The sequence below is a fragment of the Lepeophtheirus salmonis genome, chromosome 9 (assembly GCF_016086655.4).
Source record: "Lepeophtheirus salmonis chromosome 9, UVic_Lsal_1.4, whole genome shotgun sequence".
NCBI classification, from domain to species: Eukaryota; Metazoa; Arthropoda; class Copepoda; order Siphonostomatoida; family Caligidae; genus Lepeophtheirus; species Lepeophtheirus salmonis.
The window spans coordinates 20,499,687-20,643,865 of record NC_052139.2 but is presented as its reverse complement, the minus strand read 5'-3'; the positions used below and the strand labels follow the sequence as shown (position 1 = coordinate 20,643,865).

The 144,179-nt window shown below is 30.5% G+C and overlaps 1 protein-coding gene across 2 annotated transcripts; it reads right to left on the bottom strand.

Moving 5' to 3' along the window:
* Positions 1-25,931: 25,931 nt before the first annotated feature.
* On the bottom strand, positions 25,932-94,836 carry LOC121124674 (uncharacterized). 2 transcript variants are annotated; one of them, XM_040719856.2, is made up of 5 exons: positions 94,711-94,836; positions 42,397-42,526; positions 40,507-40,608; positions 27,561-27,762; positions 25,932-26,579 (listed from the first exon to the last, which is right to left on the bottom strand). In XM_040719856.2, the coding sequence occupies exons 2-5, from the start codon at positions 42,445-42,447 to the stop codon at positions 26,125-26,127; spliced, it is 810 nt and encodes a 269-aa protein (XP_040575790.1). In that variant the 5' UTR covers positions 42,448-42,526; positions 94,711-94,836; the 3' UTR covers positions 25,932-26,124. The 2 variants fall into 2 exon arrangements, with proteins under 2 accessions (XP_040575790.1, XP_040575789.1); XM_040719855.2 differs by lacking the exon at positions 94,711-94,836 and adding an exon at positions 42,947-43,188.
* Positions 94,837-144,179: the final 49,343 nt, after the last annotated feature.

Here is a 144,179-nt window from a genome sequence, read left to right as displayed (position 1 = left end):
TATTTAATGAAAAGCTGACAAATCACACTTTTTTCTATAAAAGTGTAATTTTGCTAAAAATCCAGGTCATTGAGCTACTTCTAAATACTTTTCAAAACAACTCAAAATTTGTAAATGATATCCTTTACACACAAAGGAACATTCTGAGACTTTTAAAACTACCAATTACGAACATTTAAAAATTAAGCTTCGTTCTTATGTAGATGTATAATTGAGATTCAAAAATAACTTTTTATTAGTAAAAAATTATAATTAATAATCTTATATATTGATAGTAATCAGAAGCATATATATATATTCAATCTGTTATTTATGTCTCGATTTTTATGTTATGTAGCCTTTCCTTCTAAAAATTTTCTCAAATTATTAATTAGTTAGAATTGTTATTATTCTAAACTTCATGTATGTACTCGTATTTAGGTTTGTAACTGTGTTTCCGAATTATCAAATATCTTTCATTACAAAATAAAATATAAATGTATAAAATTTTGACAAATTATTAAAACTACTAAACTCTTTACGTATAAAAGTTATACATTACTTGCAAAATGTTATACGGGCATTGATTTGGAGAGTGTTAAGTTATTCTCTTACTAGCGTTATTATTATGAATTGGGGAAAAGTGTAATAAACTTCAAATAATATACAAACATATTAGCATGAAAGAATTTGTTTTGATGAAAAGTCAATTTTTTGTATTTGTCAAAAAATTACTAAATCGAAATTTGCGAACAAAAAAAAAACTGTTTAGCAGTATTTTTTCAAAAAAAAAAAAAAAAAATAGTTAAGAGACTAAATTTGCATTGTAAAAAAACACAAGCTTCACAAGATATTTTTCGTACTTGCAAACCCAACAAAGTGATGGAAAATAATGTCGTCGAAAAAAGAATAGGTTCATTTTTGCAAAAATTGAAAAATTGCTCAAATAAATAATGCTAAAATTAAGCTAACTGGAATTAATGCTGCTAAAAGTAATGCACCCCGTATAGAATATTCAACAGGTTTTAAAATGTACCTTTTTTGTATCATCCACAAAAAAAACGCCAAACATTTACAAATAAACTTAGTTCTTCATCAGTATTGGTTTTTCATATTTTTAAAAGATTTTTTTGATTACTTAAGTCATAAGCCTGCAATTTCGTTTTTTTTTTTTTTTTTACTCACTCAAGTGCTGGAGGCTTATCCAAACTATTCTTATTCGTCGTATATTTTTTTATTTTTCACAATTTCAATGGGTTTTATCAAATCCTACGAGCACTTTTTTTGGACCCATCTCTGAGGTAATGTGGGAAAAATCGTACGTCGGTATACCTAACTTCATAATTGTTATTTCAACCACATCAAAATCTAGAAATTCCCATATGTATAAAAAAAGTCCTCTTCTTTTCGTACAAACAATTTTAGAAAGTCTCAAAACTTAGAACAATCCCCAGTTGTAATTTCCTCTTTATTGAGTTCATCATTGTTACCAGTTTTAGTGGTACCATGTACATTGTTTAAGATCCGATTTTAGTTGAAGTTTTTTGGTCTGCTTTGTCACCGTGGACGGGTTTTTTTAAAAATACATTGCTCGTATTTTTTAAACAAACCAATGTTTTTTGGTACGTCTTTAAAGTAGAAGGTTGTTTGGGATGTCATTTCCTCCCCATGGGGGACCATGCAACCTATGAGCCCAGACACACTATCTCAAATGCACCCTGATGCTCTTCAATATAAACTTTTAATCAATTTTGGTATCAAAAGTTTTATATAAGTCTAAAAATAAAAATTATCATAGGGATTCGAACCAAACATTCGAATTTTGTAATAGTTCTTAGTGGATCACAATGCTATACAAGAGACTTACATATTATGAGAAAAATTATATTATATTTTTCAAAAGATGTCTAAGAGTACAACACTCTCTCAGAGTAAAAACAAAAACCATCCGAGAGAGTGAGTCGAAAAAAGGAGCAATATTCTTTAAGAAAAAATACCTTCAAGGATTCTAACGTTTTAAAGGCCAAAATTCTACCATTAGGTAGTCCTTGAGAAGAGTTGAATATCTAGTCTAAACACCTCGAGTCTTAGGTGTATGTTGATGTACAATTTTCTTCACCACGTAGTTTAAGACGTCCAAAAAGAGAAAAAACCACACAAGATTTTTTTTTTTTACAATTTCACTCTCAAATAATATAATACATACCCCAATTCAAAATATTATTTAAGTGAATTCCATACTAACAAAACAAAAACTTTTTATGGTATTTGAAGTTAACTTGGAAGTAAATTTTACCCTAACAAACAAACAAGTACTTGAATTTTAAGTATACAAACTTCAGGAAACTTTTTTCTGTTGAGTAAAATTCGAATATGGATCAGGAATAGCTGTCAAACTTTTTATTTTTACCTCAATGACTCAGAAATGATTAAGTTCATACAAGGAAAAATGTGACACAACTTACCAATATTATATAAATTATTGTTTTAATTTATTTAGAGGTTATATTTAGGGATGAAAATCGTGTGTATACACAGCATTTTAAAAATAAACCTAAATCAACACTAGACAATTGAAGAATGTGTTGAAGGATATCAGATACAATCAATTTCGACAAGGGAACAGGAGAAGAAGGAAATAAACAAGGACATAGGCAAGATATACTCCAAAGTCGTTCTCCATGTCTAATTTAATTCCTGCCAGGATCTACAATTATATCTCCCTAACAAATCCTCCAATCTCCCTGTCTTTTTTGAGCATACACTCATATACTCATATTCAATTAGTTTTTCATATAATAGAATACATTGAGGAAAGGAAGTTGGCCCCTCAGAAATTAAATATAAAGACAACTCTTAAGGAAAAAAATCCATTCTTCAGATTACCAATTCCACAAAAAACGTCCCAGCCAAAAATTCAAAGGATTTACATCACTGGTTATATAAGTCAGTAGTTTTTTGAAAGTTATAATTGAATATATTATGTCAAACCATTGCTACTCTCCCGTAGTCAAGAGGGTTGCAACAGTTCAAAGGACTCGAATTGGAGTTAGAAGTTAAGAAAGTTATACGAAATAATACTTTGTGAGGAATAAATAACGTGACTTTTCAAAATGTATTATGAGTATATTATAACGGAGTTAATAAGAACTATAATAAAAAATAATATCAACCACTGTATTATAAGTTTGATAAATGCTCTCTCACAACCCTCTTTACAGATCTGTCTTGACTAATGAACATGCTTTCTCAGTAGTCAAATATACATACAAAATAATAAGCAATAAGAGGTGAGTTGCTACGCTTGTTACAATTACAATTTTGAACTACAAACAAAACAGTAGAGTCGCTATTAAAAAGGTGTCTCCCTATACAAATCCCTTAATGGAAGGGCCAAGAAAACAAACCCACGAAGGGGATAATTATATAAAAGGGATCTTACTAAATAATTTTTTTCAAAAAGAGTCATAAAAAGATCACCAGGGTCAAGGTCATCCGAATGTGCATTTTTTTGTTTACCTAAGTAATCAATATTTTTTCTTCAAAATAGTGGTATGTATCAATGAAAAAGTTTGACTGTGATACACTAACGAACAACCAGAAAGGGGGAAAGTTACAATTCATGTTACTTAACTTATCGTTCTTTTGAAAACGTGGATACAGAATTCTCAGGAAAATTTATAACAAATATTTTTGATATAAATTTTGGTATATCTAAAGTTAGTCCATTATGTCTATTAGGCACATTTTGAGACCCTAAGGGTTTCATATTTCGAACATTTAAAAAATAAGCTTCAACCTAATGTATAATGGGCATGTTAATAAGAAGAAGAAACCAAAATCCGCATTGTAGTCCTGAGAATTGGAAGAATGTTTTGTAGGAGATCCGTTACAATCAGCTGTGACAAGGGAGCATGAGGAGAAAGACATACACCAGGACATTGGCAAGAAATACTCAGATGTTGATCCTCAATTTTACTCCGAGTCCAACAAGGACTTTAAATTATAAATCTGCAACAAATCCTTAGAGTTACGCTCCTTCTTTTATGGACAAACACAAATTCACTTAGGTTTTTTAGAGGAAGAACATAGGCTATAATTACTCCGATTTATATCATTCTTTCCAATTTGAGTCCAATGAGGACTTTCAGATATAACTCCCAACAAATCCTCTATGTTACCCTGCTTCTTTCACAAGTACAATCAAATGTTCAATCCGACTCTGTGTCTATCAATGGTGTATACATATGTAGGAGTGTTTACAATATGCTATTGATTATTAACCCATTATCTTACATTACGTTTATCAAGGATTAACAGATTGTCAAATTTGTTAATCAGATGAAAACGACCTAGCGTGGGTCATAGGTGTTTTGTCCTTTAATGGTAATGTTCTTAACAAAAGTATGGAGAGAGTTGATGCTATGGATGAACAAATTGCTGTTTATCTATCGGATCCTATGTCATTAACCCATTTTTAATATATTATTCTCATTGATATTATAAAAAATGCAAAGGTTAGTTGCTATATCGTAAAATGGTTAAATATTTCTAACTACTTTTTCTAAATTGCAAAATTTCTATTGACAAGAATTGGATTAAATATTATGAAGAACAACTAAAACACTCCCATTTTACTTTTTGAGACCAACAAATTTTTAAGCAGGTTATTTCAATTCATATTCACAGCACATATTTACTAAAATTAGATAAGAATACAAATGAAATTGTTTATTGTATTGGTCAAAAATAGATCTTAGGTTAATTTATTAGTTTATAATGTTCCTTTATGTGAGTTAAAATCAACAAATAGTTTCCACATAATGTACTTATTGCATATGTTTCCGAACAAATTTTTGAATTGTGATTATTCAAATATACTTCTGAGTGTACCTAAAAGTCCAAAAATAATTTGTTTAAAATAGAAATGCCTGCAAGGATAATTAATATTAACTCAGCAATTTAAGAATATATAATCAACTTTCTTACCCTTTAAAAGCTATTATACTAATAATGAACATTAATAATTTAATTGCTGAATTCAGAAGGTTCTAGGTTTTGATATGTCATTTATGAGATTAATGGGATCAAAGCTTTGAGCTTGTTTAAAGTAAGCAAGAAATATTAAAAGTCGAATTCATGAGAGGAGTTTGGAGCTATATACAAGTAGCATAATTTATTCAAATTCTGTAATTTCCAATTTTACTACTTCTATAAACAAGATGTTTATCTCTTGCAATATTCCACTCCATTTTGAGAATCCTCCAAATCTTGTGAAGTTCATTGAATTTTACACTGGAAAGGGCAATCACTCTTTTCCATTACCAAGTGAACTATAAAGAACTTTTGCTTACTTTTTATCTTCCTTACCTGTTTAGTCTCTTCAGTTGTAAGTACAGGTAACTTAAATTGATATGATTAATGATTATTAAATTTGTATTATATTTCTAACCTATCACTTATATTTAGATGTAAGAATAGATTAATTAATTTGAGACCCGTTTGTTATTCAATGATTGGATTCAAACTTAGAATATCAATAAAATTTAAAAACATATCTAAAATATTCATTACTTATTTGAACAATTAGTTAAATAATTGTTGTGTTTATATATTTTATTCCGAAACTTTTTCACACGACCTTTATTTACTTATAAATTAAATGTATGAAAAAATTAATTAAACTAAAAAAATACATCAAAACCGAAGATTTTCTTTTGACACTAAATCTTTTGATGTTGTAATGTATGGTTTATTCTTTAGTTCATGCTATAATATAAAGCAATTAAAAAATATATATATATAGCTTTGAAGTATAATCCTTCATTTTACTGGATTTCTGTATACTTAAACAAATTATTCAGGAACTTCATTATATATAACTTATTAAAATATTTTTAATGTTAATTTTTTTATCAATTGTTATTAGCTTTTATTTTCATCTATTCTATTTTGCATCATTTTAAAACAGGGATCTGAATTCAAAATTATACTCATAAAGTGTGATTGAAAAAGAGGCTTTAAAGGCAAAACCTATTAGGTTCGAAGGTTCATATGGTCATGTTAATGTTATATGGATTAAATAACATTAGTAAAGGGTGGATTTAGCCGGCGGGCGAAAATGATGTTGTATGGCGTAACCGATAAATATTATAAAACTAAATATCCTCATAATTTAGACAATTTCAGCATATGTAGAAATTGTTACTTAAAAACTTGGACGTCGAAGCTACTTTCTGTCAGTAGGTGCGTATTGATGTGTAGTTTTCTTAAAACGGGTGCTGCAAAATTTTCACTAAACGACTACTTTTGATCTCCTTGTTTACGGGGTTATTCAATATACTTATGCAAAATTTGAAAAAGAATCGTTAATCACAAGGTATGTTATTTTGAAGGATTCTTTTTAGTTGACATACAACTCATTATTTCCAAAAGACTAAAGATTATGCTAGAACAGATAGATCTGCCTTATACAAGTTTGTATATTCTCATCTTAAAAGGAATCGAACCTCGTACATTATAGCTAATGAATTTACATATACATAATCAGAGTTGCATGAATTATATTTTCCCTGACGTAAAAATAAAAGGAATAGAAAATAACGATAGTAAACCTTTACAATTAGAAGAATGTTTGGGAGGAGTTGAGGGATGCTGTCATGATGTTTTATTGGATCAGCTGCAACCAATTGCTAGAGGAAATATAATAAACTTAATTATATAGCAAAGAAAAATAAGTCCGACAAGAACTTATACTGATAATCAGTGGTGAAAATCCCCTGTATTTCTTTACTTTTCCTTTTTTTGGGGGGGTTGACAGTCATTTCGTTAGGCGTTGTCATTATTATTTAATTCCTAATTAATGAACATCCCTTTCTAAATAGATTCAATTATATTCAAACCCTGATTGAGCGTTTGTATGCGCTCATAAAGAACGGTGAGTAACTCTTTGGATATATTGCGGAGTTATATATATAACCCTTCTTGGAATGAAAGTAGAATTGGGGATCGGCATCGGAGTAATTCTACCAAATGCTCATGTTTAGATCATTTTCTTCTTCTTCCACTCTTGTCACAGGTGATTGTGGCTGATTTATAAAACGTGATCAAAACATTCTTAAAATTGTCAGGGTTACCATGTTGATTTTTTGTTTCTTATTTTTAACTTGACCATTCTAGACTAGATTTTCATCATTACATATAAATATCGATCAACCCCTCACAGTTCCTCTTATGTCTTTCATGGGTACATTCACTAGTTGATAAAACAATGCACGACAATCAGTCTGTTGACGTAGTAGCGGATAGCCTTGTTTCAATATAGAGGCGATACTCTAAAGTTTTCTTGGAAATACAGGCAGTAACTATCATGCGTTGGAGTAGTGATCAATGGCGTTTGCCGTTGAAAATACCATAAAATAATTTGATATATTTATTATTTTATTAAATCAAACTAATTGAAATTTAGCTCCTGAGTTTTTATTGGTTTGATTTAGGTAAAACAGTACCTCGTTTCAATTTTCAATATTACAAAAAAAAAATTATTTTAATAATTTGATATTTGCCAAATTCTTTGAAGGCAAATAAGTCTATACAGATACTTATTCTGTATTTGGTGTAAAAGTAATTTAAGGTGTGTTTACTTTTTATATACATATATACAAATTTATTGGAATTGGCGATACAAATTTGAATTATTAAAAAAAAATCAAACAAAATGTACTATATTTTACTCTTTTATGTGGTATACATAAAATATTTTTATGACTTTTGTATTCATATTTCAAAATTATAAAATAATATAAAATTGTAAAAATTATGTAAATGTACCTAAGTATTTTTTGATTATAGTTTATTTTAGAGGTTTAAATATTATGCCAATAAATTTTATATTAATTTGTTTTTTTTGTTTCTTGATTAGATCATTCGTTTTTAGTAATTTTGGAAGGATCCTATTTTTATTTTGTTTACTGGAATTAATTCGGTTCTAATGAGGCAATTTGAAAAAATTACATTAGTTTAAAATTCTTGTGTGGTAAATATATAAAATTTAATGAGTAGAATTTATTTAAAATTAAATTAAAATGACATAGTTATATTGTTAATATATGTATATATATAAAATCAACTAAGAATAGGAATACAATCAAAACCTCACCTCTCTTTACAAGGCTAAAATATATAGCTTATAAGTCCCTAAATATGATTTATGCACAATATTTCAGCATCTAAAATAAACTATAATGAAAAAATACTTAGGTACATTTACATAATTTGTACAATTTATATTATTTTATAATTTTGAAATATGAATACAAAAATAATTTAATTATTTTAAAATATGGATAAAAACATCATTTAATTATTTGGGAATATGAATACAAAAATCATACAATTATTTTGTTACATATTTAATTATTTACATAAATAAAACAACTAATAACAAACTACTATCGAAACCATAATTTATAAATAGATATAATCATAAAATGTATTATATAACTTCATTTAAAATAAATCTTAGATCCTCGTGAGGATAATATTTTAATGTGGTCACAAACATTTTCTGATTATATAAAAGGAATTGATTATGATTTTTTATGAAGGGATGTGAATAAAGCATGTCAACAATCTGCTTCTCTATTCTTCACTAATTTTTTATTCTATCTTTATTAAATTCTTTAGTTTTTATAGTCTAATTAATAATTTTTTTTGGCATATTTATAAATACGATGATTACTTAAATATTAAAGTATAATATTTTAAATCAGGAGTTACTGACTTATTCTTAAACGTATAGGTGATGATCTATGAGATTATATGTCCTTTTCCATAGAACATGATGTAAGGTACATCATCACAATTGACTATCCCTCCATTAAGGATATTGTATCAGCCGAGCGATAATGTGAAAATATAGCTCTTTCAAATATTATACGATGGTGATACATGAAGTTATAAGTATCTGTGGCTAGAACGTTCTTGCTATAATTCATTATTTTCTTCTTCTGCATATTATTCAATCCTAGCTATGAGTGAAGGAAATAAAAAGTGGGCTAGGACTTTAGGACAGAAAGGCCAATGTATCAGTCCTTAGGACCGTTGAATGGTAAAAAAGATTGAACTTGAAAAAAAATGACTTAAGGGGCGGGGGAAAAAAGATGGATTAGGCGATTCGTCCTAGGACACATCTGCCTTACCTGGTCATAATTGAATTGTATAATATGAAATACAATCACATGAAAGTATATTCCTACGCGCTCCAGACAATAAATTATAATTATTGAAAAAGAGGTTAAAATTAAAACTAAGTACTTTCACATGACGCAGATATAAAGATTGAAACTGCTAATGTCGGGCTTAAATTTATAAGTTCTGCATTAACAAATTAGTTAAACATTTACCTTAACACTAGCTAAGTGAATTAATTAAAGTCCAATTAACCTTTTATTGCATCCATTATGTATAATTTGTAATTTTGAGAGCTATTTTGGGAGGACTTATTTTCCATCACATAGTACGAGTAAACAAAACAACGGATTGAAAAAAAAAATTCTAAACTGGGTAAAATATTAGGAGTTTATCTACGTCAAATTGATTTCCCCCGTTTAAATACAAAAAATTGAACGATTGTATTGGAATCCTCAAAATACTTTTAGACTCCTGCAAGATTTTCCCTCTCTGTAAATTGGTATTTTGTAACATACCTACGTAGATGTTCTGTCTTATGAAATTAATTAATAACTATAATAGTTTTGAAAATAAAAATAATAATTGTTTTTAAAATACAAACGATAACAGTTTTAAAAAATAATACATCTTGTTCAGGTTACAATTTCAAATAGTATCTTTACTTTCTCTACATATTTTACATACCTCCATAAATAATACATCAATTAGAATTACATAAGTTAAAGATAAACTCGAATGTCCATTCGTTCATCAATACTGGCTGCCATACATTACAGTGATTTTATTTATAGAAATTTATTTGGGCGCACTTTTTTTCAGCGATGATTTTTTGGGCGTGCCTTTTATAACGAAACTATATAGCGCCTTTTCTTTTATGTTGTTGCTTTGAACTTTACCGTTGTATTACTAATTAGTTGTTATTTCAGAGGTAGGAAAAATCTAATAATTAGTCTATCATCATTCTCTAGGGCAAGGACTACTTGTCTAGGGTCGAGTAAGTGGTTGAGTCATATTCATTCTTAGGAAAAGATACTTATTGTTCATATTGGAATATCAAATCTTATGAACTTTTTAATCTGTTGCTTCTGTTAATATGAAAAGAACATATTAAGTATTGAGTAAATAGGTTTTCGTGTGTTCATGAAATAAGGAAAGTAGCCTTGGAATCTGTTGGAGCTATTATCTTCCATAAATAACAACAAGAACGGCCTAAAATCGGTTCGTAATTAGGTTATTTTCCTAACTACAGAATTATTATTCAATAATTACTGAGAATTGTTCACAGCTTAACAGAAACAAATGAGAACTCGACAAATCGATGTTCATAACATTGATAAGCATAAAATAGGTAGAAACATCGATATTTGTGTGAGGGCAAAATTCCCTCTGGGGCAAAATTTCCACTGGACAAACATTCCTGGGCTAAAAACACAAAACCTATTTTGGCAATGATCCATTCATTAGTCTAGAACATCCTTGGTTCACTTCCATTATCTGAAGAACTAAAAAATTACACCAATGACATAATAAAAGTTCAAAAGGGCCATTTGTGGACCACTTTTCACATTTTTATGAGGAAAAAAAACATTCATTAGATTCAAATAGTCTAATTTACCAATACATATAAAAAAAGCATGAGATAGGCTTGATATTAGAATTCAATAATTTATAAAAACTCTGATTTATGAATGTCAAACGCAATATTTTATATATGTATATAAATGTGTCTGACTATTTATATGTAACAGTTTTTTTTTCTTTCATAAAAATATATCAAATGGTCTTTTGAACTTCCTTTTAAATGATTGCATCATATAAAATATTGATATTTGTTAGAATTATCCCTTATACTATTTTATGTTTTGCCATATATATGTTTTTCGATATATCAGACCACGTAGTGAAAGTATGTATTTTCTTCTTTTCACAAATATATCGTATCTAGAGTTTCAATCCATCTGTCATTAAATTGACTGACACTATTCTAAAATAAAATTAAATTGTGTACTTTTTATTGTACTGTTTATTTTTATTTGTTTATCAATTCAAATTGCATTGCAATAAGTCACATACTTGCATTTTCTCTTCGTGCATTAATTAAAAAACCCCAATTCTATATTGTGATACCGTGTGATATAAGATATAGTAGGTGTCGGTCATTTTTGAAGAAATACACAACCATGTTTTAAACAAATAAAAAAACATTTGACCTTATTGGACAGATAGAATTGCATCAAGTAAGTATAAATGGACACTGTAGTACAGGGTGCGACAAGTTTTATTAATTGGAAAAGGTTTATTTTTATTTCTTAATTTGATTATTTATTATTATTATTATTTTGAATATTATGTGTTTAATTAAAATAAGATAAACGATACAAGAAGAGAAAGAATAGAAAAAGAAACACTTATTAATTATTAGTCATTACCTTCGATGGAGGGAATCTTGAGGGTTATTATTGCTTCAAAGACCTAATCACAGAGCCAGGAACGGAGTTCTTGGTTATTGTACTTCGCTGTGTATATTATACCTAGCACTTTCCAGATCAATCATTCCCTTATCCTTATACCTTGATGCCGTTACAATAAGCCAAGCCGAGGGACACAGTCTTACATCAAAGTTTATCCGGATTTCTTCTTCCGCCATCGTAATGATATGGGTAATTTTTTTTCATTTGTAGAATAAATGAAAAGAGGTCTCCTAGTCTTCATGTGAAAAATAGAAGATATTTTTAGCCTTTACCTCAACCATTTTGGACGTGTATCAGTGAATGGGTTCTTCAAAATGATGTTTGGATTAACATGTTCCATGAAATTTCTCTGACCATGTCTGCCAAACCTTTGCCTTTTGATAGATGATGGTTCCTTCTCATCACGACCAATAATAATACTGAAAAATTGGTTAATCATTGTGTTGGGGTTACTTCTAAGGCAATGACAGCCGGGATTAGAGGAACGAGATATCCACATTTGATGTCCCGTCCTGAGACAATCCACTGTGTTCTATGTGATGGAAAAAAGTTACTCAACACGGACCCGGGGCTCCCGACTAATATATATTGACCTGCAGAAGTAATCCCTGCTATTTAGTAATATTACATATTTAAAGTTTTGTTTTACACAGTATTAAAAGTCATATTGGATAGGTGATGTCCACCATTGAACATAAAATACATTTTATATTACTTTTTTTTTTTTTCTTCTTCTTGATTAGATATCTCGTTTTTGGAAAGGTCTTATTTTTGTTTTGTTTGCGGGAATTAATTCAGTTCGAATGAGGCAATTTGAAAAAATTGCGTCAATAGACCTAACAAAATGTGCATATTTTTATCTTAAGGAGCAACTAGGACCCAATCACGCATATACTGATTTAATTATAATATAATCTCCTTTCCCCCATGGTCTTCTATACTACATTGCACAATTAAAATTATATTATACAGGAAACTTACGATGATATAATGCTCCGATGTATTTTTCATATATATACTAAGTGCTTAACCCCTCTTACTTTAGATTATCAGGTATACACACTTTATTCAGTTGATCTACCCTCACATATATATTTTAACTAATGATTTTTAATAACACAATAAAGTTTTAATGAAATAATAGGCACGAAATGGTTATATAAAATTTATATAAGCGTAGGGAAAATATAAAATGGTATTTGGTGTGAGTATAAAAACTTTTCTTGGCCTGCTGGTAAGTTAAGTTTTTTTGATTAAAAAGTATAAATTAAGATTTGAGGAAAGTTGGCAAAAACTTTAATTAATCATTCCTGATATACTGGGTATCAAAAAAGTACTCCGACCTGCCTCTAAGTAGTCATTAAAATACTCGAACTTTATTTTATAATATTTTTTTAATTATGACAATGTACATTAATTATTAGTCATCATCAGCCTCAATGACAGCTTCTGACTTCCTCTGGAACCCATTAACATATCGGCGGCAACGTATTCCTTTTTCATGGTCTTCTACAAGTGGGTAACAGAGGTCCTCAGGGCATCAATATTCGGCTGTTAGACTTTGCAGGCATTTCTTCTGAAATTGCTACCAAATGGAGTAATTCAGTGGATTCAGATCTGGGATCTGAGAGGGGGGGGGCAAAGATTCTTTGAACATAAGTTCAGGTTGCTACCCACCCACTCTTGTACAATATTAGCAGTATGGGGCTGAGCTCCATCCTGATGAAATACATACCTAACCATGTTGAACTTCTTCATGGTCTTGATGATCTATGGGAGCACATTTTCCGTCAACAACATCAAGTAGTCGGCTGCAGGTAAGTGGTATCCAACAGGAAGCCAAATTTGGAGGCATTCCTTCTCCAGTTGATGCCACAACTCTATACATCATCAGAAATCACAAAATTTATGGTCTTTTGTGACTGTTCTGACACAGTTGTCAGCCTATCCAAAGCATACCCTCCAATCAGTGTTGCTTGTTCTAGACGGGGTTAATGGTAAAGGTATTTTCGTCAGGGAAAGAAATTACCCAGTTCATGTTGTGCTTAAGATCATTCAAAAGTCTTTCACATCGCTGAAGACAGAGTTATTTTAGACGTTGGAAAAGGAGTGGCCTCTAAATTCTTCTAAGTGACCTTCCCTCAATAAACCAATGCACCTTCTTCCTATTGGAGTACTCTATTATCTTGGGTTGACCTTAAAGGCTTCCTGGATATCTTGGGTGGGGTTTTTTACTCTTGGGTTTGTCCATAAAGTTGTCCCCCACCGACAAACAATTTCATGATGTGCAAAGTGCTCCTCCAGGCGTGGATTAAACTGCTTATGATGGTTCTTCTTACCTTCATCGCGACATATATATAATTTTTGTTTACAACTTGTAAATCAATCAATGCTTAGAATCTAAGCTATTCAAAAATAATGAGAACTTTGAGACCTATTCTAAACTGTATTTGTAGAAGGTCTCATTACTTTTTCATAACCCGTATTTACATAATAGATATTCATTATTGGTATGTAAGTGCCTTTATTATTATATTGTATAATTAGTGTAATATCAGGTAGGAAATTCATGTATTTATCAATCCATATGGACCGTTACATTCCATAAGCATTTAAGGGCTTAAATACAGTCTATTAATTTTTTTTGGTTCTACTGATGAAATAAGATCTGAAAAATGTCCGTTAACAAACTAAATCTGGATTCACATTTGAGGATACAAGATAGAAATATAAAATGTGCACTAAGTTGTAGACTCCACAACGCCTATTAAAGTTTTTTTGATGAAAACTTGGAACACCTCATATTACGTTATATTATAAGCCCACAAATTTTAATCTTTGGTAAAAAATAAATTCATGACGATCGAAAGAGTTATTGAATTTTTTGGTGGATTTCATACCTAAAATTGGAGGAAACATGTTTCAACCATGTGTCGACAAGTACTCTAGCCCATTTTGAGTAAATCCAGTCGGGCTCTGTAGGGCCCCATGCGTCTAGCTCGTTTGCATGTGTAATACCACATATACACAGGTAATTTGGGTTCAAATGGGACCTTGTGTCAACGTCTCATAGGTCGAATAGACATTGCAAACACTCTGTATAGTTTTTAAGTAAAATCAACGAATAGGAATAAGGAAGGGAAGGCTGCCGAGGGTGACTACATAAAGATACACAAGTAAAAGGAAGAACATAAAAAAGGGAACAGAAAAGATAGAAGCGTGTATATTTTGTATTTGTTCATGGTGAGTGTGTCAAGTGTAAACTAATATCTCGACTGTTTGATCCCCTAATTTATTAATTAATTATATGAATCTCGTGGTATTTCTTATTTTGATGTATATTATCATTAACCTCTGGCACAAAGTTTTTCGCCATGCAATCAAATATTTTACTTCTAATAAGACCCATGTACTAGTAAAAGCGATGATGATCATCGCATTCTCATTCGAGAATGTCAAAAGCATAAGAGTCCTTAGGTTACATTTTCATCAAAAAATTAATAATATTTCTTTGAATATTTTGAAGAAGTTATGTCTTTTAAGATGCACTTATTTTTTCAATTTCCAAAAATATTTCAAATACATAAGTACAAATTAAAAATATCAGGTCCAACCCAATCAAATTGATTGAAAAGAGTCTGCCGTTCTTCAACCCTTTTGTAATTAACAAATTTATATTTAATTTCTTCCTTGATATGTAAAGATATTTTTTAGTGATCAATATCTTCAATAAAATTTGAATCATTCTACATAAATTCAAAAACACATTAAGGAATTAAAGTAAGCTTGTAAATTCAGTAATACGTTGCATTTTGAATACAACTCTCGGTAATAATATGTAGATAGGCAGTGAAATAAAAGTTCATTATTTTTGGAACTAAAATTAAAAAACAATTAAATGTTTAAGCGGAAAAGTATTCTAAATTGTTAAATTCCTTACCAAATTTGAATTTGAAACTAAATCCTCCAGTTACACTCATAAATATAAGATTGTAGAATATTCATTTCATTGATTTCTTTGGTTAAACGACGTCCATCTAGCTTCATGTAAAGATATTTTAAGGAAGATAATGATCTCAAAGTTTATTATTTCTAAAAATAGGTTAGTTTAAGGACTCTCGATAAAGAAAGATAAGCTTAGGAAGGAAGTGTTGGAATCGATTTAGAAAAACAATTTAGAATTTCAAAGATGGGATAAAATTGCATCTTTTTTCAATATTTTTTGGACTATGTTAGGATGTTAACTACGAAATTTTTAAGTATCCTCAGATTCCAGTTCGTAATCAGAAAAGACAAAATGAAGTTTACAAAGGGTTAAATATTTTGATGGTTCTGAATTTTGGCTAGGTTAGACTTGAATCCGAAGTTTTCTTGTTGAATCATACTTTCTGGATGTTTCCAGGTCTATTTTTGGTTCTTTCGGACTGAGTTGCTCTGTATTTACTACGGCAATCTAGTGCAATAGATTTCTTACCCATGATTATATACTTAAATAAAACAAACACTGTATTTTAAGATAAAATATCATTCTTCTTTCTTAATGCTATGTTACTCATTATAATTTAAATATTCATAAATTGTAACTAATATTTTGAATCTCTTTGGGGCATTGATGGATGAGAGGTTGCCTTTCTATTCTTAGTTGTTAAGATATTATTGGTAAAATATATTATTTTCATGTTGCATCCTCAAAACTTAATTTATTTATAACAAAAATAACTCTATACTATGTAGTTTGAAAATGGTTCAATATTTGTGATATACTTAGCTAGTAAATTTTTAACAGGGATAGTAAAAAAATCTCAATGCCTGTTGGCAATTGGCTAATTTCAACGGCCCCTGGTGTCAAGGTATCTTCGCCTATGATAATGTATACACCATAAGTTTCCTGTAATTGTAACAGTGAATATAATAACCAATTCTCTTAAGTAATTGGAATTTTCATTACCTGACCATCATTAATATTTGCATCAAGTACATACTAAAAAATAAATATATTTCCAAGTACTTCTTTCTCTTTCAACATGTAAATGAGTGAACTCTTCTGAACGAAAGATATAAGAACGCACTCTTTTAGGCATTTTACAAAGTCTGAAAAAAGTTTAAAATATGAATTTGACAAAGGGCTCTTACGTTGTGTATGGAGTGTCTCTTTTTCTAAATACTTCAATTATTCAAATTATATGCTCTAGATTGAAAAATCCGGTGATTCATGGTCAAAAATTAATCTGTAGTTTTCTTGAATCGTACACACTAAAACCTGATTTCCTATGACTGGTGTATTAAATATAACAACCAAAATTTGATTATGTTACGAGATTCAGTTACCAGTAAAGAATGAGGATGATACAAACATGATAGTGTATACAAATGTCTATATCTCAGAAAAAAACTGACTACGTATATCAATTTATATATATATTTTTTTTGCTAATGAATAAGAAATGTTACAGCTTGCTAAGTTTAAAAGAATCTATTTTCATTAGTAGGGTCATTATTGGCGTAAAACTTCGAAGACAATTTGAAGATAAAAAAAATGGTCTTACTATCTATTAGCGACTACAAACTTCTTCATCTCATAAAAACTGTTTTCGTAAATCAACTTTTATATTTTTTAACCAATGAATAGAAAAATATTCAAGTATCTTTAGACGTTTTTAAAACTTTCCTTTGATTTTTTGCCTCAAACTGCCACATAAGTCTTCAGTTCATTACATCTTCTATTTGATTAGTGACTACAAACTCCTTTCATCTCATAAAAACTGATTCTGTGCATCAATTTTTATATTTTTTTCAATTATGAATAGAAAAATGTTTAAATTTCCTTAATCTAAAAAAAAATATCTACCAATTAATCATTTTAAGTTATTAATTGAAGTTGTATAGTGCAATTTTTTCTTGAATTTTTACAACAACAATATACTTGAAACCCTTGAGAAAATTCTTAAAATAATTTTTTTTGTAATTTCTTTGAATAATAGTCAATTTGGTTCTTCAAAATATGTATATATATATGTATATCGTATTTCATGTGTCACAAAACTTCTTTTCGATCAGCTGTTTGAACAATTTAATGCATGGGAGAAAAAAAAGGTAAGAGCACGACCTTTTTTCTAACTTATCTACGTTTTTACCCCAAAATGCAAAATATAGATTCTGAAATATCAGAGATGACGTGCTTTTCTGTTATTATAACCAAGATACTTGTAGAGAAGGTTTTTTAAAAAATAATTGTCACGTAATAAGTATATATCTTACAAATATAAGAGAAGGACTGTAAATATACCCTAGCGCCAAATACTCTACTCAGGGACAATGATAAATTAAATCCTCCTTGCTAGGGTTTATTCCAAGAAAATGGGGGGTTAAAAATCAAAATTAATATTGCCAATGTCATCTTGGTAAAATTTATTTAAAAAAGTATTTGTCTGGGTGAGATTCTTTTCAGCGTGGTTAATTTCAGCGACATTTTCCTATGCTGTACATTATGAGATAAATTATGCCAATATTAAACGTCATCTCTCACCAAAGCAGTGGATCAAAATGAAAAGAGAGAAGTTTGGTAGTAAACCTATGAGTAATGAGCCATTTTTGACATTATTCAAAACAATGTGCATTTTGTTCATTGTAGGAAGAGACTTCAGAATAGTTTCCGGGTTTCTTTTTGGGTGATTTTCCATAGCTCTATTAGCTTGATTGTAGGAAGAAATATTCACATTAATTTACAGAACGGCTTTGCATTTATTTATTTGTTGTCACAGCTGCTTCCAGCTGATCTAATAAGACTTCATCACAGCTTCGCTCCTCCAAATGTCATGATTACCAGGTTAATTTATGGTTTCTGTAACGTTTACGTACCTACAAGGCATATTCTATACATCACTTCTTATATTCAAGTATAATATCATTTAACTTAACGGAATATTATATTAAAATGAATTCATGTCTCAATTCATAAAATACCCTATAATTTCACTAAAAGTGCACTAATCAATTTGATTTGATATGTACAATTAATTATATACCTACAGTTAAAATGCATAAACATATGTAGTGTTGTAAATGGTTAGTAATTTCGGTATTTAAAAAGGGAGAACGAAAATGATATCCCTGACAATTTGAAGAATGTTAGGAGGGTAGAAGTTAAGCTGTCGTTTTATATATTAGAGTGGCTTCAAGGAGTTATGACATAAAGGAAATAAATACAAGTGCTTCCCTCAATGACTCCGTTTCGGATCATCAATTGTACTCTAAGTTACACAAGGACTAAAACGTATTACTACCATGAGTATATCTACAAAACAAATGTAGCTACACTTTAAGTTAATGGATTTATCTATTCAAGAATCAAAGAATAATGATGACAACTTTGGAAAATAAGAAACACTGTGCAGCTTGCCAACTAAAAAAAAACGTGTAGGTTAAAAGAATCTTGGGGAAAAAACACTACAATACTACTTAATACTACACAACTAAATTTGATATACGATTTTTTTGTTTGAATTGGTTTTACAAAAGTTTTATTGGTGATTATTGACTCTAAGTTTTACAATTATTTAATTAGATGTAAAGTGATCCTTATCGTGTATTGCTTTTTAGAACACAAATAGAGCTGTTGACCTTAATACATAAATAAAGATAATTACAGACATGACTTACTATAATTTCCCAGCAGATTTTACATAATTAAGACATAATTGAGTGACAAAGATTTGTTAATTATTTCATTCTATAAAAAAACTAATATAATGGAGTCCTTTTTTGGGACTACTGACATCTTGTACAGCGCCAAGGGACCCCTCCACTCACCGACATTTAGGGAATGTTTATAATTATGTATAAAAAAATTATGTTATTCTTTCTCAACAGCAAGGTTTAATTGAAAGTATATTTGTTTCATGTAAAAGCCTAATCAAACATTCTAGTTTAAAATTCATACTCAGTAATACAACCTCATTATTCAAACAAAAATTAAGTAAAATGGTTATCAAAAAAACATAACCAATTAGAATTACAGTAAGAAAATTAAGTATAAAAAAATAGTATAATATTAATTTGATTTTTATATTGACTAATTATTTATTGTAGAGCCTTTTTATATTGCACCAACATCTATGGGGAGTATTTTATCAATGATTCAACAATCCCCTATCAAAAATAAGGATCTTCAATGAAAGCGCAGCGTTCCTTGCATCCGCAGTAATTTGTATAAATCTTATACCAGTCAGACTATTAACCAGGTATTCAGTAATGTTCTACAATATAACCAAAAAAAAGTTAAATAGAAACACGTTTTTGCCTTTTCATCTTGTGAAATCTTGGTCCCTGGCGAGAAAACAGCAAATAAGAATTACTCTTTAATTGCTTCATCTTAAAATTTTCTATGCGCATATAATTCAGCCTAAAAAAATTGCTTTATAGTTGAAAGAACCAACCAATTAACAAATGTTTAGATAATTTCATTTATTGTAATATTTTTATAAAAAAAAATTCATTTTCTCCTTTAGTATCCATCAAAAAATCAAACCTTTAATTATAAAAAAAAGTTTTTTGTCCAATCTGGTATTCATAACCAAATTCTGACAGAATTGTCAAAAAGTCACTTAACCCCCCTTAACTTAATCTAACCTACGGTGTTGCCCTCCCCCCTAAAAAAATATTGAAAATCATACACACAACCTTGATGACGTCACCATTATATAATTTGATACCCCTCCCCTTGCAAATATATCCAAGGGCTACATTAGCTGAGACTAAGACGATTTTGAGATAATATTAAACTTTAACGGAAAAAAATTATTTTTGTTGAGTATTATTATTTAAAAGGGAAAATTTTAATCTATTTACATTGGTCGTGGCAAATAGACCCTAAAATTTCAGGGCGAGTACGAATTCTGAGTCCAACTTGAAATTTAATACCAATTCTTGACTAAGAATTGAAATTCAAGATCCAGTGCAGAGTCTATCGTAATTTCTAGTCTCAGTCCTGAATCTGGAAAGTCACACACTTCGATAGATATATGTCTACGTATATTGTAATACTCTCATACTTTGTAAAGTGATCCACCTACACAGTAGTATGAGGGATACCAATTGGAATTTAAGTAACATAGGTTTGATTTCCATAAATACGAAATGTAAAAGTTATCTTATCAAATATTTACAAATCCTGGATAAGACTAACAGATATATTGTATAAGTTTGCCCGCAAGTCGTACTATCTCTTTCTATCTTGAAATTAGAGACAAGAGCAGTGGATGGTTCCAATTTAATTCGGTTTTTTCGAGATATTCGGACAATTAGCAATTTTGAAATTTTTACATCATTTTTCTTATGATTAGTAGAGTGTATCTGCGTTCCTGTGCTGAATCTCTATTCAGAATATAAATCAAAGAATGAATGTAAAAAGAGACAGAGGGAAAAAATAAGGGTGGGGGGAGGGGGGGAAGATACAAGAAACGAGGAGGAAAATCGCGTTTTATTTCGCTCAAAAACAGACTATGAATGACTTAAGAGGCCCAAAACATTATTATTGGAAAATATTTGGTTCTACTTGCTAAATTTCAGACTGATTTGTTACAACATTTTGAATACCATGTGTGATAACACCAAAAACACACTTATAAGTATATCTAAAATAATTATATACCCACATCGATATCCAGTGCACACTGTAACACGCTCAACACTACATACAAAATGCCAAGGAAATTTCCTAAATATTAGTATTTACATTGTTGTTTCTAAAATGATAAATGACTTACATTTTTAACATTGGTTATATTAAGTAAGTATTAATATATAAAAAGGGTTTCTAAAAGTATAGTGGCTTCATTTCCTATATACTTGTAATAGATTCCTTTTTATAAACCATATAATGACATAGTTTTTTAAAGCTACAAAAGCACCTCATATTTTTAGCCAAAGGCCAAGTACCAGAAAACCAATATGTTCTAAACTATACAAAATTCAACACAACAATATCTCAAAGATTGGACACTGGTGGCATTGAAAAAAGTGGCCTAGGTCATTAGATTGTTCCAAAAAACTCATATACTGATAAACAATTCCATCTTTTCGAGTCTATAGGTAACAAAAATACAAAGAAGAAGTCTACAAATAATTATATAATAAAAATATAGTGGAATTTGTGCATAAGTGACGTAACTGTCCATTTTATCAATCTACGATTCTTCATCATGTTTGTTTAATGTATATTGAATGGGTTTTGACGGATTTTTTTCTCTCTCGATAGGTCAATTTATTCAACAACGGTCAATAAACAATGTCCCTGACCAGGGTTGTGGACTCACTGACATTTCAGGGGGAGTCCGAGTTCTGAGTCCGACTTGAACTTCAAGATCAAATCCTGACTCGAACGGGGATTTCAAGTTTGAGACCTCCATTGGGTAAGTCACACACTTGGATAGATACTTGTATAGGTATATTGTATACTGTGGATTAATCTTGATGAAGACTACGACAAAAAATGAAAAAAACACTAGCATACTCCATGAAATGGTGCAAATACCAAAAAAGTATATGAGTTATAGGAATTAAAGCATTATAGTCTTGATTTTAATAAAAGTGGAAGGTAATGATTACTATCAAAAAAATTAAAAAAATAATAACATTTTCATTTCAATATTTGTACATTTACAAAAACTATATAAGAAAACACAACAAAAAAGTATTTAAACTTGTTTTTGAGAAAATCATAGTTCACTTACACTGTTACTACCTATTAGTTTCCTAAAACGCAGCTGCGTAGATAAAAACGGACTATTCAGTACCAGACTTAATAAAATTTCATTAATAATTTAGAACAGAAAGAAGAATTCGTACTAAGTTTAGACGACTCCGAGCCCCAAGAAAATATAGTAAACCCGTGTGTCTCCGAGTCTATAGGTCTGGCTACAACACTTGGGGTTTGGCTTAATAAACCCTGGTTGATTTCACTCAGTCACGTCAAAATTTGATTAAACATACCCTCATATGCCTGCATTTCTTTTAGGTTATTTAAAAGTAATACAAGTAGTAGTTTTTCCACAAATTTGCATATATATGTGACAAGTTGCACATTTGAACAACTACAAAAACCTAATTGGAGTTGAAAATTAAGAAAATTGCAAGTTATAATATTTAAAAAAAAAAAATAAGTAGACCATTCAAGGTATTAAATTATTAAAATTATTATTTAAATATTATGGCAGATTAAGATATAATAATCACGGCCAAGTTTTTCCCAGCTCATATATGAGATTAGGTGATAGATAAAGTAAATTTTCTTTTCTTTTAATTTAGTTGTTGAGATGGAGAAACACAATCACTCATCAGGTACCGTTTTGCTTATTTAAGATTATCAAAATTCTTTAAATGTAAATAACAACAGAATAAATAATGTTAAAGTACTATAATTGGTGTCCTCTGATCTCCCATTATTCAATAATTATAGATTAGTGCAGTTGATTCTTTTTGAGTCATTGGAAACAACTTTACTGATCGTGTATAAAAGATTAAACTTTTTCTTTATGAATTAAAATGGCTACGTTGTTTTTGATTTCATAAATTCATTCACTCGGAATACGCCTATGAAATGAGGCTTTCAGCTATTGGTCTCTAAGTGTCCTGTTAGACATTATAAAGTAGTCCAAAAATCTATTCACTTATTTAGACATGTGTCAACTATATTTAATTCATTGTTTGTATTCAACAATGCACTTTTTTTGCGTGCAAAAATGTCAAATTTTGTCCTTACACACTACAATGTGCTGATATAAATGATTTTTTGTTACCAATTGAAGAAAAACACTTCCCAAGTCCATCAAATACTTGTAGAAGCTTACGCTGGACATTATCCAAGCAGAGCACAGTTTCGTGTTTTGAAAAATTGCAAAGTGGGGATTTTGACGCGAGAAATGAAGACCACGGCCGTCAACCCAAAAAGTTTGAAGACACCAAATTGCAAGCATTGCTCGATGACCATGATGGCCAAAAGCAAGAACAACTCGCAGAACAATTGGGTGTTGACTGTTAGACCGTTGGAATCATGCTATACGCCAAAGACGCCTAAATATGAAGCCAGGCAACACAAGATAATTTTCCTTGATGGCAACGCACCACGGCATCGCTCTATAGCTACCCGCCAGCCTGATGAATAGCACAACTGGGCGCATTTTGCTCATGCAGCTTACTCACTAGATCTGGCGCTTCCAATTATCACTTGTTAGCGTCGATGGGCCATGCACTCATTGAATTACGCTTCCATTCTCACATTTAAGCCAAAAAATGGATCAATGGCTGGTTTGCAGCCAAAAACGAGAAGTTTTTTTTGGAAAGGTTATAATTAAATTGCCTTAAAGAGGAGAAAAATGTGTGGCTAGCGAAGGCACATCCTTTGAAAATTAAATTTGTAACTATTTTTTAACAATAAATGTTCAATTTTTTTTTAAAAAGTCTCATACCACAATGCCTAATACGGTTTGTGTTATTTTGGAAAAATGTTTAATACAGTTTGTATAATTTTGGAAAAATGCTTAATATCATTTGCTCCTTTAATATAAAACTAGTGGTATTACCCGCTGTGTCTCCGAGAATTAAGTGTCAGATATAATTTATCTTTAATAATATAGAAGATCAAATCAAATCCTAAGGTTTACTCTAGGTTCTTCATGAGCACACTGACAAGTAGCTACATAATACTCATATTAATACATATAATATCTTCTATGTATCCTCAAGAATGAAAGACTAATAAAATTACTAGAGCAGGGCAACGTACCAAATTTTTGGTCGCGTATCTGTAACTCCATACTGGTAAACTAAGTGGTTCCGTATCACTAACTTTTTACTTTACCAAATTATTTATTATAAATCTAAAACATAATAAATATTCAAAGAGACCTCAAATAACAAAGTACAATTTTTTTTTTTTTTTTTGATTATTTTCTAATATATAAGATTAATAATAATAAATTTAAGTAATTAATTATAATAATTTAATAAATACGAATAAAGTATAACATGTAGTAGATATATGTACCAAAATTATGAATAAAAAATCAAATACACAATTAACACCTTCCCTTCCTCCTCTTTTTTCATTAGCAAGTCCAAGTTTCCCTCATAAAGACTAGATTTTCAAAACTATGGGAGGTATGGGAAGACTTCTTTGGTCGCAAAATGTGTGACTCCACACTCCTTGAAGGGTTCACCTAATATAGTTTCTACATATTTTATTTTCATTGGCCAAGGTAGAGGGGCTTGCTGCCATGTGGTGTTTCTTATTAATGGATATAGTAACTTCCTATTGAGAAACTATTGTACGAGAAAGCGTCATGTACAGAGATAATATTTGTCTCCACTGCTACCCTCTCCAAAACAGCTGTATCTTCATGTTGCTTGAAGAATTACTTATTTTTAAAATTTTGGTGGAAGATGTCCACTGTGGAGTGTGGAACTAAAGTCATACATTGGAGAACCTCCCCACAAAATTTGCCCGCTATAGACAATGACTCTGTTATATCACAAATAAGACTGTTTGATAAAGTTGTAGCAAACAAAATCCACTTAAGACCTTCTTTTGAAGAGATGACTCCTTGCCATTCAGCATCTTGAATTTTTGAAAGATCAATTAATATGTTTTTTACGTTTTTGTCATAACTTTTTCCAACAAAACTAGGCAATTTCCAAAGTCCTTTTTAAGTGGTAAAGATATGGCCACGTTGAAAAAAAAATCTAGTCAAGACTTTTCTTCATTAAAATTATGAATAGTCCATTATGTCTAATGATATTGTAATTAATAAAGGAGAATTAAGTGATTAGCCCTTCTTCCATTGGAAACAACGTCGTGTTTGTTTATTTTTATTTTCTCTTTTTATATTTATATTATATTGGTGATAGATATTATATCAATTTAAACGATTCTTGCCATTTTTTCCATTAAGACACTTTACCTTTTTTTTATCCTGCCATTTTGTCCTCTACAATTTTTCCCTTCACATTTTTTCCTGTCACCAAATATATAGTATTTTTCCTACACTAATACAATTTTAAATGCAAAAGGCTCTCCTCTTTATAGCATTTTAAATTTAATTCCAACACCAAAATCATATATCACCAGTAGATATAATGGTTTTAATTCAGTTATACCGTATGTCTCACTCCTTCCTTCTTGTCGTCCTATTACATAAATCACATCTCTATATATATACATGCTCAATGAAACATGCAAAACGCCTACGATATTTCATTAAAATAACTTCGTCTAGACAGATATGCAGAAAGAAATGAGATAAAATTTCCTTTATTAATATAATACATTCATTTAATACTTTTATATCTACAGGCGTAAAATGGGAAAAAATAATAATACCAACTAAATACAGAGATATGGACGATAATAACTAATTTTGTAGCTGAAGCTACACTCACACTACGAATAATTTGCCACAATACTAATGAAATTTGTACATACACAATATCAATCAACTGAATTACTTGGAATATAAAATATTTTTCTGATGTCGTCAATTTCCCATGGTCTTGCTTTTGAGGATGGCGTTGTTGTAAAAAAGAACTCTTCTTTTGGGGAAGACGACGTCACACTCACAGTTAATTGTTTAACTGGACTGAATGTCCGAGGTATTTTGGAAGTACTTCCTCCCCGCGCCCCATCTTTTGGGGACTTTCGCAATATTTTGTAGAGCTTTCTATGCTTGCATGTTGATTTATGCGGACAATAAGAGTTTCGAAGTTGTTGATGTGGAGGTTTTGAAGGCCTTTGATATTGAGAATATAATCGGGGAAGGACTTTGACGACCACGAAAGGGCTCTTATGGTATTTAAACTTATTTGAGTATCTTTGGAAAGAAAATTTATTCTTAAATTTTTTGATGGGCTTCTTAGAAATTGATGTATACTTGAGCGAGGGGTTATCTGTAAAATAGAATAAAAATATGATATGTAAATGCCTTCTTACTCAATATACATATAAACCCAGTAGAGACCCGAAATTTAGAGTAGCATGTAATAACAATTGTATACGCGTTTTACTTTAATACAAGATTGCATTACGCGACCAAACGACAAATGAACAAATTAAAAAAAAAAAATCCTATGTCTGTAAATGTAAAAATGTCAGAACAACAACAAAAAGGTAACGCGTTTGTAATCTCCTTCGGCCCGGTGCCAATGCGGAAAAGGCAGCAAAGACCGTTATTATCTACATCTGATATGCCTATAGCATCAAGAAGGTTATTAAATTCCCTTACAGTCAATAAGAACCAAAACAGCAAAAACTTATGCAGAAACAATATCGCTGACTTCTGGCCTCCGTCAATGTGGACCTAAGCCATCCTTGACTTCAACCCCCTAGACTTAGTAGTTTGGGGTGTTATGGAGAAGAATATTTACTGCACATCCAATCCAAATTTGGATTCCCTCCTAGCTGACATCAGAACAGAATGGTACACAATGGACACGTTTTTCATCCTTTAAAGCTGCCCATCTGTTCCCTGGCGTGTAATTTTTTTTTATTGCCTGTGTAGGAGAACATATGAAACATAAAAAAATAGCTAAATATACGTTGTATTCAAACATATCACAAACTGGTTTTGGGTTGTATTTTCTTGATTTTATAAAAATTGCGTTTTTCGTAATTTAGCCATGCTACTGCAAGTTATGGGCCCCCACTCTCTATATAAGATATTGTTATATACAAATATGATATTATTCCGTGCTATCATAATTCATACAAAAACGAAAAAAAAACTATTCTGTGTGTTAATATCTTTTAAGGCAAAAAACCCTTATTCAATAAATTAAGATTACTGCTTGAAGCCTTTAAAAGCTTTCATCAATTCTTCATCATAAATATTTGAGTCGACATTATAAGCCTATAAAATAAATTATTTTTACCAAAGAATATCCCATTCTCTTCACCCTCGATGAGTTTTGAATTTTGTTGTCCAATTCTTAAATTTGAGTCGTAGTATTTTTCCGAAATCTTACAATCCACGATGCTTGCATGATTGCAAACCATGGATCTCTGTTCGAAAGCTGTTCGCTCAGGACATGAAAATGTTGTTTTGAAACTGTGTTGATTACATAAGTAATATATCTGTAAACAAAAGGATAGGATGTATTAAATCTATTGCATTTTTAGGTAAATGTGCATTCATTTTAATAATTAAAATCAAAGCTTAAATGATTAAAACTAAGTCTTTTTGTTCATAATGCAAATTAAATGCATTAATATAAAATATATTTATGCAAATATTTTTTCTCATTTACCGGATAATTCCTTCATCGTTAAATTCTGTTCAACATTTTTTTAAGTTACGGGATCCTGTTAGTAAATAATAGTTATACTTTTAAAAGAAATAATAAGTTAAACTGGACAAGCCAGCAATAATAAATGTCACTACAGTATTATTTCCCTCGTCAAACTAATATAAAGTAAATAAGTAAGAGTCTGTGAGGCTAGGACAGTGCTCCCAGTGAGATTTTACATATTTTTTAGTATTATTGCCATTTACTAGGCTAGTCATAATTGTAGTCCAGTATTTACTAGAAACTTAATAAAATACAGGCTGTTAAGATCAAAACAGTGCCTGTTTGAAAAATCTTTAACTTGTTACTGAGGCCACCTTTTTCGGAGGATTAACTTAAAAATTTGCATGAATTGTACTCATAAAAGTTGAGAAAGAGGTCATTTGAAGTATTCGCCTTCATCCTAAATCACAGACTGAATACTGGACCGTAAGGAGGATCGGGCCTTGACGAGATAGTTCCTTGACATCTCAGTACCTGTCTTCTTCATTGCATGATATGTTGGATGTTTTTAGTTAACACGTAGCCCCAGGCAAAATAAAGGATCAGTTTTAGATCCAAACTACTGGAGAGTCAAATATCCTTCCTGATATTAAAACTTTCAGTAAAGTTTTCAAAAAAAAGGGACCCAAATCCAGTTAAGATTAAGTGGAATCTAAATATTGCCTATTTATATGGTTTCATATCCAATGTATTTGAGCATTATTTATTGATTAGATGTACGTAATTTAATCCAATATTTCATTTTTTGAACTTTTCCTACCTGTAAAATATTCACTACTCTTTATAATTTATCAAATAACTGACTTAATTATATTTTTTTTTTAACATTCTAAATTTGGTTTATATATTATGTAGGACAAACATACAGGGTGCGAGGACAAAATCTGCTGATTCGAAAAAACTCAACTACAAGCTTATTTTTCAATATTTATTGATAATTCAAAAAGGAATTTCTTTATTATGATATAGAGCAGTAATCTATTCTATGTAGCTGCCGTCTGCGTCCAACCCCCGCTCAATGCGGCTGCGAAACCGCGAACAGGCCTTTTTAATCTGCACCGGTTCTAGCTCACTGAACTTCTCCTTGATGCAGGTGATGAGATACTCCTTGGTGTTATGGGAGGAGCAGTTGGTCATGTTCTCGACGTAAGACCACACAAAGTAGTCCAACAGATTCAAAAATGGCGATGAGGGAGGCCAACAGGAGAACGGTATGAACACAAAAGCGTTGCGGTTCATCCATTCTTACGTACGGTTGGCTTTGAGGACCGGAACCGAGTCCTGCTGTCACATCCACAGCCTGTCGCCAGCAACAGACTTTATCCACGGCCACACCACGTCCTGCAGGACCTTCCGGTAGACCTCAGTATCCACCCTGATGCCTTTTTTGAAGATGTGGGGTGGCATGACATGCAAGCCAGCTGTGGCTCTGGGAGGTGTGGATTTGGTTCTGAACAAAATTCCTCTCATCAGAGAAGAACCACTGCATGTTCGGCGTCTTTGAGTGCTTCAGCATGTTCATCAATCTGACGCTTTTGATCAGGCGCAAGCCTATTGTTTTTTCTGTCAGAATTAGGGCTGTTTGACGCCTGTATGACTTGCACTTTAAGTCATGCTTCACACAGGCCCTCACCGTCCTCTCAGACACGCCGAGGTCCCTCTCCAATGCTCTCATGGACCGCTGGGGGTTCTCGTCGATGACATCCTGGACCTTCTTGATAAAGTCGACGTCCTGGACGTTCCTGGTTCTCCTCCTTGGTCTTCCTCTCAACAATGTCCATCGGGCTCGACGACACTGCCAGCTGTTTCTAATACTGCTCACAGTTTTAACTGGCATTTTCAGAATGCCAGCGATGTCATAATTGGTTAATTTTATATGATCACTAGGCATAATCTGAATTGCGGTACACCTTCGATGTCTCTCATCGGCTCTCGGCTTTTCTGGGGCACTTAGAGTGACGCTATCGCTACAACTGGCGAACAATAATTAAAGTCTATGACGCGTTGAACATTTTGACACCAATAACAGACGGATCAGCTGATTGGTTTTGGAGAAATGTTGTCTTAACTAATCAACAGATTTTGTCCTCGCACCCTGTATATAAATCAAATGGAGCAATAGCCGAAAAAGTAAATAAATAAATATTATAGTGTATACTTAATACTACTGTGTAGAATTTCATTAATATTCTAAAAATTAATCTTTAAAAAAAAAACGACATGCAAAGTAAGATTTCTTATCGCCCTTTTTAAAATACTTCTACGATTCCATGAAGTGGATGGAAGGTACCGGATTTCCTTTCATGCGAAATTCCATGACTCACATCCACATTTAGGAAGCTTCATTGTGAGAGAGACGTAGCCAGCTGAAGATACAAAGATGATATCTGTCAAATCATCCTTCCTAATAGGATGATAGGTAGTTAGTCGGCGGGCAATGAGAGCTTAGTCATTTCTAAATGCAGGGGGTGAACATCCAAATTATCTCTGAGAAGAGCCCCAAATTGGAGGCATTAAAGATGTAACTTTGTTGGTTAGATTAGTCCTCATCATAAGCAAAATGTAAAGTTATCGGTTGGTTATGCTTCTTCTTCATTCTACTGTCTGTGTAATGTGTATGTATGTGCTATCACTAATGTGTAAAATGCATCCCAGAGTGGGAAACATGCAAAATTCCCATCAAAGCGGGCATTGTGCAAAAATGCCCGATCAAATGATAAAATTTCCATTAGAGTGGCCAATGTTTATTTTAAATTTATTTATATTGTTGGGTAAAATTATTGTTGTTAATTTGATTATTGAACAATTCAATACTAAACATTTTGGTCTTTAAGGATTTCATTTGATTGCTATCAGTTCGATACGCTTGTATATTTTCATTGAAATATATATATGTAGTGTTCACATGATCAAACTATTGTATGATAAGAAATTTTCACGAGAGACTCAACTCTATTTTACAAAATATACCTAGGCCAACATGTTGTGTAAGTGGACAGCTTGTAACTAAGAGGGATCAAAACCTATCTTCTTCACTATCCTTAGAATAAAGAACCCCTTTTAATATTATATAAAACAACCAGGTTGTACAAGCGAACTAATGGTCCAAAAAGTGAATCATTGCCCACCACTTCTCTCAGCATCAAGGACCTCTTTTGATATCCTATAATACACACAAGCTTATGGGTAGTCAAGTGAACGCTGGTCGAAAAGGTGGATCGTTATTCGCAGAACTCATGAACTTTTTTTGGTATTATACTTAGTGGTATCTGTAAAGGTATGTGCAACATTGGTAGTGGTTTATAACCGGCATGCAGCTCCTCTGCAGCTAGTGGTTGAGGTGTTTTTAATACAAATATTTCAGTCAAAAAGGTGAGCAATTTGAATGGAAATGATAACATTTGGGTATAGCAGGATGACTACAGGAACAAGTGAAGATCTAATAAAGATTTATATTAGAATTGTTAATTCTTTTAATAACATTCGAACTACCCAGGTGTATATTTTATATAAATATTATTAGTTTGTTCAAAATACACATAAACGAAAAACTTATTTAAGTATACCTTCAACATAAAATGTTACAATTTCAAAAAAAATCACCTAACGTAGCTAATGTTACCTAAGCATATCCTAAACATTAACACATTCACCAAATAAAGTACTTTTGCTACATGTTGTGCTATTATAGCATTTGCTATTAGAGAGGTTCCCCTTCTTTTCAAGATGAACTTATTTTTGTTCATTTCCACCCGACATAATTGATGTGGTAAGTCACAATGTAACTTCCTCCTCTCTGGAACTTCCCTTAACACTGAGGAATGACTCTCTGCAAGACTTAGACTATTTTCGTACATTGAGCTGTTTTAATACATCATTTTGTGCCCCTAATCCATAATATCCGTTCTCTGTTACATGGATCAAAACAGCCTAGACGTAATAGGGATCTGTTTTTCTACTGTCGATACTTGGAACTTGGTATACTAAACAAACCACTGTCCATAAGTCAACTTACTCATCTTGTTGTCACCCTGCCACATCAAAAGTAATGTCTTCAATGTCTCCTTTTGATTTGTCATATGATTTCCGAGATTGTGAGTGATGGGAATTATACACAAGTTCATTCGCACAAACTGTGGTCCAAGGGTGATAATAGACTCTTAGAATGGATTTTTGTGCTCAATAAAACGGTTGCGGTGGCTAATAACCCACCTTTTCGCCTAACGGCTCACTTGCACAACCAATGGGCTGTGGTGTAATATTAGTTATTGAAAGGGTTCCTTGATGCTCAGGGAAGGGGTGGTGGTCCGAATGATCCACCTTTTAGACCACTGGTTCCCTTGTACAATACAGGAGGGTGTATTATAATATATCAGAAGGGGTGCTTGATACTCAGCACAGTGGTGGAGATAGATTTTTATCCCCTTGTGGACCAGCAGTTCACTAGCGTAACTTGTTGGCCAGCGTATATTATATTATATTTGAAAGGGGACCTCTATACTAGAATAGTAGTGGCGATAGATTTTTATCTCCAGCTTAGAGACCAGATGCCTATCTCCATAACCTGTTGGGCGAAGTACATTGTTAAAATGAAATTGAGTGTCTTGTGATAATTTCTTATCATATTGTAATTTTATTGTCTGAATACAATAGAAATTTCAATAGAAATTTCTAGAATGCACTAGATCAGAGATTTTTAACATTTTAATATAATGTGCTGCATTGTCACCAAAAATATTTTAATGGGCCTCAGAACCTATTAAGTTAAATTTCTTGAAAAATGTCTTAACAAAACTAATTAATACAAATTTATTTGAATATGAGACCAAATGTAAAAAAGAGACCAAATCTAATTCTTCCAGGCCAAACTGCTTAAAAAAGTTAATCTGGCAACTCTGTTAGAATCCCATAAATTATAAGATACCGTCAAATATTTTTCAATTTTTGTACTTATTATTAGCGTTCTATGCGTTTTGATAATAGTGTGACAATTTTGAAAAAAAATCTACTTGAAGTGAGAATGAGTAGTGGGCTACAACTAAACATTAGGTGGGGCGTAATCCATAGGTTGGACATACCTGAGCTGGATTATTTGCATCGAAATTGTACCTTAATAAAATCCTTAATGATCAAATTGGTTGGAATGAATTGTTTAATAATCACATTATCCACAATCATTTTTCCTGACAATGTTAATGAACGTAAAATCACCACACGATTGGAAATTTTATAGATTGCCTGAGCATTTCTTACATTGCCCACTCTAACGGGTATTTTTAAAAATCCCCAATTATCCACATCACCCTTAAAATATGTATTTCGTAAGGCAACAACATGCTGTGCAATATACAAGTATGGTCAGGAATAAGTTCATAATCCACCGCCAAATCGATGTAATTGGTGAATGAACCACTTATGCGAGATTCTATTTACTTCTTCCAGCAGTGCACGTAGTGGATTCATAACCTGATGAATAGTTCAATGTTTTTTTGATATGAAATGTAGAGTTCAACTAGATTTCTTACTTATATGATCAATTTGCAAAGGTGGTCAGCATCAAGAATGGGGGCTCAGGCTTAGAAAGGTTTGACAGCCATAAATATAAATTGTAAAATAGCATTTGTTATATTTGTAAAGTAAAATATACAAAATATGATAAATTTAAGTCCCTTGTGAATCATTCATGATTCTGTACTACAAAACTTTTTTTTTTGTTACGGACATTCTCATTCTTTTGTCCAAGTCTTCCCTTTTCTTTGTATTCGTGGTCGAAATTTAATATTTAATTCATTAAAGGCCCAAGTGTTTTGTATTATTGTTATTATGGCCTCATAAAATTTTGATTTACTCATAAAGAATATTTGTTATTGAGTCTGCATCAGGTATCTTTCATTTAAGTAAATAGGCACTAAATATCACTTAAACGTTTTTCTTATTTTTGAGGGGGGAGGGGGCAATCTGAAGAAAAAGTCATGAATATAACAATAATGAAATTTTCTGTACGTATTTTTTCCAAATTAGACATCTCATTGATTCGAACTTGAAGTTGGTGAATTAGGAAAGTTAATTAATTTCTATGTAATGGTTTTTGTATAAACTCCATATAAATTCATAATTAGCGGGTTAAAAATTGAAATGAATCTTTCTTACAAAGTTTTTCCAATCACTGGCACCGATATTTTTATTGTCTGTACGCTTTTATGTAAAAACATTACACCTCAAAGGAAAAGTGTACTCAATTTTGAATAACACTATACCACAAAATCACACTTTTTTTATTGACTAGAACAGAATATGCTCAAGATAGTTCAATTTGATCTCCTGATTCCAAATATAGCTTCGTGGCCTTCAGAAAAAGGCCATACATTTGTTTGTTATTTATGGCTATTTTTAAGGTTCAAAGCTGTTTTAAGCCCTCGGTGGGAAATTAGGGATAAATTATGTAATATTTTTTAAAGCTTAATACTACAAAATTCTAAAACCATTTTTAAAATGTCTGCATCATACTTATAACTTGAGTTATCTTTGTTTATAGTAAAAAACAAAATGAAAAATTGCCTCTTTCTTTGAATGTTAAATAAATTCCTCATTTTTGATCGCAAAGACAAAAATTATAAAGGTTATCTTAAAGTAAAAACATACAAGTACATAATAAAAAGCCTAAAACTCAAAAAATAATATCTTCAAAGAATTTTAAGAGTTGTTTCTTTAAAAAAATAGTAACATATATGGATTTGGGTATTTAGGGTTACTATTAGTATATCAAATGATGTTTTCTGTAGACCACAAAACAAATATTTAGGACTATGATGGTTATTTTCACGTTCCTAAAAGTAAAAACAATCAAGAACCCTCTATCTTAGTCCAAGGGAAAAAATAAATTTTTCAATCAGATGAAACTTTTTGTCCTAAGATAAAAAATTGGTAGCATAAAATATGGATCATTTCAGCCAAGCAAAAATATGGGATTTTTTGAAGAGGACAGTTAGTTAAACAAAACAATGAAAGATATAGTTAAATCAAATTTATTTTGAGCTCTAATTTTTGGATACAGGATCGTTATTTTTAGCACTCTAGAAACAACCATTATCAATTTCTGGCCAAAAGCCATAAATCAAAAAGTAATTTGTGCTATGATCCTTCACTTCTTAGAAATTCATATATTAACAACATCTTTTTTTGGAAAAAGTTATTAGGAATGCAAAAATTGTATTTAATTTAGATATAAGCGAGAGAAAAAATGGCTCAATTATTTCGAATTGGATTGACTTAGACACGCCAAATTTTAGCACAATACGCCTTCATATGTCTCCTATTGTTTTATTCTATTTAAAGGTTACACTTTCATAGACAAAAATTTAGTTAATTTTGTACATTTTTACAAAAACACTCACATCAACTCAGTCAAACGACTCTTACATAACAATTGAGCATCCAAAGTTGTTAAACTTTGGTGAATAACTGTCAACAGATACTAGATTGATGGGATTAGCTTTTAATTGCAAGTGCTGTAATCTTTACGTCGCGGTTGGAAACTTTTCAGACCATCCTTAACAATACAAACAAACTTTTCTTTATTAATATATATTGATTAAAGGAAACTGTGTGTTTCTTTTAGTCTTTGCATCGATGCCTAACAACTCCAAGTAATGTCGGGTACTCTTGTTATTCATGCAATAAAGAAATGTACGACTGAGTGAAAAAACCTACTTGTATACAAATAATAAATGTATGTATATTGATCCCTATAGACACATCCTTAAATTATTCAATTTTGAGACGATTGAATCATACATATACAATACGTGCAAGAATTGTTTTTTTTTTTTAGAACGGGTGTATTTTCAACTTTATTCCAATTTCAATAACAGCTTTTGAAAAATGTTGCCATATGTTAGAAAAATTCCCTATACAAAATTACATTTTTCTACAAGGTCATCTCGATGTCGCACATCTCCATCAAATTATAAAAAAGGGTAAAAACTATTTACTGGATAAATATAGATACATAAAGAGTTATTTTTCATAAAATAATTTTGATAGACAATTTTGAACCTATAAAAAATCTATTAATTTTGAAATATTAGAGTACATATTGGCAATAGTACACTAAAGTTACATTGTTGCTCCAGATGTACGTAGGCTTACAATTTTTTCGCTTATTTTTCTGTTGTTTGCAAAATTCGAAAAAAAGTTGAAAAACTAGCCAAAAAACTAACTCACTTTATCTTGAAAATACAAACAAATACCTTAATGAGAGTTATATTTATATAATGTAGTGCTACACTTTTAATTTTACAAACATTTATCTAACTTGGAATTGTTGAGAACTTATTGCAGCTCAAACTTATTTTTCTTGAGGCAATAAAAATTCGATATAAAATAAAAAATTTCTAAAAAATAGGTTTGAAATATATATTTTTAAACTTTCAAAATTGATCAATATAGATATTATAGAATATTAAACCGCCTATCAAAGTTTTGGGAACGATTTCGACGAATAAATAATATTTTACAAGTGTACATATATATATATATGTGTGTGTTTGTGTTACAGTAAAACTGGAAGGTATGAATTTCCTGATTTAATTTAGTCACCTTCTGCAAGCAACTATTACTCCCTTCTCGTCACACCTTGGTTTGTGGACTTTTCCAGCATCCTTGTCATCCTTTTTAGTGATTGTAAGAATCATAAACTGTGCTGTATGAGTAACCCAAGCTCTTAATTGTAGCCCACGTGAGCTAGTTCAACCATCGTATCTTTTTGTTTATTATTTTTTGTTATATTTAAACCGGTTTTAATTTAAAAAATCGAAAATATTTTGAACGTATTGGATTAAACTTAATCCATTGGTAACGTACCACACTTTCTTACCGTACTTTCTTGCCACACGCAAGATTTTCTCTGCTCGATTATCTAAAGAGTGGTTTTTCTTAATTTTTTTTTTTTTCCAAGACTGTTATCATTATTCTCGAAATATTTGAAGAGAAAACTTCTAAATATAAAGTCATCGCTAATCCGTGTGCTCATGAATGAACAAAAAGTAAAACTGAGGATTAATTAGGGAAGTATAAGCGTAAGTCCACATTGGACTTAAAGTAGAGTTGAACTTCAACATAGGAGTAATTCCTACATATCAATGTCCTAGTCAGATACGCTATGGGATTTTTGTGATTTTCTAATATCATAGAACACAATTACAAATAAGCTGCTATCCTTTAAATGTTCTGTAAATTGTCATATGGAACAACGTAGCTCAATGGATAATATACTCAAGAGGAATTATTCTTTTCAACTCAATGTGCGTAGGTTTGCACCCCAGTTGTCCTAAAAAAGAATATACATTATGTATATTGACTTCAAACAAGATTCCTAGATGAAATGGAGTCAATGTAATACTATAATGTTACTTATAAAAAAGTCATTAACTTAATGTACATACGAGTAAATTCATCTGTTCCTTTGAGAATAAAAAGGTATTTATTTATGATTATTCTGAGACATGACATAAATTATGCCTTCTATGTTGACTGAGGCTAAGAAAAGAAAGGAAAATGTAAAAGCGCATTGCGTGTACATAAGTATTACAAAATATTTCATTTATCTTTAATTTTAAATTCCTACTTCACTTAATAATTAATCTTTATTTATAAATTCAAACTTAAATCACAATTTTTCAAAAAGGATCCCACATCAAATATAAATCTATATTTAAAATTAAAATAAAGTTTTACAGGGAATACATTTATTTTTATTTAAATAACTGATACTTTAAGTTGGCAAAAACACATAAAAAGAAGGAATACACACAAAAACCATCAAAGGTTGTGTTAAAATGTTTGAAATTTCATTATAGCTGAGTTGATTATTTGACTGATGGCAATAAGTAAGTAATATTTAACAGACAGGAGGATTTATTCCAACTTAAATATTATATGTTTGTTATCCAGTGAATTTCATTGATATTTATTCAGATTAAGTCAGTTATTGGGTTTTTATTAAGAGTGGTATGATTTTCAGCTTATTCTCAATTTCAATTACGGCTAGTAATTTTTCATCTTTAAGCATCTTGTTCGAAGTTTGATAGGAGAAAAAAGTTCTTTCTTTCCCCAGTAAGGATTAAAATGCAGCATTAATCATTATTTCGTATTAATAAATTATGATGGTCATTAATGTAACCAACAAAAAAATATTTATCAAGTTTTTTTTTTCTAACTCTACTCTCCAATGTAGCAAAACGTCGGAATAATATCAGAAATGTTGTATATTTCCTTCCTAAAAAGTTAAAAATAATAAAAAGATGTGCAAAATACGGAGATGGTTTTTTTTTTCTATATGACAATTTATGACAAAACTTTTTCAACACTTTCTATAGATTAAAAAAAAGTCTATCAAAATTATTTTCTGTAAAATATAAAAATGTCTCACTAGAATTTATATTTACTAAGTAAATTGTTAGTGTCTTTATATCATAATTTGATCGAGATCGACACCTAAAATTGACCTTGTAGGACAATGACATTTTTTTGCATAGGTTATTTTCATACCATATCATAACTTTTGAGTAAATTCAAAACAAGGATAATTTTTTTCTATTTTTTTATCCGAATTTACTGAATTTAGATGTCACTTAATGAAAAATATTTAGCCAAACTATTTTGAGTGTTTGTTATTTGTTAACGTCATCACTATAAATAATGATTAAAATGAAAAAAATACAAAAATGTTATCCCATTGGGAAAAACTGCCTTCAGTTATGAACTCAAGCCTCAAATTATACCACAATTTCAATGTGAACTCATTTTCAGACCTATGAAATAGATTATTGTTGTTTTCTTCTGAACAAATTGAGAGTCTTTTAAAATAAATTACTTACAGCCTTTTTTCTTTGACCGCCTGAGCGTGAAAAAAAGTGAATGATTGACTTCTAAATAATTTGAACTACGGTCACGTGATTAAGTTTTGTTCTAATTGAGTTGCCTACCAAGAAAAATTGTAACTTTGGAGTTGTCTATTTTGAGATAATCAATTTTACTGCTACGTATGCATTTTTTTCATCTAGTGAATTCGTATAGATTTTGTAGAGTAATTCAGGATACTCTCAGTACTTATCAAAATATATATAAACCACTAAATTTGAACAAAAAATGATCATGTAGTAGACCTTTTCGGCACTTAATTTCATCTTTGGTCTTGTGATAAAATATGTCTTGAGAGAATAAATAAAAAGAAACTAAGAAATGAACGGCTAAATGAACACCGTACGAATATATATGTATGTATTATTTTTTTTGAGAATTTATCAATTTCAAAATAACTAACTTGCGAAATAATTTGATATAAATCGAAGCTGAGTTCTTAATGATAAATAACTTCTTTCCATCGATTCCAATACTGGTTTTTTTAGTTCCCCGAACAGTTTTCATTCTGTTCTTTAGTTCTTTTTTATGCTTGCTAGATTTTTTGTAGCACGCTCGATCACGCCTTGTCTATCGAGTACATAGAGCTAAATTACATAGAATACTATAACAAGGGAAATTCTTCCGACGTCACGACAGTATACAATAGAAAAAAGATAGTTGAGCAAAACAATCAAAAACATTGAATTTATCGCTATAAGCCCAAAACAATTTAATAAAATTAGTATGGCCGTTCTAAAAAATATCCGATTTAAGAAAAATAAATTAGACTTTTCACTCTATTAATGATCATGTCTTTGATTCATCTCCTGAATTAGAATAATACTCATACTAAAAGTTAGAATGAATATTAATCTATTTTATGAAATATATTCTAATTTTTAATAAATTACAATAAAAATTTAAAAAAATATATATTTGAAGGGCCTTCTATTTTTTTTAACAAACCGAAAAATAATAACTCGAATGTTTTGGTCAACTATTTCTTCTTTTTTAGGACATAAACTATGTACTTCTTCATATCATCACTCTATGTATTTTATCTCTATTAGCGCATCAGTAATTGGACTCATACTTTTTAACATAATTGATTGTATCATAGATGATAGCGAATCCTGTCGTCTTACCACCAACAAATTTGGTACGATAGCTGAAAGTGAAGGCACGATCTTGGATGCACTAGTGGATTTTGCTAACTTTCTATGAATCTCCGTTTTAGGAACAGCGGAGAAATTTGGACAAGGAACATCCACAACCATTTGCTTCCTATTGAGAAGCCTATTTCTCATATATTTTTGACTACGTACACTTACAGGAGTATCCATTGTTCTTATTTTTCAGATTAACTGTTCAATTTTTTCTCCTTTTAGCGGGCAAAAATGAATGGAGAGCGTGAACAGCTTTCATTTTGCAGCCAAACCGGAATACAACACATAATAGTTAATATTTTTTTATACAAAATCATTATCAACCCGAATATAGCTCAATAAATTTGTGGGGTATTAGATGTAGTTTAAACGTTGTTAATCATTCAGGGTTCACAAATATAATTATCTTAAATTTATCATATGTTTCTAATAAACACTCAAGTATGTATTTTAAATCTTACCTTACAGTCCAAATTTATATCCGCATAATATCCTGGAGCTCGTCCATTGCAACTAAAACTTGACACTTTATCATAACCATTAATTGTTCTTAATGATATAGACTTCAAAAGAAATATATGATTAGATACATATATATATCGGAAGATTAATGCTAAAAAATAAATCACGTAACCTTTGAATAATATAATTTTATTCTTGTGTTCTTACTTTTTTTAACTTAAATAACACATTAATTGTAATAGTCTAATTTCATATTTACATTGAAATTTATATTTAGCATATTTATTTTTAATTTGTATTAAGAAATTTAAAATATGATAAAGTAGTAACTTATTAAAGAATTTTGCTTAGTTTTTTGATCTACTCAAATAATTTATGTTCATATTGATTATGGATGAATATGGAGGACTTTTCAAAATATATTTATTAGTGATGATTCTGAAATATTAATAATTATACATGACAACCTATATTAAATTAATTTATGTTTTGTAGTGATTATTCAAAGGGTTCGAGGGCATAAGCTCCTCTCTGCAAAAGGCAATAAAACCTGTTTCATAAATCTAAAAAGTTTTATTTTTGTTACATTATGATAGTACACATTTAAAGTTTAGTTTTGAGAATCATGTCCCAATTTCTCCATAGACTGATTAAACAGATCTTTAAACAACTTTTCATTCAAAGTCATTAAAATCTAAACACTTTGGATTTTAAACTTCAGCAAGATATAATTTATTAATTTAAACAAAACTAATAATATAAATAAATGTGTTTCTGAGCTCTTTTAGTCATTAATGTAGCCCCAACCTTAGAGGTAATGATGGCTTCCAGGGGTCAGTGGAAGCCCTGGAACTCACTGAAAATGTAGTCCATTGTCATTCTAAACGACTATTAGATCTACAAAATTACGTTGTTATACCTTAGATCAAAAATGCCTTCATTTGGGTAAAAGATTCATACATACATATAAACTTTGCTTTATTAATATAGATAGATTAAAAAATCTAGGTGGACACGAACGTTCTTCATAAACTAATAAATTTCTGGTTAGAACAGTCAACACCAGCAATTAAAAAAAATGAGTTTTTATCCCGTTAAATCTTTTTTCTGATGTATTTTAAAAACACATCAAATTATAATTTTTTTCACCTTTTTGAGATGAAATTGGGCGTTTTAAAGTATAAAAAGTTGTTCAAGTACCGATTTGAAGTCCTTTTTTGATGATTGATACAAACCTTATCTATCATATATCAGTAGCGCTGGATTATTTCTTAAGTTATCTCTCTCTATATAAATATAATCTTTTTTATCATTTAATGGTCCTATAGTCCTACATATCATTTTATTTTCTTCACTTCTAGCTTTTAGAACGTAGAATAATACATTCTATCCACATACATACTACATTAAACAACAGGTGTCTTATATCTTTGAAAGAAATTTTGCTCAACAGCTGCTGGAGTTAACATAAAAGACAAATAAGGGCCGGTCTTAGGACGGACAAATTTTATTAGGACCAAACTGCAGTCTTTCTAGTTTTTTAGACCAATCCAACATTATATATCATTATTACATTATATATCTTGCTTTATTTCCCATTTGTTCATTGAAGTTCAAATGTTTGCTTATGATTTCATAAATATAAAATAAGTTTACACACATTTCATCTTTATTTAATTAAGCACAGTCTAACCTGTACTAATCAGTTTAAGCTGGGAGAAACTGAGAATGACTGCTTCGTGCAAGGTACTTTTTCAAACAGATTTCCTATTTTTTAACAATTATAAATTTAAAAACTTGAAATAATTAATTAGATCTATTGAATCAGGTGACCATTTTATCAAGTTTGTCTGCATTATTTTTTGCATCAAATAGTTGTATTATTTTACCAATAAAATGAGGAAAGTTATCATCGAAGAGTTAGAAGATGATTTTTTCATTTTCTTCCCACTTATGTATAGCTACGAATTTTATGAGATCTTGTTGGATTTAGATAGTCATGACTCGTGATCTTGAAATCTGAAATTTAAAGGAAACATGTTAGTTATATTATACAAACAAGTAAATTATTCCATATGGAATTGGCAGAAGGCAATCATACTAAAATACTAACGAAAAACAATAACACACTAAATCATTACTAATGATAATGTAACTAGCAATTGTTTCCACATAAAATATCTTAATTAAGTGTGTACTTTTTATTTTTATTCAAATCATATCTACTGTCATTATTAGAGTTGTAAAATGAAATTAATAGTCTTGGATACAAATAATAATAACAATTGGAGTTGACTTATCTGTCAAACTACCTCTCTCAAGAGGTTTAAATCATTTAAAGCAAAAATCCTCACAAGATAAATGAAAAAAATAGTAATAATAATAACTTTGAAGAGACGACGTATTTACTGACAGAATTCATAAAATAAAATATAATACCTCAAAACCTTAAGTCCAAGTTGATTTAGTGGCGTCGTTCTACGGCTATTTAACGAAAATATTTTGCTTTAGGACCATTTGGTCAAAAAAAAAAAAATTAATATTTGAGTTTTTATTGTTATTGTTGTTATAAGACACGACTTGAGCAAAAACATTTACAAACGCAAATTTCCTTAGAATCGATAAATATTTGCATCAAGGAGTATGAAACAGCTTTTAAAAAATTTGGCAATAATTCCGACAAAGGAATAATGTTTTTACAAGGTGTATATATACCTAGAAACAAAATAAGTTTATTGTATGTTCTTTGATAACAATACTTATTTGATCCTTTAAAGCATGTGGCAAACGTGGATTTTTTTTGATTTTTTTTAATAAGGAAAATTTAATTTTTTTCTTTGTTGAATTTAAACTCAATTTTTGGTAACAAATGTTTGATTTACTTTTTGTAAAATCACTTTTCATTTACGTATGCGTTTTGTGAATTACATAATATCACTCTTAAATATTAATATTACCCATATTTCCTTTCAAACAAGTAAGAGTAATATTTTTAGACATTTATATGCAAATAGTCAACAATTAAACATTTAATAGGTATATTGATCATCCATAGAATATATAGATATATTTTTTTTATGAGACATTTAAAAATTCATCAATAGATCAAAATTTTCATAAAAATATCATTTAATGTACGTGAAAATTTTAGACGAAGAAAACATTCTTCAATAATTATTTTAATTTTTATCAAAGGTGCCTTCTTGATTTGAATAATTATTCCATTTTATAGGTATATATACTAAATTATTTATCAACTTTCAATTATAAAATGTTCTAATGAAAATTTTGTAAAACAGAAAATATTTTTAAAAACAAATAAAATACCAAGTTCCTTTAAATACTCGAAGAATAGAGAATAATACTCACAGGAAATCGGTGAGGATCAAAAGTAGGTGTTTATAAGAGGATGTATAATATATTAAAGAAAAAAATTTAAAAAAACTAATATTAATTAAGTCGAGCATGATGATTAAATTCAAAATTATTCACATTCTCTCCATTCGAACTGGAGGAAGATGAAGCTACATTAATGGGCTCTTCTTTGGAATAATCATCTCCATATTGTTGAGATTGTAATCTAAAAAACATTCAAAGTTATTTGAGATAGCCATTTATCTTTGTTGGACTTCTCTTCTCCTTCTTCGTCGTACAACTCATCCAGGGATATGGTATGAACTGTAATGAGCTTTTCCACCCCATAAAATATTCAATTATTGAATTATCCTCATCCAACCACTGTAAATTCTTCATTTAAAATTATTGATCTTATTTTTTTGCTTGAAAAATGTACAATTTACTTATACAAGTTATAACTTCTACACAACATACAGGGTGGATCGTATCTAGTGCTATATATTTTATTATTTTCAAATTTTCAAGAGTAAATTTAAACAAGAGGTTTTGTATGGACATTTATCTGATGAAATCATCCGAAAATAGTGCTTGGCACGACTTTTTTCATTATGTGAGCCCTCAGAATTAATAATTACCCAATACAGACCTTGACTATGTAGTCAGACTAGAGCTTGGTCCACTCCTTCTCCATGGAAGCTGCAAGAGACTAAATACATCTTTGAGGAGTAGCACACACCCCTCCTCTGGACGACTTGCCAAGATAGAGTAGTCCACGGAAAGGATGAGGTTGAATTTTGAAGTACCAAAAGTATGGAAAGTTGCCTTTCTTAGCAATGCAATGACACGGAGCTCCGTCTTGAGTGAAAAAAAAGTTGTCCCTTAACTTCTCTGGCCCAAGTAGCACTTTCCTATCAAGAACTTCGACGGAAGCATCAGTATTGAGCCGCTCCTTCTTCTCCACAAAAATGGGAGGGTAGGCTTTACCTATTATGAACACTAAATTTTTTGATATGAAGACATGTTTGGATGATCAGTAGTGATGTAGTAGCTGTTCACGTGGCATCAATGGTGAAAATTTTTTCACCAGAAAAGGGCACATCTTTCCCCAAATTTTTGTTAGACTTCAGAAAATTTAGAATCTTCTTTGCTCTTTCTAAACGTTTCAGCTTGCTCTGTTCAGAGATAAGATGATTTGTTGTTATCCTCCGTGATTTCGCATCAATGTATTCATGTATTGAAAATAATGAAATATGTAATAATAGGTCAGATCAACCTTGTATATACTTATACAACAGCTGTCGGGGTGGTCCTAGAGACGCCCAACTACTTGGAGTGAGAGAATGGAGCTTTTTCTATCCCATTTTTTCTAATTTTATGTAACCTAGAGAACTCAGATGATTGGTGTTGATTTATTTTCATATCTAATTGTTCATTCTTGAATATATCGAAATATCAATTAATTTCAGTCACTCAAACTTAATTGATTATTGAATTAGTAAGTGTTCAAATTTCAATGGTCTACCCGGTATAAGGAAATCTTAAGTTGTCATTTACTGATTGTGAGATCAAAGTACATATTTATTCTTGATTTGTCAATTAACTGAAGCAATAACAAAAATATGATTATCTTAAAAAAGTTTTACTATAACAAAGCAACAACTTGGACCCAAAAATAGGATGCAATCAAAATTTCAAATCAAATAGTCAAACTTTTAAGTGTCACAAAAAAATAAATAACAAAATACACATTTTGTATCGAAGTTGATTTGATGTAAGAACTTTGAAAGTGAAGTGTTATTACTTTTTTTATTGAATAATGTTAAGAATCTACATTTATTATACATTTTCCTACAATAAGAAATAAAAGTAGGAAATTAGATGGTAATTGGCCAATTGTTGCAGTATTCTCTATTTTTTAGTAGAACACTGCTTTATTTCACCGACGTACAAACTTACTTTATATTTCTTGTCAGTGGTCCATTTTTTTTTCTGTTCATGTAATTTATTAACTAGGTGCTAGGGACTCCTATCTTATATACACATTTATATATTTTTTTATTCGTAAATCTACAGCCATTCACAAAAGAATTAAGTTTTGCAAAAAAATTTCAAAAATGAAATTACAATTATTCAATTTCTTAGGAAACATTCACAAATTCAATGTTATTCTCAAAAAATTATTTTTTGAAAGAAATTTCAAAAATCCACAGCTTTTCACAAAATAATAAAATTTTTGTAAAAAAAATTCAAAATTTTATTTATTTAGAATTTCTTTATTATATCTATATAACTGTTTACAAAAATACATTTTTTTGGAACCAAATTTCAAGTATTAAATTTTTGGTAATAGATTTCAAGTATTAAATTTTTTGGAGATAAACTTCAAAATTAAATTTCAAGTATTAACTTTTGTAAAATGAATTACTGCCATAAAGAGCAGAACTTTCTACTTTTAAAATAGCTTTAGTGCAGGGAAAATATTATAATGATGTAAAAATGCATACATGTTTATTTTACAATAAATTTTTAAGTCAATTTATTCCAAAAAGAGACAAGAATTCTTTGGTTAGGTATTATTGATGCATCCGACTTTCCTAAGCGGCATCTTTTATCGTCACAATTTACTTGAACTATATTATTATTACGTCTGGGATCTGGGAAAGCCCCAGTCCATTTCATACTAAGAGAAATAGACATTTTTTAAATAATTTTTCCTTCCCTATATTACTCTATGAAATGTTTTTTGCTGATACAATTCTTTACTTGAAAAATTATTTCTAGCAAAAAAATAAAAAAAATTGTTACATGAAGAGGGTCAGGTATCCTGAAAGCTAATCAAATTTTTAACTGAACCTCACAAATTATCTCATTTTGATTATAAATATGCGGTAAAGAGTTAGGGAAGACATGATTGGTCGCTTAAATCTCGACTATTGATGACTGAATTAAGTCGAAATCCCCTCTATGACTACGTATCCTTGCTGATAACTTAATAGTATTGTGATTCCCCAAGACCCATGAATTCAATTTTTTTTATATATTTTGTTTGAGCTTCTTGTGAATGGGGTCCCTCAGACTCGGAGTTGAATGATTTTGCCTTTACATGAAAATATTTATTAATCATTTTTGCGCTTCTGAATAATTATTGATTACTTTCTAATTCAAACTAAATAGGGGTATTCTCCTAAAATGGATCCTAGTAACTATATCATTCATAAATGAATTCGGCTCTCTAACGTATACCAGCTCTACTTTCAATAATAATTATAAAAAATAAGGGAGGGGGGGGATGACTCGAGGAGTTAAATTTGAGGGGGGCAATTCATTATTTTGTGGCAATTCTTCTTAATAATTGATAATTTGCCGTTTGATGAAAAAACGAGAAAAAAATTAAACACATTTAAAAATTATTCATCATTTTAAAATCATTTTTTATGTGTCAAATTTATATGCAAACGCATCTCGAGAGTCTCCAAAACTTTATTTTCATTTACAAATCCAATATTCTATTGTAAATCTTTTTTTGGTTGCCCGATAGTGCAATTTTTTTTACAAATAACTTTCATGATTTTGAATAAATTTAGACAACGTCCTTATCCGTTCAGCTGGTTTTTAAGATGCAAGTCAATTTTTGATTTGTACTTAATTTGTGTGTTGTTGTTTTTTTGGGTATAGAATAAGCTCCCTCCTGCCAATCGGTCCCCGTCTTATCCCGGCCAAGTTCAAGAGAGGCAATCATCCAACGTTTCAGCCTCTTAGGCCCAACGGCACTCTTGAAAGACACACACATACACTCACCGTAAACTGTATTTTAATTATTATTCCCTATAGAAGAAATTTTTAGGTATCAGCAAGTAAGAAACACTCTAGTTTATAGTGATATCTGTCTACAGATATGTCGTCTCTTAAAGTGAGCATATTTCTTATGAAATTCTCTCAGGGGTTGTTTTTACACTCACCGGAATTTCGACGCTTTTCGAGAAGGTGAGAAAAATAATTGTGTTACTATGGATTTGAAGACCTTTTGCATACATTAATTGCCTGCTATTAAATTAGGAAGAAGTGAAATGTATTATTGCTTTTGGCAGATGATTCTTCAACATTTAAAAATTATAGTAGCATTAGTTCAGGGACAATCTTATAATTACTTTTAATAATAACAATTTTACTTTGCATTTAAAAAAAATCTACAAAGATAGGTGGGAATTCTTTAATTCTTTTTATAGATGGAAATATTCTCACCACAAGGATCTAACAAAGAATAATTTCAAAAAAATAACAACAGTACCAACTGTCTTTTTTCGCTAATCAAATCATTCCTATATATATTGTCACAAACTTTTATTGGTTGAGCAAGAATAAAATGTGGCTATGTTTTAAAATATACTAAAAAATTAGTAAAGAATAATCCCAATGTTTGGAAGATTGGTTAACTATATAGTAACTAATTTTGAGCCTTTTGTATCTTTCTTTCAAAGTAAAATTTGAGAAATACCCTACAGGAGACATCAGAAGAAAACATAAAACTTTTTATTTAAGTTTGATTTGAGGAAAGGACAAACAAACATAGCAGAGGCAAATAATTATTTCCCTCTCAAATTTCCAACATTTAATATCCTCCAAAATATCAAGAAATTAATTGTTTTATTTTGTCAGCTATCGATTCGTGTTCTCTTACTTTCTATTTATGTTATGACAGGTTTAGAAGTTTTTTATGTCCCTCATAGAATCACACGTTTCCTTTTTTTTGTGTAAAAAAATGATTCAAAATCAGGTTGAAGTTAAACCAATTAATACTTCCACGTAGTTACTTCTATTGTATCATGCAACCTTTCTTCCAAAAAGAAACAGAAAAAAAAAACCCGAAATTATTTGGTAGTTAGCCAAATAATTTAATCATACCAACTGTCATTTACATCTTATGTACTCCAAAAATATTACTGTAATATTAATTTTTCGCCATTTTTAAAATGAATTACATATAACTAAAAACTACATTCGTAGTAGTATCTTATTTGATACTGTATTATAATATTGCTTAGTAATATTTCATTGAAAGAGTATTTATACATTTGTATATACTTATGTATGAACGCCAAAACTTCTTCATAAAAAGAATATAATCTTATATATATATCCTATAACGGACGAGGTATCAGCAAGAAATTGTATTCCTGCCCTTTTGGAGACAGAGAATAAGTATAGAATAACTTATTACTTTGTTTATTTTTTTAAAATAATAAATTATGAAATAGCCTTTGACGTATCAAGCAAGAAGAGCCTATCGACAGCTGACGACAAATTATATATACAGAGTATTTTTGCGTTAGCGAAGTAAACCCGTGCTTCGGTTGTGTCGGTCCTTATTTATTCAGTTCAGTTTAGTCTTAGGGCCGGTCTTATCAGTCCTTTGGACTCTCATTAATAGAACTGACTTTAAAATAATAATAATAAATTTGAGTCAAGGATCGAACTCTATAAGTTTTAGGACGTATATACAGGACTGAACTGACGGAACATGTCAGTGTGTTGACTGGTTGACAGTTGGCGAGGGGACCCAAGAGCCATCCACTTCAAATGAGATTTTTTAAAGTTATTTATTATGTGATAGTTTTTTTTTACTCAAGGAGCACAAGTCCCTGTGAAAGCAACATAAAAACATTCACCCAAGAAATCCAAACAACTGACAGCAAAATATATTTTTTTGCCCTTAGATTTTCAACCACATATATATATTATGGCAAAAATATATAGTCTACTCAAGGTAAAGTGGAAAAGACGAAGTATACATATTTTCATTCATTTAGTATAGATTTTATAACCAACATTGTGTATATGTAATTGTAATGATATTTGGGGGGGAATCGATTTATATATTCTTTGACAGTCACATCTATCAATCAATATAATCCAAATAGTGGAAATAAAATGAGAATTTTAATCATATAAAATATTGGTTTAATTGAATGACATCAATCTTTTTCTATTATTCCAATAATGCACATATATATTTGTTTTCTTCCAATATTAATGCAGAAAAACACATATTTAAATATTAAGAGGTGATATTGTTATTCTAGCATTAAAAGTTTTGAAAGCTTTGTATAGAAGAAAATATATCGAAAATACAATTTGGAACCCTTAGTAAGAGTAAATTTTTACTCAATGTAAAATTTTAAAAAGAAACAGGGATTTTCATTTCGTATAATTGGTGGGATGGAGTTTCACGAATTAAATATTTACTCCGTCTAACTTAGGAATCGTCTTTGAAGTCCATATTCATATAATATATTTCCTTCTCTAGGATTGACCGAGGCGCAAACCTACATACATCAAGTTCAATAGAATATTTTTTTAGAGCGCATTGTACATTGAGCTACATCGTTCCATGATTTATGGAGGTTGAATTTACATAATAAAGAAAAGATTAAATCTATATAAAACTAGATCTTTTGAAAAATATTTTTAGTTATTGAGGCTTTCAGTAATTTTAATTGAAATATATATTTAATCAAAGCAATATTGGCCTCTTATATTTCATTTTTAATCAAAATACATCTGATTCAATCATATCAATCAATAGTTTATAACTTACAGAATGCATCAAAATATTCAAAATACAAAGTATTTAAAATATCAATTTGAATCAGATATTTTGAATACTGTTATAAACATCCATATCATTTTATACAAATATAAAATGTACTGGGTGGCGGAAAAAAATCTTTACGCATCATTTTTGCTACATAAATCAAGGTTTTTGTGAATGCCATAAAGTTGTTACGGTCAAATTCTTAAAAAATAAAAAAAATATAAGGTCTTCTTCATAAATGTCTTTTTTAGAAGTATTCTGAACGTGACCAACGAATTTTGTTCTGCGCACTTTGGACGCTGGCAAAACCCCAAAGGCGAATGCAAAGCTTTAAGGGTTCTTTTTCATGAACCCAGACATAAACGTGGTGTTCCAGAAGGATGTTACGCCTACATATACTTCCAAAAAGGCCCAGAAGTGGTTTCCTTTATCTTGCCTTTCTGGTCATGTTGAGTCCAAGGCCTGAACCGTCCGTCACCCAAATATCAACAACCTCAAGGACACTGCCAACCAGCACTGGGATGCTATATCTGAGGACTACATCTGCAAGCACTTATGTGTCCACCTGGAAGCCATCATTGTCGTTATTTTTTTATTTTATCGACATACTCTATTACAACTGGTTGCTAAATTAAGTTCTGGATTGAAAGTTTTAAGATTTTTTCGCCACACCGGGTACTTTAGATTGTTATACAAAAAGTGTACTGAAATAATTTATTACGATATAATGTTCATATTTAAAAAATAGTTGTAGTTAAATTTCTATATCATATAGTTTACAAAAAAGGACTTGAACATTGGGTTAGATTATTACTTCAAGGTATTTTTGAGTGGTGGTTATATACCTGCATTGATTCATTCTACAGTATGTTAAATTAATATTTAGACTAATAAAGCATGTGTAAACTAAAAGAAATATTATCTGCAAGCTGGTGTGATAGTCTGTAGCTGGTTATTTACAAAAATGGCGCATTCAGAGAAGAATTATGACAACGCCGTCTATGTGAGTAACATACACCTATATTTTGTATTAAATGATATTACCATTGAAGGAGTTGTAATATTTTACTACAGAACGACGCCACTTTCTGTTGTGTAGTTTACAAAATAATATAAGTAAACAATGCTCATGCTCCATTTTGAACATAATTGAATACAAATTGAGAGAGTTATTAATATTGGAGTTAAAGCGTAGTTAAATTAATGCCCCTTTTTTGATGCGCAAAGGTATATCCAATTTTACTAGTTTTATACACCCATATCTCTGAAGTTAATAAAGCAATTCATTTGGTTCAAGTCATATAAATTTATAAAGGAAGAATAGTTGGAATAAGATGTTCTCACTTATGGTTAATGAAAGGTAAACTTGAGCTTTACAATGCTAAAATTGAAGAATTCAATCTTGATTAAATGTTTTCATGTTCCTACATAAGTTCTCCTAATTAAATAACATGTGGTTAACTGTTATGGTCGTTTTGACTTGAAATGGTACATGTATAATAACAACAGCAAATAAGTTATAAAAATAATAATTAACCTCTACCATTTCATATTTAAGGTTATTTTTCCCCTTGAAAGATCTAAATAAAAGAAACAATTCGAAAATGACGGAAAATTGATTATTTTTCCGAATTTCTATAAATAAATAAATTTTTTCTGTCTGTATAAACAAATAAAATAAATAACTGGTTGTACTGTATATTTAGTGCTCCGTTATGTATATGATAAACATCTTTTTGATATAAGAAATAATAACGTAGTTGTATTAATGAAATATTGCAGGCGTGTACGTATAACAGGAGCACTGTTTCTGTTAGGTTTGATGATTGATATCTTATTTATCTCATAGTTCATGTGCGTATATGTTGAGATTGTAATTAAATATAACGCTGTTATGTTATTTTTTTTTATTAGTGAGCGTTCTAGAGATTAAAGTGCTTACACTCATCACATCATAATTTATATATTTTTTTCTGAAATTCTAATTCTTCTTCTTTTATTCTTAAGGACATAACAAATATGAATCGATATAAGTATTGAGTAGTAACCTGTGAGTGTGTTCATGAAAACGGAGAGACAACATTGAAAATTTCTTGAGGAGTTATATCCTATATTATTGAAGGAAAATTTGTTTTTCAGCTGACGCCAAATTACTCCAGGCAATGTGGGGTATTGATCTATTATCTTATTAATTCCTCATTAGATCACCATGAACAAACTTATAGCTTGGCCCAAAAAGTCTTGAACTATCTTGACTCCTGTGTCTGCTCTATCTTTATCAACAGACAAATTATCGATTTTCTCATTGCTTATGCAAAAAACAGGATCTGATTCCCATTTTCCAACTGGTTTCTGTAAGAAGCTTATGTCTAGACTCACAATTTAAAAATAAGACCAGGAATCTTCCCTAGCAAATCGTCATAAATTAAGATGATCTACATTATCTTTTTAAATCGGTGGGAATTTTGGTTTTCCATGTTCTCAAAGCTTACATCTTTGTGCAAAGTCTTTGTTCTAAAGTTATTAATTTTGATGCCATCTTCATTTTGTTGACGTTTTTAACTTGATCCCAAATTAATGGTAATGGTACAAGCTCTTCTGTTAGCTAACCATATGCACCAGGAATACTTTGATTCCTCTATCTGAACAAATCTACTTTCTTATACATGATCAAGTTATTGACTAGTATCATTCAAAGGTGCTGCTGAAGAGAGTAGAGCTCTAAACCACCAAGAACCTTTCAGACATCTTTATCTTAGTCATCGTAATAGTGAAATGGAAATCACTTCTTAGACATCAAAGTTTGAAACCAACCGTGATATTTTGGTAGATTTTCTTACATTATACCTCCCTAATTTGTCCAAGTTATACCAAGTTTTGCATATAAGATAGCAGAACTTGACTCCCTTTTGGGTCTAAATCCATTTGTCATGATATGTTCTAGCCCTGGCGTCTCAAGTAAAATATCCAAACGAGTATCATAACTTCTAGTGCAAATATTAAGTAATTAATGGAATTCACAAAAATAGTGACTTAGGTTAAAGACTAGCTTAACCCAACACTAAAATATTGACCAATGCTAGAATGTGTGTACTGTGTGCACAAATTTGTGCCTCGGTAATACATACTTGAAAAAAAAAAGAAACTAAATTAATACTAGCATTTGTGCCTATCTGTTTGTTTCTCTGCGTATTGCTGCCAATGAGCGGCTACTTATATCTACAAAAATTTGCAATTACGTTTTTATACTTAGATTAACAAAAAAAATAAGTATTTTTTTAATGGCCTTAACCTTGATGATAATAACCTATATAGGCTATATAACCTTATATAGTCAAGTTTTATAAAATAAGTCAAACAATTGTGTCAAATAGAAAAATATTATAGTAAAAATTTAAGCTAATCTTACATGAAAATGACGTCCAAGTCATTTGAGGCTGAGAACAAGGACGGGATTAACAATAGAAATTTATATTTTTAAGTTAATAATTAATATTGCAATGTAGCACTTAGCCTTACATTTCATGATTTAATAACAAATCAAAAGTATTCATATGTAATTGTTAAAGTCTTTTTTTTTTTTTTTAGTAATAGAATATTAATATTTACATAATAATTTCATATTTGAAAAAATTTTATAATATAATATTTAAAAAAAAAGCGAATGTATATTTTTTAAAGTTTTCTTATTTGATTCAGGATAAAATCTTCTATGGTCGTCAACTACTTGTAGATGAAATTGCAGCTGTGATTCGTCACTTGTTAACAAGCCACTATATTCTTGTATGAGCGCAACTTCCCTTTGGGCAAGATGATTAATAACATTGAGAGACCCTATTATTACTTTTGCCTATTTGAAATCATCCCTATTATTCCATGACGCAGGATCAACTTCTAAAATTCCATAAGGAAGCTCCATAATTTTCATAAAATTCATTGTTTTATCTGTGAGAAAGTCTTCTAAATGCTTGTGTACATCTTTGTCACAGAACTGTTGTTTCTCTCTACTATTTACTCTTAAAGAGCTCAGCATCCGCCTTTTGGATGATAAACTTACTCGTCCATCAAAAAATACAAGTTCCTCCGATAAGTACCATAAATGACTGGAAATTTTGGATGATGTTGATTTTGAAATTTGACTGTTCATAGTTGAGTATTTCAATAATGACATCCTTAAATTCAGATCGTTGTAAAGAGTGTCTGAAGCCTTAGATGCATTGATCCAAAGTTTTATATATATTCTTACTATAAAAACACATATATCCCGTAATCATCTTTCTTCTCTGGGAGTTAATTTAAATTTAGATTTAAGCATCCAGGTTTTAAGACTATATAAGACTTTTGATAGCCAATGGACATGATGTATTGCACCAGGTATCATAAATTTAACTCCTCGCTTAGGAACATCACCAAAAAATGTCATCACTAGTTCTAAGAATTCCTTATTATCGTCCTTTCGAATTTTATTATCAAGATGTTCGTTAGCAAAGTCAATGGTGTCTTGTCGTATGTCTTCAAGAAGCCTAGCCAACTTTTTATCTGCAATTCCGTATTCATATTTCCCTTTAGTGATCGATTCAGAATAGGCAGAATGACTATATTTCATTACTATACTTTCATTTTTCTTTTAGACACGTAAAAATGATTTATCTTAAACATTTATATAAAAAAACTTTTGATAGAAGTTTAACTTAAAAAAATTTCGTTTTTCTCCAAAAATATGTAACATTTCAAAACATTAGGGCCGTTGAGCTACCTCTAAATATTTACAAAAAATTTCAACTTTGTGAATCATATTTTTTTATCAAAAGGAACCCTCATATTTTTACTTTTTCAAAAAAAAGTGATTTTATTGGTACCTAAAAGAGGAGTTATTGTAAGTCCATGTTGGACTTGAATTAAAGATCGAAATGGAAGGAATTTTTACAATTTCTTTCTTCATTCCCTTCTCCCCCTCCTATTTCGTCACAGCTAAGTGTAGCTGATATGATAAAACGTCATGAAAGCTATGCTACTCTCCTCAATTAATCTTGCGAATCTTGCAATCCCTGTTAACTGAGTTTTTTGATGTTTTTTTTTGTATTTTAAAAACATATAACGGGTTAATTTGTTTTTTAATTACCCGGTAAATTTATTCTGAGGCTTAAAATAGGCTATAACGTTCCTAAAGTCAGTGCTACTGTAGGACTATACCCAAAATACACACAATTTTCATACCTATATATGTAGATATGCTGTGTGAAATTTTAACGTGTCTGAGTCCAATCAGCTCAGAGAAGTTGAGCCAAAAATCAAATTGATGTTGCAACTAGTATTCTACATAGTTTATTGAAGCCTTTGAAATATTTTTTATGAGATGTTTAAATTGAACAAAAAATAACACATTTATTTGGAATATGTTCTTGAAAAAGATTGTAATGACTTTGATATCATTCGATAAAAATAACAACTGTAAAACCTGTTATTCCAAGAATAAATTCCATTTTGACATGGAAGAATTTTTCTTCTTCGTTACTTAAAGCAATATTACGTTATTGAAAATTAAGATATACATATGTAATTTGATGTTAAATGTTCAATTGTAAACAACCTTATTTGTATTTTGTTTACGAAATATGTCCCGGTGTACATATATTTATAAGTACATATACGTATAATAGCCCTCAATCTTATAGCCTATATACAAGGTGTACACGTTTCATATGCAAAAATTAAAATATTTATATAAAGTGCGAGAACATAACTTCTTTTTTTATAATGCATGGCAGTCAGGCTGTAGAAGTAGTAGTGGGGCGGGCGTGGTTTCATTCGAAAGTCAAGATTCTAAAGTTGTTTTTTTCAGAAATACAGTCAATTACAATCATAGGCTAGAGTAGTGAAGAACCGGTGTTTACCGTCGAAAATAAATATTGCCAAACATTTATTACAATTCATATATTATAAAATCAAACTAATTGTAATTTAGCTCCAGGATTTTTATTGGTGCAATTTATGAAAATCAGTTGATAACTTCAATTTCTAAGATGCAAAAACAATTTTTCCCATTCATTTTCATAATTTTAAATTTACATAATTTATTGAATTTGGCAAATAATGACGTTACACAGATAATTGAGTGGTATTAAATTATAAATTGTTACAATTTGTTCAAATCAAGTAATTGGAGCCGGATTTATTCTGGAAAGACCAACATTATTAAGACCTTTACGGAATTGTCAAAAGCTAATCAAATAATGAACCAATCTTTCACGACAATAAAAAACCTATATTGGTCATTTAACTTAGTGTTGATTGTATGAAATAAGTATCCCTCTAAAACCTCAAAAAAAAGTTACAAATAAAAAAATGCAGTACTATTAAAATACTAAAGTTCAGGTTATTCAGTGTATAGACAATGGGTAACATCTCCTATGATTTTCAAAATTGTGTAAAGCAAAATTCAAATGTGTACTATTATTATAAAATAGTTATAAGTAGTTATTTGTACATAAAACTCGTTTTATTGCATTTTGTAAAAAGGAAGTTACACCATGCACATTAGGGTGGCTTGTTTTTAACTTTTTCTCAAATTTCGAATATAACTAGTAAGGAAAAGTTGTCATGTGGCAAGAAAATAACATATATATATTAATGTGTTGATCTACCACGTCATTTTTAGGTCGGCCATCTCTTTTTTAAAGTTTTAAAACAGGAAAACATTATTTACTGTGTCAATAAAGATTTGAAAAAGACATTATACATTAAATTGCATTAAATCGTTTTCTTCTACATAAATTTAATCTATAAAAAGTATTTGTATAGTTTTTCCTAAAGGCATCTTATGGGGTCAAAAACAAAACAATTCGTAAGAAAATGTATAAAAGGCTTAGTAAAAAAATCAATTATTTTACATGTTGATATTCATTTAATATGTCTTCCCCGCACCAGTTTATTAAAAAAGTTAATAGAATTCTTTGTATAATTGTTTTTGTTTCTGCAATGATTAAAAAATATTATTTTCTATACTTTTTTATAATTGTTTTCTAAACAAATTACCTCTCAGTGAGCTGGAGTAGGATTAGTTTGCAAAAAATAATATACTATAAAAATGACACCCCAAATTCAAAAGCTATGACATCTAGCTTTCAGAATCTGTATAGAATAAAATATTCCGGGCAAGGAATCATAGTTGCCAACTTTGGAATTTCTAAATGTGGTCAAAAACAGAATTTTAAACCGCCTACAAAGTGGGATTTTCCAATTTGTGAAGCTTCTGATCGGTGATATTTTTGTGAGAATGTCCCACATGTGTGATTATATTGAGATCATATATTCATATTTATAAAATTATGAAATATGAGAGTAATATTTACAAGACAAGATCATAATATACCAGAAGTTTCATGAAATTGGAAAAACCATTTTTAGGTGGTTTAAAATCATATTTTTGACCACATTTAGAAAAACTATGGTTCCTTAACTGCATTATTTTGTTTTTCAACAGATTTTGAAAACCAAATGGCACAGCCCTTGAGTTTGGGATGCCGTTTTGATGGTATATTTCCTTGCAAAACAATGCTCCTCCAGCTCACTGTTATCTAAGTTTTTGTCAATATCATGTTATGTAAAACGCTTTACTAAATTATAATTTCCTTATCAAAATGTTTATGTAATAATCTTTACATATTTTATTAGAAGGAAAATAGCAATATGAATGTAAGTACATCTTGTATTTTCATGGACTGCTTTAAAAGTTGTTAATCATATTATGAAAAAACTTAATTTAGTATTGACTATTTGAATGTCTTTTCATAAATCAAATGTTTTGAAGGTAAAGTAAAAATTATTTATCGATAATAATAGATGAAGTAAAAGGAGATTCATACTTTTGCCTCTAAATGCCTTTAGTCCTGTTTATCTCTCGTTGTATAAGTGCTATTAGTTTACTCTAGATGGCATTAGAGACTTAAAATTTTGTACTAAAAACTTTGGGATTGTTTGAACGTGCGTCAATGATGGACACCCGCAAATATATAATTTGCCAAATTTTATAGTTTGACTTCCATTCAGAGTAAAACTCAAGCCATGCAGCTAAAAATGCGAATCCTGTTTATAGTCCTGATACTATAACAGTCAATGACATGCAATTTTGATTTCGTCTAATTCCGTTTCAATAACTATGATGTCAAAAAGGCACCACGCTCTGGAGGGTCAATGGTCGAAAATATGGATGAAATATTTTTGAGTCAGACCGTCGTAAAAGTACTATTTTGTTCGCAACGGAGATAAATATGAAATAATTTTTAATTAAGTCCTAAGGGACAACTATTATTTTCATATATTTCCTAAAAAAATAAAATAAAGGATGAAATGCGGGTTAAACAAAAAATTTTATGTTTAAATAAATCATTTTTGCATTTGTCAATCTAAAGATGACGTTGTCGAACAATGAAAACATTTTTATGTTATTTTTTTACGGCATGGCAATTTTTGTAGTACTAGCCGCAATTAATAAAAGATGCAAAACTAACTACACCATTAATCATTAGTATACATACAGGTTATAATAAGACGCTGAAAATATATAAAAGTTTTTATTTATTGCCATGATTTTAGAACGAAAATAAATTAGAAATAAAAAAAAACACAATTTATGTTTATTAACTTTTTATTCAGCTTAATAATTTTTTTCTACCAAATAATGGAAATTATAAATTTAAAAATGACATAGAATACCCTTTTTTATATTTAGGAATTGGCGAATGAATAATATTTCTTATGGTTCTACAAACTATACCCATAGAATACTTATTTCTTAAAATGAGTTTGAAAATGAGCATTATTATTAATATTAGCACCGGTCATCCGTGCACAACTAATTGATAGTGTTGAAGGAAAATGGGGTCCCATAGATCCTTAAGACATTTTGAAGTCCAACGAGACCACGTACGTATTTAAGCAGTACAAGGCTCCGTCCCATACTGCTAATATTGTAGAAGAGTGGATGAGTAGCAGATTGAACTTCTAGTCTAATATCTTTTGGCCCCCTCAAAGCTGAGATCTGAATCCACTAGATTTCTCAAATTAGTGGCAAAGGAAGGCCTGCAATGTTGGCCAGCCGAATATTGATACCTGAAGACCTCTGTTAACTAGTAATGGAAGATCATGAAAAACGACAACGTTGTCAATGTGTACAAAGGGGTCCGGAGGCTGTTGGAGGATTTCATTTAGGCTGATGGCGGCCAGATTCATCATTATTATAATTATATAACAATATTTAGACTAGTTCTTCTCAAATGGGGTACATGTATCCCTTGGGGTACTTGGAGGTACTTTCCAAGCGATACTTGAGATTTTGAAAGAATATTTTACAAGTGGTAAATAACTCAGGGGTGGCCTGGAGGGACTGTAAGGACCCCCAAATTAAGATTTTTTTCTTTTTTCTAGGAAATTATAAAGTTGAATTTTTTCACAAAAAATTTAATATTTGTAACTTTTTTCCAAAGTATTTCAGCTGATTATAGATTTTTTATTCCAAAAAAAATTAATTTTTGTAAATTTATGTGAATTTAAAAAAAAAAAAAATTTTTGTGAATTGATGTGAATTTTTAAAAAAAAATATTTTTTTGTAAATAGTTCAGGAGTTTTGAAATTTTTTGATAATTGCTATGGATTCTGAATTTTCATTTTTTCGATAAAATTTAACATAAAAATTTATTTGGAAAAAAAAATTAATTTTTTGATTTATTTAAAAAAAAAATTAAAACTAAGCCACCCCCTCCGCGAAAATATAATCTTGCGGGAACCCTTGTCACTGAAGCTAAAAATGCTTTTTGCTGACAAAAATATTTATTTAACACAAGTACACTTGTATTAAATAAATATTTTACAAGTGGTACATCACTAAAAAAAGGTTGAAAATCGCTGGACTAAGCAAATGAAAATAAAAAATTTGGAAGTCAATTTAAAAAAAAAATATCACATTTTTGTAGAAAAATTTCAAGAGTACAAAGTTATGCATAAAAAATTTAATTTTCTAGTAATAAGGAAAAATTCCTATTCGTATTAAAAGACTTTTCAGGATTTATTTTATGTAATTTGATGAAACTTCGTGAACAAATCTTTGGTCAATCTTTTAAATCTCAATATATTGCCCAATTTTTTCCCTTATCCTAATTTATGAGTCGAACAAATATGATTTATACAACTTTATATGATGTCATAACAATAAGTGTAATAAAAATTAATAATGTTTCCCCAATAGACGGCTATTGTAGCTATATGTAGCTAGTGTTGTATACGTACGATCGGTTTACTCTGGATATTGTTAAAAGATTTTGTAATAAAAAAAACCTTTTTGAAGTTTTGTGATTGTTTGAATCAATGAGTGCGAGTCGAAAATGGACATAAGCAAGAGATAAGTTGCCATATTTCCCAGTTTTTTTTTTTTTTTTAAAGCAAAAATACAAGCAAGGTTGCTGAAAATGTTAATAGTGTTTTAGTCATGATAATGTAAAAACCAATTCACAGTATTTTGGTTTTGTAAATTCCGTTTCAGTAGTTTTAATGTCAAAGATACACTACACTCTGGAAGGCTAATTCTGGAAAATGTGGATAGAATAACGAAAATGGCCGAGTTTACGCACATTTTGATTGCCAAGAATGTAAACATTATTGAAAAAAAAATCGATTAAGAATAATGGATTTCTTTTGAATACCCCTAACATATTAAAATTCGATATGAATTGAATATTTAATAAGATACGATCAATTATAACTTCTCACATCAGTTTTCCCAATACCTTGAATAACTTTGTCTACTAACGTACAATATATATATTTCCTTATACACTTGATCTGTCAATCCAGTTATAAATTACTTTAAGTACTTAGAGTTGTTAGTCCACAGATCTATTTACCTAGAATTACTTTGTTTGATACTATTCTACGTAAAATATGTTACAAAAGCTTTAATTTCATATTTTCGTAAATAACCTTTCACTCTTATTTTAATTTTTCTTCATAAAAGTGTCACAGTGATTTTAAAACATTTATGAAAGTTATTTGTAAGTACTTTTATACATATTTAGGTAATTTATACACACAGGGTGATCTTTTGAAATTTTCCCTCTCATTGAATATGAAAAAGTCAACATAATGAGAATATTTCATCAAAATATAAAAAATTGCTATAAATAAAATTTATTATCTATATATGTAGTATATTATGATTAAACCGGTGCATTTTTCGAGAGACTTTAAATTGTTACTGAGGCGAGATATCTGGCGGATTTACTTGAAAATTGGCTTGAATTGTACATATGAATATTGAAGAAAACTTCTTATGATGTATTTGCATCCAACATCAATTACAACGTTTATTCAGACCCGGAAAATGAAGGCAATCAGAGAGTCCTTGATGGCATGATATGTTTGATTAATAATCCATCAAATTAAGATCTGGACTTCTGGGGGTCATATTTCTTCCCTAAGGAAGTCATAGCAGTGTTCACTCAGCCACAGCAGTCTGAATTGGGACTTATGTGACATTTGAGACCCTCAATTGAAATTTCAATGTTGTTGTGGAAAAAAATCATTGTCAAGGGGCGTCCTCCTCTGTCAATGCAATCTTCTTTGTATCTGGAGTAGCTGTCGTCAAGATGCCCAAAACTTCAATGAAACTTGTTGATACAAAATCAAAAAATCCATCCAAAAAAAAGAGACGTCATTAGACAGCTGCATCATAACAAAATCGGGGTGTGGGATGCAGTACTGTTCCGCTATCAAACATACCCTTCATTCAGGTAGTTTTCTTTGATTAAGATTAAGGTAACTTCTTGTAGGACAGATATTTAGTACTCCGAGTTTTATTTTGACCAAATCAATAGAATTCTAGATACATGGAATTCTACCAGCGTTTTTTGGTTTCCTTTTTTCCCACTTGAGTCATCCTTCTTCTTATTTATAAATCACTTATACATTTGCAGTTCTTGGAAGTGTAGTCTCTGTCCTTATTCATTCGTTCCATTCCACTCTTAAGACAGGTCTTATCAGTCTTTGGGGTCAGTCCTTCGGAATTTCAGTACTAGAACTGATTTTAAAAAAATTGAGTTGCATTCTCATAGGTCGAGCTTTATAATTTTTAGGACTGAACAGGACCTGATCGAGACTAAACTGGTCTTTAGTCCTAGATAAAGACCTATACAACATTAGTTCTTCTGTATTCAGAAACAATTTTTCTTTTGTAATTTTTTAGAAATAACCTTATTAAACGATATTTGCTATAAGTAATGAGCTTTTTTGTTTCAAAGGTAAAGGTTAAAAGTAAAGTTTTTATTATTAAAAAAAAGTTGGAATGAAAATTTGTATTAAAAAATATGAGGAAGACCAATTTCTACTAAAATTTGTAGTTGGGCATTTAAATAATATCAAACACAACATATTCGGACCCTATTCTCCTCTGATATATTATTCTATATAATAAAAGAAGGAATGATTCATTTGGGGAAAGGAAAAATGCCGTCTTTTTTTCCAGCATCAAGTGAATTAAATCCTGTGTATTTTTTGGCTCAATTTTTTTGGAATTGGTAATCTAAAGAATCAAATTTCTTTTCTGAACTGTTTTCATTATTAACTCCTGAGTATTGAACTTCCTTTCCAACTACATTCAATAATATTGAAATCGACTTGAACATTCGTATGTGTGCTTGTTGGACTCAAAGTAGAATCGGAGTCATCCTTACCAATGTTCTTGTTTATTTCCTTTTCCCCCGCATCCATTGTCAAAAATGATTGTAGCTGATCCAATGAAACGTCATGACAGCTAAATTGCTCTCCTTCAAAGCATTCTTCATATTATCAGGGTTACCCTGTTAATTATGCGGGGGGTTTTTTAACACGCCCATAACACTCGGGTTTTTTTTTCACTCAATATTTCAGTGTTTTATCATATCCATATCATCCTTTCTCGGAGGTCACTACTTTTTTTTACTCCACGACCTCTGTTACATCCTCTACTACCTCCTTGATTTGACGACTGATGTTCTATTGTATTATTTGAGCCACAAAACCTGGATTTGTTTCGAAAAATAAAGAATCGGGGAAGGAGTAAATCGATGATTCTTTGGAAATTACGTTCTTACTTCTTCATTTCGAGATCAAGTAAGAAAACCTATATCAAAAGCCAAGGTTAATAAAGATACAAGGTTAGACCATCATGTAATCAGACTTGCATCAATTTTCTATCTGAGGTATTGTACTGACTACTGGGCAAGACAGGCGGATTTTGACAAAACATGAAACCAATTATAGTCTATGACATCACTAATGCTAGAATTTTCAATTTTATGCATCATCCCGACCTCTGGGAATGTAAAACATATTTTCACAAAACACACAACCACTCATCTACTATGACATCAATATTAAAAGCGTGGTGGAAGTTAAGCATCAGCCGTACACATGTTATGGTATAACCTTGTATTTCTATTAACCTTGATCAAAAGCCTAAAGCTTTAAATATCAAAAAACATCATTACAATTACGTCAATGATGCCATTTCGATATAAAATTTTGAAATATCAAAGTGGATATGGGAAAATTTCAAAGCCTCACTATGGAAAAATTTCGAAATTTATCAACATTGATTAATTCCAAGTAATAATTTTCTTAATTTATATGCAAAAATATAGATAGATGTATACGCTCACTTAGAATTAAATCCGCTTATACCTAGGCACAGAAAATAATAATATGAGTTATATATATAAATTAAATGATTTTTTATTCATAGAATTGAAACATTTCTTTGTTAAACTAATATGAAAGTTGGGATAAAGATTTTTTATTGAATTATATTATTTATTGATAACAAGGTAGAGAAAATCCCCTTTTAAATAGATTTGTAATATAATCCATGTATGTACAATATTTGTACCATTGGGTCTGTATTGGATAGGATTCACAATTCTTACTTCCTATGTATTTTGAGGAAGACCAATTTGTTGAACTCATATCCTGTCAACACATCTACTAATTCCTAATATATGTTCAAAGGCGAGATAGTGTGCAAAATACAAAGTAGGCAGCCAAAATTTGCAGTATCATTTAATTTCGATTTTGTTCATGTTTTTTTTTTTAATTATGGGATTTCATTACGAAATCAAACGAGGCTAAAACAATAATAAATATATTTTATTTTTATGCCATGTATCTCAGATTAAAAATGTCGGATTAGCTATGAAAAAGGCAACACGTTTGTGATCTCCTTTGCACCAGTGTTTGTGTCCCGAAGGCTATAAATACCTTTGAAATCTAACATCCAAGCTGCCAACAACATCAACAAGTCTATTAAAGCCCCATACAGCCAAGAAAAACCAAAAATTATGCAGTAATCAAATGGCTGACTTCTGGCCTGCCTCCGTTTGGGCCTACTCCAGTCCTAACCTCACCCCCTTGGACTTTGCAGTTTGAGTATCTTAGAGAAGAATGTTTACTACACTTATCATCCAAATTTGTAGAAAGATAACCAATTTGTTTGCCGGTATGTTGTGGCTAAAAGTGGTTGCGAAGGAGGAAATATTGATTAAAAAAATTTAACTAAATATATTATTTAAACAAATTGGTTTTGAGTCGTTTATTCTTGATTCCATATATATAATGTTTATTGTAATTTTACTTTTGGGTCCTTAAATATGTACTTATGAACAGTGACAGAGTTGCACGACTTTCAAAGGAGAAGCAATTTGTAAATTTTAGTGTCCCTACGCTACATATTTGCGTAAGTCTACGTATACATATTTTTTGTTTAGCTCTTTATTAGAGAAATTTTAGAACTTAATCGAAAAAGTAATACATTTTTTGACGCTTCTAAGCGTCTGATTTTAATTGATCATATTTCGTAATAATCGTGTCTTTTTTTTTATGGATCGTTATTTAAATTTTTTTTAAGAATATAAATAATACATACTTCTGGTAAAATATCCATTTCAGGGAGGGAGTTGTAAATGGCATGGCGGGGCCTTCCTGTAGAGCTGTTATAAAAGCTGATTTTGTATACAGAAGAACAAAATACATGTAATTTTTTAATTAAATAATTTTTAACATCTTGTCTCAAAAAAAAAATCTTGACATCATGAATAAGCACTAATTTTTTAAAAATTCAAAAAAATAATTCATACTCAAAATGTTACACTAAAATGTTCATTTTTGTATAAATAAAAAAAAACTCAGCGATATTGTGTCTTCGATATTAGCCAAATTCTAAATTCTTACTAACATTAGGGTTGATTAATAATATTATATTTCATTATTTCGGTTATATCTCAAACCAAACTGGCAATATTGTGACTATTAATCGGCCTTGCTCATTGCAATAAAATGTAGACCAGCTCATCCTTTTGCGAAAAAAAGTATCATGAATTTATAAATAAATTAATAACACGTGCATATTTTATATGAGCCTTTCTTCTTTAGAAAAGTTAAATATATTTAGCAATAATTTATTTCTACAGAAAATAAATGATTATAGTATAAAGAATAAAACTCGAAAAACTAAACTAATTATCTTTCTATATATTTTTAATTTACCATAAAACGTACCGAACTGCTTACAGTGAAGGGTGTACCACGATTAGTACCCAACCGTGGGCTTAGCGTACCGTTCCAGTCCTTGTTTTGCTATAGAATGACAGCCTTGTCACCCTTCGAAAATAAATCCGAGGATAAGGAAGAAGATAGAAAGTGTACATCTGTGGCATGGCCTTGAAGACCTCACGACGCCTATTTTACTACTACGGAATGGTGAAAAAATATTGAAAGCTAGTTGCAGGGCGTATTGAAATGTCTTTTAACGTTACTGTGTCTATAGTGGAGTGGCTTATGAATACATTTCCCCTAGAATTTCATTATTTTCACTATTGAACGTTGGCCCACACTAAGTAGTGTTCCACGAAAACAGAGGAAAACTAAGTCTTTGATATATTGATTTTGTATATAATCACTCTGTAAAATCAGCTGAATATTTTTAAGGAAGGGATTAATTAGGGATCTCTTGTCCCCTCTCTGTCTCCTTCTTCTTTAATATATACATAAATCCTTGAAGAAAAAAAAAGTATACAACTTCCATGAATTCCCTTATTTATCTCAATTAATAAAGTAAATTCTGTGAAGGGAAGGAAAAATTTTATACAGTATAATGGGAAATGACAAAAATGATTAAGTAATGTCCTAAGAAAGGGAAAAAGACAACTCCAGGACCATGTATTTCTTCCATCTAAAAAGTGCGTTTCACTCATTTCTTTCGAAGCTTTAACTGTTATTAACCTTTACAAGTGCTGCAAATTTCTTTATCAGAATATACTAATTAGAAATTGATTGATTCAAAATGAAAGCCATATAGGACCCAAATTATGACTCATAAATCTTAATAACAGGTCTAAACTATAGTCATCTTACTTGGATGTCATAACTTATACCATAAATTTGAATATAAAGCCTATCAACCAACTGTACAACATATTATTATGCCTTATAGTGTGAGTGTGTGTCTATATAGGGGTATCCATTACTTTTTCCGTAACCAATTTGTCTAAAAGACATATTAGACACGTTTTTTCGGAATGTCCACAATTACATATTCTGAGATCATTTATTAGTTTAAACCTGAAGGGTCGGGAGGACAATAAAGTATATATAATAACGGCGATAATTCTATTCGGCAATTTCATCTCAAAAGAAAGCAAGTACTCCTAAAGCTAGGTCGAAAGGGAATGCTTTATTAAATGTAAAGAGTTACCTAGCTAAGAATATAACTGTAGGAGAACCCGTGGTTGCGGAGGATATTCGTGCTATTTTAATTTCGGCGGTGGCAAGATATGGAGCGTTCCAGTCAAAGATACCTAGGGCGATCGAGGGTACTTGGGACTGGGCCTCTGATATCATTAGATATCATTCATCAGACCCATCTAGACATTTTTGGACTTAGCGGAAGATACTCAAACTTTTTAGAATGAGCAAAAAAAAGACGAGCTAGTTGTTAGTTTAAAATCAAATTTGCTATCAATATTTTATGTTTGTATTTTATTGATTTTAGATGCTAATGTTTTTAATTCAGATATATGAATATTTTATGTTTGAAGGCCTTAATCTGGTGAAGAAATTTTAAAGTATAATGTTTAATGGTATTTTTGTGATACTAAAGAATGTATGAAAATTTATATTTTTTATTTTCATTTTGCAACACTCTAACACACAACTGGATTCCCCAAACACAAATGTCTAAATGAACCTTTTTAAGACTACCCTTAACATTTAAGGCTATTCTAACTTTTTTTTAATGTAATGTATTAATTGTGAGAAATAGCTTACTGAAGTCATCTAACAAAAAACTCTCAGAACATTTTAATTAACCTAATATTTAAAAAATGATTATAACAGCCTTGGAAACTTAAAAATTATATTCAGGTTTCAACTACAATAAGTATCGTACGTGCTCCAGGTCATATTTAATACACTGCTACAAATATTATTCTTTATTCAATTAGAAGAAAAAAACTGAATCATCTCATCTCCCTTTCTTCGTATTCTTCTCTTATGAGAACACATTTATCGATACAACTTCATTTATCTTATACGTATGTTACTGGCAAGATATATAATAGGCACTATATAGAATATCTATGTAATATATATCATGCCTGATGGTTTCATGGAAACTATATAATTAATGAAATTTTTTTATATTTTCCTTGGTATTCTATGTAATTCCTGGATATTATACAAAATGACCAATAACTGTTTAGACAAAGTATTAAATGTTGACAAGATAGGATTAGAACACTTTATTATTTATAAGGCATTTGAAATAATAAAACATAAAAATAAATATTATTTTCAAAAAAAAAAAAAAAAAAAAATTATAGCAAAACTGAGACTGAAAATGGCACTAGTTATTATATTATTTGCAAAAAAGTATTCTGACACTCTGATGTTACAAACACATACATCTTTCGATACATTACAACTGACTTATAACTGACTACTTTTGTCACTTTCATAGCAACAGCTAAAAGATTTTGATTCTATTTTATTACTGATAACCTTCTTAATATTGAAGCAAACCTTGCATAAAATGTTAAGCTCATCAACTTCAAGAAAAGTTAGTTTTTTTGTATCCCTGAAGTAGAAGGTTTTTCAATACCAAAAGAATCATAACTGATATGGTTTCTTCCGGCAAAGGTTGGATTCTTATTTATGAATTCTATTGGGGACTGTAGCTCTTGCCTAGGCTTATCTGTTTTTTCTTTTTTCTCCCCTGTTATCTGAATGCTGTTTAGTATTTTTTCAAAATCTTCCTCAGTCTCTACATCTTAAAAAATGTCATCTGGTAGAAATGACGTCAAAAAATACTCTATTCTTAATAAGCTAAACGAAACTTAATCCTCACTCCAATAGTTGCTTTTTTGATCTTGTATCCAAGTGCACAACAAATTTTCAATGTATTGATTAATTCGTTCTACGCTTACCTGATTTAATCATTGGCGTGGATATGCGTGGACGATTTCAGAGGCCGGTCTGTATCTTTTCGAGTATTTATCACTCTAAAATCCCCCTTTTTATACTTCAACTGTTTTAGTTCATGCCAGCTCGATGATGATGCAATCAAAATATATTGTTGATTAGAGAAAATAAGCTAATTATATACTTTCCCAACATGTGACCCGGGCAATATACATAATAAATAGATAATACAGGGAGCGGGGATCAAATTGTCGCCAAAATATTTTTCTACAAAAAACAACACAAAATATACATTTTTTAACTTTTTTGATTGAAAATCAAAACTATGACGAGCATATAGGTATAGAGTAGCCATTCATTCGATATAATCACCGTTGGCATCAATAACAGCCTAAATACGACCTCTGAACCGGCCACAGCCTCTTCTGGCCATCTCATTGTCCATGTTGCCGAATACCTCCTCTATGGAGTCCATCAGGCTGGCCTTGGTGCCTTGAGAATGTCTGTTGGTATGTCTCTCGACATACCAACAGACAAAATAGTCCAAAGGATTAAGGTCGGGAGAGTTAGGAGGCCACAAATCCTTGGTTACGACGTCATAACAGTTCTCGGTTAACGACTGCATGGAGATTTTGGACACATGGTAGGGTACTGAGTCCTGTTGCCACACCCAGGGCCTGTCTCCAGCAGCTCACATCCCTCGCCATGGCCTTCATGGACCTGGTAGGGTCATCCTCAACCATCTTCTTCACCTTGTCGACAAAATCGGTGTCCCTGACCTTACTGTCGGTTCCCTCCTCCTTGGGTGCCCTCTTTATGGTGGCATTAACATCCCAGGTGTCCTCTAGCTTCTTACAGATACGCTGAACAGTCCGTAAATTCACTCCTAAGGTTGAAGCAATCGTTGAATTGGAGATTTCACATCCATTATTAACCAATGGCATGACTCGGCGGACCTCGAAAGCTCCTCGTTCCACTTATAGCTCTTTATCTCCTCATTTGATGACGGCATGATGCTAACTGAACTACGTATCGTCAGCTGAAAAGAATAGCTTTCCTATTTGGTAACCGGTTTTTTATTTGATAATGAGGTTTTCAAGTTATCAAGGTTCAAAGTAGGCGAAAATTTGATCCCCGCTCCCTGTATATAAAATTTCATTTATTATATACTTTCCCTGAGACCATCAGGTATTATATACATTAACAAGGTAGTTTATGAAATGCCTGATTTTCATCCTTTCAGGTAGCATATATACAAAAATAAACTTTTCAATCTTCTTCCTCCTCCGCCTGCCGCTGTGCCGTTTTTTCAGGTAGTAACATTTTTGGTTCAACACTCTACTATTAAAAATACAAATGGAAGGGAAAATTGCGTTAACCATTTAATTAATCTTGGATAGCTGCAATTCAATTGAACACTTATGAGAATTCAATTTGTTCAATAACTTTTTAGGTAGTAACATGAAGGAGAAATTGCGCCAACCATTTAATTTGTCTTGGATTACTGTAATTAACATGACCACTTATAATAATTTAATCTGTTCAATTAAACCAAATAGTGGCATTATATAACTAATTTAACAGCTCACTTTGCTAATATTTTGAAGTACCTATGACCCATAAAAATTCTATTGAAACATTAAATATGACAGAGTATGCTAAATTATTTTGAGGTAAAGTATTTTTTAAGTTGTTTTGTCGTTGGTGCATGTATTAAGCGATCTCCACTTTTTGCAAGTTAGGATTAGGTTAGTTTATTGACACGGTCGTGAGCAGGGTTTAATTTACAAAGGTTATTATAATAATCTTTTGAAATTTTGATTTCAAAAAAATCCAAAAATTTATTAATTATAAATTTGGTTTAGCTAGATACTGAGAAGATTGTTACGTAGAAATCTGTTGATTTTTTACTTTTACTGCTTACTTGATTTACCGAACTTTAACAATTTGTTTCATTGCATTGTGTTGGGTTGTCTTCAAAGCATGTGTAACTGTGGGGGCATTGCCGTACACAATAGCTGTTCAGGAGTAATTCTGATGAGCTTAAACTTTTTGTTTTATCAAACCCAGGTGGCAGCCACCCCAAAAATAAAAATGGCTTTTTGGGGTTGTTTTGAATTATTCTTCTGGAATAAATTAGATATTTTTACATTCGATTTAAATAAACAAACATATATTAAAAATAGCATTATTTATTTGAATTTTTAAATTACTTGACAGTATTTTAAGTACAAATGCGACCCCCTTCCCATGCGTCCGTAGAACGGACAGGCTCATACAAGTCAAAACTAAAAAAACGACTGAACTAAATAAATAAGGAGTAACACAATACTGGTCTCAATCTTTATATAGCAAGGGCATTGGTAGGAATACTGCAACGTAGATTCTAAATTCTACTCAAAGTCCAACTATTTATTACTTTATACTTAAATGTTCCATTTTCAAGAATTAAGTAGTAATAATCACAGATCTAGAAAATCAAAAAGGAAATGCTGCTACGCATTCTAAGTCATATTTTGTACAACTATAGGTTTATAATATATGATTTAAATAAATAAATCGGGACTTTTTCCTTTTTTTGATTTATGCTTATGATCATTTGTGTGTTTTCTCACCAAAAAAGTAATCTTGATCTATCAAGATCGATGCTTATGTTTACTCAAGTGGCATATTTTGTGTTTTCATTCATTCATAGACAAAATGTGTTTGTTTTTCTATTACTTTGAAACACGTTTTTTGCTCTTGTAAATTCATTTGCTCAAAAAATGTAAGTTTATTGTTCATGCAATAGAATAAATGTATGTTTTTTCCTGAATAACAGTATCATTAAAGAGAGTCGTGAATCACGAAGATGGAAGAAAAATCAATTTATTTAAGTATTTTTCTACATATTTTCATATGCAATTTCTGCAAGCTACATATATATGCCACGAAAATGATTTTTTTTTTTCAACCAGTTCTCAAATTGAAAAATAAAACCAGATTATGAAAGCTAGATAGATTCTGCTTCATTTTATTCACTAAAATCACCCAAGCTTCAATTACAGCAACTTTACGAGGCCGAAAGCACATTTAACTAAGCATTTCCTAGAATTACTTCTTGATACCAGAATCAAGGGAACAGTTGTTATGTTTGTTTCTCCCGGTACGGTACGGACTCGGTACCTTTCCGAAATATTGGGATCAATGAATTTGTAAACGGATTCATTTTTTCCCCAACTACTGCAAGTTTAAACGAGCTATATAACTGTTATGTATTTCATACTTCCTTTCTTGTTCTTATTTTCTTGTATGTTCTTTAGTGTATTAAAGTACTGTGTTTTACGTATTATAAATAGTCTCTTATTTTGTAAATAAATTACAAGTATGGTTGTGTATTATATATAATACATATGATCTTATAAATAAGTGTAGTCTTATTCTTCTACGCCATTTCTTCTTCTCATTTGTCTCTCGGTCATCCTGGATCTCTCCACCTTATAAATAAGTTTGTGTCTCTCCCTCGTCAAACGCAACAATAACAAACAAAAATCAACTGTTAAAGCGCTCTTGTTTAACTACAAAATCCCGCCAAAGTGGCGGCATGGATAGTTTGCGCATCTTGTAGTACATATATAATATAGACAGAAAGTATCATATACGAAGTGACACGAAAATAATTAATTAATTAGTATTTTTTAAACAAAATATTCATTTTAAATAGTCTAGTATTGGATTTGCTTTAAAAATCTTACCCTGATCTGAGATTTTTATTACTTTTAGTGGACTCCAAGTTGTTACCTTCATTATATCACGCGACCTTTTATACAAAAGCAAGCAGAAAAATCCCTAAAATCAGGTGGTAGTTCGTCCAGTTTGAGCCAATTTTTCCCAAATATGGAATTATTATTAAATAATCGGTGAGAAGTGTTTACAGCCTCCCCTATATTTTCTTCAGTAGTGGATTATTATCAAACTATTCACGCTTAGGTCTATAGTCAGAAAAAATTCGATCTGGATCTGTTTTACAAAAAAATGGGTCACATTTAAAATTAGGTTTGAATTGATTCTACAAATGAATTGTTGATGACGACATGTTTGTATCATAATGGTGAACATCAACCAACAATAACGTCATATGCAGTTAAATGTGTTTGATATATTATATTTATACAAATCATAAGTCGGAAGTGGGAAGAAATTGGTCAATTGATTGAGATCGAAAAAAATCAATTTATACAGGGTTGAGGAGGGAAACGAGGACTCGATAAATGTATTTAGAATTACATCAATAATTTTATATTTTCAATAATAGACAAAAAAATACTGAGAACAAAATATATGAACAAGGTTTTTGCAAAACTTTTTTAAATTCATATGCACCCCTTCATTATCAATCTCAGCCTAAAAAGGTCGCCTGAAGGACAAGCAGGAGTTAGTGACAGACTCCTCTGACAAGTTGCCCCATGGAGCCACTATAGAGGACTTCAGCGAGTCCACATTTAGGCCTGAGGTCCTGTTGGTTTCCCACTCAAATAGAAAAGTCTTGTGGGTTCAAAAATAGTGAAGGGGCCATACCTCTTTGGACCAGAATCGAGCCATCTTATCTGCAGAGATTTTTTAGCACTTGGCGGGCGTGTCCCCCTCGCTTTCATGCCCTCTGTCACAAAATAGGGTGGATCTTTGTAAAAGAAACTAATCCCAAGTTGTGCTTTATAGCCCTCCTGATGATCATAGGAACCACATGATTATAACCACACTCATTCAACTCCTCTAAGTTATATGTTCTTTATATTAAATGAAAGCTGAGCATCTAAGCTTTCAGTTAAATGAGTTGAACTTTTCAATTAAACTTATCAAAAAATGTGATTGCAAATGGTTTTATGTCTTTTCCCCATCCGTGTAGTTTGGTGATTCAGTAAGTTCATTCACTTTTTTAATAATGTTCCTTTAATTGGTTAAATGGAGTTGCACTGATTAAGCATAAATAAGTGATGTAGTATTACAATTACTCCAAATAACCTAGGAATCTTGTGTAAAGTCCATATACATAAAGTATATTTCTTTTGCTAGGAATGACAGGGGCGCAAACTTAGGCACATTGAATTCAAAAGAATAATTTTTTCAGAGTGTGTTGTCCGTGAGCTACTGCGATTCCATTATTCGCTTTTGTGTTGGCTATTCCCTCCACAATTTTTTCTTTTTAAAAGTATAAATTAATGTATTTGTGATCATTATATATGACTTCTTTCTCAAATAATATATTTCTAATATTAATGCAAAAAATTATTTGCAACAATTCATTTCATATTACAAATTTATTAACACAAAATATCAAAGTACGAGTGCAACATTTTAAATATTCTGGAATTAAATTTACTTTAATATATATGCATTTATTTTTGTATACAATTATACTAAAAATCATTCAAAATAAGTCAATGGCTTGAAAAGAGGCAAAAAACAATCATATTTATGCAATTTTTTCACTATGCATTAAAATTAATAAAATTTGATATATTTGCTACACTGGGGGGTGTTGCATGGAAATGGTAACACCTTTCTATAATAGAAGTATATTTCTATAAGAAATTGGTAACAATAAAGCTTTTTTTTTTCTTCTTCACAAACTCCTAAAAACAATTACTTCTGAATACAATCACACATGGTAGCTATGATGGCCTTCAGGCGACGTTTAAAGGCTACGCAAACGTAGTGGTAAGTATCATCTATTATGAACACCTAGTGCTCTTCGGTATAGCCCTTCAGATCGGCGATGTTCAAGTCTCGGATGCCCTTTGACTTCGCGTGTGGTCATAACGTTAAGTCAAGTGTGTTGAAGTAAAGGCTGTAGTGGGCTGTGTCGACTTGGGTAAGAAGTTTTTTTTTTTTTCAACTCCCAGTGCCGATTTAGGGTCTTAGAGCTTCTTTTTTATTCTCCCGGCTTGACAAGGTAGATTGTATTCCTACAAAACTTAACCTGATCAAATGTTCCTGTGGGAGTAATTCACATGCAGAGACGCACAGTGATATTGATCCAAACTTCTCTTTCTGAGGTCCTTTTTACCCTGAGAGTGAACTACGATACAAGAAAACCAGCACAATCTTAAAAGTTTTGTATGCCATTGTCAACTTAGTAATTGTTTCGTAGAAACTTGAGTTATAAAAGTGAACATTAGTGTCCATACTTCCATGTCACACCCGGTGTATACTTTATATTATGTAAAGTTTGTGGCTTCCTCAGGACAATTTAAAAATGAAAGACAATTTCTCATTAATTTAATTAAATGAATGACTAATGATTATTTCTCTTCATATTTTGTATTTCATATCAAATATTTTTAGTCAAAGTTAGTGTTGTGTCAGTACTTATTTATTCGATCCAGTCTAGTCTTAGGACCCGTCTGATGAGTCCTTAGGACCGGTCCTTAAAGAAAATCAGTACTAAAACTGATTAATAAAGAAGCAATACGCTAGAATGTCGTCATCAAGCACCGAACTGTATAAGTTTTTAGGACTGATATGCAGGATTGAATTGGACGGGACTGAGAGTGAACCAAACAGCACTAAAGGCTTCTGACATTAATAAGGATTGACAAAAAAAACCTTAATAGCTTCAAATTTATTATTAGTTTTTCTATATCACATTTGTTTGACATGCATTTTTAAATTTTTATAATGTTAGAGTGTTTTTTTATATAGGTTTGAACCATCGTTAGAAACTTTTTTAATATTAGGAATTCATATTAAAAAACTAATTTTCTTCACAATTAAACACCACTTTCAGAATATGGTAAATACTTAATGTACTACGATTCCAACTAGAGAACAAGCTAAGAAAAGATTCAAAAATGAAATTACTTTTTAAAAGTTGTTTTTTTGGAAAAGTATTTTTTATTAAGGATGTAGCCAAGTGGAGAATGATGGCATTGCAAGAGTAACTGTGCCTTAAGCCCCCCAAAAAAAAAAAAAATCTAAAGCCCCCCTCCCAATCAAAGCGTGAACAGACGTCCATTGCTTGTTCCCTTGGCAAATCTTGGATTTCTTTCTTGATCTGGATAATAAGTTCGTCATTGTCATTGCAGGGGCTCGCTTAATTTTTCGTTCGATTACGGCCCACACAGAAAAAAATCCATCATATCAAGATCCGGTAAGTTTGAAGCACAAAAGTATGGCGAGATACAGTCATCAAAATTGATTGGAGTCATTATATACTTTTTATCTAGGTGTTAGAGGGAACCAAGTTCTGCTGTTTAAGTAATTGTTTCTACATTTTCTAAATATAATTTGCTTTAGAGGGTTTAGAGGGTAGCTCAGTAGATTGGACTGTAATATGATTTTTAGAAAAATCATAAGTGGTGAAGTGTTGCCACTTTTGAAACTCCGTGATATTGAATTATATTATATTAACTAATGATTACATTGCTCTACAAATTTTGTACCTTGGATTGAGATGGTGTGTTCCTGATTGATTTTACCTTAATGGGCATGACTAAAACATTTATCTTCTCAAATTTCTGTTTTTATAGCCTACAGTGAGTAAAATGTTATATTATATAAATATAAGCATTGATAGCTTGATAACTTTAAGAAAATATTTTGTCAAGGAACATTTTTTTAATTATAAATTTGTTTGTTTCTTATTAAAGACTAGGTTACTATTTGAATTAAATCATCAAAACGTTGTTGACAAGTGATATTAATGTATTTTATTTAGTTTCAGATTATATTTATTGCAAAAGGATTTACCTCACTAACATTAAAATTTATCTAGTATTTTTATTTTTTTATCTGCTTCTTTTCGCCTTATCCGTATTCAGAACTGAAATGAACAATTTCCAACTATTACTCAATAATAATTTTGAAAAATATGTTCTACCAACTAATTTTGAGATTTTTTTTTCTTAATGGAGAAAATGGCACGAAACACACGAGTGCAACATATTAAAAAAACGAAAATACTTAATAAATTAAGTACGCATTAAGCCCCTTAAACGTATTTAATAAGAAATTTCAAAGCTAATTGACATTTTAAAATATATTACTAAAAACAAAGTAGATAAAATGATATTATTGATAGGGTAAATAAAGATACTATTTGCATGCACGGAATTTTTGTAGAGAAAAAAGGCGGTTTAGCGGTCAGAACCAAAAAAGAATTGGTGTGTGTGCATGATAACATAATGTATTTAAATACAATTAAAATATTTTCCCTGTCCTAATGCTATTTTAAATCTAGGCCATTCTCATCTATATAGCAGTAATTGAATTTCTCTCCATAATCATATACTAAGCAGCTAATGTTAACAAAGGTCTTAATTCAGTCATACTTAAGTCTCGCTCCCCCTTCTACTCTTTCTTTACAAAAATCTAATTAGTAAATATGTCATACACAAGTTTCTATACAAAAATAAGATGAAGAATTTATAGCATTTATGATAAAGACTTTACAATATCCTTTATATGGTCGAATGATGTAATTTTTGACCTTTTGAATGAATAATACTCATTTGTAAGTAATTTTGAGGACGTTATAAAGTTCAAATGCCCCCAGTTCTATCATACGTAAATACGTAACAAATCCCTAATTTTGATAGATTCAAAATAAATGAGTACATAGTTACAACTAGAATAAAATACCATGTAGATTTTACCAATATGTAATTTATTTTAAAAATATAGTAAAAAATAATTTGACTGCGATAGTATCTCAGATTAAATAGAGGTTTCTATGATTGACATATTTGGCTAACTGCTAGATGATTTGGGGGTTTTTTTCTGTGTCTTTTGGAAGAAAGGTTGCGTGAAAGATAACGGTGTGCTTTATTTAGGCGGGAGGCAGGAAAATGGAGGAAAAAAAGAAAAAGAAGGGGGAAAAAAAAGAAAAATCTTATCAATTATAAAATTGTTCATTATTGAGTCAGGGAGTACTTAAGTACTGGAGTGTGAATTACATCTTACTCGCCCCAAAAAATCCAAAAGTTGTTACAACTTTTTTTTCTTTCAATGATAACTTGTATGAAGTATTTAAATTTCACTCTGAAAAATGAACATTTTCAACTTTGAATTTAATTTTTTTTTATTAAAATGTGTTTTTTGTTTTTTTCAGATTGGAATACGAAGAATATAGGGAACATGATATTATTTACCATTGATATTGTTGTATCTTTTAGAAAAATAAATAAGTGTTATTGACATTTTAAAAAAATGTTTAATTAATTGTTAATACTTTGTACATGTATTAAGCATTCCCTCTCTAAAATGTTATTTAGCAATTATTTTTTTATTCCTTCCTTTTTTCTAAATTGCATCAAATAAATATATCGGGGAAAATATCGAAAATCCTGAGAATGAGCTCGGATAATTCATACGATGAAGATATTAGATATTTGTCCAATATTGTTTTCCGATTTCGATCTGATATACAAGGGTGGTCCAAAAACAATCCCAACACAGCGTGAAGATGAGATCACTTTCCAAAAGCTAGTCCTATCTATCTAGCATCTGTTGACAGTTACTCACCGAAGTTTCAGTTATTTTGGACATGCAGTGGCTATGTATCAGACGTTTGAGTAAAAGTCTGTGTTTTTGTGAAAATGGAAGGAATCAAGTATCAAATCGTTTGACCAGTTATAGCGCCTAATAAATCCGAGTTTGTCGCCAATTAATTACTGTAAATAAAACTTGGATATACGTCTGAAACAAAAATACAGTCCGAACAGTTGAAAAAAGGAAAAATTGTTTTGTTCTGCTTTTTCGGCTAGGAAAGTGACGGTACTATTTAGACAGATTAAAGGAGGAGGATCACCTTTTGAGATATGTTGATGAATGAAAAAAAATTATCAGAAAAAACGTCTTGTATCTTGTTAGGTCTGAAAATTTTCAGACCAACCTCGTAGATATATTTGAGTCAATTATAGGGTTATTATTCAAGTAAGATCTTGTTGTATACTTACAAATGTATTGTGAGTAATAATAAAAAGGAAAAGGGCATTTATATGGTAAAAAACACACCATAAATCTTTTTCAAATGTTTTTTTTTTGTTTTTTTTGTACAGCGTATACTGCAAAGGTTTTTTTTAAGGTATGGGTTGCCGATTTGAAAATGTACCAAAAAAATAAAAATAAAGAAACAAATTATTACTAGCGGAAAAGGAAGAACCCATATTAAATAAGAATTCAAAAAGGGAAGAAAGGCGGATTAGTGTGATAGTCTTAATACATCTCTTCATTATGCTTGAAGAAGGAACATTTCATATAATAATTGTATTTATTCCAAGAATCACCCTTACTTCTGGTGGCAATTAGTTTCAATTTTTACTTATAAGCAAACACTTGCACCTACCATTGAGAGCACCAAAAGAAAAATTGCAGCCATTTCTGTACATAAGGGAATGTCGTTCCCAGTGGGCCTGATGCACCCCCTTCTAGACTTTCGTCAAAAATTTCGTTTTACAAATTTATTTTCAATAAATATTCTCAAATCAAGCCCTTCCAAATGATAATTTTGCAAACGCCCCTGTTTAAAAACCTTTATTTGAGCTTTTTTCAAATACAATCCATCAATTTCTCATTATTTTTAGGTGACAATCAATATTGGCTACCTCAAGTGGAGCATCATGCATCCTTTTTTAATTGAAATTGAGGTTAATTCTTCATAAGAATACGAATGTAATACACACACAATTTGCAGAAAATTAATTCTAGCTTGCTTTGGAGTTGACAGACCACAAATATAAATAAAAAACTATTTGATTTTTCTTTTAGCTAAGTGAATAAATTATGAAATATAAAATTTAATCCTAAAGCATAAAGTAGAAACTAAGCTGAGCATTTCCCTGGAGCATTTCTACATTTTTATTTTGTATTATCATTAAATGACCCATTTAATTCTATCGATAAATTTCAACATGATATAAAAAGGGATAATAAGCCTTGATTTAATAGTTTGGAGATTATATATTTTTTATTACATTTTCAGGTTGCAACTCTTATACTCCCTCAAAAATATTATGATAATTAAATGTACCTTATTTTAACAACGGCTCAATATTATGTGTATGAAATATGTACAAAAATATTACATATTCGAATTTTATATACAAATAATCCGCGTAGATTGATTGAGGAGTATAAAACATGTCCTAGAGGTGATGTGAACTGGGTTTCTTATTTTTTTCAAAACTGTTCCTAAATATTATTTAATCATTGAAGACAGAATATCTAAGTATATTGTAATTACAAGTCCGGTGGCTCATGAAAAACAGAGAGTAGCAATGAAGATTTGCTCTGGAGCTATACGTGTAAGTCCTTGTTGGACTCGGAGTAGGATTGAGTATCGACATCGTAGTAGTTCCTGCCTATTAAAGGTCGTTTGAAATGTTTCTGACTAACAAACCACTCTACACACTACTCCCAGCAATGTTTTTATCTCTGTTTTTTTTTTGTAAAAATAATTATTCACGAAGGTGATTGCCATTTTATTTGAGTGAGTTGAATGCAGTCAACTATTTGGACAGCCCTTAATCGGCAAGATAAATAGTCTATAGTAGCACTTAAAGATTTATTTTTTAACTCTCAAAACATACCAATAAGTTCTTCAGTGTCCTCATTCTAGCACATTGCCGACATAATTTCTACCTTCAATCTTTCAGATATGTTATCAATGTCTAACTTAATACACTTTTTATATTGCTTCTCTAAAACAACTATTTCGGATGAAATGCAAAGTTTCATCATATCATTGAAGGACGAATTAATTTTAATTCTTTGAAGTTTAGGAAAGGTGCTCACCATTACTAATGATTCTCCAAAGAATTCATCATTTGATTTACAAATCGATGTAGCTTAAACTCATTTTCGACAACTTCATTTAATCATTCAATAATCGAACATTTGTTGAAGAACAACTTTCATAATTCATTTTAAAATTGTAGAGAAATAATTTGGCAATGATAGTCTGGGAGTACTTAGGAAGTAAATATCAGTTGGTATAATTGAGTTACTTTCCTAACTACCAACTGATTTTCTGCCTTCTTTTTGGAGGAAAGATTGTGTGATACAATAAAGATGTTCTAACAATAAATTATTCTAATTAATCCTTTGCTTTATTATACGGAAGATAAATTAGACTGGGACAATACGTTCAGCAATTGACCCCTTTCTACATTTATTCTTAAGTGTTGCTGTTATTTTTTCGATAAAATTATTACAAATGATTACTTATGAACAAATATCTAAAAAAAAAGTTGATTAAAATTGTATTACTTACAACAATCTGTGGGTTGTTTTTTTTGCTCTTTTTTTATGCTTGAGACAAAGGGCCTCTTGCAACTGTCCCAGTTTTCTTCTATATATATATAGAAGAAATAATATCCCTTTTTATTGCCTGATAAGTAAGGAGATGTGATTATTAATAGGATTGCATCTTATTGAAGTAGACATTTTTATGGAGTTATTAATATTAAAAGGTAATTAACTATTAACCTAATTAGAACTATGATTGCTATAAACAAGATGAGGTGATTATTAAACGGTTTTTATGAGAATTTCTTAGGTTGCCGAAAAGTACTTTTCTTTTTTCATGTAAGTACATAGTTTTGGGAAATAACGGCATAAGCAAAAAAAAAATATATTATTGAATCATGTTTGGAGCTATAATTATGGTATAGAGAGAACATTTTATCATTCCCAGGGTTAGGCTATATCTATGTACATATTAAGTTTATTTTTCCCAAGTTGATTGCTCCAATGTACAACATTCTTACATATTGTTATGTTAATGTTTCCTTCTAATTAATTTCACGTTGATCTCACGGCATTACCTCGCTTACACAAAATATACAGTCTGTTTTTCTTGTCAGCTCTTAATGTTTCTGCTTTAGCGATTTGAAGGTTGATTGGTTGAATTAGAATTCGCTTTTGTTAGACTGTGAACGGTTTCAAAAGATGAGATTTTTCTAAGGGCAGAAGGAGAAGGCAGGAGTCAGACTAATCATGATACTGAATTAAGACAAATGTTTATTAGGGTGTCCTTCTCGTGTACTTTTTGAGATATGGGAACACAACAGATATCTAAATTTACACAAATTACAGAAATAGTTAAAAGAAAAATTATCCATTATTTGGAGGGCTCTACGGATCTTCAAATTTTTGTAAATATTCAAGTCTTCACAGATTTAAACCGTATGTCTAAAATAGTACAAAAATGAATTTTGACAGTTATTTTATGATTAAAATCAAAGATTCAAAATATAAAAAAATAGTAAAGGCAAAGTAAAGATTATAATCCGTTTTTACTTCGATCACAAATTCATTAGAGGGATAAGGTTGGTATTTAGATGGCATAATTTCAATTGGATGTGATAGAACTGCAACTAACAACGTTTGGAAGGGTGGTGTGATTCAATATTTAGAGAGACCGATACAATGGTACATTTGTATGGTTCATGCCAAAGTGTTGCCCCTTTTTTATTTATTTTTGAGTTTAGATGGTAGCACTTTGGGTCCTAAAGAATATTCCGTACCAATTGGAAAACGATTTGAAATGCTGTTTTGTACACCCAAAAACATAATTTCCAGTTTGTTTGATAAGCGGGACCATATTCGGGAGTTGGCTGTGCAAAGAATAATAAAAGCTAGGGGAACTGAAATAGCATTAAAAGCAGAATATTTAAGCCCCCAAAAGTTAACTTTTATCTAAGAGACTACACCGAGAGTATTGTACATTACGAATTTCACCACCGGTTCTTCAAATATTTCTAATGATGACCTTCAAATCATGCCCAAAAATAAAAAATTAGATATTGTTTTTGTTTTTTCGAGTCACACGCAATCAGTGGAAAGATGTGTTACAATGGTAACAAATGTTTCACAAAGTGTAATTAACGCTTGTTCTAGAGATGGTTTTATAAAAAAAATAGATTAAAATCTCGAGCAGCAATGCAAAATTTAGGAAACAAAAATAAGTTTAAATACTTAGTTTTGTTGTAGATTATAATTTCTAATGTAATTCATATTACTTTTCTATATTTTTGATCATTCATTTTAATAATGAAATACCTTCCAATATTCATTTTTTTATTATTTTAGGCCACTTAATGTTTATATCCACTGTTTTTTTGTATGATTTTAGAAAGATAAAAAGAAGAACTTGTACAAAGAGGAGAGCAAAGATTACAGTAATATTCGGGGGCAAAAAAAATGAAATCTTCATGAGTTTTAAGGAATAATTATATACTAATGTAAAAAAATAATTAAGATATAGAGGCTTAAAATAACTTTATAGACGCTTCATATTGAAAACAATTGATAGATAAAAACAAATTAATATTTTTCTCCGAAATATTATCTTAATATATATTCAAGCAACCTAGCTATTTTATTATATTAACTTTCTCAATAAATATTAAAATCTAAATTGACAAAAACCAAGTCTTTTTTGAAAAAAAAAACTGTTCAATTCCATACATTTGGCCAATTTATAATATATGTATATAAAAAAATTATGGGTATGAACTTCAAATACAATTTTTAACTCATATGGAATCAATGTAATTCCATAATTCATACTCATAACTAATAAGTACAACTCCATCTGACTAATTAAAAACCTCTTTATGATTCTAATAATATCGTCGATAAAGCACATAAAAACTCAAAAAATCTTTAAAAATCTTTTATCGCTAAAAATGTTGGAAAAGACTGGCAACGAAAATAATACTAGAACTATGCCTTAATCCCAAAGAAATTTTATTTTAAATGCAGGAAGATTTATTTTTCCTCTTAAGTGATCAGCTCTAAAACACGTGCCCCCGACTCCATGGTATATGAAATTACAATCAAGGAATAAGGAATACCCTGAGATTAAAATAATCACTGGAGCTTTTATAAAAATATAATGCCTTTCTCCATCTTGTGGTAATATGATTGCACATTATCTAGTGGGAATCAATGATGGCCGAAAAATCACAGCACAATTTCAAATATGTAATAACCTTATCCAATTTTATCGTCCCTGCAAGATTTGTGGGATAACTTTTAATAATGAAATTTATGCTTTAGCGATTGTCCTGTTTTAAACATTGTCAAGTATCTTATCATTATAAATCAAAAGTTCATTTTTAATTTTAGTCCAAATTTCGTAAAGGCATACACATATTATTTGGCATGACATTTAGAACATTTTAACGTACAGAAGAAAAAGCTATCAGTGTTAATATTTTAAATGTCAAAGCCTATATTATCCAGCAGAATATGAAAGAGGAACCAAATGACAGCGCTCACATTAGAGCGATTATGATATTTGCGGCAGCAAGGTATACTTCATTTAAACTGAATAATTTATTTTATTTTATCATTTACTTTAATATTTTAATCATTTTGATTTATTTTGTTTTTTTGTTTGGAATTTTTTTCTATATATGAAATATGACTAAATACATGTATGTATATGATAGGCAATACCATGAAATTTATCTCTTTAAATAGGAAATTAATTCTAAACTATAATGTTTATTTATGAATGCATATACTACGCAAATTTCCTGTTTGTATTTATCTATTTAAATAAAGACCTTCCTGTTGAAAAAAAAATGGTGATAAAAATACGCATTTTGTACAAAAAGATTATTCAAGAAAATAGGTTGTTTTTGTTTTTTTTATTAAAAAAAATATGTTTTCTATTAAGAAAAAAAGTTATTCAAAAATATCTTTAATCCCCTCTCCCTAAGAAAAAAAACCCGGGTATCTAAATCACTTTATATGAGGTAAATTGTAGCAAAGTATGTTTAGAATGTAGAAATAAATATGATGTCATCAAAAGTTCACTAATAAAATTGATCTAGACCTATTTTATATTGTTAAAGCAAAGGTACTCTGTTTGCAGTGAAGTGAACGCAATGCAGACGATTTAATGAAATGCTTCATAACTTTGCATACCGCATGGAACGTGAATACATTGTGTAGTGTATGAAGTGCTCCCTCAAGTTTATGATGCAAGACATAATAGTGTAGTCGTACAAATGACATATATCCTGGGAACGCCCCCCTAATATTGCATGTAAATTACCTTCACTACATTTATGTTTCATATTTTTAGTCATTTTGTTACTCTTCAAAATTTTGGATATTTGAGAACACAAATATCATTTTGTATGTCTATTCTCAGTTATGAAAACTTTATTAAATCATTAGTTAATCACTGATCTTTTTTCCCTACTAAAAAGGTATTCTACACTCAGATCAAAGTATCATCGAATAAAAATATATATTTCACCCCGTAATTATTCAACAAAAAATAATAAATGTATCTACTTACATTTGCTCTTAAATAGAGGTTGTTTCTTTTTTCATTATTTATTCAACCAATACAATATGCAGTCAAACAAAAAGATTTATTTTGTATAAAAGGCAACTTATCTATTTAGAAGAGAAGATCATCTATCATGTACTCTATGTAATAAGATAAATATTGTATATTACTAACCTGAAATATAAAAAAATGCACTTATTAACAAAACTTACCCTGAAAATTGTGAAGACATTATTTTATAATTTCATACTTGATTCTCAATTTTTTTTTTTACTTGTGGCTGTACTTGACATTGATTGAAATTCTTAAGCGTCGAAGAACAAACAAACTTTGTTTTAATAATATAGAAGATAAGTTTCCAACTAGAGTTGTGTTGGTCATGATTTATTCGGACTAGTCCGGTCCAGTCTTAGGACCGGACCCGATGACTGTCATTCCTTATCACGATCCTGTTACTTTACCTATCGGTCCTTGTTTTTTTTTATAAAATTATCCATCATTTATCACACCAAACCATATTTACGTGGTCTATTCAAAAAGTAAGGTGACTTTGTATTTTCTTTATGAAATAGAATTGATGTTTGGCCCCTTCGAAGTAATCCCCCGAGACAGTACACTTGTTGTAACGTTTTTTTCAATTATCAAAACATTTCTCATAAGCAATTATTTTCGGTTTAGCCTTGAGCTCTTTCAGGGATCCAGTCTTTATATCCTCAATCGTTGCAAATCTCGGTCTGTTCATAGGTCTCTTCAGTTTTGGGAGCAAGAAAAAGTCACGGGCCAAATCCGGTCAATTTTGTGGCTGAGGCATTATTGTAGTGTTGTTTTTGGCCAAAAAATACGACGATTCCTTTGGTCAAAATGAAGCAACTTTCAAAAAAAAACTTATTTTCATGCCCAAAACGTTTGAAATTTTTTTGTGGCAAAAGCTAACCGATATTTCAATATCCTCAACAACTTCTCTGATAGTGATTCGACGGTTTTCAAAATCAATTTTCTTTATCTGGTTCAACTTTTTCATCCGCTGTGGACGTGCCCAGGCGTCGAGAGCTAGGCTCCTCATTGGCATCTTCCTGGCCATCTTGGAAGAGTTTGTATCACTTTTAAACATTTTTTTATTACTCATAACAGTTTCACAGAATGACATTGTCAACAATTCAAGTGCTTTGAAGTACTTAATTATATTTTGTACAAAAAATTTGATGCAAATTTTGCAATAGAAAAAATCCCCTAGATAAGATCCAAAAACTATTCATTTTTTCAGTATAATACGATCATTTTGAAATATACTTTTACTTAATTGCTATATAATAGAATAATTAAAAAAGAAAAATAATCCCTCAATGGCGTCATAAAAAATCAATTTTAACTTCTTTAAGGACCAGTGAGTGAGACCGGACTGGACTAACTGCGTCCTTGTTCCAACACAATGATTATATCTAAAAAATCCTCAGTGTTAGTCTAGAAAATTGTGGAGCACACCAAAAGACGTCAAACATATTTTATTTATCAAAAACAAACAAGTGGTGCAAATATTCTCAACATTTGCCCCAATATAATAAATTAATAAAAATTACATTCAAAATTTGGAAATAATTTTTATTAGGAACTGTATGTACATTTGAGTGTCGCAACTTTTAAAAAGAAATCAAAGAAAATTATTTTAATACAAGTATTAAACTTCGCTCTTATGTGTTTTTTTCTAAGCCCATCCGGATCGGTCTTATCTAAAATCCGATCTAGAACGGTTCTATAGATGAATTGTTCATAGCGTCATCGAACAACAATGAGGCCATATGAACTTAAATAAGGTGCATACATCATATTTGTACAACTCATAAATCAGGATATTATCAAAAAAAGTCGGTGTATGGATTGAGATCGAAGAAAATCAGTTTTAAGATCGAGGGGTAAAAAATTGGTCAACGGTTTGAAAGTTTTAAATTTTGGTCAACGGTTTGAAAGTTTTAAATTTTGGTCAACAATTTGGACCTAAATATCGGTCCAAATCCACCTAGAACAAATAACATATCCGAACCGAATAATAAAATCGGTCTTCGACCGAGTCTCCACACTACTCACTACCACACTGTTACTCCTCCAGTGTTGTTTATTAAACCCAGACACTGAAATATCATTGCATTCTCAATTACTTATCATATTTTGTCTTTAGTAATTTCTATGTAGGTTCATAATTTAACATATATGTATTTCTTTTATCTAATTTTTGGGAGATGGTACTATATTATTTTCTGAGTTAATAACAAATTCAGGAATTAATTATTATTATCAAGGTTTCAAAGAATTTTATTGATAAGTTCTTTTTATTGATTGAATGGTTGAATATAAGAAAAACAATTACATTTTAATTCGACGAAAGATATAGATGGTGTTAGTGATAAGAATGAAAAGACAACTGGAAAAGATCGATTTTTTACGGAAGAAATATGTCCTAAAATCATTCATGCCATCCCCTAGACAACATGGCCGCAAAATCGTTCCGATATAGTCTTGCAACCTCTATACAAATAAATCTAACAAAGAAAACATACCCTGCTTCTTTTGTTAGACCTCAGTCGATAGACTAATAAATTTTGTTTAAAGAAATCAACATTCCAATTTGACTAAAAAAGATGTTTGTGTATTTCATGTACTCTATAGACTAATCACTTTTATTTTTAGACTATTTCACTCGTTTCAAGATGGGAAAATCAATATTTTTTTTCTAAAAAAAATGTTTTCTTATAATTTATCTATCCCAACGATGAATATGAAAAATAAATATGAAAATTAATGGTATATGTCTTATTCTGTGTACAAAATCTTTCGTAAATTAATAATTGATTTAGCTATAAATTATCTATTATCTATAGCATGGAGTCTCAATAGTCGTCAATTCTGGCCTGCATGTGCATTTCATACGCCCCACGATAATTGTAATGGTATATTTCAGCAGGTAAATTGCCTCATTTTTATTTCTGTTCTATGCTGTATGGAATAGACAGGTTCATCACTTTGTCAGAAAACAAATATTGCTCTACTGGAAATCGAGTTGATTGACCTGGAATCAAATGACGAATAGAAGATCATGTTTAAGGCATCATTTTCTATTAAATTATTATGGATTTGATTGCAACTAGGATTTCTAAAATAAAGGGGGCTTCGTGGTTGAACAAGTCTGTTTTCTCTTGGATGAAACTCACTCATTAGCACTTAGATCAGATTATGAAGATTGTCACAACCAGTCTAGATGTGAACATGAAAAAGATTGCTTAGGATTCACGAGCAAATTACATTCATTAGTAGTATAATACTTTGATTAAACTTATATTAAATATTTACTATCAAATTAGAATTAAAGGCAATGCGACATTAGTGTGCCTCGTAAAATGATCACTTCGACTCATTTTGGATAACACATAAAAACAATTGATACCCCTGCTCTATAGTCTGGAATCTTTTTTAATATTATTTTAACTCGTCAGATGGAGTTGCACTGATTAAGTACCAATATGTAAGAATTATTGTATTACAATTATTTGATTTAAGCTAGGAATTGTCATTGAAGTCCATAATTTATTGGGTTAGGTACTTTTGCCATACACAATTTTCCACAAGAGATTTTGCCTTAGGACATTTCCCCTTTAAGTCATTTTGTCTCACCGATATTTTGCCTTAAAATATAAATAAATTATGTTTATACGTCGTTATTGTTTATTTTTGGTAAAAAGGGGTATTCTCTTTTAACTTTATCAATCAGAAGATGTAATATTTATAAGTATAAAACACACTAAATGTTTTGAATAATAATAAATTTATGTTTACATCCTTTTGAAACTTCACTATTTAATGGGTTTGTACAAGAGAAAAAGTAAGTAATAAAGTCAGCATAATAGGAAAAGTAAAAGTTTCTATCAAACAGATTAAATAGTTGTTTTCTGTTGGAAAATGATGGAATTCTGGTCAAAATTTAAATCTTACACCAAAAAGATCTCACTTTTTAATTAATTTGAACCAGAGACAAAATAGGTAATAAATTAGTCAAATAAGAAACACAAAAATATACAAACACAACAATAAGTGCTAATCCGTTCTACTTTATTTAGTTATCATTATACATGATCGATTAATTATTCATGTTAGGAAAGACTCATGGATTGACAAACAAGCATAAAATGAGGCAAGAGCATTATTCCACCTTTTCTTCAACAGAAAACATCCATTTAATGCGTTTATAGTAATAAACATAACATATTTTGATTTAAAATATTCATAAAAACATTCATTTTAACCAAAAATAAACAATCATGACGTATAAACAATCATGACGTATAAACATCATTTATTTATATTTTAAAGTGAATTGTCCTTGTGGAAAAATTGCTTTAAGGCAAAATATCCTGAGCTAAAATAGTTTAAAGCGAAAGTGCCAGGTATCATAATTTATTGCTAAAATATTTATTTTAATGTTCGGACGGTTTTACACCTCCATGGAAGTACTAGTGAAAGGATTTAGAGGAATGTAACAAAGGCTTAAATCCAATATATTCTTGATTTTCACCAAAAAATCACTCAAGGACTAAATAAATATTCCTTATTTTTTAAGTAGTAATATATGAAGAGAAAAATTGTAATAATTATTTGAAAAATATGTTTTTATACGATATGTCAACACCAAGGCAGAGCTAAAAGATTTCTTTGCAATATTGAGAGTGTATTTTCTACATTTATATTCCTTGGAAAATTATAGTCAATTGATATGGAAAAATCATTCTTATTAACCTATTGAATGTATTGGACATTGCAATTAAAGTAGCGAAAATGCATTGGCACATTTATGAGAATGATAAATTGTTTGATTTTATTGTAAAGGCTGGACATATCGGGATCAATATTGGTCACTTAAATCAAAAAAGGTTCTAAGCACTAGCTAAAATTCTTGTGTATCTTAACTCATCCCATAAATTTGAAAAGTAATCCTATAATTGGCTAAAATATGTCTATAAACCATTGGGTTATTGAATATGAACATAAATCGGGATATTCTTCTTTGATTTCCTTTTTTCTTTTCAGGATTGTTTTTATGTTAATGCCTTTTATTTTGATATAAACTTCTTGGTTATTTGTGTTTATGTATTCTCTTAATGACTGAAATATGATATTTGTGTATTTATTATATTATTGAAATAGATAATCACAAAAATATTTTGTATAACGTATGGCCTTAAAAAACTATTATGTTAGTTTTCTTTGACCTTAAATAAGGAAAATATAAGTTAGGAATATATATGAAAGAAAAAATACATCAAAGGAGGGTAGATCCGGAGATGTTTTATTCATATTAATGTGTCAAGGAAAGGATTTAATTATTTTTTTAGAGTATGTTCAAAAGAGTGAAAAGAAAATGACAATTGAAGATTTTTTCTTCGACATGTTCATTATGGTTTTTATGTTTTAAAAAAAGTTTTTAACAAACACAATCAATAAAATCAAAATGGCAATCCATAAGTGAACTTGAAACAAGTTACAAATGAGAATTAGTTAATCTTTTTTCAATTTATATTTATTTGAAAATTGTTAAAAGGGTATTTTGCTTCAAATGATACTTAATATGATATTATCGGTTGTTTTTCTTCCCTACATGTTTTGATTTAAATAGTGTTATTCTAATTGACGTGTTAAAATAAAATATAATATCTTATCTTGTAATTAGAATAGTTGACAATATGCAGATATATTTAAAAAAATAACTCGAAAACTAACTTGATCACCATGACAATTTGAAGAATTTTTAGGGGGAAGAGCAGCTTTTTATTAAATTAACTTCGAGCACCTATGAGATGATAAGCAAACTCAAATCCGCTTAGGTAGGAATTACTCCTATGCTGATCCTCGATTTTACTACGATAATAACAAGACTTTTAATTCTGCAACATATCCTCAGTGTTACTTTTCGTTTTTCATGCAATAATGGTTAGAATATTTGGCAAGGGATATATTTTCACTATTAGAAGCCATTGAGAGAGGGTTATAATGAAAATAAAAACATTGATATTTGTAGTAAGCGATATTGAAATTTGAGAAGCTTTTTTTTCATTTTTAAAAATAATACGTATCTGTCGGCACCATTTTCATAACATGGCAGCTAGTTAATGGTACTTTAGTTCTAATATCCTTTCTAATGTTTGTATTTTTTTGCACAAATTACTGTATTATTGGGACGAGTTGGCACAGTAGTGATTTTCGATAAATAGTGATAGAAAGTAATAGGCTTTATCAATATGTTTATTAAAAAAAATAACTTAACCAAAAATTTATATCATTTTATTTGTGATCACTATTAATTTACCAACCATTTCAACATTTAAAATACTGTCTGTCTCTACTCACAATGAAGGATATTTTTTTATACATTGCGAGTGTGTAGTTAAAATATGGACACTTATATACAAAATGAAGAAGAAGAAGCAATGGAAGGATTTGATAATTCATTCCATCAGATGACAAACTGTGTGTAATGAACCCTTGAATACACAAAATTAACATAATCAATGAAAAAAATGACTTCAAGAAGAGACAAAATAATCGGGATTTCTTCATTACTTCACAACGAACATACACTAACAGGGATATGAAGCTTAACTATATCGCCAAAAAGACCATGTATTACATAATTACCATCGTGGCAAGCTTCAACAAGGTATATAGTGCACTGCCACACACATCTAAGGTTAATCAATCAAATGTGAACCCCATGCTCACTGGATGTCAATCCGCTCAACTTTTCCTTCTGGCTGCATGTCAAGGAAAGGGCCTGCCAGACAATGACATCGAATCTCGAAGCTCTCAAGGCTCCTGTTGATGAACATTGGAGCTCCAATTATATTATTACCACCTCTCAGAGCTTCCAGTGGAGACCACTATTAAAGAAGAAATAAATTGAAGATTATAAATTACATTGCATATGCCAAAATCTGTAGTTAATGTAGCTTCCCTCTTTTTCGAAATTAAACTTGTTAACTTTCCTCATTATATGTCTAGTTTGGAATTACGTACCCCGAATGTCTCATGTTAGTGTGAGTTATCTTGCGCCTCAGCTACTCTTTGACATCAAATACTAATATATCACTCCATACTGGTAAAAGATTAACTACATTTCACTCTTAAGCTATTATTACCCTCAAACTATTATATTTTTATAAAATGTAAGTGCTAAAGAAAAGAGCAATTACTTTGCGTTTCAAAAGAAAATTAATGTATAGGTAACAAAATAATTCCAAGGTTGTAAATTCAGAAAATGTCTCAGAACCTAGGATTGGATGGGTTTATAACTCACCCCCTTCAAAGAGCCATAGATAATGATGCCATAGGCAATTATTCCAGGAAACTGCTGGAGCACATTTCGTAGAAACTTGCAAGAAATAAGTAAATGTCAATATAACCAGTGTGCTAACAAGCTTATTGGGGATCATATAGAAGAAATTGTCAAAAAGAAATATTATCTATAATCAATCTCACTTTTTTTTAGTCTTAACTATTGTAATTTTATAAGCTTTTTGATACAGAAAAATAGATTACTTAATTATGAATTGAAATTATATAAAAAATTGTAAATTATCCAATTTCAACATTGGATACGAGTTCCGTAATTTAATTTTTAATTAATAAAAATTAAAATTGAGTAAATCAAGAGTATGTCTTATTTTTCTCAGAATAAATAGTGATTATATTAATTATCTAATAAAATATAGTATCTAAAACGTAGAACTCACTAATTATTGATTTCTTTATTGAGCAATGATTAGTATTTATATAGCATTTTAAATTGACCTATTTTCGAGTTTATATTTTTCCCCTTGAAAAATACTTTTTTTGTAGATGCAATCATAAAATGAAATTTGACAAGGATTGAGAGCTCTAAACTGTTATAATTTAAAAATATGAGATTTGTAGAGCGAAACTAGCCATTTTAGGCAATTAAAAATGTGTTCAGTGATTAACAGAATCTTTGTTTTGTGAAGCGTAAAGAAGAAAATTCTATCCTAGCAGCTGTGGAGGAGGAGATAATCTTTGATAAATAAGGAAACTACAAAATTATTGAACACATTTTAGCCTCATATTAGATACATGATCAGAATAAAAAAATGGCTAATTTCAACCGAATACACAACCATTTATACAAATCTATTTTTCCTGTGCCACTATACAAATGGTCTTAAATTTTTCCAAAGTTTATTGAATGATCGTCTTTAGTAGAAAAAATGTTGTACAACGGAAAAGTACAAAGATACTAAATTATTGTTAACTATCAAAATACCATCAACTGAAGATATAATATTTAATGTACATTGATAAAATAATCTTATGTGGAAATGAAATGTACTCGTCTTTATTAATGACTAGGTATTCTTATTATGACAAGAACAGAACCTCTCAGAACCCCTTCCAATTCGTGCAGTCCTTTCTTAATTTCATTTCCTATTCCTCTTATGAACTCTAATTTACATTACCATTTAAAAACACTTATAATGTTCAATTTGAGATTTTTAAACCTCTCATACCCTGATTCAATCGCTTGGAGAAACAATGATAGGAGGAGTTTGTGCTATGTCTTCTTAAAACCCTTCTGGGATGGGGATATTATGTATGGTAGGGTCCTTCCCCAATCGCTTGTTTAAGATTTATAAAGTGTTCATAAGTGTATTTAGACGATAGTTTGCTAGGGTAAATATCTAATTACCGTTTCCAATCACAATGCCTTCAAATAAAAGTATAATGCTTAATGGGAATATGAAATATACTTTATACAGATCTGTTTTAATTGAATATAGGAACAATCTAAAAACATTATCTTTTTGTTGAGGGTATTATGATAGTAGAAAGGTGTAACAAGTAAGAATAGACAATAATAAATTTTATATCAACTTGGATAATACAGAATTTCATAGCTAAAGCTGCCCCTATAGTTGAAATGCGGCTATAAATTTAATAAACCTTCATAGGAATAATAGTTGATAAAAAATAGTTGAAGTTGATACAATCAAATCGAATAAGACCATAGCCTCCTAATTTAAGCAAAATCCCTTCTAAAACTATTGATCCCATTAAAGGAGCCTCTACGTGGTCTAGGGGCAATCATAAGTGAAGAACTAAAATTGCAAGTTTTAGCCAAAGTAAAGACGGGGTGAAGAAGGATTGGTGTCTAAAGAATAATGAAAATTGAATTAAATAGGAAAAGAGGCAATGATTAGGAGTAAAGATACTACCAGGGTGTAACACATTATTATTTTATTAACATAAATGCCGTCAAATTGATATCACAATACAGGAATTGATAGCAAATGGATCATAAAAAGCAGGATTTGTCATTTATGTTGAATAATATTTTAATATAAATATAATATGTGTAAAAAAAAGTAATAAAAGTGATCAATTTACTAAGTTGTAGAAAAAAAAATATCTTACCAGAAACACATTCCAATTATTAATATCACATTCTCCATTCCCTTAACAATTTTAACACTTTGTTTTTAACTTTTAATTTAAGTAAAGTTTTTTTATTCAGTATATGTACGTAATCCTCTAATGTTGTTTCTTAACAAAGCACATCTAGTCAAAAAAAATATATACCATTTTTTTTTTTTTTTTTTTGTGAGTACCCTTTTTTAAGGGAAAAAATATATTTTTTTTTTTTTACGAAAAGAAGTTTACATATCGTTCGCTGATGCATCAGGCAGCAGCAGGTACGTATGCAATATATGGCACGCAAATGGAACGTAGAGCTGTATTACTTAGTAGTTCCTTCCATTGCAGTTCCTTCGTTCTATAATTATTATTATTTTGGATGTGTTTCTCTGTGTCCTGTTTTGTGTTTTTTTCCCCCTAACAAGAGTAGAAAATTAAAGAATTTATTGAGAAAAGAAAAAGCCTCAGCCCACATCTGAATTAAAATTATAAGGCGTACATACCAGTGTTGTATTTTGGTATATAGAAATCTTTGACTCGTTTGAGACACTATCTTAATTTTAAGTCCAACTTAGGTCTGAACTAATCTTGTAGTGAAGTTCCATTTGTAAAAAAAAAATCGACCTTGATCTGGCTCAGTTCAATCCATTTTTATCTATTTATGTTTTTTTACAAAAAAAGAAATTATGCGACCTTAAGATCGAACTGAAACAAAATTTGTTCTAGAACCGATTTTCTCTCACTATTGATCACGGCGTTACCTTGCTCACACAAAATGTACATCTGATTTTGTTTTCAAATGTCGACGTTTCTGATTATTTTCTCCTGATACGTGTTCTGAACATTGATTGGTTGAATTAGAATTAGTTCTTGTAAAACTGTGAACAATTATTGAATAATAATTGTATGGTCTGGAAGTATTAACTTTTTTGTGCTTTTTTATTTCTTTTCAGGGAAATTTTTGTTTGATGCATTCCTATAGACTCCATCAATAATTGTCTAATTAGGTACAATCGATAATAGTTGAAGTAAATAACTAATTCTAAGTGGAATAGCAACGATCCTAAAATAAGAGCGACAACAACTGGAGGATGGTTATAGAAGCCTCTAAGATTAGATAATTTAGAAATTTAGGCTGTAAAAAAATCGATTTCCATTTAGTAAACGCCATTTTTTACTTTAAAAAAAAACATAAACAACCTCAAGACCTAACCTGAAAAAAAAATGTTTTCGAACTGAATCTCAACATTAGAATATAACTTCTTACGGATTTGCCAAAAATTTGAATCCGTAACTAAGGCTTTTGGCTCAGGTATATGTTAGCAAAATTTGAGTAAATTTGGTAGTTCATTTTAAGAAAAAACAGATTCTCCCATATTTGGAAAAAAATTTATTATTTTAAATGAGCGGATTGTCCTCTATAGCGCTAATTATGTCTAATAGTTGTTTAATTAGGTATTGTCGATAGTAGTAGAGGTAAAAGAAGAAACTAAATCCAGGACAAAAGTAGACAGAATTCTTGCCGCAGTGGGCAAAAGGTTTCAGTAAAAATATATAAAAAAATGTGACAAAAGTTACATTATTTTTTAAATATTCAATTTTCATCAGAATAACGAAATCTTTCCAATGATGCACAATTAACTCATATATTGGCCACTCATATCAGAACTAAAATCCTTGGTTAAGATCCTACATTTTTGACCGAACACGCTTATCGTGGTTTTTGGGAGCAAGATAAGTCTACGTTGTAAGGGGGCTTTTTTAGTTCCAAAACCTGTAAATAGGAGAAATTATTTGCCATATACGGTACTATATGGGAGTCAGAATAATTCAAAACACCGTCGTATTTGAAACTGCATTAAGTAGGGACTTCCTTCTTCTTTTCAGGTTCGTTGAATTGAACCATTTCAGAATACAGTCCCTGGCCTAGGTAGGATTCAATTATCTAACATTTTTACTAAATTAGCATAATCCATATTAAATAAGCAGATATAGAATATTAATATTTGGTATAAATATTATTATTCCTTCTATAAATAATCATCACATATTATATTGTACATGTTTACAAAACTATATGAATAATTATTCAAATTACACTATTGTACAAACATGTACTTCTACTGTTCATTTATTAGATATTACATATTATGAAAATCATGTAATAAACAGTGGACATATGGAAAAATAATTATATGTTGAGAATAGGATAGGAATATTTATTAATATGAAACATGAAAAGTCAAAGCATATTTATTTATAACTGTAACAAAGACGTGTCCTTATGAAGGACCATGTCTCAACTTAGAATTTCTTCATCAAAATAAGTATTGAAACGAAATTAAAAAGCATAACAATTTGATACACTGTTTGAAGGGTTAGTTCATGTGATTAAGAATTAGTTCCTGACACGATACCTTAATTTTGAAATTGTATTTTGAATCTTTTCAATGTAATTGCATAAAAAAAAGTATGTTAAATGCAATTTACATGCACTTCTGCCTTTGGGCTAGCTCAGAAATTTGATCATACTAATACATGAACTATTGGTTTTATGTAAAAATAAAAGGAACCGAAAATGAACGTGGTAATCCTGAGAATTTATGGAATGCTTGAAGTAAAAGCAGCTTAGCCCTTAGCTATTTGATCAGCTACAAGAAGCCACAAGGATTAAGGAAATCAACACAAACTCCACTTCATACCTAGCAATGGTATCGGTAGGAACTACTCAGCTGTCAATCCTCAATCCTACTCCGAGTTCAACAAGGACTTATACTTACAACCACATATGAAAATAATATTAAAATGAAAGAGTGCCCGGGTTTTTTTAGTTGCTACCGGAATATAGTTTTTTTAATTTTCCAAAGTAATGATTATTATTCTGATATTTTTTAATAGAGAACATACAAAATCGGCAAAAAAACGTGGACTTTTTAGTAATTTTATTTTTTCATTAATAAAGGAAGGTAATAAGCGTAAGTCCCTATACATCCCAATGTAGAATTAAGGATCCACATAAGAGTCATTCCTACCAATATCATTACTAGAACTAGTGAACTTCTGTATTGTACAAGAGTTAGAACCAAAGGCAGATTAATGGAATCAAATGAGAGGATCATACAAGGAGGGATGAGGTCAGGATGAAAATTCCTCTGAGGTACCTCTGTTTGAGCTTTGATGACATCATTGTACCGTATTCACAATTCACACATATGACGTCATAAACAATTTATATGTAACATCGGTCAAGACCGAATTTTAAAAATGACGAAAATAGAACAAATTGTTTCTTGCCATCAAACTAGAACAAACTTCTTTAAAGAACCAAATGTGGCTTGACTACTAAAAATCATAACAATCCAAGACTAGTACAGGATTTCCATAATAAATTATTCAGAAACAATAATCGTTATTGATGTCTCCTCCCACTTGACTTCTATATAAATACGTACTCAAACATAATATATTAATTACTCTTCTCTAATATATATATAGGATATTCACAAGACAAACAGGGGCGTCTGCAGGGGGTCTGGCTGAAGGGGCTGTAGCCCCCTCCCCAAATATCCAAATTCAAATAAATATATATGTACAAATATTAAAAAAAAATATCTTAATGTTTTTCCACAAAAATTAATTTTCTGATAATAACTAGGAATTTTTGAAATTGAAAGTTGAGGTTGAGGTGTTTCTCTTCTTGGTATATATATATACGTAGGCTGCGATATATATTTCTGGTTTAGGCTACACTAAGTGTTGCCTGGTGCAATTTGACATTTCCTTTGGTAAGTTTGACATCTTTGTAGCATAATTGTAATTTAGAATGTTTTGACGTACGAACATCATTTCTGCTGTTAACAGTGACTTGAAAAAATTTATTTGTCAAAAAAATGGAATTAAGTTGTGAAAATTTTCGTACGATCATTTTTTACAACTTTGGACCTGGCCATAAAAAATTTTGATCTCGTAAAATCCCGCACAATTTGACAATTGCTCGAAAGAAGACTCGATTTTTGCAAATAAATATTGAAAAAAGTACGTTTACAGTGCTTCAAAAGACGTTTATAAGATCGTCATGGTTGAAAAATCATAGATCTAAGTGTATGAGCCCAAAAAAAAAAAAAACAATCACCAGTGTGGGTCTTCGAAGACAAGCCAAATCCAACGAAAGCTGTTCGTGGAAGAAGCACTTCGAAGCAAATCGTCGCCAGTTCCTTCGACAAAACTTGTCTAATGGCAACTGTTCCAATTGAGCATCGTAGGACGGTTTATTCTGTGGGGTACATCACAATTTATTTGCCTGAAGTCTTCGAACAAGAGAAGAGGAACCATTGTTTACCATAATAATGCGAGTTCTCACACAGTAGCTCATTCCAGTACCTTTTTGACCGGTCAAAACGCCGAATTGATGGGTGATCCGCAGTACAACCCTGATTTGGCACCCAATAACTTCTTTTTATTTACGCACATCAAGAAAAAAATGTGTTGTCAGCGATTTTCGTCGCCAGAAGATGCTATTGAAGCGTTTAAAAAAAACATGTTTATTAGGTGTCTCAATCCGAGTGGAAAAAGAACTTCGACAATTGGTTTGGAGAGCTTTTCAGTATACTTTGAAACACTAAATTTGATCTTTTAAAATTATATATTAATCTTGATAATCCCCGGATAAGGATTTCCTTTTTTTTTTTAGTTTTCTATAAACTTATAACTTTTGTGAAATGCTAAAATTGTAATAGAAATTAACACATGGGCTGAAAATTCTTAGTCTTCCCGTATAAATGATGCATTTTGCACATTATTTCAGTCAAACCCAACCTTCAAAAGACAGCTGTTAAATTTTATGACAATCTGTTTATTAGTTTTTCTATGATTTTGCTAAGTGGGACAGCTACAATTGTTATTTAAAAAATAATATGTTAAAAAATTAATTAATTAGCTCATTTCCTTAACTTACAAAGTGGAGCATGCCTAGGAAAATTAATGATTGCTGATTTGAAGCCAACTTTCAAATTTTAAAATGAGATAATTGATAGCCTAACCACGACTATATTCTTGAATTTTATATAATTTAATCAGAAATAAATAAATAATGTATATTTTTTGGAGCAAAATATAATCAATTATACCAAATTTACAATCATATATACGTACAAATAAATAATGAAATGAGTTATTAGGAAAAATTCATTAAGTATGTGAAATAATAACATCAAGTACTTAATTAGAATGATAATGTGCAATAATCAATTGCAAGCTGTTTAAATATGTGTCATTCTTTCAGAGTTCGACAACATAACAGCAATAAAAAAAGTTTTGTCTTTTTTTAAATAATGATGGTACATATTCATTTTCTTTTCTTATCTGTTTCATATAGCTTTTTAATTCATTTCAAATAAATGACGTCCCCATTGTCTATACAGCTTCTGTATTTCGATGATTATTTTTTGCATAAATAACTTTTAACTATAAGTTTTAGTGGGAAATTGTTGGGAAAATAGTGAATGACTAATTGATTAAATAATTGGTTATTGGCGGTTCTGAAAAAATCTTAAAATTTTGGGTTTTTCAGAATAAATCCATTTTCAATTTCTGCTTTGCACAAATAACATCAATTAGAATTTATTACCCAACAGCAGATCTGACGACATCTATTTGTCTATCTTACATTATTGCCTGTAGAGTTTTATGAGTTCAAAGGATTTTGGATTTGGGGGGGGCTCAAATAACCCCCTCCATAAAAAGTGTGCTTAGAATGCCACTTTTTTTTTGTAGGTTGGGCTTATATATTTTTTGTGAATAATAAAACCTAGGAAAAAAATGTTGTTTACATAAAAAAAGCAAAAACCATAGAGATTCGTCATCAAAAATTACAAATAAGTTACTTAAATTATGGCTTTAATTTTCACATATTTATAAAAGGTTGAAAGATATACACATATAAATATATTTAATATTGCATATTCATCTTTCTTCATGAATTTGAACTTTATGAATATTTATACTTCTAGTGTGTTTGCCAAATAGTACTTTGCTGTAAAGACATAGCAAATCTTGAACATGCATATTTTGCAAGATATTTAATACTTCCATTCATTAAATATCATAATTAAGGTAACATTATAAGGGTGGGATTATCCTTTAGACATGATATTTCCTGTTTTTACATATATCCAGTATTTTAATATTATAAGAAAATCAGTGATTCTTGAATTAAGACAATTTTGGCATTTACATATTATATTGTATTATAGTGTAGGAGCGAAGTAGGAACGTGTTTTCCTACATCAAAAAAATACTGCTACGAAATTTTAGCTCATTTTTGTAAAGGTCTTTATTCATAAGGGTTGATGATTAATGTCAGGGACATATGCAAGGGTTGAGCTGATGGGGCTGTAGCCCCCATCCAAAAAAAGAATAACAATAAGACATTTATGCAATTTACTACAAATGTTTCAGTAATTTTTTTTATTTATTTACAAAAAATTAGCTATGAATGATTCAATTTTTTTTCTAAAAATTTCATATTTTTAATTTAATTTAGTAATTTTTGTAAAAAATTAAACAGTTCTAATACTAGGTTTTATGAAAAATATTTCAAAAATTCAAAACCGTTGGCAATTTGTTTTGTTTTTTTAAATTGGAAAAATTAATTGAATTAATTTTATTTTTTTGTGAATAGCTATGAAGGTTTCAATTGACTCTCATCCAAATTTGTATTGCTCCAAACTGTTATAAGATAGCTTGGTACGCCATGGACTCCGCCTTCATCGTCAAGAGCTACTAATTTTTTGATGTACACATTATATGATGCATATCAATATAAAAACAATATTGAATAAAAGAAGATAATCCCGATTTATTTTTTTACTTCACATATACGAGGGTGGTCTGAAAAGCTTCCAACCTAACAACGGTACAAGGCTTCTTTTTTTCTTCTTTTTTTCACCACAGTTTCCTTTAACTCTACACACTTTTACCAGCGATGCATAACCCGACAATTAGTACTTGGCGTTTTTCTCTGCAAAATAATTATTCATGAGACTCTCCTTGTTTTTGGCTCAATTACTCCAAGTTGGATTGACTAAGACGATTCAAGTTTCAATACTACAAGCCTGTTGCGTTGTTTGAATTCATTTAAAGGTTACACATTCAAGAAAAACAAAATAATGGAAGCTCGATATTGTCCATTTTCACAAAAACATTCACAGCAACTAGCTCAAACGACTGTTAAACATTAACTGCACGTCCTATATGGCGGAAAATTTGGAGATTAACTGTCATGAGATGCTAGATAGATATGACTAGTTTTTACTTACAGCCACATTATAAACATAAAAGAGCAAATACAATAAAATTTACCATATAAAGATTGTTGTGATTTAATTATATAATTTTTTGTACGAGTTCCGCCCACACAAATGTGATACATTTTCAAGGAAATATCATACACTCTCAATGTTGAAAAAATCATTCTAGATTATTTTTGTATTGACAGGCTTTATTATTGTCTTTTTCCATCATCTTATTTCATATCTCATATTAGATAAGTCAAATACGATATGAAATGTGAGCTTACATTTATTTTGATACTCGTAATGCAAATCTAAAATTAAGTTTGTTCTTCCTATTGACATAAAATAGTCAGATACGACTATAGGGACCATTCAGTAGGAAGATGATAATTTCTGAAGTAATATGAAAAGAAATTAAATATAGGGATTTGAATGGTAGCTTATCCAAAGATATATGTTATTTAGATAAATATTCAACTACAGTTATACATATTTCATAAATATGTTTTGTACAAATATTTATCTGAAGATCAAAACATCAAAATATACATGTGTAGGAAAAAGATTTAACGAACTTATGTAGATAGATCCAGAAAGTTATGATAAGTAGTAATAGCTGGGGAAATTCTTTGACGTCGAAACAACAGATGATGGAAAAAATATAGTTGACCAGAACATTTAAATATATAGTTTTTCTCATAGTTATAGGGCCGTTTGAAAAGACCAAGATATGTTATATTTTAAACCCTCTATTTGATTTAAGATACTTATATTCGCCTCAAAATGCCATTTCCAAATGAAATTGTCCTTCTTTTTTTGTGAAAATAAATTTTGTATACTTTTCAAATAGTAAATTCTTTTGAAACAAATTTCAAACATCCGCAGGTATTCACAGAAATATATATATATATATATATATAAATTAAATTCAGAAATCAATCGTTATTCTCAAAAAATAAAGAATGTGGAAAAAAATTCAAAATATTACTAATTTTGGAAAAAAAATTTTAAAGTCTATAGGTGTTTAAGCAAAAATCAAATTTTTTGAAGAAAATTTACAAAATACATACCTATCCACAGAAAAAAAAATTTTGAAATTGAAAAATTGAGTTAAATTTCAAATATTAAATTTTTTGGAAAAAAAATTAGAAATTAACTTTTTCAGTAAAAGGAAAAAATTCTTAACCTTACGAGGCCCTTCCACCCCACAACTTGTGAACGCCCCTATTAATACTCATCCTATACGGAAAATAGAATATGAAGCCCATAATTGGCCGAAATAAGTCAGTCAAATAAGGGTACATGATATATCACAAAGTTGTTGTAAAATATGAACTGCCAGAGTCTTGCCCCAACACTTTTGGCAATTCTTAAATGGGCCCATATGACCCCTTTATAAAAAAATATATTACTTTTTCATTTTTTTGTTGAGAAAATTAAATTTATCTAATTTAAGAGTAATTAGAGCAAAAGGTTAATAAGAAAAAATTGTTTATAAAAATTAACGATAATTTTTCGAGGAATACTAATCAGGAGCGTCCGGAGGATAATACTTAGTGGGGGGTTGAGGAAGAGGCTTGGTTTTTGGATATTTTTGAAAAAGAATCTACAAATTTAATTTTTTGGAAGTTTCAGAAATTAAACTTTTCCGAAAGAAAATTGAAAAATCCACTGCTCTTAACATAAAATTAATCTATAATAAAAAAAATGGAATTAATAAATTTCTTGAAAAAAATTTAATTTGGCGAGCCTACAGCTTCTCCAGCCCACCGTCTACGGACGCCCCTTTAAATGTAATTCAGACTCAATTTTGAGAATAATCATTATGGTTTGCTTTTGTGTCTACGTACCAAATACATTATACGTTTGTACAATATCTAGTTCAATATAATATCACAATCTAATTCTATGTCTTTATATTGTCTTTATTCATAATCTCCGCTAATAAAGTTATTTTTTTAACTAGATTTGTGTGTTAGTCATCAAAATGACGCTGATGTCAGATTAATTACCAGGAGCGTCCACAGGAGTGGGTTGGAGGGGCTTTAGCCTCCCCTGCAAAAAATAAAGAGATCCTTGTTTTTTACTAGAAAATTTAATCAGTTGATATTAAATATAATTTTTCTCCAAAAATTTTATAATTTTATTTCATTTTAAATAATTATTTTGAAATATCTCTGGATTTTTTTTTTTTTCCAAAAATCTTAATTTAATTTCAGAACTTTTTTCCAAAATAGTATAATTTTTTTGTTAATATCCGTGGAGTTTTTTAATTTTTTCCCACTTTTTCCATAATAGATCCTTCAGTACTAACATCAAATACAAATAAATTAGAGTGAATTTTATGTTTGTACAATGATAAAATCTTACAAAAATACACTAAAAACACTTTTTAAAAGTCAAGGTAAAACATTGTAAATACACAATTCAGGTTCAAACACATAACAATTGATTTGATTTAACATATATATATATATATATTTATATATAAAACTGCAAAATATGTGTTCAAAAAACTTTAAATACATGTGTGAGTTTATGTTTGTATGTATGTATTTATGAATGAAGTTATGTTTACAAAAAAAAGTTGTTATTGTTTTGAGGTAGCTGTTGTTCATCGTCAACAAACTCCAACCGTTCTGTACCTATGTTATGTTTTTGTAAATGAACAACAACCTCAAATTCAAATGTTGTTTTTACGCCCATTTGATGCTTTGCCAAAAAATATATATGTGTTTGTGAATAAATAATAATAAAAAAAAACAAGCATAGAAGACGACAATGCATTTGAGTTTACAAAAAAAAAGAAGCACAAACATAGGGGCTACGAAAGACAAAGTTTCCCTTATAATGACATATATATTATGTGCGATTTGTCGACATAAAGACAATCTTGAAAAGTAATCAAGAAAAGGACATCATCCCGAATTTTTTTTTTACTTCGATATTTCATAGACATTTTTGATTCAATTATAAGTAGGTTTACTATTCAAATTTATTGGGCTAGTTAACATATCCACTTATTTTAGCCATTGTTATAAGCTTTATTTGATTTAAGTGACTTATATTGTCCCCCATATGGCCTGTATCAAATAAAATCTATGAATTTCTCATTTTTTATTGTGAAATTAATCAATATTGGGAAATTGAAGTGCAATTAGCGACACAAAGGCAAAGTGTTAATAAGATAATTTATTTATAAAAATTGATTATAATTTGTGCAAGAAATAAAAATGTAATCATTGATTGTCATCATTATAATTTAATTCTTAAGGAGGTAACATTTATATATCATTGGGGAGGATTTTTAATTCATTATAATGAATAAATTTAATTTTAGTCCAATTTTTAACATATGTTGAGAGTATTTTGATAAAAAATCCTTTTCGAGGTTTGAGTTTAATATTTTAGAACCGTGTCATCTAAGAAATAACATTGAACATGCATAGCTTACGCTCAATGCGTCACTCAAGAGAGTGCATAATGTATATCCAAGATTGTGCCCTTATCGACCTAGCGGTTATAGCGGCTCCGAATCTTGAACCGCTAGACAAATTCTGACCAAGACTGTAATTTGTTGCTTATCGGTCTTGGTTTTGATGCTTTGTTCCTATATAGAATTTATAAAGAAAATATAATATATATGTATATATATATTTTTTAATTAGTTTTAATCATTAAGTCAATTTTCTGAGGGTTTTTTGTGTGTGTGTATGTGAGTGCAATCGTAGCGTTTTTTTAATATTTTTTTTTATTATTACATCGGAAGGATGATTCCGTTGTATCTGAGTTCCAAATAGCTAAGAGCTTCTGATGGATGAGGAAAAGTGGTTTTATGCACTAGATGGTGTAAATAAAAGAGGGAAAGAATGGGGTAAATTATGCATCTAGGTCTGATAGGTTTTGTACAAAGCTTTCAGGGCCTTATAATATGATAACTATAATATTTCTTAAGCCAGGGTTTCCCAAACTTTACTATGCCAAGATCCCCCTACACTAATTCATTTTTAGTTGAGACCCTCTTGATAAGAAAAATGTGCACTGTGTATGTGTAGACTGCAAGTAATCCTCAATTGTCCATCTTCCTACCCTCCTACCTCATAGCCCTACTTTGAAAACTATTGTTTTAAGCAACCTTAGTTTTTGGGATACCTCCTGGAACTACATATGATGCAAATGCAACCCTGTTTGTGCTTCATTTCATTTCCTGGGCCCGAATTTTCTAGCGATACCCCTTGTTTTAAGTGATTGTTACCATACTGAGCCTCTATAAAAAAGATATGAGACCGATAAAGATGAACAGAGACTGAAACTGTTGAAATGAAAGAACCGAGACAAGGGCCGATAGAACTGCTGAACCTGAACCGGCTATAACCTTATGTACATCTATGTTATTAAAGCAAAGTTCACCTACGTCTAATAACTTCCAAAATTAACGGGCATAACATATACCCACAAAATGCTACTCAAAATATGCTACAGCATTCAAAAAATGAAAATACGAGACTTAAACTTGCGAATTGACTTAGATGAATACTTTCCTGAGAAAAAGTAGAAGATAAACAAGAGGAGTACATACCCTTAACCTTGGTACACGATACACAAGCAAAAAAGAATAGATCATATCAAACAATCATTTCATTTTTGTTTATGACCTTTTGGGAATAAAACTTCAAATGTAGTCATTATCTATATTCATGAAGCAAAGTTTATATGTTTGTAGTTGACTCTTGTGTATTTATTATGCTATCAACCCTCACTTCCTTCAATCTAAAGGGATGTTCCATAAAGGGAATTAAGGCATTGCAAAAAGTGAACATGAGGTACAATTTGACTGAGTTGAGTTCAAAATTTGTTTTTTTTTTTTTGTAAAAAATCCTCCTATTTGTCTTTAAAAAGTAACTTTTATTCAACTTAAAAACCATCCAGCTTGTTAAAAAGGATGTATGTCTGTATTTAATCCGGACAGTCATTTTTGATTTAAGAATTAACAATGTAATCCCTAATCATCATAGATGAAAATAATATAATTTGTCACAAAAATGAACGTAGTCACCTAATAATTTAAATAAATGTGAGGGGGAAGCCGTCATATCGTTTTATTAAATTAGCTACGATCAGCTATAAGATGAAAAAAATAAACGCAAATCCCACTCCGTATCTAGCTAAGATATAGGCAAGAATTATTCCGAGGTTGATTCTCAACAAATTATCGTGGTTATTTTTCATCTTTCAGGTTCAGTGATTACTTTATATTTATAAATAATAATAGGGAAAATAAAAAGATTTGGAGTTTTTTCGCTTAATTTTGAGAATAAAATTAACTTGGTTAGAATTACACAATTTAGATCGTTTCAAACGATTTTCTAGCTAATCTTCAGTTCTTGGGCAATAGAATAAGTGATCAACTGTTGGTCCAACGATTTTCATTATTTTATTGACATTTTTGAAATCCATAATACGAGAACGGAATCGGTGGAACCACCACTTTCCTGTTCCATTCCATATAGTATTTAGTCCATAAACAGCCCAAAATAATTTGACCGCCTCCTCTTCTTCTTCACCTTGGTCGTAGTGACACTGAAGAATGTATCCATTGTTGAAACTCTGTAACACACAACTGACTTCACGAAACCCAATCAGCAAATGAACTTTTTTCAAGTGTACACTAAACCTTTAAGCATACTTTATGTGTGTGGTTTTTTTTGTTTTTTTATGCAATGTATTAATCGTGAGATATGGCTTGCTAAAGACATCTAGCAAAAAAGGCTCAAAACTTTTTACTTAACCTAATATGTTCTCTTTTCAAGAATATAATAATAATGACAACAGCTTCGAGAAAAAAAATATTTTTTCATGTAGTAGCAACAAAAACCCTTCTTCTAAGATTATGCTATTTTCATCTATGGTTGGTATATTAAGGAAATCTCGCAGGGTAGGCGTTTTGCATGTGTTTCATCGAGCGTGTGCTTCATATTAAAAGAGAGAAAAAATATATTACATAAAGTAAAATATAAGGAATGTGACTTTGGATAGGGTTTAGCAACGAGTGTGTACAGAAATACTCTCTGCCTCATCACATTATATTTTTTTTTAAAACGTCAAGCTGTTATTATTGTTAAACTTTCATTGTGGAAGAGATAACATCTACAAATTGAGTAACTACGTGTGAATTTTCTCATGAAAAACGAAGAGCCACACTGATTATATCTTCTATATTATTCCAACGAATTGTTCATGTTCGTCGACCCCTAATAACTCGGCTCTGCCAATGTATATTATATAATTGAGTATGTCTGTTTAAAGACCTTTGATGTAAATAGTTTTATGAGGATTTCTTAAAAAGTTGCACTGATGGACTATGATTACCAATAAATTAATTCAACTCTTTATATTTACTGTAAAAATGATTAATCAATATATACTATCGTGATATCGTATTTCGTGTCTTATAAATCGGATATTTTTTCCTTGTAAGATATACATACATATGTTTTAATGATTTTCTTTTAATCTATCTTTGTTTTGTTTTTGGGTCAATTATCATACTTTATTTAATTTCATTTTCTAAACATATATAAAGAATTTCTTATCATTTTTTTAGTGATTGTCCCTTCTGAAAAGATAATGTAAATACATTATTAGGATTATTTGAACATTTTGTCCACACTCAAGAATTTGCTACTGTGCACAATTTCAAAGATAAGCCTGTGCTCAACTCTTCACAGTTTTGGATAAAATATAAATAGTTACCTTTCTCTGTGTAAGTATAAAAAAATGTTTGGGATCCGTCAAGACGTGTTTTCCTTCCAAATTTTAAAATTTTATTAAATACTAAAGATTTTACGTATTTTTAGGTTACCCCTAATCAAAGTGGGATTTATTTTGATTAAAACAAAAATCAGGGCATTTGATACAAATTCAGATAATAATAATAACTTGGGTGGTAAACAAACGACATTTTTAGGATTATCTCAATATTTTCTACCGCCTACTGTCGAAAAAAATATGTTTGGAAAGTTTGAGGCTTCAATTGCCATTTTTGTGATCTTCAAGGCATTTATCGTTCTGAACACCTACAAAGACCTCTTCTTATGGCCATGGGCTTGATAGCTCAAGGATTTTTTATTTTTTTATACAATTTTGACAGCTTTCTCTGATGAGCTTACTGCTATAAACATAGATTTCATGGTTGGTTAGATATTAAGGTCTAAATTTGTTGTAGATTTAAAATCCAACCTTGTATATATATAAAGTATACAAAAATCATTTGGGATTTTCTCCGTATTTTTTATCTTAATTTCAAGTTTGTCTTTATGTTGACGCACCATCTATGTATGTAGTAGATATTTTCCATATCCATTACTTAATATATAATTTCTAATGATGATAGAATATTTTATTTGTTCTACAATATCAGTGCATTCATTGACTTACTTATTATTAAGCAAATATTGTTTGTTTGTATGAATAATATAAGCTCATAAAAATACCTTGTTTACATGTATTTATATAATGTGAATCATTCCTATACTTGTTATCATTGGTTCACAAAATTGATTAATTAATCCTTCTTATACATGGATTACAAAAAGTAAAAGGTCTACATATTAAATTTCTATCGGAAATGATTTTATGATCCTTGATGTAGCTCTTAAACAATTTTAATAATTTATATTTACTTTTTCATTTCTTTTTGAAATTTGGTGCTTAAAAATTTATTATGTCACAGTCATTTATAAGAACAAAATATGTCATAAGAAATATCGTAATGTTATTAAAAAATTTCACTATAGGGATGAAAAATATTCTTACACAATGACGAAAACAGAAAATTCGAATAACAGTTTATAGTCATTGTATTTCACCTATGTAATAAAGATATTGTCAAAAGTGTAGTGTAGAAAAATAATAGACCCTATTACACATTCAGTGACGGTGTCTAAAGTAAAAGGCATAATAGAGTTAAAAATAAGTATCTGATAGTGCACCTAAGTATAACAAGGGCAGGATTGTGAACGGAAAGCAAAATGGAACGGTGTATTTGAGCGTTCCGTTCCAATAGTATTACAAAAATCAAAGTTTATAGATTTTTTTTTAGTTTTTTAAATATGATTTAAAAGGCTGATAAAGCAAAGACGAACGATCTAGAGAACTATTTTGTGGTAGTGGCACAGGGGGGAAGGGGAACTTTTTGAAGCCTCTTTTAGATCATGAAAGTTTCAAGTACTCTACTTTAGCTCGAATATTGAATCATGGGGTTGAGGTTCATCATTTGGCCATAAATGTAAACAAATGGGCTGCTCATTGAGGTCATCTTGTTAGTCTTTGTACCCGATTTTCAGGCCTTTCGGGAACCAATATGGGGGTATCCTCTTCCCCCCTGATGCCATTTATTCCCAACATCTTCACGGAGATTGGTAACCGTGGAGCCTCATCGAAGTAGCGGTAGTTCTTGAAGTATCTCGACTATTCCACAGTTCATTTTTTATTGTCTCGTTGCTGTGCTGTGCACGAATCAAATTGGTTATACTTTGCCTTTTGGCCTCCATCTCGACAATGAATAAACTGATTTTAGTAAGTTGGAGCTGATTTGATTGCTAATATTCACCGAATTATTGTGTTAAAAATCTTTAACCCTAACTCTCAATTGAGGCCTCCCTGATCCCTGGAAGACGCGATTTGCTGTCCTACAGTGTTTATGGTACTACCTTATAATTGAAAAGTGAAAAAGAACGGAAATAATGGCTAAACGATGAACGAAGAAAAAAAATTGAACACAACACCAAAATAGTGAAACGCTTTCATGCTTGAAATAGGGTATAGGAGGAGTAAATCTCTTTGATGCAATAACATATGTCTATGGAGGGAGTATTAGATTAAGGAAAATGTAGTAGTATATATTTAACTGGTAAGTATTACTTCTGCTAATCAACCATGGTTCACAGAGGCTGCACCTAATCTACAGCTATTTTTTTTAGATCAGTGGTTCCCAAAGTGGGTATAATTTAAATGGTCATTACTTATTATTGTCACAAAACCTTAAATAGTGATGAATGTATATATTTTTTTAAAGTCACTTCTGGATCAATTTAAAAAGTATTTCCCATAAGATAGTGTTCCTAAAAAACATAACTGAATACACCCCTTTTATAGCGATAGTAGATCATCTGTCGTCCATTTGAAGGATGCATTTATCGAACTTTTATGTGACCAAACACAAAAAAACAGATTTTGAATCTAAAATACTTGACCAATTCTGGATTTCTTTGATGAATGAGTATCTACGGCTGCTTAAGGCAGGTCTAGATTTATTTCACCATTTGGCTCGACTGACTTATGTGAGACAACATTTTTAGTAATACATTATATCATAAAAAAATACTGATCGCTGCTTAATGTGGAGGATGATCTTTGAGTTGCTCTGTTTAAAAATAGAATAACACTTCTTTTCTTAAAACACAGTGCACATGCATCACATTAAGACCTTGATTTGTTTATAAATCAATTTGCACTTCTACAGACTCTAACTTTAATTGTTTGTGAGTCTCAATCGTGACTTTTTTACCGTCGTTTATTTTATATTTAGGTATAATATATTCAATTATTTCGTCGTTATATTTCTTTTTTTTGTTCAATATACGAATATGTAGAATTAAAAAAAATATATTTTTGATCAATATATACAAATAACCTATATAGTTTGCATAGTAGTCTCTCTTTTCTTAAGTATACATCTTAGTTAGTACGTTGCAAAGGTCCCATGAGCAATGAATAAGCAAAATTTGACTCTTCCAGACGCAATATTAGGATTTATTCAAATTAATTCTATAGTTATCTCAAATAATAGTAATTATAACAGTCATAATTATATTTTTCTTGAAATTTTGTTCATGTAAATACAACATAAACCCGTCCAACTATGTATATTTATATAACTTTTAAAATTTGAATTAAATAATGAAATAAGAACTATGTCTCAAAATCATATATCATTTTACATCTACATTTCATGCTGGTAATAGGTTAATTATTTAACCAGATCTAAAATAGAAAAAAAAAACCTAATTATTTCCGTCAAAAATTGTTGAAACACCAATTGGCTACCTCTTTTCTTCCTACTAATTAGTCAAACTGGAAAGTACCTGTCTCTACCCAATTGGAGATTACAGGTAAAAAAAAAGAAAACGATGATGACCAATGAAGTGATGCACTGCTCGCAAGTGTTGTGTCAGTCCTCATTTATTCTGTTCATTCCAGTCTTAGGACCGTTCCTATTGGTCCTTAGTATAGTCGTTCCTTAAAAATTTTCAAAATATTTTGATGGTTTATTAAGCTAAATAAGAAATATATCCAGAGCACTGCACATATCTAACAAAAAATATTCTTATTTTCATTATAATACGAATGAATTATAATACTTTTTTTTAATTATTGCATTATATAATAGAATAAATTATAAGAAGATCTGTCTCCTCCAACCATAATGTCGATATTAAGAAGTCTACACAGGTTGGTTATCTTACTTCAATTGACTTTATTGGAGTCCATCTCTGAGAAATATTATTGGTATAAACAAGAAGAGGTCCTTCAGTGCTCCCCCTAGAGTCTACGCTAAGCTAAAAAGAACCAATCAATTAAAAACTTTGATAAATGAGAACATGCAAATAAAATAAAATAAACTGATAAATAAAAGCATTCAAATAAAAACATAAAATAAGAAAATAGAAATAAAAGCGTAAAGCGAATAATAAAATCTTTGGTGGAGGATCTAAAATAAGTTTTTAAAAGCAGGGAGAATGTCCTTAACACCCAAAGCAGGCTTCAAAATTCGACCAATACAATGTCGCACCCATGACCCAGGTTTATTTTGAAAGCAAATGACTAGGAGACCTCATACAAAAGTAGCTTTAAAACCTGGGTGTGAAAGACCATGAGCTAAATAAAATATTTTTTAATGCAATTTGTTTGACGACATTATAGCTCTGAAATTTCTATCCGTCCCAAAACAGACAAGAACACCACTTCCAAACTTCCAGGTCTATTTTGAAAGCAAATAACTAGGAGACCTCATTCAAACCCAGCTTTAAAACCAGGGTGTGAAAGACCATGAGCTAAATAAAATATTTTTTAATGTAGCTTGTTTGACGGCATTATAGCTCTGAAATTTCTATCCGTCCCAAAACAGACAAGAACACCACTTCCAAACTTCCTGGTGACAAAATACCTTGCTTTAAAATCCAGACTACGTGGGTCGTTTAAAAACTGGTACTGTACTACCTCTTCAAGGAGAGGAAACATTTCAGATCTGACTGGAGCTTCGACATCACTTTAAAGAGTAATCTTCAATGTTCCCTCTGGACCTGGACCCGATAAGGATATCGTCTAAATAAACAAAAACTCCCGGCACATTTCTGAATATGGAATCCGTGAACCTTTGGAAAGACTGTATAGTATTTTTGAGCCCAAAAGGCATGCAATTATACTCAAAGAGGACAACTGAACTCTGTGGATCCTCTAAGGCCTTGCGAAAAGTCCCTCATATTGGGAAGGATTTAGAAACCCAGCTCAGACATATGAGTCAGACGACGGAAGACTTTACAGAGGCAGAATCCTCCACTTGGCTTCTTTACGATTTACACTGCCGATGAGAAGGAGGATGAGGACACTCGCAGAACAACATCTCCAGGAGCTCGCCCACTTCTTTCTTCAGAAAAGCCCATTTGGTTCCACCAAGCCTCCGAGCCATAGTAAAACAGGGAGACCCTGAAGTAACTATTGATTGTTTCACCAAGTGCGGAACAGGTGCGTGAAAATCCCAGGAAGAGAAGACAAAAGGGAACTGCTCGATGAACTCGTCTTCACGTGTGATTTCTTTATGGTGAAGGCACACCGGTCTTTTTAAGAGGAAGCCAATTGTGACGTCAATGCTTAAATCGTGACATCGTAGAAAATAAACTCCCAAAATTGAAGGAGCCTAGTCAATTGCATAAAAAATCCAAGAGTAGCTCTTTCCATCAAGGACAATATCCGGGGACGACATCCCCAAGGGAACAACTTTTTCCCCCCTGAAGGTGACCAAAGATAATGGCTCAGTCTTTCTAAAGCCTTTAAGTGCCAATTTTTGTGGTCAAACAGAGACCTGAGCTCCGGAATCGATAAGGAACTTAATTTTTTTTTTAGCGTCGATCGCGTAAATTAGATCCTTGTCTGAGCTTAATACCTCAGCTACGAAGAGTTGAGTTTTTTGCAAAATGCACAAAATAACAGGCATTGTGCAGAATGCCTGTCAGAGTGGGAAATGTGCAAAATGTAGAGCAATCTACAAAATTTTCAATAAAGTGGGCAATGGTCTTTTTAACTTCATCTACATTGTCAGGTTAAATGATTGTGAGCAACTTGATTATTAAACAATTCATTGCAAACAATTTTGATTCATAAACAATTTCAGTAGAAACAATTCGATAATCTAGTGCAAGGATGTTCAATCTCTGGATCAGGGACAACATTGCAGCCCACCGAATGTTTACGTGTGGCACACTACTCATTTTCACTTAAAGTAGTATTTTTTAGCAAAGTTGTCGCAATATCATAATGCCAACATTGCCTGCTCTAACGAGCATTCTGCACATTAACCACTCTAATGGACATATTTCACATTGTCCGTAACATATACATCTCTAATTTATGTATGTAAGTAATAATTTTATGATATTTCATTGACGAGCATGGAAGGTAAAAAAGATGCTGCTGTCAAGCTTCACTCTATGGGGAAGAGCAACACGGAGATTTTTAAGACCAGAAAGGTTATGAAGATTTAAAAAACCTTCATAAAACGCCCTGTAGACAGATAAAAGTAAACAAACAGTGTCAAAGATCCTCCTCAGAGTGGTTTACCACGAACAATACAGACGAGCATCAAATTCGGCGGAATACAAAAAGGAGCCTCACTAAAATTGCCATGGAGCTAGGCATTGACACACAACAATGAAAAAACTTGTGAATAAGAGCCTGAAGTTGTTTCTTTAGTGTCATCTGAAGAGACAGATCCTTTCCATCGAAACCAATGAAAATAAAGTTAACTGAAGCAGGAAAACTCCTCTGTCTCTTGAAATTAGGAATGGCTCCCAAATTATCTTTCGTGATGAGAAAGTTTTTTTCTGTTGAGGCTAAATGGAACTCTCAAAATGATTGGGTTTTGGCTATATAAAGATATGATTTGCCCCTTATAATCTATAAGAGGGGGGAAATCAGTGATGATCTAGGGAGCTGTCAGCAGATCCGCTAAAGCACACCTAGTCTTTTTGCACTCAGTAGTCAAAATTAACAGCTTAGAGTATGTAAACAATATCTTGGAGAAAGGACTTCTTCCATGGATAAACTTCTGCTTAAAAAAGACACTTAGGCTTTTCAACAAGATCGTGCTCCTTCTCATACTTCCAATATGACGCAGGGGTGGTGGTGAAGACTAATATTCTTAGCTTTTGAAGCAGTTACTTTTGCCCTCAATCCAGTCTAGATTTGAAACCAATAGATTTTAGAATCTGGTCTATATTGGAAGAGAAGGCCTCCAAGAAACCTCATCCGAATTTGAATACACTGAAAGACTCCTTAATTTGCGATTGGAAAGAGATGGTCTGTGCCTGCTGTAATGCCTTCTCCAACAGACTCAAGGCTGTAATTTCGGCGAAAGGATACCATTTTGATTTAATTTTCAGTCAATTATATGTAAGATAGTCAATATTACTCTTGTAAAATTTTAGGTATCTAACAGTGGCGTCCCTAGCCAATTTTTGTGGGGCTCAGCCAACCCCCTTCCCTCCCACAAACAAAAATTGTGGGAGACCCTGAACATTTTATATATATTGAACAAGTTGTTGCTTCTATAAGCAAATTGTAGAAGTTCAAAAGAAAAAATGAAATGAAATGAATTATTTACAATATTTTGAATGTAGATACTGCAATAGTTGAATTTTCCATCATGGATGATCGATATACTAATACTGTAATTTTTGATTATTTAAAAAAAATGTCTCAAAATATAAATATTGTACGGCACATTATAAAGTTTAATTGCCCGGAGATATATGACTTATAATGGCATAATAACCATGTTATTTTATTAAATCAAAATGAAGATTAATATATGTTATTTAAAACGACTAGTGTTGTAAATAAAAAATGCATTTTAAGATGGAAAAATTGCAAAACTTTACCAGTTGGAACTTTTATAAGCATTGTAACTTGTACACAATATCTATATGTATACAAATAACCTATGTATTAATACATAAGTGATTACTTAACGGTTTTGATAACTTTTTACCCCTTAAAAAAAAAAAAAAAATATATATATATATATATGTATAAAACAGGTAAATTGAAAAGTCCCTGACCTACCACAGTATAACACATTTTTGGTAAAATTTAGTTTTTTTATGCAACATAACTCCCTTCAAGGGTGATATATAGCTGATTATAGCGATCCTCCAACTTTTCGATTTTTGTAGTTTGTCCTTTACTTTAAAATAGTCTTCAGTTTCGGTAATTACCTCTTTATTCGACGAAAATTTCTTCCCGGCGAGCATTATTTTGAGATCTGAGAACAGAAAATATTTGCTGAGGGCCAGATCTGGAGAATACGGTGGATGAGGAGCCCAATTCATGGATTTCTGCCATTGTTTTCACTGACTTATGACAAGGTATATTGTTTTGGTGAAGCAGCACTTTATTTTTCTTCAAATGTAGCCTTCTTTCGGTAATTTCGCCTTTCAAACGATCCAATAACACTATGTAATAGTCGCTGTTGATAAACCTTCCTTTTTCAAGGTAGTCAATGAACATTAAAATATGTGCACCCCAAAATATAGACGCCATAACCTTGCCGGGCAGCTCTTACATTTTCCTACACCTTGGAGCGTGTTCATTTTGTGCAGTTCACTCGGATGACTGTCAATTGGACTTTGGAGTAAAATGATGGACTCATGTTTCATCCATTGTCACATATCGACGTCAAAACTCGGTTTTATTACACTTGATCGTCTTCAAACTTTGCTCCGAATCATCAACTCGTCGTTGTTTTTGTTTAAAAGTGAGCTCGTGTGGCACCCACTTTTTACAGAGCTTTGTCATACCCTAATATTCGTGAATCATATGATGTCCACGTTCAGTTGATATCCTTAGAGTGTCTGCTATTTCATTCAATGTCAATTTACGGTCATTCAAAATCATTTTTTTGATTTTTTTAATATTTTTGTCGGTAACAACCTCTTTTGGACGTCCACTGCGTTCACCGTCTTCGGTGCTCATTTCACCACGTCTAAGCATTGCATAGCAATCCTTGATGACTGATTTTCCTGGGGAAGTGTTCGGAAACTCGGCATCAAGACAATTTTTTGCTTCAACTGTATTTTTTCCCCTTCAAAAAGCAATATGTTATTAACACACGAAACTCCTTTTCATCCATTTTTTTCACAATAACAAAAGTTGCTTCACTCAAAATGAAATAATTCAGAAACTAATGATCCGGACAGCTGTGAAATGCTTACATGCATCTTTTGAAGGTTTTAGGGCTAACTTAAAAAACTTTTTTTTAAATTCTAGTAGCGCCATCAATAGGTTAGGCCTGGGACTTCTCAATTGACCTAGTATATATCTTTCAAAACTAGCAACACCCCTGGTATCTAATAATATAAGTGAAATAGTTAATCACAATTATTTGCTATACATTATTTAGAGTCCACCCTGTTCATTTCCAAGTTTATTCTAGCTGTCCCAAATAAGTATCACTTTTAATGGGTTTATATAAGTTGAACTAAACGCCTGCCAAATTTTTTATATTTCATATAGTGCCCCCTCAGTATTTACTCTGTTTGTTTTAAGCTCCGGCAATAAAGTTGAACAGAATTTATGTTTTTGTGCCTGTTTGTTTGTTATTCACCAAGATTACTGCAAAAGTTATTGATCCATTTTGATCAAAATGGAATGAAGATTATATATAGTCATAGAAATAGGCCATTAAATTTTGAGAGGTCAGGGTCAAATTTGAAGGTCAAAGTAACACAAAACATAAAAAATGGTCATAACTTTGAAATAAATAGGTTAATTTTGTGCTCAATTTTATTTAAGGCGTAGTTTTTGCCCTCTTCCGAGTGCAATTTTTAATATTTATACTATAAATATAAAATAAAAAACTTTGTAGCATTAATATAGATTTAAAACATTGTTCACAAGAATGGAATACCCTTCATTAGTGTCTCTCCAAAATCCAAAAATAATTATACAACATTTACTACATAAATAAATAAAAATTCATTTGATGAAATAAATGAATATAGAAAGGAGGTAGTACATGAAATACAGATATAGATCAATAAATCAAGTGTTCTACATACACTATGAATTGATTTACAACTTATATAAATAATTTTTTTGGCAATAAATTACACAGAACGATTTTTCCTATCGAGGATTGTGTACTAGAAATCAAGAAACATAACACTCAACCATGGTAAGGTACCTATTGTGATGATTGGATCTTCTTTTTCTTTTATATCATGTGACAATCTGATTTAATCTTTTGATGTCACAGAAACAAGGTTCCAAGTTACAGTTAATGGTACCTATTTTGTCTGCTAGTAGGAGTAAGAACGTGGAGGAGATATATTCTAATCAGATTATTTATGTATAAATAACGGATATAATATGTAAATGATCCAATGGCAGGATTAAAAAGGTCATGGATTAAAAAAAAAAAACAATTTCTAACTCATTTTTTTCAGAAACAATAAAGTTTAGTGGTTGTCATAGAGTACGGCGTTACCTCGCTAACACATATGTATTTTGACGTCAGCTGTCGATTCTCTCTTCTCCCTTGGTACGTCATGGCTGTTTCATTATTTTGGGTTTTTTTTCATAAATACATGAAGTATTGAGTTATTCTATACTTATGTTCCATTTCCAAAAGGACAAGAATTAAATTTCTCGTTAAGCCCTCGTCGTTTGTATAATACACATTTTGGCCATTTTATTATTTCTATGAAGGCATTTTGGTTATTTCTTCATAGAAATAATATAATAATTATTATAGCAACTCTTTTAGCCAAATATTACTCAGTAACATTACAATACAGTATCGAATAAAATACTATAAAGATTTTAATAATATGTAATTAATTTTAAAAATGTTGTATTCTGCGATTATATAAGATATAAATAGCGATTGGTATGATTGACCTATTTGGCTAACTACCAGATGATTTTGGGCCTTTTTTCAGTTTATTTTTGGAGGAAACTGAGTGTGATACAATAAAGGTAACAACGTGAGAGATAAATAAATAGAGTGATAAAACTGAGCAATGACAACAAGGAAAATCCTTAGAACGTTCCGACATTCACGAACCTGACTCAATTTAAGAATAATTAAATAATGATTCTTGAATTGAATATTTTGAAAGGCTAAAGGAAATTATATTCTAATTTAAAAATTGGAATTATATATGAATATCTTATATAATATAACATATTTGTTTTTCTTGTATGTCCACTAACAATAACGAATAGGATAGGGTATTTGTTTCAAAAAACGGAGACATAAAATTTTGAGTTACAAACCTGAGCCCATATTTAATTCTGATCAGACTAGATTTCTGGGCTCGGAGGGAGGAGGGGGGAACTTTAAACACGGTAATCAATTTTCCGTGTTTAAAGTTATTTTAAGATATGGGTTGTGGATTCTAAAATGCACCAAAAAAAATTACGTATGTATAATAAATATGAATTAAAAAAGGGAATTATGTATTAATAAAATAATTATTACAATAAACATTCAAAGAATATAAGTATTTAAAAGAGATCTATGTTTTTAACATATCTTAATGTTACCATTCGAATTTTTGGGTAAGATATTCACTTACGGAGGCCCTACAATGCAAATAAAGTCAAATTTGTATTAAGTGGTCAGGCAAACAAAACTAAAAAAGAGATTTTTTAGTGCAGGTGACGTTTTAAACAAAGTACCCTTAGTGGTCTGGTGATTCTAGCGGTTCATGCAGTTTCGGTTCTGCTGGAGCTTGGGACGCTACACGCTCTGTGTATAAGGTGGCTACAGGCCTGTTTATATCTAATATCATTTCCTGGGCCCTAATTTTCTGGCAACACCCCTTGTTTTAAGTGTCTGTTGCCAAAATGAGCCTGTATAAAAAAGAACCGGGACCGATAGAACCGCTGAACCTGAACCGGGCGGAACATTGCAAGTTTTTTATTTTGTAAAAATTCTAAATTTGAAAACTGGATATTGTCTTTTAGAGCATTTACACGTTTAAAACAGGCAGCCGTTAAATAAGGTTTGACTGATATTTTTTTAAACAAATAACTATAACAAGGGGAAAAATTTAATATATTTTACGTTAATATTGACAAGTCCCAAATTCACAGGATTTGTGGCCGGATAGTCGTGGGAACATTGATTTTTACTGTTTCACACAAAAAGTTATTCCTACAAATTTTTTGACAAAGTTTAAAAATAGAGGAATGAATGGAAAAAGGGGCGAACATGTACAAGTAAAGGTCCAAAAAAATGTCCTGAAAAGAGAGAGCGACTTTTTTTAGTTAGCAATCCGAATATAATTATATTATTCATCCATGCTGTTATCATTATTATTTCATTCTTGAAGCCATAAAATCTAAATAATAATTAGAGCTGATAGATTGGAGAACCTGCTTTGTATGTCTGAAATGACCCTATCAAAAAATGAAATAAAAATTTTCCTTTAAAATATTCGTTTGAACACTTAAAGCAGGAGTGTTAGTCTTGTATATTCAAGTATTGAAGTCCTTCTTGGATAGGATTGTCAATAAATAAGGGACATCTCATTGGTAGGCTTTTTTTTTGTTTCTTTGTTTTTTTTTAATCGTGACAATATTCATGTGCCATCCACTAGAAGTATGTTGTTTGAAGTCCGTCAGCCTTCCATGGGCTGCAGAAAAAGTTCGACGACACATCGTGCTGTACGATTTATAGATAATTTGACGCACATTTTCTGCCCAAGTTTTCTTAGTCCTCCTGTTATTTTTGCGGTATTTTCATATATTTTTTTTTCAGGATGAGCACTAGTTGTTTGTTTGAAGCTGGACCACCACGTAGAGCAGTGTCGGCGTCTGTCAGTCATACTGCTTGGTTTTTTTGTAATATCTTCTGTGAGTGCAGTGAGCGTATAGTGTGGCATCGTTACACATGTGTGAATATGCTAGCAGCTTGTTGATAACAGAGTAGGACATGCCTGGTATTACTGGTTACTGGTCAAAGTGCGTCTCATTTCAGCTCAACATGAAAAAAGACAGTTGGCAACCATATTCTTGGTACACATTCTTCTCTTCCAGCTCTTCCACTGAACTGAAGAATGTCCCACTAACATCAATAATATATTTCATCTATCCTAATTATAATATTTCTAAAGTTATTTTTCAACACATTCTTGATTTTGGTCAAGCCTGAGAAAAAATCGAAATCTTTCTTTTGTATTTTCACTGTTTTCACTTCTTCCAAAAAATCTAATATTTCAATTTTTTTATTTATATATATTTATAATTCTGCTGACCCCCTTGTTTGTTTAAAAGTAGTTTATTTACTTATTACTTAGACTTGAGAAAGCAATATTGCTACTTTATCTCCATAAGGAAATGGACTGTTTTATTTGCAATCAGATTACTAATTGATTAAAAAACAATGTCAAATGAATTTAAAAAGAAAAATATATAAAAATATTGTTGGTACAAGCTTGGAAAGAAGAATGGAAATTCTTCATCCTAATTTTTACCATTACAATAATAAGCTGATACCAAAAAAGGAAAGGAAAGTTGACTTTTGGGTCTTTTTTTACTTCGAATTTGATAGTCCATATCCTTATAATTATTGCCGGTTTGTTAAAAATAAAATAAACCTAATATAAATTTGGGAATACTGACAAAATTGAAGAATGTTTCGGAGGAAAGCAGATTAACTGTCATGATACTTTATTAAATTAGGTAATGCAGGGAATAATCACAAACTCCACTCTGTATATAGTAATAATAAAGGTTTTTTTGTAGGAACGCGAGGAGAAGGCGTGAGCGAAACATATAGTACACGTGAAAAAATAACTTTATTAATATTAGCAGCCTGTTTTATGATTTAAAAATGAAAAAATAAATTACTTCTTTACAAATACGAGGACCTTCTACATTTAAAATAGCATAGGATTTGTGAAAATGTGATGAGTGCATTTATTACTATTACCTTTTTTGGTGTCCAAAATATATTTTTACACGTTTGTATGTCTTTTTTACAATTACTTTCTTTTTCAATTGTAGGTATTTAGAAGTAACATCTTTTGTAAATCTTGTATTGTACAGGGTTCAAAAACAAAACGTGGACTGAATGACTGATTTCAGAAAAGTGTTAATAATTTTGTTTATTGATAAATAATTTTGAAACTTTGAGACACGATCCTTGTGAACATGTTCACTCAATATGGCCCCCCTTAGCAGAAATAACAGCCTCCACACGGCGGTGGAATGCCTTGCAAGAGTTGATGATGAACTTGTTCGACTCCTTCACAATGGCAGACTTGAAAGAGTTTAATTTTGGATGAGATGTCCTGTTAGTCACCCTCTCTAAAGTGCCCACACAGCAAAGCTCAATGCGTTCAAATACGGCAAAGAGGATGACCAAATACCCTTGGGCCAAAAGACCCCCACATTGTCGGAACAAAACTTCTGCCATTCGGTCGAGGTGTTTGAGGGTGTATCATCCTGGGCCACACATAGTTGTCTTTCAGGAAAATGGCCCTTAGTCATAGCAATATGGTGAACCTAAGCACGTTTTAGTAGGCATCCTTGCCGATTTTCTACCCATCCTTATAAAAGGATGGGAGCCTTCTTCTTGGCATCGGACGCCACGACCCCCAGGACTATTGCTTTGGCTGTATGTTTGGTACGGAACACCCCTTTGGCCTCCTCCTGTGATCCCCTGAGCTAAGGGCCGTGTCCACGGTGAAAACCTTCTCGTAAGAGAAATTTTTTACTGTGGATACGCTTGAGTTGGTCCATACACAAACTGTCTTGTACCTCTGCAGTCTCCTTTCCTTCAAGGTATCCGTCAACAGGTGGCAGGGTGTCCTTGTGTAAGAGGACAATTCTAAGTCCTCCTTCACAGCTCTCCTGATTGTCACATCGTCCACATCAAACTTGTTAGATAGGCGATTCGTTGATTTTGTGGAGTCCTCCTGGATGTTCTTCTTCAGGTCTCCTAGAAACTCAGAATCCATTTTTAAGTAGTGCCCCCCTACGTCATTCTTTCCTTGAGAGGTCTATTCCATTCTTTTTCATCCAGGACACATTGAAAATTAGTCTCTTGGAGCACTTCACAATTTCAATTATCTCTGCCATCTCAATTTTGGCATCAAGAAAGTCTGAGATCCTCTACCTTTTTGCGGGATGATTCAGGACTAATTTTTTCCTTTCGCTATGCAAGCACTCCCCATCCCAAAGTCTTGCATTAATGTGTCTATCAATAATATTAAAAAAAAAAAAACAGGACCCACCTGTCTGGAGAGATTAACACTATAGACAACCTAAGACCACTGTGAGTATATGGGAGATGGCAAACAGAAAGTTTTTTTTCAAAATGAACGATTGAACGGGAAAAGGGTGAACAGGTACAAGCTTTCATATATATTTATGAAATATGTGTTGTGTGTATACGGTATGATGTTAAAAAAGTTGTTATTTTTTCCTTCTGTAAATACACATTATAATCATTACAAAAGAGGAAACTTTGCTGTAACCTCAATTTTTTAACCTCCACTGTTTGAAATAAAATTCAGCCTTTTAATAAGCCAATTAAATGTAATTGAAAGTAAACGAACACAAAATAATACATGACATTATTTAAAAATTTCAATACCTTTCTTTTACGCCTACTTGGTCCTCACATAAAAGCCTTGCTTATATATAATCTAAAACCAATCATTTTAGGGCACCAAAAATGGCTAATTTACAAGCATCCTCACGAATGTGTTTGATTTTGCAGAACCTTCACTATAATATCTTAAATAAAGTTCAAAATTTTAATAAAGTTTTTATTAATAAAATAAAAAATGAATAGGATTGTAGAAAATTGAACTTTAATCTAGTCTAGAAGTCATATTTCACTCATGACAATTTAATAGTCATGGGATTTGCATTCGGTGTATTATGAGATATTTTATAAAAATCATTCCGAGTAAATAATAAGAACACTAATATATTGCAAGTTACAAATATATAGATAGGTATTCTTTAAGTGTATACTCAAGAACAGTTCGACAATTTTCACATCTGATCAATTTATGAATATAAAAAAACTGACGAAATTCTCGTGAGTATTACATTTAAGAGAAAGAACCTGCAAAATATTAGTAATCTTATAAAATATAATTCCTTATTTTTTAATATTCAAACGTATTAATGAGCAAAGATCACTAATGTAAGTGCTAATATAGAATCATGAGGATTATATTGTTTCGATCCCTTCATTATTCTTCATCGAACAGCTCAATCTTCTCCTTTTATTGAGATGATCCTGACTAGGTACACTTATCTTTAAATCAATAAGGAGTTACAATTAAAATTAATTTTTTAGTTCGCGTCTTCAACGGAAAAGGCGAGGAAGGGAGCAATAGTTGAAGGTAGGGAAGTCCCCTTTTATAAGGTAATTAAACTTAATTTCGAATACAACTCCATGCCATTAAGTTATTAGCTGATTTGATTGTAGAATATCCTCAAACCATTCATAGAACATGATGGCCCCTGCTCTCGTATTATCCTAAACCGTATTGGAGAGGGAAATCCAAAGGTTTGGAACGTAGCAATTCTTTCAAACAAGAGATCTCACAAAAAACCAGAGACGTAATTTTATTGCAAATAAATCATTTAAAAAAGACTGTTATATATACTCTACTAGGAATGAAGAAGATCATGAAGTGAATAAAGATTCAACAATGATTTCGAGCAAGAGTAATGAGATTTGTATGGATACTCAGGCTGTTGTTGAGAGATCATGTTCTTAGTGAAGACCCAATGTTGCATCAGAGGTAAGGAAAATAGTAATAATGTATTTTATTTATGATAATAATTAGCGACTTTACATTATTCTTAGTCCTGTTGACAACGTCGGCTGTTATCAATTAGAATCAACTCTGATGGAAAGTAAAGAGTTTGAGTTGGAAAAATCTTTGAATATTCAAGGAACGTACAACGTTACCCCTCAAAGGGGTTTTACTTAAGTCTTATTATAATGGAGGTATTCAGATTTTCAGTACATGGTATTTTTCTAGTAAGTACAATAATTATTAATGTAGTTTGATAGAAATGACTACGACTTATATTATTCTCATGTTTTTCATACCAAAAATCGTATACAAAATGGGGAAGATGTGGGGGTCTGTAGTTCCATCAATTGATCATATATATACATTCTATTTTTATCCACTACTTTAAAACAAGTAGGATTTAAAAAAAAAACCTTTTTTGATTTATCTCCTCACCATGTAGCTCAAATTTTTAATTTTTATAAATATACATGTTTATATATGATAGAACTCAGTCCTCTAAACTTAAGTTAATATTTGTAAGATCATATTTAATGAAGCTCCCATAATAAGTCCTTTTTCCTTTCAAAAAAAAGTTTCACATAACATTAACGTCTTAAATATCTGTGAGTTTGTTTATTAATCCAGATATTCTTCTAAAGGACTAACTATTTTATGTTATTTAGGTGACGAATCTACCGGAAAAATATATGATTTAAATCGGATTCCAAATTTTCAATGCAAGTCCATACACAGTGATCTTAAAAAATTTTATGGAGGGGCAATAAAAGTTCGTTTTCTGTTATCTGTCTATCTTTCCTCAGTTTTAGAATATTTTACGTATAAAATTCTCAATCAGCCAAGGCATTCCTAGAAAATGATGAAAATCCAAGAAACGAAATTGAAAAGAAATGAAGAGACTAACAAATTGACTAAAAACGTTCTTTACCCTTTTTCAGAGGACTTTAGCTTATAAATTTCTAGCTATATATCATCAAATTTTATTGCATGTCAAAATATTTATTATTATTTATTTATTTGGTCATATATAATTTGTGAATTTTTATGAGTTATAGAGTACATTCATATTTTTTTTAATTCTAAATTTACTAATTTTCTCTCAGTAATGTACGCTCTTCATTACGTATTTCATCATTGAAGTATTAAGTAATAACTAGTGCGTGGGCACATGAAAGACTGAGCATAACAATTGAGGCTTACTTGGGAGTTATCCACAACTTACAGGTAATGATCTCAGACGCGTAATTTAAGAAAATCTGGTGTATTTCTCAGTTCTCCCCTTTATTGGGAACTTGTAATTTGGAGGATGAATTTTCTTTTCCTAAGCCGTTGACATTATTATTTACATTATGAAAATCCAGTGTAGATTGGGTGTACGAAAAAAAACAATATGGTAACCCTGAAAATTTGAAGAATGTTTTGTAGTAGATACAGAATACGTTTCATTAGGGCATCTACAATCAGCTGTGACAAGAGAGAAAGGAGGAAAGGATAGAAACCCGGCATTTGCTAGAATTATTCAAATATCAACCCCAATTCTACTCGGAGTCCAAAAAGGACAGTGAGGATATACATATGAGTCATTCTTGACAAAGTCCTTGTCTATTACCTTCTCCCTCGTCACAGCTGATTGTAGCTGAATTAATTAAATGACATGATAGCTAAACTGCCCTCCACCAAAATATTCTTCAAAATATAAGGGTTCCCATATTGATTTTCAGTTTTTGCCCAAAATACAAACGATTTTCATAAGTAATATTTTATAAAATATGTTCCAGAATGCTTTTCCTATTTAGTAATCTTAAAAGGTTTTTTTTTTAATTCTTCAAAGCTACCATTTTTTCTTTTTAATACTTAAAAAAGAGCATCTAAGTATACAGTAATCGCTTGTATTTTTCCTCATTAATGCGTGAGAGTCACACTTCAGGAGTTTTAGGTGTCCTTCTCAGAGTCGGAGTAAAATTGAGAATCAATATTTGAGTAATTATAGTCATTTTGTCCTTATTGTAAACGTAGTGGGATTTTTATTTATTTCATATTTTCTCTGACGGCTCAGTGAAGCTTCTCTTCTCACAAAGATTCTTTAAATTTTCAAGATTCGCAAGCTCCTATTTTATTATATTCATAACTCTATTTCCCTGCTTGAAGTCCAAGTAAAAACTTTTTACACTGTTTTCTCCTTAAATTTTTATCCTTCCGAGAGATAATTTTTATATAATTACTTTTTAAAATCTTTCCTTTTTTGGGGTGAGTTTCAAAGTTTTATAAGACAAATAGTGTCGACACAGTGTTTAACTAAATCATTGGAAAACTAACCGTTATTACAAGAAAGTTTTTTAAGTTTTTCAATTGAGAATAACACATAAATGTAGCTTTAACTAATGATCTTAATCAAGTTATGTTAAAGTTAAAATAATACAGTTTAAAAATTAACTTAAAGTTAAAATTTAATTTTGATAATAAAAAAAAAATCAACTAGTTAATTTTAAAAGTTAGTTAAATTAACTTATTAACTATATAAATTAGTTCAAGTTGATTTAACTTGTCCCTCTCTAGTAAATAGATTCAATTATATTCAAAACCTGATTGAAAATTCGTCTATGTTCATACAAGACAGAGAATAACCTTGTGGGTTTGTTGCAGAGTTATAATTGTAATTCCTTGTTGAGTTCAAAGTAGAATGGAGGATCGACATCGTAGTAATTCTTACCAATATTCTTGTTTATATCCTTTCCTCCATTGTCACAGATGATTGTAGCGTAATGAAACGTCATATAAATTATTCTTTCTCTCCTCCAAACCAATCAGGTTTATCATTTTGATTATGGTTTCTTTTTTCTTTTTTTAACAACTCCAAAATATATGAAATTTTCATCTCTACTTATTAACCATCTCTAGTGATAATATATTAAAGAAATTTATTTTAAAATAATAACAAGAGAAAAAATTCCATCTCGACGTAAACATAAATCCATTGTTCAATTTTGAGACACGACATATCTATTGACATATATCACCATAGAGATATATATATATAGGTGTGACAAGTTGAGAAAAAAACATGATCTAAATTTCAGCTGTGACCAATAAGGGATGTAGTCCATGCTATAAAACAATTTCATATACGTCATATATTGCACCATGCCTGAAGGAGACGCCATCTTGATGACTCAAAGTAAATATTTTACTACATAAAACGGACAAATTTACAATATAACTTAATAAAACTTAATCAAATGGTCTGAAGAATAAATAAGACTTCACATCATTTGTCTTGAGTACTACTTTATGCAAATGATTAACATTGATATTTAAACTAAATAAAAGGTATATGTACAAAAAAATTACTCAAATTGTACAATTTTTGAACGAATTTGGGACAAGAAAATTAGAATAATATGAGAAAACTATATTAATCCTTCATTTGAAATAGTTAACTTTTATCTACAATATGAAAATAAGATAAAATAAAGATATAATAACTTATTTTTAATACCTGTTAGGGTTATATAAATAATAAAACTAGGTAATAGGTAAATAAAAGTATGAATACATATTTAACACCAGTCATGACATATTAAAGATCATTGATAGGTCAGGCATTTGGTTCATTTATCTTCTTTATCTATTGAGTACTCAAACGATCACTTGGATCTTGGAGTTAAGTTCTCTGTTTCCTGTTATTTTGCCTGGATTTTTGTTTTCTTTCTTGAGGATGAGTTTCCAATCATCTCTACGTTCGTGGGGTTTATTAGAGATGGAATCAAAACCCTCATTTCGACCCATCGTAGTTTTATCGACCAAAGAAGTTTTATCGTCCTTTATATTGACTTTACGCATATCGTCTCCTCGGTTATGGGTTGATCAGTCTCTACTGGGATTGGGTCTATGTATTTCCTTGTAAAATCCCATTTGCATTCACTTCAATAGGACTCATCTGAATTAAATGATCTAGATCATTGGTTTGATAAGCTTCTTTTCCTTCTTCAATCAATTCACATTGTCCATTCTGGACAATCTCATTCGTTTTGTTCATTTCTAAAGTTATTTTTCCATCTTCCAATAAAGTGTTCTCTTCAGAATAGTACTTTCATTCTTGATGTGACTTTGTGATGTTTTATTCTCAATATACTCTAAAATTGACTAGTCATAGCGGGTTATCTTTTTAATATCATTATTCTTCATAGCTTTTATATTTTTTGCATGTACGGAAAAAGTCTATTGAGGTTATTGTTTCTCTTTACACAGACAATAAATTCTATTAACTTATTATCACTTTTTTTTTTAATTAGTGCAAAAAAGTTTTTTTCGAACTTTGATTTTACAATTTTTTTACAAAAATAAAAAATAAACTTTTCACCTACACAATTTTTTGATGCATATATGTTGCAATGTTATTTGAAGTTTATAAAACAATATTTTTTTAAATTCATTATAATAATAAGATTACAAGAGCCAATAGTAAGAGTATAGGGGATATCATGCGGACGATGTCCCTAGATCGAACAAAAGTGAATTTGCTGAAGAGATAAGCAACTTAACTTTTGCCGTAGCAGAATTACGTCTTCCAAAATTATCGGCGATGGATTCGGAAAATTGGTTTTGAATTCTGGAGATGACACAGCCACACGGAATGAGTCAACATTACCAAAACCAGCAAGTAGGGTTCCTGCAATATTTTTAAAAGAAGGTTTAATTTTAAACTTAAGTAAATTAGGATCCCATTTCTTTTGATCCTCAATGAAGGTTGGACATATTGTGATGTTATTTATACTTCTAGAAAGAATCTCTGTAGTATGATTTAATTTTCCAGAAATGTATTCAATATCACAATTGAATTCTGCTATGAATGCAAAAGTAGGGAACTGTCTTGGTGTCCAAGAGGGATTCTGAATGTCAATAGTAGTGGCTGAAGGTTTGCGGTCCGTGAAAACAATAAAAACGTGTCCATCCAAATCCCATAGAAAATTTTTGATGCTTTCCTTTACACTAAATAATTGGATTAATATTCCAACCATTATTAACTATATAACATTGGTTGATAAATTATAATCCAGGTTAGGATAAAAAAAAAACCTCGTGGGACTAAGACAAGAGTTTAGGATCGACTACGAAGTCACTCTTAGCAATGTTTTTACTGGATACAGAGTAGGAGTTGAGTGTGAGAATGATATCCTACAGTCTTACTATTTATGTAACCTACAACTTTGTAGAGATGATTAAAAATCCTGCTGCACTTTTCCGATCATTTAGCCTCAGAATATTGTCCTCTTTCAATCTGAAAATGCCAAAAATTTACTTCCATTGTACTATAATTAGGATGAAACCTCTAATCCTTTTAATCCTTGGGTGTCTTTCCAATCCATAAAAAAAACTTATTCTCAACTTTTTTTTTTTTTTTGTTTACATCATATTGTGTTGTTTCTTAAAGTTTCCTCAGTTTTCTTGTTGTTGTTTTTTGTTTCAACAATTAAGAAAAACATCATTGACAGGCCACGACGACATCACTTTCTTTCGAAAAAGTAAATAAGTATTATAGATGAAAAAAGTTTTATTATTTTTTCATAATAATGAAACATTGAAAGTTTTGTTACTCACAGATTTGATAATCATATCAAATAGCTCTTGGCCCATTACGGGAGAACTTTGTTATTTTAATACCCAGTATTTTTTGTTTTTTCCTCTCTTTAAATAGCTTTTCATTGATAGGTATTAAAAGGATGAGGACTCAAAAATTTTAAAAGCCGTTTTCAATTTTACATATTTTTATTTTGTGCCATTTTAATGACTTTCTCTTCCAACAACCCTTCCCTCCCAGTTGGCTTCCATAATTTTCTGAAGCATTGCTTTGGAAATGACTTAATAGATCTCCTTGCCTCACAATTCTTTCCAATCTTATTTCCAGACCACCTTTTATATCTATAGTCGACTCCGCACAATTTAATATATAACTTACTGCAGAGCAAAATATCCCAGGAAATTTTCTTTTTGTCAGCTCTTCCATGATGAAGAAATACTCTATCGAGTCGAAAGTCTTCTCGAAATCCAAGTGTATCAGGGCCATTTCATCTCCCTTTTTTCAACTTGTCATATTATTGATTGCAAAGACATGGTTACATCCTCCATTTGGCGTTCGAAACGAAAACTTTTACACCGTCATTGCTATGCTAATTAAGTTACAGCATCCATATGTAGGTATAACTTAAATCCCATAATTAGGAGATTATCAACATTCGAATTAACTTTACATAAATGGAGCACAATAGAATTTATTTTTTGTTTGTTTTTCTGGTTGCCAACAATAAACGTTTCTCGAGATTATAGATAAATATATTTTCAAAAAAAGGAAATCACTTTATAATTTTTCGTAAATAAATTCCCTAATGAATTAAACTTAAACAAAAAATTCGAAATAGAGTGTATTTATAGTGTAAGTTATGGATGTGGGTACTATTGCCTAACGTCGAGTGATTGCTTGGATTATGAATAAAATATTGAAAAGAATCATTACAAAATCAACGTAAATATAATCATTATAGTTAGTTTATTGAAGCCCTACAATCTTAATAGTAACTAGTGCTTCAGTGAGCTTCATTAAAATATTTTCTGATAAATATTTAGTTCTTGAAAATCTTTTCTCAAGCAAGGAAATCCTTTTGCCAAATATTTGGACAATGTATCAACTGTTAACCAAAATTTTCATCAAGGGTAATATTATCAACTGGCCTGTATGTTGACATACAATTTTAAACGAATCAATTCCATACCATTAAAATCAAGGCCAACTTGTCGTTTTATAGTCTTTGTGATCATGTGGAACAAATATCAAAGTTAATAAATCTCAAAAAAATTATCTGTTGCGACGCATAGTATTGCAAAAGACCCCTAAGTTTCTTGATCAAATGACTTCTGTTGGCTTCCCTTAAGCTAAAATTCATCTCACATACATTATGCCAATTAGTTGGAGCATTTCTCATTTGCTGATTGGGCATACATAATTCGTAGCCTTTCCTTAGTGAACTGTAATATTTTACACCCCAAGATTGATAAAATTGCTTCTTTTTCCTCTGAATCACATTTTATCGCCAATACTTTCTAAAATGCTTTTGAAACGTTCAATATAATTAACAGCAATTCTTTTATATCTTGATAATACCTCGTTTAGAAGTTATTCGAATATATTGCCATTTTTTATGGAGATTACTGGATTACTTTGAAGTTTTTCCTTTTGATTTCTTCTATTCTTCTTTTTTCTTTTACCCAATTTTTCCCAATTTAGTGTTTTCATCATAAAAATAACAAATCATATATTGTTAAGCATACTCACGTTGTTATGATCATTTTGAAATGAGGATTCCTTTTTTTCAATTTCTTATATTTATTCAAATATTTTTACTATTTTAATTCATATTTACGAGTTCAAAACGTATGAAATAGCTAAAAAAAATACTATAAAATTTCAATAACATAGATATTATAATCGTGCTGCTGTATTTATCATGTAATTAAATACGTAATATTTTTTTAGTCTGTTATAAAAAGGAGGTTAAGTTTTGAACGTGTCTCAATTATTTTACATTTTACAATGCGATCAATAATATAATTATCAATCAAGTGTTCAAAAGCTGAAAATGTTTTATCTTTAACGATGTTACATTTTGTAAAAGATGATGATGGACTTGGGACTTCCTTCAAAATAATTTTTTGGCTAAAACGGGCTGAACTCTCTCCATTTCTTATTTATTTGTGGGCGATTGTGCTATCCATGCCAACATAAATTGACTTTACTAAAATTTTGGTTCCTTTATGGGTCTTAGAACGCAGGGATTATAGTGATGGAAAAAAAAAAAAAAAAACAGATGCCATTCTGGTAAAAATTAGGATATTCTGATTCCAATGATATATTATTTAAACCAATACTTCAGAAATAAAAATTTTTTTATTTTTTATTTATTTTTTGCGAAAAAAATTTAAAACAAAATTTTTATTATGAAACTTTTTGAAAAAAAAATCAAATATGACGTTTGACATTTAAAAAAATGCAAAATGATTTATAAAAAATTAATTTTTTGAAAAAAAATCAAAAACCTGTCTAAAAAATAAATTTTTAATATAAAATTTTTTGAAAATAAATCAATCATTAAATATTTTTGAGAAAATTTTCAAAAATACATAGTTATTAACAGAATAGTAAATTTAAAATGTAAGTAAAAGTTTCATTACTTAGAAAGGTAATAAATAGTTAAATTCCAGTAATAGATAAGAATCGGAATTGCAAATGAAACACAATTTTTTGATACCAACACTGATTCCAATGCCAGAAAAAACACCCCAGTCCCTGTTTGGATTAATCGTCCCATAAGTACTTAATTACATCTTAGCATTTCTTGAAATATTAAATATACCAATTTGTTGTAAATATATGAAAATAGCATCGAAAAAAAAAGATGATATTCATCAAAATTACATTCAGACCGGCTTGTCAAAAATATCAAAATAGTCATCAAAGTCAAAAGAACTTGATTGAGGTGGTGGGACAATAAACATATTCTTCATCTTGTTAAAATTTGAAATCCTCTCCTTCTGAATCAGAGTGGGCGTAAGAGAATGTCTCATTTCTTCAATAGATCATTTGTTCGTTCTTGGACATTCTCTTACAATAAAAGGTGGAAGCAAAATGGCTAGTATAGCTAAATCTAGGTATACGATTCCTGGGAGTACTTTAATCTCGAAACCACTCGCTTGCATGATTTATTTACACAAGTTCGTTGATAACCCCTAACTAAAGTCACGATTATAACTTTTTATTTTATATAGTGTCCTTCTGTTTTATTCTATTCTTTTATTAGCTTTACCTACACACGCTCGTTGTTCATATTCGGTGTACATAAACGCCTGCTAGATTTCCTTCATTTTTTCAAACACAACAAATACACCCTTGTTTTTTTTATATGACGAGCAAACTGGATGGTTTAGTTATTTCTTAGATAAAGTATCTACGAAGTCCCAAGATAAAGTAAAAAGGGCAAACACACATACCAAATACAGATGAACTCTACTTTATTGATATATATTTCAAATAAAAATAAATTATAGCTGAAAACATATTCTCCCACAAAAATAGTGGAATTAATTAAATCAATAGATTCAAGCAGTGAAATACTCTTAATGGGATCATTTCCATTCTGAGAGACAACTATTTATAAATTAAAAGCAATTTAATCAAGTATAGAAATGTCATATTAGATACTTCCTACATATATAAACATCGTCTTAATTAGTTACGATAACATTCTATATTGTATTTATTTTGGTGATGTATGTAACTTCTACAGTGTGAGGATTTTTAATCGAGAACAAGTTTATATCTCAATATCTTAGCAACCCTAAGATATATACTTAAGAAAATGTGCAGATCAGATTTAACTTCTAAAACTCTATGTTAAAAATACAATATCTTTGAGATGTCCACCGAATAATAACGCCCTAAAGTTATTGTGTACCCTGACTCATTCCAAAAACTTTAATATAAAGCCAATAATGGACTGCAATATGTTCTATGAAATTTTGGATTGTATGACGGTATATATCAAGTAAAAAAATATATTGGGATTTTCTCAATTTCTTTGAGTTATTTTTTTAAGTTATAGTAGGGGGCGCACTATGACTTTATAAACATATAAGTTTTTACTCCAAAGTGAACCAACAAATTAATTAATTAATTAAACATAAAATACAGTCTGGAACAACCTGGTTCAATGGACAACGCGCTCAGGAGAAATTATTCCCTTGAACTCAATGTGCTTAGGTTCGCACCCCCGTTGTTCCTATGGAAGGAAATATACTTCAAAGATTCATAACAAAATTAAATATACATAAACAAATATTCCCCAAAATTTATTCAGCAATTCAGAAATCTAATTAACTTAGCAAATCTAATAAATAGACATTAACTAAGTCTACTGTATTAATATCATATTTTATTAAAAAGCCTGGATATACATTAATATACTTAATATTAAAATTACTTAAACTTAATCTGTGCAACTCGATATGAAAAATTAAAGGAACATTAAATCTAATTAACTTAATAAATCTATAGAATATACTTAATATTAAAATTACTCATACTTAATCAGTGTAACTCTATCTGACTAATTAAAGCAACATTAAAATATATTAGTTTCTTCATATTTGTTTAGAACTCACTATGAAGAGGACGTAGATCCTCAAGCTTGGTCATTCTAAATATATTCATTTGCTTGGAAAAAAAAAAAAAAAAAAAAAGGCAACTACTAATGGTATGTTCTACGAAATGTGATTTTGGAGAAGTGATAAGATATATCTTCACCATGTTCCATTATACTGGATAAAATTCATAGTTTTGTTTTTTACGCAAAAATCTTGATAGGACATATATTCTAAACTTCATTCAATGGCGATTTAGATTGAAATTAAGTTTTCCTATGCCTCTCTTGTTTCCTCACTGCTGACTTTTAGGAATTGATTGATAAACCAATAGGGTTGTTTTAGTAATAAACAATTCTAATATCTTTTTAATATGTATCTTTACATCTCTTGCAGGAGAGCACAATACAGAGTTATTTTCTTTATCCAATTCACAAAGGCTTGGAAATTAATAAAGTTCACGACGGGACAAATTTCTTTTGAATAACATACACAGGAAGGCGGAGATCATTGATTTGACTTTATAAAAATGTCATCATTTTCTTGTAGCTGCAAATTAACAAATTTAATTAATCTGACAAAAAAAAAATACAAATATGTAACATAGTCTCCCTTTGATTGCCATATAATTTCTGAGTGTAGCAATAAACGTTAAAACTTTTCATCATTGTCAATATAAAGCAGTTAGAGTAGTCTTATTTACTGCGGTGATAACGTAATAATTGATTTGAAAACTGGACCATTAAGATTTTTAAGATGCTGACTGGAGATGAGACCGTGTACTGTAAGAACACAGATTACTTATATAACCGTCAGAATGCAATTAATTTTGGACATGTACTGAAGGTTAGTAATAAAATGAAATTATGTGCGTCTGTCAACAATGATGCCATATACCGATGAGTCAGACAAGGGACTTATTGAATGATGAGGTATTTCCTTTGAGCAGATATCTAATAATCAAAATGTTTCTAACTATTTGTTTTCTTTCAAAGTAAGCACACAAGTAAATACAATGTTGGACCCTTTTTGAAAATAATGAATCAACTTTTATACTTAAAAGTAAAATTATCCAAATTAAAAGTGAACGTATAAATATATACCGGCCAGGGAACAAGTTTAGACCTCGATATTATGGTAACCCTAAGATCCATTTGGACAATATCTATAATTATGAACCTATATTTATCAGATTTAGCAGAAAAAATTATTTATGAAGAAATACAACATTCTTGAAATGCCCTCCGAATATGACCGCCGTACGGACATTATTGTGTACCTTTGTGCCAGATGCACTACCAAGGATGCAAATAACCCTGTATAAAATTATGCTAAGCCATCCATAGATAATTATTCTTGAACGTGGAGGCAGTACCTTCACTAAAAATATGAATCTACCTCATGTGGGAATGTCTCTGCCAAATTTTCTGAACAACCCTTACCAGGAACGTTGCCACAGCCTTCTTATCATGTTCCAGGTTGTCACTCACCACCACATATGACAATGGATCTGCATCAGACCGGGCAACAAACATAAAGATGGACACCAGCTTTTGGTTCCAGTGTGCAGACTAGTTCTCATTTTGATACGTTACTAGGTTATCCTATGGCGCACTGCTTGAGAGAAGATGGTGTACATCTCCTAGTATTCCAGTCTTTTGTACCTTTGCCTACACTCTCCCAACCCTCACAGGCATACCAGGTGGTCTACAGTTGTTTATCCTCCCCTGGTATGTGGTCCACAATACTGCAGTGGAAAAGTTGAGCATTTTGGAACTCTTAGCATGTATGCAGCATACATCAGTGCTGCAATGAGCTGACGAATTCAGTTGAGCTCTTCAACACTATGCAGGAACGTGGCGCTGTACACATTCCAGGAGCAGTGGTACCTAAAAAGACACACATTTTTTGGACTATCTGAACTGAGACAAGCATTAGGTGGCCGTTGTTTAGCAAACTTGAATTTGCCGATTACTACCTTAGGATTTTCCGCCTTGGAACAAAGATCCACCTCCATAAGGGATTACATATGCCGTTTTTGGCCACTCGGTTTGCCCCTCCTTCTCTAATAGTCACACTATCTGTTATCCCCGAGGCCTGTCTGGATGTTATTCCTGGAATAGTACTACTTGACTGTATCTTTAGTTGCATGGATTCTTGTGGATAGGCTCTTTGAACTAAATTATCAGTCAGGATTCTGAAAATCGCTGTATGTGGTAGGAAAAGCTTCGTTGAAACCTCTTGAACGCTCAATCGGGGTTTTCCTTTACCAGGAACTTGATTTGGGCGATGTTGTTGGGTGTCCATGCCCCCCAGTGGATGTCAAGATGAACATCTTTCTTGTCCTAAAAGTGCCATCTCGGATCTCACCAGCGCACTGAAAGAGTGTAGCATAACTAGGGCAGACATCAGGTAAACGATTGTCATGTCGGTGTGGATCTTGGATTCTGTTTTGCCCACTTCGTAGCGTATCAAAAATTACGAGCAAAAAATTGTGAGTCTCCATGTTCTGCAACGAATGGAGAGACATGAGCAAATGTAGTATGTAGAAATTAGCTATTTAGTCTCTGAATAATTATGCAATATTTTTCCACTATAAAAGACATGAGAAAATGGATGCTGGTGGAATTTGTAGCTAACTCTTCTCCTTTCAATACAAATGAATCTGTCTTAATCATTTCAAGACAGGCTAATATATAAAAGTAAACTAAAGATATTATTTTATCATGAATTAATCAAAAATCTTCATCAAATTAATCATATTTATGTGATTTCTACATAAAGTTTGCAAAAATGAGACATTAAAATGGCAATTTCTTAGATGATTTTGAAAAAAAAAACAATAAATTGCCAATAACATCGTATTGCAATATTTATATACAACAATTGATGAAAAAAATTACTTTTAATGTAGCCAATATTATTTTCGTTTTCTGGCATTCTTATAAATTTTCATTGACCTATATCTTAAAACAATTTCTTTATTTTTCAGAGAATTATCACACGGTTATTTGACAGGATTTGAGTGATTCTACACGATAAAATGGGGGAAATATGTATGTAGACTTAAGTACCCAATATGAAAGCATTTTCTATCTTAAGATTCATCCAAATTATCCTTATTCTTTTGACTAGCGGTAGTCCCCAGTTTTACCCATAATTTTTAGGCTCTAATAGTATTGAAGATTTAAACAAGAAATCTCCAGTGTTACTGTCCATTTTTCATGAGTACACTCACACGAAACTACTCAATACGTATATCAATTCATATGACGTGGTCTGTCCTCATGAATGAAAGAATAATGAAAATTTGAGAAAAAAATAAGATAGCTTAGGATGACTGATGAATACTTTAGATTGCTAACTAACCAAAACAAACAAAATTCCTTCTTAACACACCAGTTTGTATATTTTATTCAAATCTTAAGAATGATAAGTATATACTTGAGATACCAATAGCAAACAGAAAGGATGCACTTGTTATAAGTAAACGCCTCAAATATTTCATTAATATTTTAATTCTATTATTATATTAATTATTTCTTAAATAAAAAATATTTATATGATTTACATCAAGGTGCACTATATATAGTGCACCCTGTATACACATTGGATGCTATATGATATAGGTAAAGAGGCGATGTTTGTGAAGAAAAACTAAGTATAGCGATTAAAAAAGGAAAAGCTGTAGATACGTGTACTTTTTTTATTTTTTGTTTATTACTTAATTAATCGTGTTGGTATTCACATCTGCCTCTAAAAGAAGAATTCTCGCCTATCTTCGGTGTAAATTCATTTAGTAATATAAATATGAATTTAAATATAATTATAACATTTTCTCTGCAAAAACTACAAAGGTTTATTACAAATTATTTAATATGAAAGTATTATATCCCTGAGAACATGACGTATACAGCGTGTCCCAGCAAATCGTAAATGAAGTTTTGGTAAAGTTTCATTGACTTATTAAATAATGTACTAATTTTTCCCGTAATATCAACATATAAAGCAATAAAAATGAATAATTATTGAGTAACGAGTTTCTTATTAGACTCAAGATAACTGAGATAAAAGCCCAAAGAAATATTTGGCATCGCTTCTTGACTCGGGAATGAGTTATCACAAGATCTTCTGTATCGTTCCCTGCTCCAAGGTTCTCACTACTAAGATTAAAAAGCTGAAGGACGACAACGACAGCTATAAGAGGAAGACTAAAAGGGGCATAGCCAAAAAATCAAAACTCATGTAAAGACAGGAGGGCGAAATTATTACCCTAATTAATGTGGCCTTTGTCCTCACGCACTGTAACCCTCTTGACTATGGGGTCTAATGGACAATAGAGAGGAAGGACTGTACCACATCTCATGTGAATGTCCAATAGGCAGGCTTGGGGCTGACATGGCGGAGGATTACGTTAAGAAGACCTACGAGTCTTTAAGGCTAAGCATGTTTATTAAATGAACAACATACTAGACTATGGCATTTAATAAAATAAAATTAAAATTTTATATTTTATAATATAAATATATCTCAAAAAAAAAGTAACCTAAAATGTTTACTTTTAGTATCAAAAATTTCAAAGTCAAAATGCTCTAGAACTGTAAGTATTAGGCAACCCGGGGCTTATGTTGATTTGATAAACAAAAGAAGACATTTAATTGTATAAGAACATTTACATTTTAAAGTTAAATGGCAGTGTAACATGTAAACTCCGTAACAAGTACCTAAATGTCATCCATATACCGATTTATTTATTTTTTTGGTCTCATAAGGTGTACATATATGATTTATGCAATACATTTGACTTAATAAGACTTAATTGCTGCATGACGTCATCAACAATTCATCTGTAGAATCGGTCTAAACGCAATTTTAAATTAACCCATCTAGATCGAATTTTTCTTCGACACCCGTCCAGACAGAACTTTTTTCAAGTACCAAGTTAGTTTTGTCTACTAAAAATCATAACGGCTCAGGATTTTTAGACCCCAAGCCCCAATACCAATAGTAGTTCTTCCCAGTTATCGAATTATTCTTTTAATAATTGCTCAGAATTTTTCTAAGCTTAACAAAAGTTAATTCGAATTCAACCAATCAACGTTTAGAATACTGATTAAGGGGGGAAGAAAAATCAACACCTGACAAGAAAAGACAGTGTACATTTGGATTATACTGATTTTCTCCCTTTAAAAATGTAAATAACTTTAACTTTTTACATTATGTTTATGTCTTTTATAGGAAGGTATCCAAAGAAATGTTAGATCGGAAATGTTTTAAATATCACAAACCAACGTACTTACTCACTCAAAAAACAACAAAAAACAATTGACTTTTCAAATCATGCATTCTTCCTTAAGATCCTGTAAGAAAAAGACATTTGAATAACTATACAATATAATAAATTACATTTTATATTATATCATATATCCGTCTTTAATTTCAAATGAGCTCTTTTCCCTAAATACACGGTCGCACATAACTCACTTACTTCCGTCTTTCTTAAATTATGAATGACAAAGCCATCAGATGTGTGTGACTCTGTTTCTTCAAGGAAACTACGTGTGATGAATTTATTAGGTGAATAAGTCCCACATAACACAAAAGCAAGCTAAAAAAATTTCCCAAAGTTGAGTATGGATTACATTTATATTCTTTTGACGAATAGTCGTACATTTCTATCAACAAAGGATTCTTATTGAGCCTTTTTGTGGGTCGCTAATACCACTTAAAGTGACCAAAATGGATTGTCACAATAGAATAATAAAAAATTAATTGATCCTATTTGAAAAGACCAACATTATCATGGATACGGGACGGTTCAGATCTTTTGAGTAAATTCTGAGTAACCAAACCTTTAGATACAGATCCGACACAAAAATTAGACATATAGTTATCTCAAATTTTATGTAAATTTTAGGCAAAGTTCAGACCTTAATAAAATAGGATCCGGATCAGTGTTATCATTTTACTGATTCCTCATTCCGAAACAATGAATAACCCCATGTTATTACTGTTAGAATATAAATTATTCATATAATAAAATTGACCACATGGTTACCCATGCCATATCTCGGAACCTCTCTTTGAAAAAAAAAACAGAAAAAGCCACTAAATTCATTAGTTGTTGTGCAAATTCCTCGAACTATGGATTTTTTATTCAATAATAGTTGACAATACTTGTTCACAGATTTATGGCAAATATTTCAAATATAACCAGTCAATATTGAAAACACTTAGTAGAGTAGAAGAAGAATAAAAATGGACAGCTGACAGCCAAATCCAGTATACATTTTTGAGCTAGTGAGGTAATGAAGAGCGGAATAACCACAAGCACTGCGTTACCTCACTAATAAAACAATATACAGAGTATTTTATTGTCACCTGTAAGTGTTTCTGCTCCTTTTCCTCTAATCAATGTTTTGGACGTTGATTGGCTGAAATGGAATTATCTATCACTAAGCTACCCTAAAGCTGTAACAATTTTTCAACAACTATTTAATAATATTTCCAAATTTGGGAAGAATTGTCAACCAACCAAACTTATCTGTGACCCTTTTTCTGAATTTTATGGAGAAAAGGTTGTGTGATACAAAAAAGAATAGAACTATGCGAAGCAACTGTTTTTGTAAATGGCGTTCCAAGCGCTAATCAATATAAATGTAGGTACTACGACCAATATGGATGTTACTTTTTTAAGTAGAATTAAGCAATACATATATAGTCTTTGGTTTATATCAGAAAATTGTGAGTGCCACATATAATTATTCAAGGAAAACATGTTAAAAGACTTGACGGTCCAAGTACCTTCCTTTATGTATTTATCCTTATTTATTAGCTTCTGGACCATATAGACAGGGATCTTTGACAGTTCTCCCTCGTTAATTATTTCCTAAACTGACCTTACAGCGCCGGGAAGTGTGGCAACCATTTTACCTTTGGACTAGTCATTCATGATAAACCTGACTTAATTATGGTGATAAGGCAAACAAAGATACAATTTAGCTAATCAATTGGTTGAGGAATTTCATAGATTCGATAACTCAATATCGAGATACGACCCTTGCAAATACTTTTTTCCGTATTAATGGAACTATTATTTTTTTCATTTTTGTTGATTTTTGATCAAGATTGTTTTAAAGGTGACACACCACATATTTTCTATTTAAATGGATAAATTAATTATGAAAGGATTTATGCTATAAGGATTCTCATCTTATTACCTGAGTATCAGAAGGATCAATAACAACGAATGGTTGATGAATGATGATAAAGTTACTTCCTTGAAATATATCCACCTAATTAATTAATATATTATACGTAGGGAAGTCGAGAAACAGTCGTGAAACTATTTATTTTTAGCTCAATTACTTGGAGCTGGTTCTACTAAGTTTTGACAAATTTTAACGCAATATAACTTCATATGTCTCATATTGCGCAACTGTCCTCGTAGCCAAGAACAGTTGCAACAGTTAGAAAAATTAAATTTGAGTTGGAAATTAATATTTTTAGGAATACATTTCTTATAAATTGTTGTATAATTAACTTTCGATATATTAATTAATTATAGAAGATAAATAGTAAGATTTATATGATTAGTAATATATATCAGAGAAATACACACTCATAAACCACTTCTTGTGACTTTCAAGTAACCTACAAATTGTTGATATATAATAAAATTAGCCATTAGATGGAGGACTATTTTAGAGAAAGTATGGTTTAAGTCCTTTTATAACATAATTTCAATAAATATATATATGTTATAATAATGCCTAATTTCATTATATATCTTATCCTTAAATGTATTGAAAAATGTTATTACATCGTTATACAATCTTATTTTCATATTGTAGATAAAAATTAACTATTACAAGACTTTTTTCTCAACTTATTCTACTTTTTTGTCCACAATCAATCCCAAAAAAAAATGTACAAATTTAGGGTTATTTAGTAAATATAACTTTTATGAAAATCTAATATTAGTGTTTATCATTGGTATTAAATAGTAAAAGTATAAAGTGTAAAGTATTTTTTATTCTTAAAGCCAGTTGATTGATTTCCATCAAGATTTATCAAAAAGTAGTCCATTTTATGTACTAAAAGTGTCAACTTTGAGCACCCAAGATGTCTTCTTCTTCAATTATGACAATTTATTATGTCAACTAAAATGCTCACTACGATAAATATTGCGAAACCAGTTCCAATTGTCCTCTTTGTCTCTTAACGTTACAATATCTCAAATTTTCCAAAACCAATTGAGTTTAGAATTTCATTAGAATAAACTTGACTGATAGTTAAAGAATCAATAATTATCCAATTGCTATAATTTATAAGAAAACTGACTACATTCAAATGAAACATTGATTTACCAAAAAGTAACTTTTACCCTTCATAATCAGTTTTTATCTAACTTATTTAACAACTAACTTCCTTTTTCTAAAAGCTAATAAAAAAAGTTTCATCAATTAGTAAAGGTTTTTTTTTATCATAATGATTGTACACATTAAAAGTTATGTATCTTATAAAACAGTGTATTGTTTATACACTGAGAAAGCAAATTTCTGTATTTTAAAACCGGATTATTTTTTTATTTTTTTTGCTTCTCTTTAAATAACTTTTCATTTAGAGGTTTTAAGGTTTTAGAGGAATTATTATCTTATAAATAAAAGTGTCAGACTGAATTGGTAAAATATCTTACAATATAGTTGTGAGCGGTTAGTAATTAGTAAATGGCGATTCTGCAAAAATATTAAAATGTTTGTTTTTTCAGAATGAACCTGGTTCAAATTACTCAATTTGAACAAATTTCACCTATTTATAATTTGTACATTACACCAAAGCTGATATAATTAGCTTTGCA

Bases quoted from the DNA above. Each gene is read 5' to 3' on its own strand.
- LOC121124674 (XM_040719856.2), bottom strand. From the start codon at position 42,447: ATGAAAAAATCATCTTCTAACTCTTCGATGATAACTTTCCTCATTTTA. The intron at 40,609-42,396 runs GTAAAATAATAC...TTTCTTTTGAAG, and splicing joins TAACTTTCCTCATTTTATTG to TCTATATCATTAAGAACAAT. The intron at 26,580-27,560 runs GTAAAAATAATT...TCTATTTTACAG, and splicing joins AGAGAATGGGATATTCTTTG to ATAACCCCTCGCTCAAGTAT.